The following is a 144,179-nucleotide window of genomic DNA, read 5'->3' on the forward strand; positions in this document are numbered from 1 at the left end:
GTATTGGTGCTAGTTTGAGTACATTTTAGTAGGACAACATTATCTATAGTATATTTGTTTTCAGGTGTTTGCTGAGACATTTCTGTGGCTCTGTATGTATTTATTCTCTAACTGATGGGAATGGGTGATTCTATTATGCCCATTTTGTTTTATTGTTCAAATTTTCTAAATCCTTTTAAAAATTACTGTCTGCCTTACTTAGCAGATTCTGAAAAAGATATGCTTTCTTGTCATTAGTAGAAATATACCCATTTCTCCTTAAAAGGTTTTTAAAAATACTTTGAAAACAATGCTGTTAGACGCAGATGAGTTCAGAACTGTTCAATTTTCCTGGTGGGTTGTTTTTGTTTATGTGGTGATCTTCCTTATCTCTAACATTGATTTTACCGCTATGAAAAAGTTAATACTAATTATTAACATACAGTTAAGCCAATATTAATAATCAATAATTACTAATAATAATTAGGTTAATTAATAATTAGTAACAGTTAATAACTAGTAATAGTATACTAATTATTAACATGCAATTAAGCTAATATCGATGATTAACAATTACTAGTAATAATTAGGTTGATTAATAATGAGCAATCATTAGTGACTAGTGATAGTATAATAATATTGCTATAGCAGCTTTTTTTTTCTCTTGGCTTATATAGAAAAAGGTGTTTGGAGAGTCAAGGAGGATTGACTCAACCCCACTGAGTCAAAGTTCAGGCTCAACCCCATTCAAGCCAGCTGTCTGCCCCTGAGCTCAGCACTCCTCCGCTTTGGCCAGCCCCTCTGATGAGGAAGGGTAGACGCACACCAATCATTTCAGTCTTGTCTCTCCTTGCCCTGCATGACCTGAACAGGCATGGGGTGAGACCCCACAGGCTGGGTGAATAAGAGTTTGCTGATAAACACTTCTTCATTGGCTGCAGACCATCCCACACGCTCCAGAGCTGAGGTTCCCCCTTCTGACTGGGGTCCTCCTGCCCCTGCTATTGAATGGCATCTCCTCTCCATCCCATCTCAGTCCTGTCGAACTCTCTTATCAAGACAAGGAGCACGTCTTAGTGTCTAGGACACTCAGTGGCCATTAAGACACTTCAGCCTCATCTCAGCTCTGCCGTGAAGAAGCTCTGAGCCCAGAGAAAACCACACGGCCCATCTAGGTGGGTGTTTTGTCTATAAAGAGAGGGAGGTGCATTTTTTTTTTAAGTCTGAGGTCATTTCTAGCAGAGGGAATGCTATGAATCCATGAATCTTATTGCATATATAGGTGACCCACTTTTCACATATTGGAAATTTCAAATGTTCAGTACTTTGCTGAGAAAGTAAACAGACAAATTCCCAGAACTGGGCACAAAATGGTGCAGTGAAGGGGAATGATGGGAGGGGCAGGGACGTGAGAGTTTACTTACTAGGGTGGAGCCTGGTGGAGCAGGAACACTTTTCTTTAAACAAACACTCAAAACGAACGATGACTTGTTTTCCCAGGAAATTCCCCTTTTTTTGTGAACTCTACATCTCTAAGAAATGAAACATGACAACTTCCAAAACATAGCAAGTTATACGTAAGGATAAAACACTGTAAACATATAACATGCCTTTGAATTTTATTTTAGACCTCCAAGAATCTGAGTAACTATATCTGTTTAAAAAAAAAAGACTAAGAATGTACATATTATATAGACCCTCTGTTTCCTAGGAAGTCTAACCTATACCAATGTTTTCACTCTAAAGCATTCTATAATTTGGGAGAATCACAATACTCACCAAAATTCAGATACAAAAAGCACAAAATCTGAAATCACCAGCACAGCCCTTCTGCTATGTCACTAGGTGGCAGCATATAATAATAAATAATGATATTACAAGGTAGTAAATAATAAAACTGAAAAGCTACTTTAATAACAAATGGTCAGCCTCACAAAGATTCTGAAACAGAAAGAACTTCAGTGCTTTTTCAGGTTAATTTGAAAGGACAGTGGATCATTTAGAGGCATTATTGTACTCTACACATTCACAGATTCCATTTTAGGTAAAAATTCTTGAAACTAAAGTATGATGGAGAAAAGGGTTGGATTCTCTGAGACATCTTTTCTTCATTAACATTTAACCAAAGGAAATAAAAACGCACCTCTAAGCAAAGAGAGCTGTCAATAGATACCAACAGGAAGTAATAATGAAACTTTTCTCAAAGTCAGATCTTGAATTTTACTTGGCAATTAATGATCTAGAAAAGAAAATCAAAATTTTAACTCTAAGGAAACATACCAGCACAAGTGAGAAATTTAAGGCCATAGGTAGCAAACTGGCATTCTACAGATTCAGGGAATGAATATGGTTTTCTTGACCTGAAGTGCATGCATGTGTGTGGGGGGGGGGGATGTGTGTGTGTGTGTGTGTGTGTGTGTATGTGTGTGTGTGTGAAGAACTGCCCATGTTAAAATTCGAGATGTTTCATACAAAAATCCAGATTCCTGGTTTCTCTAGAGCATACAGATCTGCCAACACTGAGTCCCTATTTTCACATGCAACAAGAGGCTGGCATCAAGTGGTGGCCACCCCTTTTAACCAAACTAGAGCCCTCCAGAGTCTCCCATTTGCTCTGACTCTGGTGTCTGCTTCCTAACTATGTTAGTTTTCTATTGCCGCACAACAATGAGCACAAACTTAGAAGCTTAAAACAGCGCCCGTATGTCAGCTCACAGCTCTGTGGTCAGAAGCCCAGGCACAGCATGACTGCGTTTTCTGCTCACGATCTTACAAAGCTACCGTCCATGTGTCAGCCAGCCTGCTTTCCCATCGTCTTCCAAGCCACGTGGTTGTGCTAGAATTCAGTCCTGTGTGGTTGTAGACCTGTGTTCCCTGTTTGTCTATTGGTTCTGAGCAGGGATACTGTCAATTCCTGTTGGCTGCCTGCATTCCTTACTACGTGGCCCCCTCCATGTCCAAAGCCAGAAGTGGAGCACTTATCATGCACCAAACCCCACTCATGCCCCAGATATCTCTCCAGGAGGAGCTCAGTCCCCTTTAAGGACTCACCTGATTAGGGATGGCCCACCCAAGCTATTCTCCCATCCTTGAAGCCAAGTCCACTCTGTGATATAAGCTACTCATGGGGGTGATGTCCCATCACAGTGCCAGGCCCAGGGATTATGCAGGGCATGCACAACATGAGGTGGGAATCTTAGACTTCTGTCTGCCACACTTGGTTAGGTTGGTTTATCATTCATTATCAAACTTGCACTGGTTTTTTTTTCAGGATAGAGTTGAAATTGAACTATTTCTATGACACGTTTCTATCAAAAATTGAGACAATGAAAAGTGGAAAGGACATATAGTTTGAAAACAATAAGAAAAATGTTCCTACATGTTTCCTATCAAAATCAAGTGGACTTTTTTTTAGACTCAGGTCCTATGACGCATCTTTGTTGCCCAACTGGGAGTTTCAGTTTGTGGCCCTGCTTTAAACCATACCGGATATCTGTGTCCACTGAAGACAAATGAAGCGCCTCTCCACTGCCTCTCATGTGACTCCTGGCTCCCCAGTTCTACTTCTCCCTTTCCTCTTGACTTCATGGGCTTCAATCTTTGGGGTTCCCCGAGCTGAGAGACTGTGCTTCCTTTTATCAGTGCTTCTCAAACTATCTGGGATGAAGAAACTTCCTTCCCCAACCCGTCACAGACTGATATATTTCTTAAATACCATAGAAATAAAATGAGTTCACCAATTAGGTTCTCAGATACTGGAGCAATGTAAAATTGCTATAAAAGTTTCCAAATTTTACCCTGTTAGAGACTGTTAACAGATGTTCATGGGCAGCTACCACCCCGTTAACCACACAAAGCTAATAATGACCATTCATCAAGCATGCTTTCAGTGCAAATGACTTATAGCATCAAATTACATATATTGCTAACGTTATAATAGCTAACTTTTCTTGTGCAATTATTACATGCCACTGGCAAGTATTTTTCTAGCTCTTTATATACATTATCTCCTCTGGTCCTCAAAATCTACTTGCGAAATAGATTCTACTATTATTTTATAGGTATGAAAACCAGGCCCAGAGAATGTAAATAAGTTGCCCACATCCACACAGATAGTCCGTGTTCTCAAATACCGCACTCTGTGGTCATTCATGTCACCAACATTCATGGGGCCACAAGGAGTGCTGGAAATTGTATATGATTTGATGTCAGGGACCAGAGCTGAAACCACAACTCCTCCATCTCCCACATACATGACATGGGTCAAATTATTTAACCTTTCTGAGATTCCTTGTCTTCCTTGAAATGTAGCATTATAATATGTAACTCACTGGGATATAAAAGGGGGAGCGATGGTTACATGATAGAACTTGTGTTAGTACTTTATAAATCATAAAATTCTCCTCAGACATTAATTATATACACACATCAATTTTTTGTTGAGATATAGCTGCTGTACAATGTTATATGTTACAGGTGTACAACATAGTGATTCACAATTTTAAAAATTTTTTTCAAGTTGTGATTCACAATTTTTAAAGGTTATACTCCATTTATACTTATTATAAAATATTGGCTATACTCCCTGGGTTGTACTATGTATCCTTGTAGCTTATTTATTTTATACATAATAGTTTATACCTCTTAATCCCCTACCCTAATCTTGCCCTTCCGCCTTCCCTCTCCTCACTTATAACTACTAGTTTGTTCTCTATATCTGTGAGTCTGTTTCCTTATTGTTATATTCATTAGTTTGTTTTATTTTTTAGATTCCACATATAAGTGATATCATACAGTATTTGTCTTTGTCTGTCTGACTTATTTCACTTAGCATAATACCCTCCAAGTCCATCCTGTTGTTGCAAATGACAACATTTCATTCACTTTTTATGGCTGAGTAGTATTCCATTGTGTATATACACCACATCTTCTTTATTCATTCATCTGTCGATGGACAATAAGGTTGATTCCATGTCTTGGCTATTGTAAATAGTGTTGCTATAAACATAGGGGTGCATGTATCATTTTGAGTTAGTATTTTCATTTTTTTCAGAATTTATGTCCAGGAATGGAATTGCTGGGTCATATGGTAGTTCTATTTTTAGTTTTCTGAGAAACCAGCATACTATTTCCACAGTAGCTGCACCAATTTACATGCCTATCAACAGTGTAGGAGGGTTCCCTTTTCTCTGCGTCTTTGCCATCATTTGTTATTTGTGTTCTTTTAGATGATAGCCATTCTGACAGGTGTGAGGTGGTATCTCATTGTGGTTTTAATTTGCATTTCTCTGATGAATAATGATACTGAGCATCTTGTTATGTGCCTGTTGGCCATGTCTTCTTTTGAAAAATGTCTGTTCAGGTCTTCTTACCATTTTAAATCGGGCTGTCTGTTTTATTGATGTTGAATTGTATGAGCTATTTACATGCTTTGGAAATTAATCCCTTATCAGTCATATCATTAGCAAATATTTTCTCCCATTCTGTATGTTGTCTTTTGACTTTGTTATGGTTTCCTCTGCTGTGCAAAAGCTTTTAAGCCTAATTAGGTCACATTTGTTTATTTTTGATTTTATTTATTTTAATTTAAAAGATTCAAAAAATATTGCTACGATTTATGTCAAAAAGTGTTATGCCTATGTTTTCTTTTAGGAGTTTTATGGTTTCTGGTCTTACATTTAGGTCTTTAATCCATTTTGAATTTATTTTTGTGTGTGGAGTGAGAACATGTTCCAATTTCATTCTTTTACATGTAGCTATGCAGTTTTCCCAACACCACTTATTGAAGAGGCTGTCTTTTCCTCACTGTGTATTCTTGCCTCCTTTGTCACAGATTAATTGATCATAAGCGTGTGGGTTTAATTCTGGACTCTCTATTCTGTTCCACTGATCTATGACACACATCAATTTTTAAGGTAATACTGGCATAGTCTCTAAACAATGTCTTTCAAAAAGCTTCTTTCAAATATGCTGTATCAGGGAAGGCTCAGAGAGTGGAAAGATAACCCAGAGATAATCTGTATCAGTCAGGGCTCTGCCAGAGAAACAGAACCAGCATATTAGATGGATAGATAGATAAAGAGATAATATAACGTATGTTATGTATTATAAGGAATTAGCTCATGTTGCTGTGGAGGTTGGCTAGGCAATTCCAAAATCCATAAGGCCAGCTGTCAACAAGCGTAGCCTGGAGACATTTGGGCAGGAGGTGATACTGCAGTCCACAGGACCACAGGCAAAATGTCTTCTTCCTCAGGGAAACCTCACTTCTGTTCTTAAGCCCTTTCTCCTGAAGCACCTTGGATCAGGCCCACCTACATTACTGATAATCACCTTCTCACTTAAAGTCAACTGATTGTAGATGTTAATCACATCTATAAAATACCTTCCCAACAACACCTAGATTAGTGTTTGATGAATAACTGGGTACTATAGCCTGGTTGACACAGAAGACTGACTATTATATTATTGACAGCAAGAATCCACATCAGCACTTGGGCTGGGGGAACATTGGAATGACATGGTCCTAGGGTCCAAATGGTGGGGAAGCATGGTGGTAACTGCCCGGTAAGACCTGGGACCACGGAAGAGGCATTGCAGGTTGTAGAGCTACCACGTTTGGTAGGGGAGCTGAAGAAAAAGGGGAGAAATACCTGGCTATTCTCCCCTTTCCATCTTCCAGTTTCCACCAATGTTTCCCATTGGCCAAAACTTCAGGAAACCAGAGGGCAAGGGAGCCTGGGAAATGTAGTTTCTTGTGTTGCAAAACAGCTTGGAGGAATGAAGGACAATGGGACTGATGACATTTATATACCTAAACAAGAAAAAAAAAAATAAATAATGTGCCCCTACCTAGGGATGCTTAAAATTGAGAAGGCACTCATAAGGTGACTTGAAAGACGACTTCTTCAGAAAGCAAAGAACAGCTGTGTCATTCCCACCTTTCATTCATTTAGTAAATGTTAAAGCTTTATGCAGTTGGAGGTAAGGCTTCAGAAGAACAACTTGTGTGCAGTGCTTAAGAGCCTGGAGTTTTTTTCCTGTGGGTCCATGGGCCTCCAAGTGTGATGCAAGTACCACTTTCATTCTGATGATCTATGCAGTTGTAGAAATAAAGATTTCTGATCCCATCCCAGATCTACTGAGTCAGAATCTATAGGAATGGAATGCAGAATTATGCATGTTTATCAAGCTGCCCAGGTGATCATGAGGCAAACTGAAGATTGAGAACCAGAGTTTCAGGCAAGATGAAGCCACAGGAAGGATTAGCAGGGAAGTGTCATGATAATATTTAAGTTTCAGAAAATGATAATACAAATAACCAACACTTATGGACCAAAAGATCAAACAGTGCCTTAAGTACTTCATGTGTGGATTTATTTAACTACTCTGATGTCTCTGTGGAAGATAGTTGGTTTTTTGGCTCTGGGTACAAAAATGGTAAGTAACAGTTAATTAGTGTTTACGAATTTCAGATATCGAAAATAACCTCTGAAGGGGCTAAATCAGAACTTCATAAAACACGCGTTATTGGCTCCAGATTTTTTGAAGGTATCTGAACACGTACCATTGATTGAGAATTCATGTGGTTTATTCAACCACAAATTTGAGCATACTCAAATGCATCTACAAATAATACCCAGTGAGTTTCTGGCAATGTAGTAGTTTCCTTTAGCCCCATTATTAACCCTTCCCTGCACCCACACTCTTTGCCATGTGACTTTGAAGTGCCCTCCTACAGGAGCAGGGCGCTCTGCTGTACCCCCTTGACCTTGGGCTTAACCGAGTAATTTCACCTGTGGATGTTAGCATCTGTGACACAATCAGAGGCTTGAAAAGGGGTTGCACACTGAGGCTTGCTCTCTCTTGTGCCTCTGTCATCACCGTGAGAGTGTGCCCAGGCTGGCCTGTTGGAAGATGAGAGACATGTGGAGTAGAGCTACACCCCACCAGCTGCACCAGCCATGGCTGGCTTAGATCAGCCAGTTTGCCCCAGATGCATGGGAAACATACTCTTAGTGTAGATTGCACTAAGGATTTATAATTGCTTATTACATGGCATAATTGGACCATACATAGTTCTATCAGCACTATATTTCAATCCACTTCATTGCACTGTGGACCAAGAATCACATCTGCCACATCAGTAAACAGAGGATGTTGCAGCCATCAAGCTGTCTCAGGATGGAAATAGGATGCCTGCCATCAAACCCTCAGCCGCTGCAGCCACCCCCAAGGATGCACCCTGAGGAAACATAGGATGGAAAAAAACAGGATACTGGCCCTAGATAGCTGAGGTGCATATCAAAGGAATGATTTCAATGAGCCCAAACTTTTGCATCTTCCCACACACAGAAAAGCACTAAATTCATTAACTTGTGATGTCTGGTTTTCTTTAATTAACAGTCATCTTTTGATGTTCCAACCACCTGGTTTTTGTTGCAAACTCCTCTATATCCTGGCTCCACCCTTACATCTTTGGGGCAGTCCCTCAGAGCAATCTGAGAGTCCTGTCTGGGGATTGAAGTCCGCAGAAAATCTGCCGAATAAAACATAACTCACAACTTTTATGTTGTGCATTTTTTTTTCAGTTGGCGGCACATTGGTAAAACTCTTTGTAAACAGTGCTTGGTGAACAGTGCTGGTCTCTCTCCAGTGATTATTTTCTTCTTGAATTGTTCCAACTCTGTATCACCCTATAATCATCTTCCATATTCCATGTTTTTAGAGGTTATAATACTAAGGAATGTGGAATGATCCCCCATTCCAGAAGTGTTTAGGAAGGAAGTTAGGATTCTCGAGGTTAGCGCTAGAGTTGAGTGAGAGTAAGGCATTCCCACCAAGACAACGACAGACTCCAGCCTCAGAGGAACTGGTGAAGTCAGAGGCTAAAAGAAAATGAGCCAAGGTCCAGACACAGAGGACAGAGAGAGACAACAGATTCGAAGAAATAGGATAGTAGTCCAGCTCTCAAAGAAAAGCATTCAGGGATACGGAGCTGATTTTAAAGGGAATCATACATAGAGAACTCTAAGGAATCTAAAAAAACATGCCAAAACTGACAGAACTAATTAAATGGAGTTAGCAAGGTTTTAGAAAAGGCCAGTGTACAATCGTATTTCTTTATATTAGCAACAAACACATGGAAACTGAAACTTCTAAAATAAGCCATTTATAATAGCATCAAAAAACACAAACTAGGGCTTCCCTGGTGGCGCAGTGGTTGAGAATCTGCCTGCTAATGCAGGGGACACGGGTTCGAGCCCTGGTCTGGGAAGATCCCACATGCCGCGGAGCAACTAGGCCTATGAGCCACAACTACTGAGCCTGCGCGTCTGGAGTCTGTGCTCCGCAACAAGAGAGGCCGCGACAGTGAGAGGCCCACGCACCGCGATGAAGAGTGACCCCCGCTTGCCACAGCTAGAGGAAGCCCTCGCACAGAAACGAAGACCCAACACAGTCAAAAATAAATAAATAATTAATTAATTAATTAATTAAAATGAAGTGTTCAATAATTAAAAAAAGAAAACACAGACTAGTTAATAACAAATTTAAATATATGTATATATAAGATCTATACCTTGAAAAATACAAAATATTGATGGGAGAAATTAAAGGAGAGCTAAATTAATGGAGAGCCATATTCACAGATTAGAAGACTCAGTATTGTTAAGATGTCAATTCTACCCAATCAGAATTGCAGCAAGCAGATTTTTTAAAGACTTACAAGCTGATTCTACAGTTTATTTGTAAATCTAAATGACTTAGAATTGCCAAAACCATTTTGAAACAAAAGAACAAACCTGGAGAACTGACATTACCTAATTTCAAACTTACTCTAAAGCGTCAGTAACCAAGAGAGTGTGATAGTGGTGCAAAGATAGACATAGAAATCAATGGAACAGAATGGAGAGTTAAGAAATAGATGCAAACATATATGGTCCATTGATTTTTGCTGAAAATGCTAAGATAAATCAATAGGAATAGTCTTTTCAATAAATGGTGCTGGACAACTGAATATCCATACACAAAAAATTAACCTCAGGTCTTAGCTCACAGCGTACATAAAAACTAGTTCAAAATAGATGAGATGTAAACATAAAAGCTACAACTATAAAAACTTCTATAAGAAAGTATAAAAGAAAATCTTCACAACTTTGGGGATAGGCAAAGATCTCTTAGGTAGAACACAGAAGCATGCATTATAATAGAAAAATTGATACATTTGACTTTAATGAAATTAAAAACTTGTCTTCAAAAGGCACTATTAAGAAAATGTAAAGACAAGCCACAGATTGGGAGAAAATATTTGGAATGAATGTATCTGACAAAGTACTTGAATTCAGAATATATCAAGAATTCTTACAACTGAATAATAAAAGATGAATAAAATAAAAATGTGCAAAGGTTTAAACAGACACTTCACAAAAGAAAATGATGTATGAATACCCAATAAATGTATGAAAAGATAAGCAACATCATTAATCATTAGGATAAGGCAAAAAATTAAAGCCAAAATAAAATACAACTATACATCTATTAGAATGGATAAATTTTAAGACTGGCAAGAAGATATGAAGCAATATTGCCAGTGGAAAACAGTTTGTCAATTTCTTATAAAGTTAAACATATACTTATCTTCTCACTCCTGATTATGTATCCCACCCCAAATATTATTAAAATATATGTCCATATACATGTATGTTCATAGTAGCTTTGTTCATAAGAGCCAAACATTGGAAACAACCCAAACGTGTGATTTGACTGGATAAACAGATTTTGGTATATTTATACAATAAAATACCACTAAGGAATAAAAAGGAACAAACTACTGATACGTGTAACAACATAGATGAATCTCAAAAATACTATGTTGAGGAAAAGAAGTCAGACATAAGACAGTAATACTGTATGGCACCATTTATTTAAGCAGTCAAAACTAATATGTGATTCCATACTAGAATATGCAACACTAGTCTATACTAAGTGTCTTAATCAGCTCAGGCTACTATAACAAATATACCATAGAAGGGGTGGCTTAAACAACAAACATTATTTCTCATAGTTTTTGAGCCTGGCAAGTCCAAGATCAAGGCACAGGCAGATCTGCTGTCTGGTGAGAGCCCCCTTGCTGGCTTACAGAAACATATCTTCTTACCATCCTCACATGGTAGAGAGAGAAGAGAGCTTGCTAATAAGGGCACTAATTCCATCATGTGGGCCTCACCCTCAAGACCTAATTATCTCCCAGAGGCCCCACCTATTAGGGTTCCAACATACCCATTTTGGGGAGACACAAACATGTAGTCCATAACACTAAGAGAAACCAGATCAGTGGTTTCCTGGGGTTGGGAGTAGGGGACATTGAATGCAAAGGGACATGAGGGGACTTTTTGGGGTGATGGAATCAAAACTATATCTTGAGTGTGCTAGTGATTACATAACTGTATATATATTTCAAAGCTCCTCAAATTGTGCATTTAAAAGGGGGGTATTCTTTTACATAAGTTATACCTTAAGATAAACAAGATAGCAGGCCCAGCTGTGGGGGTAGGGAGATATGGCAAGGAGGAGACCTAGTCATTGTGTCAATGTAGCTATTTTCTGCAACTTGCCTTTAATGCATGATAAGTGCATTCTGGTCACCATACCCTATGCTTTCTGTACAAGATTGCATTGAAGATTCAGTACTAATAGTACTAATAGCAAAGTATTCTCAGGTTCTCCACCTACAAATGTTTCACACTTTATTGTTCTGTATTTTTATACATCTGCTTTTCTTTCTGTCATCCTCACTCTCGCACTAGTCCAAACATATAAATATAGATAGATAGGGGGAGTTCCCTGGTGTCCTAGTGGTTAGGATTCTGGGCTTTCACTGTTGTTGCCTGGGTTCAATCCGTGGTCAGGGAACTAAGATCCCACAAGCCACGCAGCACAGCCAAAAAATAAAAAGAATTTGTAAGGAATGAAATAGATAAACAACAAGGACCTACTGTATGGCACAGGGAACTATATTCAATATCTTGTAATAACCTATAATGGAAAAGAATCTGAAAGAAAATATATATATGTCTGAATCACTTTGCTGTTCACCAGAAACTGACAACATTGTAAATCAACTATACTTCAATAAAAATTGTTTGTTTAAAAAAATATAGATAGATAGATAGATAGATAGGCAGATAGATAATCTCACTCATCTGGTTTACATATAAATTCTGTCAGCCATAAACCTAGCATAGCAGACATTGAGACAAAAAAGCCTAACTGCTACAAAATATTAAGTGCAGAGCACATCACATATTTATTTCTAAAGAATTGTATGTTCACCAAATGAGCAAAGACCTGGAGAAGGTAGAAAGGATAGAGCGAAGCACGCAAGCAGGTAAACAGGCCTTGGGGAAAATGCAGGAAACCCATTCAATGAGATATAAATAAAGAAGATCTAAACATAGGGGTGTTTGAGAAGAATGCTACAGAATTGGTGGCCTTCTGTCTCTGCACTGAGGGAAATAAAGTGGATGGGGGTGAGGGAAAGAAAAGAGAAAACTTTGTGACAGCCACTGGGAAGAATTGGAAGTAAGCTCACCACAGAAGGTCAGGAATGAGGGACCAGCTCTGATCAGAAGTCATCATTTATTAATGGTTCCAATTAGTCTTGAGTCAAAATTCATCTCCTTTGAGAGTCCCGGTTCTGCTCTTTGCCTTTCACATGCAGGCATTTGAGTATTTTGAAAATGCACAAGGTATATAAGATATATATATTTTATCCACACATTGTATATCTCTGGGTGGTGAGAACACCGATGTGTTACTATCTTTGTATTACTATACATATGTCCCTAAGTCTTCTTCTTTCCGGTTTAACATCTCAACCTGCAGCTATTCCTCAGATAGCTGTTTTTTGCCATCTTGGCAGCTCTCTCTTACAAATAGATAAATAACAACAAAAAAGTTAGTCATTCTTCACAGTACATTATGTGATCGTTAATTTTATGCATCAACTTAGCTGGGTCACAATTCCCAGATATTTGGTCAAACATTATTTTTGATGTTTCTGCAAAGGAATTTTTTTGGATGACATTAACAGGTAAATTGGTGGCCTTGGGGTAAAGCAAATCGCCCTCCATAATGTGGGTGGGCCTCGTCCAATAAGTTGAACGTCTTAATAGAAAAAGACTGGTCTCACCCATGAAAGAAGGAGTTCTGCCAGCAGACTGCATTTGGATTGAAACTGCAATGCTTCCCTGGATCTCCAGCCTGCTGGCCTACCGCATCAGAATTTAGACTCCTCAAGCCTCCACAGCTGCATAAGCCAATTCCTTAAAATAAATCTCTTAGATAGATGATAGATAGATAGATAGATAATAGGTAGAGAGATAGAAATAAAGTTAGATATAGAGATTGAGATCGAGGCAGAAACATCCTATTGGTTCTATTTCTCTGGAGAATCCTGGCTAATACACTTTATAAAAAGTGCTTTCACATAAGCTCTCCAGTAGGTGAATTATGGAAGTCATTTGTGCTAATCAGCTTATACAGCCTTTTCAAACGTCTTTCACTTGGAAAGGAACATAAAGATTTGTGGTCCCTCCTCCATATCTCTCACTAACTATATTTTCCAAACTCCAAAACAGAGGCCACAGACTTTTCATGATGTCTAATATATCAATATAGATCTTAAAAGAGTTATACAGGGCTTCCCCGGTAGCACAGTGGTTAAGAACCCGCCTGCCAATACAGGGGACATGGGTTCGAGCCCTGGTCTGGGAAGATCCCACATGCCTCAGAGCAACTAAGCCCATGCGCCACAAATACTGAGCCTGCGCTCTAGAGCCCGCCCGGGAGCCGCACCTGGAGAAGCCTGCACGCCTAGAGCCTGTGCTCCACAGCAAGAGAAGCCACCGCAGTGAGAAGTCCGCACACTGCCACAAAGAGTAGCCCCCGCTCGGCGCAACTAGAGAAAGCCTGGGCACAGCAACAAAGACCCAATGCAACCAAAAATAAAAATAATTAATTAATTAATTAATTTTTTAAAAAAGAGTTATACAGAGGAAGGTTAAGGCTCAATTCCTTAGTAGCACTTTTAAAAAAATAGTGACTTGAAGTTAGTTTATTCCCCAACCTTCCCTCTGATCTTCAAATAAGTCACCTTTCTTCAAATAATGCAGGGTTTCTAACGTACCAGTTATAAATATCATTACTAAAGTGGATTCGAAATTCAACATCAAATCTATAGAGAGTGATGAGGATTTTGTGGGAATAAAGATGACTAATAATGTATTATCAAGAGCAGCAACAGCTAGGGATGATGCAATTGGCAGCTCACCCACATGTTACCAAAAACAGACCGCCTTTTACAGATCCCTGACAGAACTCTCACACCCTTTTCCTGATGCTGAGTTCTCAGAGTCTTTTCTTTGACCCAGCTCTTTAACAGAACATTACTTACAAGCAAACAAACCCTAGTTTAGGATGGGAAGTGAACGGGAGAACAGTATACATAGGATGTATTCTCTCTCCTTTCAACTCCAGTTCACAAAGGGTGTAGTTTAGGGGGCAGAGCTGCATCAGAATGTAGGCACAAACACAGCCGATTCAGATATTAAATAAGTGAAATTTTTTATTGAAATGTAGTTGATTGACAATATTATATTAGTTTTAGATGTATAGCATACTGAATCAATATTTTTATAGATTATACTCTCTTTAAAATTATGACAAAATAATGGCTATATTTCCTTATGCTGTACAATATAGCCTTGTTGCTCATCTATTCTATACATAGTAATTTGTGCCTCCCCTACTCCTATTTTACCTCTCCTCCTTCCCTCTCCCCACTTGGTATCCAGAGTCTGTTCTCTATATCTGTGAGTCTGTTTCTGTTTGTCTTATCTTTTGGATTCCACCTATAAGTGATAACATGCAGTATTTTTTTTCCTCTGTCCAACTTACTTCACTAAGCATAATACCCTCTAGGTCCATAGCAAAATTGTTTTGTACTTGTTAGAAAATGGCTACTACCGTATGCAAACCTCTCCACCCCAGACCCCTCTTCTTTCCCTCTGGTCCCTCCTTGGGGTCCTCCAAGGCCTTCTCACAGTTTCTAGTTAAGGGGATAGTGCCTGGCAGAGTGGGAACCCTTGGAATCCCGCTCTCTGCAGCTACTGCCAGCATCCATTCTGATTGGTCGGCATGCATGGCCTCCTGACTGCTAAATATTCTAAATATCATACCTAGTTGGATGGGGAAGTTTTGAGCATTTTTTTCATACAAAGGCTTTTAGTTACTCAGTCTATTTTTGTTGAGAAAATAAATAATAAAATAAAAACCAGAAGCATTTTTATAGCAATCTATACTTCACGGCTTTTCCAATACATTAGCCTCTTCAACAACTATTTATTGAGTCTTATCATGTTCCAAGCACTGTGATAGGTATTTACATACACACACACACACACACACACACACACACACACACACACACATCATTTACTCCTCATGACAACCCTGTGACTTAGGTGCTACTATAATAATTTCCCCCAAAATCATGTTAATATTACCTAACATTACTCTGTGTGCTAGGTGACCGGCATTATGGTGAGCACTTTACATGGTTTAGCTCATTTAATCTACAACAATATCATAAGATATATGCCTTTTTCATCCCCAATATATAGATGAGTCAACTGAGACTGGAAAAGATTAAGTAACATCCTTAAGGCGAATGAGCTGGCAGGAACAAAGTAAGAACTCTCATCCATGTTTTTCAGTTCCAACTTTTCCACTGCCTTCTCCACTGTTCCTTGTTCCCTTGCATAAGGAGTGGACATTGGCAGAAGTCTTGAATAATAGGGCAGTTGTAATTTCTAAATGGCTCAAAGTATCTTGAGCTCTAACTTCCAGCTTTCGGATTGACAACTTACAGATTTCATGTTAGAGAAGTGTCACCCTCATACCAACTAATCTAACTGATATCTAGATGAAGTTCTGCTCCAGTTTCTCAGTGGTCACTCTTGTCTTTAAAAGGTGGGCATTTTGCTATCCCTTACAGACTCTTTCTGTGTTTTTCTTTTACATTGTATTTGAGATGAAAAAAACTGAGTGTTCGGGCTTCCCTGGTGGCGCAGTGGTTGAGAGTCTGCCTGCCAATGCGGGGGACATGGGTTCGAGCCCTGGTCTGGGAAGATCCCACATGCCGCAGAGCAGCTGGGCCCGTGAGCCACAGTTACTGAGCCTGTGCGTCTGGAGCCTGTGCTCCGCAACAAGTGAGGCCGCGGTGGTGAGAGGACCGCGCGCCGCGATGAAGAGTGGCCCCCGCTTGCCACAACTAGAGAAAAGCCCTCGCATAGAAACAAAGACCCAACACAGCCAAAAATAAATAAATTAATTAAATTTAAAAAAAAAAAAAAAACTGGGTGTTCAACTTCCTGGGGACATTATAGAGTCAAGGAGTTACTGGACACTTGCTCCATTCCTGCCCCTTCCTCACTTTTCCCTGTTCTCGTCTATTGTAGGATGCTACACCATAAGTTTTGGGGGCAGGGACTGTGCCTATGTCATTGTATCTTTGGCCACTAAACTAGTGCTTAGAACATCAGAAAATAATAAATATTGTCTGAACACAGGAATAAGTATAGGTGAGTGGTGGTGCTTTTTCATTGCCTCCAAAAGAGACAGTGGTTCTAATCATGATGACTATGTGCTCCCCCAGCATACCTCCCACTCCCACCAAGTCAGAACTCCACCATATCCAGTATATGGCATCCGATACATGGTTCTCTCTTTATTCTTTCATACAACAAACGTTTACTGAAATTTTCATTCCTTTACTTAACTGGCATTTTTTGAGCACCTATTACACATGAGGCGATATGCCAGATTCTGGGAATACAGTGATGAAGAAGAAGGTAAGCAAGGTCCCTTCTTCAGGCGGCTTACTTCCTAGTTGTAGGGAGGAGGTGGAAATGAATGCCTCCAAAAAACAACTCAAAAAAAGAATGCACAAAATAATTACCAATTATATGGAGGGCTATGAAAAAATAAACAGGGAAGAGAGATGGAGTAACCAGGAATAACAATGAGTAGATGACCTTTGAGTTGAGCTCTAAAGAGGAGGATGATCTACCCACACAAAACGATGGGACAAGAGCATCCTAAGCAGAAAGAAGAGCACGTGCAAATGCCCGGGCTCCTGGGGAACAGAACGGAGGTGGTGCTGCTGAAGTCCAGTGAGAAATGGGGAAAGCGTGAGAGCAGGAGAAGCCAGGCCTTGCAGGGCTCCATAGTACAGAGTGTGACTTTTATTCTCAGACAAATGCAAGACCAATGAAGGGAATGAGAATTTTCTGTCTCCTGTGGACTAAGGAGGAAAGAGTAAAGGCAGGAGGTGATAGTGGCTTGGACTAAGAAAGTGGCAGAAGAAATGGAAAGAAGTCAGTGGATTCGAGTTCTATACTCAATAAGGGAGGGGGATGGAAAGGATCTGGCTGAAGCAGCTGAGATGGGAAAGAGTCAGATAGGGACAGGTTTCAATCAAGAGTTTTCAATTTGTATATATTATTTTCCATTGCCTATTAAATACCCAAATGGGGCTATCACATAAGCAGTTGGATATACAAGCCTTGAGTTGAGGGGAGAGAGAGAGAGAGAGAGAGGTTAGAGCTGGAAATATTAAATTTGGTATCAAGAACAGACAGATGGCATCAAAACCAAGTAATATATACAAGGATCTGCTTCTTTCAACACCAGTCAGAATCATGTTCATTCTATGATCTTAACCAAATAACAACTTTTCATGCCTCCATTTTCTCATCTATAAAATAGGAGTCAAAGTACCACTTCTTAGGGTTGTTGTGAGGATTAATAAAATAATCCATGCCCTGGAACTAGGTAAGCGCTTCATGCGTGTTAACGTAACTAGCTTGTATTTTTCTCACATAATTGCCTTCATAATCACTCTGGGTTTGACTGTCTTAAGGCAACTGAATGCCTTCTGTGGGGTTACTCAGACATGCTTCTCTAACAACCTCTTGAAATCCTGGCCAGTCGTCCCTGCCCTCAGTCTTCAGCTGCCATCTCAGACAACTCCGCCCAGACTCCCACCCTCAGGACCCCCCAGGCAAGGGGAAGGCCCCAGTCTCATGGGGTGGGATGTCGATATTCCCTCCTCGAAGACTTTCCTCTTTTCTAGGTTTGCCTTAAGGACCATTCTAACATGGCTTAAGGGGACAGCCCTCCTTTCTTACCCCAGATTGAAGATCAGGAAAATGCCATGATGCTCTTACACCTATGAATCCCATCTAAATCATCCTCCAGCTTTTTCTTATACAGTTGAAGGTGGTTGATGGAGTTGATGAAGCTCTGGACAGTTGAAGAATCCATTTCTTCACCTCTCAGTAAGTCCTACAGCAATGTGTCTAGCATTGCTCTTTATAACATAGGGAATTTGTCATACATTTTAACTAGCTTTGAGTTTCAGCCAGAATTCCTGCAGGAAACATCCCATTTCTCATCATATGTATTTTATTTTTAATTTTTTTCTTAGTGTCTGATTTATTAGCCCATTACGACCTCCGTGCAAATAAATACTGGCCCATGAACCTGAAGTCTAAAGAGATTTAGGAAGAATAACAGTATAGAATATTGCCTCTTCTTTCTATATGCTTACGATCTTGGGTTACAAATCTGAATAAGATTATAAAATCTGTACTATAGAAGAGTGCATCAAATAGGTCATCTGGATGATGTTTAAGGGAGGATGATAATTAATTGCTCCTTCTCTTCAAAGTCCAGAACCAATTAAGAAATAGAGTCCAATGCACAGAGGCCAAAACATTACATTTGTAATTCAGCAAGGCTAGATTGGAGAATGGAGCTCATCCTGTAGCAAATGGAGGCTTTCGCCCACTGCCAACTCAGAAAGGCAGGCCACTGCATCCCGCAAGATGAAAACCTGTCTTTGAAGTCTACCATATAGAAGCGGGAGCCACGGATGCATGCTGATTGTTGAAAGGCAGATCCCAGAGAGATAGCCACATGACCCATTTGAAAGGGAGTGGGAATCAGAGAAGCTTGGACAGGTGGACGTTCAACTTTCCCTACCTCCCAAATAAGAATGGTGAGAGAAGAGAGAGATACTTAAAGCGTTCCTTGCATCCTTTTCCTTCCTTCCTCCTTTAAGGAAATGTAGTCCAAGAACCCAGGTTGGTAACAGTAACACTACCCACATTTTAAGTGCTCAGCAGCCACGCTTGGCTATACTGGCCACTGAACAGCAAAGATAAAGAATCATTCTGTCATTACAGGAAGATTTATCAGCTCTGTTTCACTCGTATAATTACATAACAATGTAAGATAGAATATATTTGTTTCATGTGGGTGTGCCTTGTTTGCTCAGTGAGCTCAAAAGTTTTTCATGGGCAGGACTCTTCTCTTACACTTCTTTTGTATCCCAGAGCACTAAGCCAGTGCTGGGCATGTATGGAAATAGTTTATAAGTATTTTTTGAATTGAATTTTTAGTACTAACTTGGCAATGTGCTATGAAGTAGAGTGGTAGAAAGAGAACTAATTTGGAAATCAGGAAACCAAGTTTCTGGCCCAAGCTCTTCTGCCAGTTAGTGTGTAACTTGGAATATCTCATTTAACTGAAGTAGTTCATAGTTTCCTCAAATGTAAACAGTTATAGATTAGGCTACATCGGAGGATTTTTCCAGGTTTGGAATTTTGTGATACATGTGGAGTGTTCACTTTTAAATAGAAATGCGCTCATGCGCGCACACAGACACACACGCTCAGAATGGAAAACTAGCCTGTTAAAAAATATTCTAACTTGTTTAAAATCTCTGGAAATAAGAGTGCTCCCTCAATAGGAAGAACTAAATGCTATTAACATTCAGAGAGTAGAGAAAAATCACCTAGAAGTAGAAAAACACTGGGAGGGCAGTATCGTGAGGTTCATTTGCTCTGACCCTGCCAGGTGTGAATTTTTCAGGGGAAGGTGTGTAGGAAGAGTTCCTGCCAGAGGGAGACTGTGAGTGAAGAAGAGGGGGAAAGGCAGCTGTCCTTGGGGAGAACTGAGTGGTCTACATGGACTTGAACATCAGGAACTTCAATGCGGGAATAGAGGGAGGGTGAAAAGGCCATCTGGAGCCAGGTTGGGGAAGATCTCGGTTACAAGCCAAGGAGTTTGTATATTATTTGGTCAGAAGTTGGAAGACAGTCAAAGCTTTTGAGTAGGAGAGGAACAGAATTATAACAATGCTTTAAGAAAATTAAGTCGGCAGCAGAGTTTCGAATATATTTTCTGGGGAGATTTTGGAAGCAGGAAGATCAGTTAGAGGTTCAAGTGGAAGTAATGTTAATTAGTGTCATCGCAGGGGAGCTGGAAGGCAAACGACATGTGTGCGGTGCTTTAGAGTTTACAAAGTTCTTTTCCCATCAAGTACTTCAGTTGATACGGCAATCGTGGGAAGTAAGTCACTCAATGATAGACACAATGCAAGGCGATCAGTTTACATCAATAAATCTGAATTGAATTAACATCAGGAAGACTCTAAAGGACTTGGTGACTATACACGGGAAGGAAGGCAGTGGGAAAGCAAAGGTGACTCATAGCCTTCAAACTAGTATAACTCGTTCATTCGTCAAACATTTATTGAGCTCTTACTATGATGCCAGGAACTGTTCCAGATGCTGAGCTGCAGCAAAGAATTTGACGGACAAACACCTTACCCTCAGGGAGCTTACATACTAGGGTTAAGAGTTCATCAATAGATATATAAAGAAATATAAAATATCATGGGGAAAAGAAAAAAAAATCAGGGTGAGAGGATGGAGGGTCAGGAGGTTCTTTTTTAGATGGTGTATTCAGAGTCCTCTTTCTGGAAGTGACCAGGACAGAGGCATCTGGAGGCCAGAGGGATAACAAAAGACCAGATTTAGAATGGTCTCATAAGCCAGGCTAGGGACCTCTGGTCATTGTGTGGAAGAATCATTCATAGAGGAAGAAAAGTGGACATACAGAGACCAGCAAGAGGGTATGACAGGGGTTCAGGCAAGAGATGATGGTGCCTTGGACTGATGTGATATTTTTAGAGAAAACAAAGACCAGCCAGATTCCCAATATATGATAAGATAAGGCTTACAGGATCTTTTTCTTGGATTTGATGTAGTGTGGAAGAAAAAGAGAGAAATCAGGATGCTTCCAAGGTTTTTGCTCTGAGTGGTTTGGTAAATAGTTGTGCCCTTCGGAGGTAGGGAATAGTGGGCAAAGGAATCAAGAGCTTTGCTTTGAACCTGTTATCTTTGATCAACCTGCTGAACATTCAAGCGGAGATGTTGCAAAGGAAGGATACGATTCTGGAGTTGGGGGAGACGTCAGGGTTAGAGATCTAAGTGTCAGATGGCTTTACCATCACCAAAAATAGAGAAGCCAGGAGGGGGAAGCTGGTTCTCGTACTTATCCAGTATGTATTAAGTACTTAGTATGTGTAAAGGATTTCTCTAGGCCCTGGGGGTGCAGAGACCAAAGACATAGTCCTTGCCTTCAAAGAGCTCACAGGTTGTCAGGAATACAAACAAAGAAACCAATCACACTATAGTATGATAAGTTCTATAACAGGAGTTTCCAGGGGTGATACAAGAGACTGCAGAGGCGCAGCAGATCCAGAATTCAAGGAAGTCTTCCTTAAGAAGGTGATACTCAAGAGAAGTTTTGAGAATTGAAGAAGTGTTGTCTGGGGGGGAAAAATCCAGGCCCAGGAAGAAGGGCAATTCGGGCGGAGGGAACATAATTTATAGCATAGAGGCACAGGATAGCAGGGCATGGTCATGCATCTGTGGTTATTTCGGTATGACTGGAAAAGAGGGTGCTTGTAGGAGGGGGGCAAGAGATGAGACTAGACAGGTGGGCAGAGATAGATCATGAAGACCCCTCTAGGCCATGCTGAGGAGTCTGCCAGATGGAGAAGAGGACAAGTTTAGTCTCAGAATTGCTGAGTTTGAGATAGACATGGGACATGTCGAGAAGGTAACAAAAAACAGAAGATCAGAACTCCAGTGAACATTGGGGCCAAATTCCTCTTTTTATTTCTAGCTATATTTATAATATTTCAGCATCTCCCTCACAGAGATCATTGTTGAAGACATAGACGTGAATCAAACGTCCAAAAAACAGGAAATGCAGAGAAAAGAGGAACAGGAAAGGAACAGAGCTGTAGGCAATGCCCACAATTTGAGAACTGGTAGAGGAGCAGAGTCAGGATGGAAATCAGGGCCAGGACAGTCAGAGAAGGTTAAGAACTGGAAGAATACATCGTCACTGTAGCCAAGGACAGAGGAAGATGTGTGAAGGGGACTGTTGGTGGCAATGTCATATACCCAGTGAGGTTAAGGAAGATGAAATTTGAGGGAATGTCATCCAATGTGGTGACCCAATGGTCCCTTGGTGACCTTTGGGAGAGTAATTTAGAAGCCTGGGGGTGAAACTCAGCAGCCAGGGTTTAGAGTGACTAGGATTGGAGTGAGAACGTGAAGGCAGAGAAGGGGGACTTCCAAGCCTCCAATGCCAAGCCTGTCCTAGTTTCACACCTGGCATCTGCCATTTGTATTCAACCTTCACTTGACCCTTGTTTCCTGGCTTTCTGTCCTGCCTCTCTTATCCCCACTATCTACTGTCCCAACAGGAAAGCACCTCCTGCCAGCAACAATCCTAGCATTCAGCCAGCCAGCAAGCTATGAACTGAATCATCAAGTAGACTTTATCAGATAACAAAATAGGGCAAGGTTTACCTTGATGAAACATGTGCTGTCATCGATTCTGTAAAATGAATAGAATCTCATTAAGGACATCTTCAACCTGGAAGAATTCACACTAATCTATGAACAGTGGTTACTAACCAGGTCCAGGCAAGTAGGAGGTTGCGGGGACAGGGGATGTTTTTTCATTTCTACCATATGCACCATTTTATTGTTTTAGGTTTTTGTTGTTTTACAACAAAAATCTGTTGGTTTTCTAGTTTTAAACATTTTGGTTAGAAAAAAAAAAAAATGACACGCCTCCCCAACCATGCTTCTAAGCTGCAGAAGTACCATTTGGCCAAGACCATCTATATTTCTTCTTTTCTTTATGTTCTCCTCCCATCAATCTTTGGCAGCTAGAATTAACTCAGTGGAAATGCTGGCAAACTCTCCAGTCAGACATTTGTTCTCTTTAACGTCTGGCCATATCGAGATAATTGTTCTTCTATATCCATTGATATCTTGCTTTTAATTAATTGGATCTCTGCATATCCAAAAGCCACTTATGCAAATTAAAACAATGACTCCACTCAAGAAACTGGGAATGATAACCACAGTCATTGTGAAAATGAGTGAAGCTAATCAAAGCCCCATTGTCATAATTTTCTTCTTAGAGACCAACAGCTGAAACAAGTGGAATCAGGAAAAAGAATAATTGGCCACTTATTCCAATTCCCACCATTTATAATAGTAATAAACAGCACAAAGAGCAAACAAATTAAGTACTGCTCCCATTGAGCTAATCAATTAACAACATGACAGCTTTACCTCCCACTGCTTGAATCTTTCCCTTCTATCTCTGGCTCATTCGGACCCCACTCCACTCCCTGGACCATGACAATAGCCTCCCAGACTCTACTCTTGGTCCTCTTAGGCATAGCCTCTGCATTGGTCACTGGAATGAACTCTCTAAAACAAAATCCAGGCCACTGCCTTGCTTAACACCCTTCAACCTGGAATGTTTAAGCTTTTTATCATAGCATCCAAGATGGCTGGTTTCTTGGCCCTTACCTGTGGATTTTCTGAACTCAGGCTCGTGGTGTATCAGATGAAGATTTCACCTTGATTTGGGACTATTGTGTGGAGCTCAGATCACTGCCAAACTCCACTTTCTCTTGTGGTGAGTCTCCCTTTGGGGAACCAGAGTGTCCTCTTCTGTCGCTGAACAGTGGTCAGGACCGCCACCGTCCACTGTAGCAGGTTTTCCTAATTTTAAGATTTGGTGGAGAGGGTTGGTACCTCACTTTTTCCCTCTCAGAAGGCTTTTAGGATCCTTATGCAAATACATCCACCTTCTCCCAAAACCTCTGCAAATTGAGGAGAAGTCTTGGCTAAATCAACAGCATTAAAAAAAAAAAATTAACGGTATGCCATTTTCCAAAGTTGACATACCTCAATTCTTATATTTATATAGAGGATGCAACTCCGATGTGACTTTCTATGTTTGCCTCTAAATAAAAACTTCCACCACACCAGGTGCTCATCATAGGTATAAGCACAGACGTATATCTTAAATTTTTTTATGTCTGCTTAAAAAATTACTTTTCTGAAAACTTCCTTTAATAATATTATTGATATTTTATAGGTGATCTGATAGATCATTTCCTAGAGTCAATAGCACTAAGATTAGAGCCTTCTTGACTTTGACCAGAACCCAAATGAATGAACCGTCTCAATCAACTGTTAATTACTTCTTCTGCTCCAGACTTCTAAAAGAAAGAAGGCAAGAAGCTAATAATTACAGATTTGTCAGAGACCATTTACAGGAGCTTTTGAGACAGCATCAGCCTCTATAGATCTCAATCACACATTCACACAGAAAAAATGCAGTATCTACAGTTCTTAGGATCAAGTGGCTCTTGGGAAGGCAAGGTTTTCAAACTTGGCCTGTTAAAGCTCTTTCACCAATGATAACCCTGCCTCGTGGAAGAGCTTACTCAGGCATCTATCAAATAGTGACTGCAGAGGTAGGAATGTCCATTGAAGACCTGATGGGAAAAACTTTAGAAATACAATGCTGGACCTTCTGACATCAGTAAAAATATCAGCAGGACCCACAGACACACAGTCAACTAGCAAGCTGTGGTCTTTTTAAAGATCCTTAAATATATAAAAATACAGAGTTGGCCACGTGGATGTCAAGTCCTCCAGCTTTCTGAGTTCATCCATTCTTACATGTACGAGTTGAAACAGACAATGAACTTATTTAAGGACACCAGGCAGCGCTAGAACCTCTGGGAGTCACGTTTGGAGCTGTCTGAGCTACCTGGCCAGGAATAAGTCTATCCAAGTCATGCAAGAGTCCCACCTATTCGGTTTGAGATGGTTGGGGGAGGTAAATAAAGCTTTGTGTCTTTCTTCACATTATAGTTCCTCGTTTTCCCCAAATAATAGACCCTTATAACCAAAACTTATCCCATTTTTGTCTCAGTTCTCAGAACTCCCTGTAGTAACTCCTCAACTAAAGGTTTTGGCAGCATACTCTTCCCTTTCAGAGTTGCCTTGTTTATATGGGTTAAACTCTAAAACGCCAGGGTAGAAATTCTAAATAAATTAGTTAAATTAAGTAGAAAGAGTAACACATCGCCATAGTCAATTGCTGCTAGACCTAGATACAGACATGGCATAGCTCTGGTCTTTTAAATAGACCATGGATTATCAAAAAATGAATGTCTGTTATTTCACTTTTGCTAAGTCCTTGTATCTTCAGAGGGCATCATCCCTTCAATATCCTAATGAAATTGCCTGGGCCCCATACCACGTGCCTTGGGAAATCCAGGCACAGACACATGCATGCAGGAGCCATATGCACACACTTAGCCTATCCCGTTTCAGTCTCTCCAAGGCACCCCAAGAGGTTATGTTTCTAGTCATCGGTACGTCCTCTGAGCTACCTCTTTCCACTTCTTTGCTCAAAGATTGTTGGCATAGTGGACTCTGTGGGCGCTCAACCAAAAGGAGCTGCCCCGCTTTCAGAGAAGATAGGAGACAATGACTGACCGACACAAGACTTTGAAAAGCCATCCCTTTGCCTCAAGAGGAGACCAGCTCCGTGGTGGAATTCATGCTCCAGAGCTCCCCGAGGGGTCAGATCCAAGTCAGCTCCTGCCAAGGTCACATCCATGAGGGGCTTTCCTCTCCTTCCCTGCTCTTGTCCTCCCACTCCCCTTCTCCAAGCACCGCCTCAAAACATCACTGTCACAACAATCCCTGACCCAGGTTCTGCTTCTGGGGAACCAGACCTAACACAGTTGGATTTATAAGACTTTTTCCAGAAGGGGACTGAGAACTCAACACAGAACAGCAAGGATTCAGATCTGGGTCCCGTGCTACACTGCTAAACCAAGGAGCCCCAGCGTGAACCTCTGCAGGGTAGAGAATGCTCTTTTCTCTACAGAACAACAGGACAAAATCATAACTACTTTCACGGTTTCAGAGGATTTTATTCTGTCCTCTCTTAACTGCCTCCATGGAAGTAGGTGAGCACAAGAACAAGAGGGCAGCAAATCCTTGGTGTAGTTACTTCCCAGAGCTTGACACTTGTATTAAGAAGTTTCTGAGAGCTCTGGAAGCAGACACAAGGCGTGGCAACCAGACTATTTAGCTCTTATAAATCTGCCGTTCCCCAGACTCATTCCTCTCATTTTCTTTTCTTTTGTTTTATACTTCTTGCCATTGCCAGATTGTTATTTTTTTTTTAACATCTTTACTGGAGTATAATTGCTTTACAAAGTTGTGTTAGTTTCCATGGTATAACAAAGTGAATCAGCTATATGTATACATATATCCCCATATACCCTCCCTCTTGCATCTCCCTCCCACCGTCCCTATCCCACCCCTCTAGGTGGTCACAAAGCACCGAGCTGATCTCCCTTTGTGATGCAGCTGCTTCTCACTAGCTATCTATTTTACATTTGGTAGTGTATATATGTCCATGCTACTCTCTCACTTCATCCCAGCTTACCCTTCCTCCTCCCCGTGTCCTCAAGTCCATTCTCTACACCTGCATCTTTATTGCTGTCCTGCCACTAAGTTCTTCAGAACCATTTTTTTTTTTTAGATTCCATATATATGTGTTAGCATATGGTATTTGTTTTTCTCTTTCTGACTTACTTCACTCTGTATGACAGATTCTAGGTCCATCCACCTCACTAAAAAAACTCAATTTTGTTTCCTTTTATGGCTGAGTAATATTCCATTGTATATACGTGCCACATCTTCTTTATCCATTCATCTGTCAATGGACACTTAGGTTGCTTCCATGTCCTGGCTATTGTAAATAGAGCTGCAATGAACATTGTGGCACATGACTCTTTTTGAATTATGGTTTTCTCAGGGTATATGTCCAGAAGTGGGATTGCTGGGTCGTACGGTAGTTCTATTTGTAGTATTTAAAGGAACTTCCATACTGTTCTCCAGAGTGGCTGTATCAATTTACATTCCCACCAACAGTGCAAGAGGGTTCCCTTTTCTCCACACCCTCTCCAGCATTTATTGTTTGTAGATTTTTTGATGATGGACATTCTGACTGATGTGAGGTGATACCTCACTGTAGTTTTGATTTGCGTTTCTCTAATGATTAGCAATGTTGAGCATCCTTTCATGCGTTTGTTGGCAATCTGCATATCTTCATTGGAGAAATGTCTATTTAGGTCTTCTGCCCATTTTTGGATTGGGTTGTTTGTTTATCAGTGGAACAGGAATAGAAAGCCCAGAGATAAACCCGTGCACATATGGTCACCTTATTTTTGATAAAGGAGGCAAGAATATACGAAGGAGAAAAGACAGCCTCTTCAATAAGTGGCACTGGGAAAACTGGACAGCTACATGTAAAAGAATGAAATTAGAACACTCCCTAACACCATACACAAAAATAAACTCAAAATGGATTAAAGACCTAAATATAATGCCAGACACTATAAAACTCTTAGAAGAAAAGATAGGCAGAACACTCTATGACATAAATAACAGCAAGATCCTTTTTGACCCATCTCCTAGAGGAATGGAAACAAAAACAAAAATAAACAAATGGGACTTAATGAAACTTAAAAGCTTTTGCACAGCAAAGGAAAACATAAACAAGATGAAAAGACAACCCACAGGATGGGAAACAATATTTGCAAATGAAGCAACTGACAAAGGATTAATCTCCAATATTTTTAGTTTTTTAAGGAATCTCCATACTGTTCTCCATAGTGGTTGTATCAATTTACATTCTCACAAACAGTGGAGGAGTGTTCCCTTTTCTCCACACCCTCTCCAGCATTTATTGTTTGTAGATTTTTTGATGATGGCCATTCTGACTGGTATGAGGTGATACCTCATTGTAGTTTTGATTTGCGTTTCTCTAATGATTAGTGATGTTGAGCATCCTTTCATGTGTTTGTTGGCAATCTGTATATCTTCTATGTAGAAATGTCTTTTTAGGTCTTCTGCCCATTTTTGGATTGGGTTGTTTGTTTTTTGATATTGAGCTGCATGTGCTGCTTGTATATTTTGGAGATTAATCCTTTGTCAGTTGCTTCATTTGCAAATATTTTCTCCCATTCTGAGGGTTGTTTTTTCATCTTGTCTGTGGTTTCCTCTGCTGTGGAAAAGCTTTTAAGTTTCATTAGGTTCTGTTTGTTTATTTTTGTTTTTATTTCGATTTCTCTAGGAGATGGGTCAAAAAGGATCTTGTTGTGATTTATGTCATAGAGTGTTCTGCCTATGTTTTCCTTTAAGAGTTTAATAGAGTCTGGCCTTACATTTAGGTCTTTAATCCATTTTGAGTTTATTTTTGTGTATGGTGTTAGGAAGTGTTCTAATTTCATTCTTTTACATGGAGTTGTCCAGTTTTCCCAGCGTCACTTATTGAAGAGGCTGTCTTTTCTCCATTGTATATTCTTGCCTCCTTTAGCAGAGATAGGGTGACCATATGTGCGTGGGTTTATCTCTGGGCTCTCTATCCTGTTCCATTGATCTATATTTCTGTTTTTGTGCCAATACCATACTGTCTTGATTACTGTAGCTTTGTAGTATAGTCTGAGGTCAGGGAGCCTGATTCCTCCAGCTCCGTTTTTCTTTCTCAAGATTGCATTGGCTATTTGAGGTCTTTTGTGTTTCCATACAAATTGTGAAATTTTTTGTTCTAGTTCTGTGAAAAATGCCATTGGTAGTTTGATAAGGATTGCACTGAATCTGTAGATTGCTTTGGGTAGTATAGCCATTTTCACAATGTTGATTCTTCCAGTCCAAGAACATGGTATATCTCTCCATCTGTTTGTATCGTCTTTAATTTCTTTCATCAGTGTCTTATAGTTTTCTGCATACAGGTCTTTTGTCTCCTTAGGTAGGTTTATTCCTAGGTATTTTATTCTTTTTGTTGCCATGGTAAATGGGAGTGTTTCCTTAATTTCTCTTTCAGATTTTTCATCATTAATGTATAGGAATGCAAGAGATTTCTGTGCATTACTTTTGTATCCTGCTACTTTACCAAATTCATTGATTAACTCTAGTAGTTTTCTGGTTGCATCTTTAGGATTCTATATGTATAGTATGATGTCATCTGCAAACAGTGACAGCTTTACTTCTTCTTTTCCGATTTGGATTCCTTTTATTTCTTTTTCTTCTCTGATTGCTGTGGCTAAAACTTCCATAACTATGTTAAATAATAGTGGTGAGAGTGAACAACCTTGTCTTGTTCCTGATCTTAGAGGAAATGGTTTCAGTTTTTCACCACTGAGAATGATGTTGACTATGGGTTTGTCATATATGGCCTTTATTATATTGAGGTAAAGTTCCCTCTGTGCCCACTTTCTGGAGGATTTTCATCATAAATGGGTGTTGAATTTTGTTGAAAGTTTTTTCTGCATCTACTGAGATGATCATATGGTTTTTCTCCTTCAGTCTGTTAATATGGTTTATCACATTGATTGATTTGCGTATATTGAATTCTTGCATTCCTGGGATAAACCCCACTTGATCATGGTGTATGATCCTTTTAATGTGCTGTTGGATTCTGTTTGCTAGTATTTTGTTCAGGATTTTTGCATCTACGTTCATCAGTGATATTGGCCTATAGTTTTCTTTCTTTGAGACATCTTTGTCTGGTTTTGGTATCAGGGTGATGATGGCCTCATAGAATGAGTTAGGGAGTGTTCCTCCCTCTGCTATATTTTGGAAGAGTTTGAGAAGGATAGGTGTTAGCTCTTCTCTAAGTGTTTAATTGAATTTGCCTGTGAAGCCATCTGGTCCTGGGCTTTTGTTTGTTGGAAGATTTTTAACCACAGTCTCAATTTCAGTGCTTGTGATTGGTCTGTTTATATTTTCTGTTTCTTCCTGGTTCAGTCTTGGAAGGTTGTGCTTTTCTAAGAATTTGTCCATTTCTTCCAGGTTGTCAGTTTTATTGGCATAGAGTTGCTTGTAGTAATCTCTCATGATCCTTTGTATTTCTGCAGTGTCAGTTGTTACTTCTCCTTTTTCATTTCTAATTCTGTTGATTTGAGTCTTCTCCCTTATTTTCTTGATGAGTCTGGCTAATGGTTTATCAATTTTGTTTATCTTCTCAAAGAACCAGCTTTTAGTTTTATTGATCTTTGCTGTTGTTTTCTTCATTTCTTTCCCATTTATTTCTGATCTGATCTTTATGATTCCTTTCCTTCTGCTAACTTTGGGTTTTCTTCATTCTTCTTTCTATAATTGCTTTAGGTGTAAGGTTAGGTTGTTTATTTGAGATTTTTCTTGTTTCCTTAGGTAGGATTCTATTGCTGTAAACTTCTCTCTTAGAACTGCTTTTGCTGCATCCCATAGGTTTTGGGTCGTTGTGTTTTCATTGTCATTTCTTTCTAGGTATTTTTTGATTTCCTCTTTGATTTCTTCAGTGATCTCTTGGTTATTTAGTAGTGTATTGTTTAGCCTCCATGTGTTTGTATTTTTTTACAGATTTTTTTCCTGTAATTGATATCTAGTCTCATAGCGCTGTGGTTGGAAAAGATACTGGATACGATTTCAATTTTCTTAAATTTACCAAAGCTTGATTTGTGACCCAAGATATGATCTATCCTGGAGAATGTTCCATGAGCACTTGAGAAGAAAGTGTATTCTGTTGTTTTTGGATGAAATGCCCTGTAAATATCAATTAAGTCCATCTTGTTTAATGTATCATTTAAAACTTGTGTTTCCGTATTTATTTTCATTTCGGATTATCTGTCCATTGGTGAAAGTGGGGTGTTAAAGTCCCCTACTATGATTGTGTTACTGTCACTTTCCCCTTTTATGGCTGTTAGCATTTGCCTTATGTATTGAGGTGCTCCTATGTTAGGTGCATAAATATTTACAATTGTTATATCTTCTTCTTGGATTGATCCCTTGATCATTATGTAGTGTCCTTCTTTGTCTCTAGTAATAGTCTTTATTTTATAGTCTGTTTTATCTGATAATAGTATTGCTACTCCAGCTTTATTTTGATATCCATTTGCATGGAATACCTTTTTCCATCCCCTCACTATCAGTCTGTATGTGTCCCTAGGTCTGAAGTGGGTCTCTTGTAGACAGCAATATACGGGTCTTGTTTTTGTGTCCATTCAGCCAGTCTATGTCTTTTGGTGGGAGCATTTATTCCATCTACATTTAAGATAATTATCAATATGTATTTTCCTATTACCATCTTCTTAATTGTTTTGGGTTTGTTATTGTAGGTCCTTTCCTTCTCTTGTGTTTCCTGCTTGGAGAAGTTCCTTTTGTATTTGTTATAAAGCTGATTTGGTGGTACTGAATTCTCTCAACTTTTGCTTGTCTGTAAAGATTTTAATTTCTCCATCAAATCTGAATGAGATCCTTGCTGGGTAGAGAAATCTTGGTTGTTGGTTTTTCCCTTTCATCACTTTAAATATGTCCTGCCACTCCCTTCTGGCTTGCAGAGTTTCTGCTGAAGGATCAGCTGTAAATCTTATGGGGATTCCCTTGTATGTTATTTGTTGATTTTCCCTTGCTGCTTTTAATATTTTTTCTTTGTCTTTAATATTTTTTTTTTTAATAACTATTTATTTAGTTTTGGCTATGTTGGGTCTTCGTTTCTGTGCAAGGGCTTTCCCCAGTTGTGGCGAGCGGGGGCCACTCTTCATCGCGGTGCGCGGGCCTCTCACTATCGCGGCCTCTCTTGTTGCGGAGCACAGGCTCCAGACGCACAGGCTCAGTAGTTGTGGCTCACGTGCCTAGTTGCTCCGCGGCATGTGGTATCCTCCCAGACCAGGGCTCGAACCCGCGTCCCCCGCATTGGCAGGCAGACTCTCAACCACTGCGCCACCAGGGAAGCCCCTGTCTTTAATTTTTGATAGCTCGATTAATATGTGTCTTAGTGTGTTTCTCCTTGGATCTATCCTGCATGGGACTCTCTGAGCTTCTTGGGCTTTATTGACTATTTCCTTTCCCATGTTAGGGAAGTTTTCAACTATAATCTCTTCAAATATTTTCTCAGACCCTTTCTTTTTCTCTTCTTCTTCTGGCACCCCTATAATTCGAAGGTTGGTGTGTTTAATGTTGTCGCAGAGGTCTCTGAGACTGTTCTCAATTCTTTTCATGCTTTTTTTCTTTATTCTGCTCTGTGGCAGTTATTTCCACTATTTTATCTTCCAGATCACTTATCCATTCTTCTGCCTCAGTTATTATGCTATTGATGCCTTCTAGAGAATTTTTAATTTCATTTTTTGTGTTGTTCATCATTGTTTGCTCTTTAGTTCTTCTAGGTCCTTGTTAAACACTTCTTGTATTTTCTCCATTCTATTTCCAAGATTTTGGATCATCTTTACTATAAATACTCTGAATTCTTCTTCAGGTGGACTCCCTATTTCCTCTTCATTTGTTTGGTCTGGTGGGTTTTTACTTTGCTCCTTCATCTGCTGGGTATTTCTCTGTCTTCTCATTTTGTTTAACTTACCGTGTTGGGGGTTTCCTTTTCACAGGCTGCAGGTTCATAGTTCCCATTGTTTTTGGTGTCTGCCCCCAGTGCGTGAGGTTGGTTCAGTGGGTTGTGTAGGCTCCCTGGAGAGGACTGGTGCCTGTGTTCTGGTGAGAGGTGCTGGATCTTGTCTTTCTGGTGGGCAGGGCCTCATTCGGTGATGTGTTTTGGGATATCTGTGAACTTAGTATGATCTCAGGCAGCCTCTCTGCTAATGGGTGGGGTTGTGTTCCTGTCTTGCTAGTTGTTTTGCATGGGGCAATGAGCACTGGAGCTTGCTGGCCATTGGGTGGAGCTGGGTCTTAGCGTTGAGACGGAGATCTCTGGGAGAGCTCTCGCCGAATGATATTACATGGGGCCAGGAGGTCTCTTGTGGTCCAATGTCCTGAATTCGGCTCTCCCACCTCAGAAGCTCAGGCCTGTCACCTGGCTGGAGCACCAAGACCCTGTCAGCCACACGGCTCTGAAGAAAAGGGAGAAAAAAAGAAAGAAAAAAGATTTTAAAAAAATAATAAGTAAGAAAAATTATTAAGATAATAATAATAAAAGAAGAGAGCAACCAAACAAATAAACAAATCCACCAACGATTCAAGCACTAAAAATGAAACTAAGATAAACATAAAAATCAGAAACAAATCAGTCTCAGACAGCAAACCCCAAGTCTACAGCTGCTCCCAAAGTCCACTGCCTCAATTTTGGGATGATTCGTTGTCTATTCAGGTATTCCACAGATGCAGGTACATCAAGTTGACTGTGGAGATTTAATCCGCTGTTCCCGAGGCTGCTGGGAGAGATTTCCCTTTCTCTTCTTTGTTCGCACAGGTCCCAGGGTTCAGCTTTGGATTTGGCCCCATCTCTGCGTGTAGGTTGCCTGAGGGCGTCTGTTCTTGGCTCAGACAGAACGGGGTTAAAGGAGCAGCTGCTTCGGGGGCTCTGGCTCACTCAGGCCGGGGGGAGGGAGGGGTACGGAGGAGACGGGGCGAGCCTGCGGCGGCAGAGGCCGGCGTGATGTTGCACCAGCGTGAGGCGCGCCGTGCGTTCTCCCAGGGAAGTTGTCCCCGGATCACGGGAACCTGGCAGTGGCGGGCTGCACAGGCTCCCAGGAGGGGAGGTGTGGATAGTGACCTGTGCTTGCACACAGGCTTCTTGGTGGTGGCAGCAGCAGCCTTAGCGTCTCGTGCCCGTCTCTGGGGTCTGCGCTGATGGCCGTGGCTCGCGCCCATCTCTGGAGCTCCTTTAAGCAGCGCTCTTAATCCCCTCTCCTCGCGCACCAGGAAACAAAGAGGCAAGAAGAAGTTTCTTGCCTCTTCGGCAGCTCCAGACACTTTCCAGGACTCCCTCCCAGCTAGCCGTGGTGCACTAGCCCCTTCAGGCTGTGTTCACACCGCCAACCCCAGTCCTCTCCCTGCGATCCGACCGAAGCCCGAGCCTCAGCTCCCAGCCCCCGCCCGCCCCGGCGGGGGAGCAGACAAGCCTCTCGGGCTGGTGAGTGGTGGTCGGCGCCGCTCCTCTGTGCGGGAATCTCTCCGCTTTGCCCTCCGCACCCCAGTGGCTGCGCTCTCCTCCACGGCTCCGAAGCTACCCCCCTCCGCCACCCGCAGTCCCCGCCCGCGAAGGGGCTTCCTAGTGTGTGGAAACCTTTCCTCCTTCACAGCTCCCTCCCACTGGTGCGGGTCCCGTCCCTATTCTTTTGTCTCTGTTTTTTCTTTTTTCTTTTGCCCTATCCAGGTATGTGGGGGAGTTTCTTGCCTTTTGGGAGGTCTGAGATCTTCTGCCAGCCTTCAGTAGGTGTTCTGTAGGCGTTGTTCCACATGTAGATGTATTTCTGATGTATTTGTGGGGAGGAAAGTGATCTCCACGTCTTACTCCTCTGCCATCTTGAAGAGCCCTCATTCTTCTCATTTTCTTTCTCAACAACTTTTATGCCCAAAATAAAGCACACTTCCCTCCATTCCTTTAGGGAGTGTGGCAAGTGCTACAGTGAGGGATGTGTGACGGTTTGAGGAAAGGTAGAAGGTGATCTGGGCACAAGGAAATCCTGTGGGAACCGAGATCTGCAGGAAGGGCGTGACTTCCCCTCCACAGAGCAAGGGTAACATGGGGTGCATGTGCATTCTCCCTGCTGCGGCAGGTGGGCTAAGTTGGAGGGATAGACAGATTGCCAGGGGACTGCAGAAAAGAAAGCAGTCAACATGACTTGGTGATGAGGAGGTGAAGGTCAGCAAAGTTTTCACTGAGCTTAGGACATCTGATCTATGCCTGGAAGGATAAGAAGTGGATTACGAAGGAGAAAAGGAGAAAGGAGGAAATCCCAGTTGAGAGCCCCGAGGTGCAGAGATGTGAACCCAGAGAATCCCACAGTGGTAGGACCAGGGAATCCTGCAGGGCTGTGGCAAGAGATGAGACTGGGATGATAGCTTGGAATCAGCTTGAGAAGGTCCATAGGATCATGGAAGTGATTTCAGTGGGAACCACTTTGTTCATATGGATGGTAAAGACCAGTATGCCCACCCAGTGGGGAATAGACTAAAGAGAAATAGGGAGAGAGAGGTGAGAAGGCAGTGAAACCAGTTAGGAGGCTTTTGAAATGATCTCTAGTGCTTACTGCATACTTATGACATGCCAGGCACTGTTCCAAGCATTTTCCACATTTTATTTCACTAAATCCTCACAAGGGCTGAATGGGACAAATACTATCGTGCATCTCAAATGGCAGGAGGAAACTGAGACGCAGGAGGCTAAGTAAGTGGTCCAGGGGGTCAAAGCTAGTAAGCACAGAGCAGTGACTTAAACCCGGGAGTCTGGCTTCAGAGTCGGCAGGCTGTTCTGCTCCCCTATTCTGTAATCCTCCAGGGCAGAAATGTTGAAGGTCTGTCCGAGGGCAATAATAGCTGGAATAGAGAAGAGGGAACAAGACGAATGACATTTGCAGGGTGAGTAGGTGAGACAAAGAGATCAGTACAAATAACTGAGGTTTCTAGTTTCAGTGAATGAAGGCATGGGGGTTCGCATTAATAAGATGGGGAATAGCAGCTCCAGGGGTGAAATACCATCTCTGTGTGAGATGCGAAGTTTGCAGGGATTAGGAGATATCCTGGTAAAACGTTCAAAAATGTGTCTTACTCCTCCCCTCCCCTTCCTCCCTCTCCCATCTTCCCCAGCTCGCATCATCACATTTGCACTGTCCTTTGCTCTATCAAAATGTCTTCTCAAGAAAGTGCCTGGGACAGATGCCATTGACACACTAAGGCCAGTAAGTTCTCTCTTCCTGGGCAACTCTAATCATAAATGAGAGGCTTATTCCTATCAAAGGAGTCAGTAAAAATCAAGAGAATATGCTGGAGAGGAGGCTTCCTGGCACCATGGAGAACTTGACCTCCTTAAGAAGGTGACAGTAAGTCCCACCCACCACGACCAATCCAAACTTCCAAATAGATCAGGGTCTCCCATTAATTCAATGGCTGTGGACAGACTGGGGTAATTCTCGGGGTTCTCTCGCAGGACACAAAAGCCGTTGGGAAGAGAGAACACTTTGGAATCTCAGCTAATTCCCAAGAGCATACAGGCCTTCTTTCAAAAATGTTCTGGTCCAAAGGACCATATTTTTATAAAATCAAGCATCTCTCTCTACTTCTTCATCTCTTCCTCCCTCCCTCTCTCTCCTGCCCTCCTGTACTCCCTCCTAGTTGTTTTTACTTAAAGAAAGTCATTGACAAATGCAAAAGGCTATTCACTGTGTCATAATTCATAATAGCAGAGGATTGGACACAATCCAAATGCCTATCCATACGGGACTTAGGAACTATGATACGTTCGCATAATTCTGTATATTCAGCCTTGAGGAAAAATGAGGAAGATTCCATATGTATCAATATGGATACTGAGATAAATTATGTGCAAAAAGCAAGGTGCAAACTGGCAAGTCATATGCCACCTTTCCTATATATATTTTTATATTTGCATAAAGAAATATTAGAAGACAATTTTCGGAAACAACATTAGTTACCTGCAGACAGCAGAGGCAAACAGGGTGGAGGGCACAGGATGAAAGCAGCAGGGCCCTGGGTATAACCATCTAATGTTGACTTTGGAATCATACAAATCTTATGTTCAAAAAGTAAAATTAAATGTAAAAAAACAAGGAAAATAGCTCATGCAGAAATTAAAAGGAGATATTTTACAGAAGTAATCCACAGGGAGAAGTCAAACTGTGGTGTATGGCCCTCTGGACAAGCCCTCAAAGTAGGGGGACCTACTAGGCCCTGGCTGGTCCTCTCTAAACGGCTTTCGTTGGATGCGTATAGGATGAGAGGACAATGGCGGGGAAAGACGGGGATGGATGGAGAAAGGGGACAATATGGCTCAGGAGGAGAGTGGTCCAGAGGCAGTGGTCCAGAGGCAGGGTGGTCCAGAGAACAGGAAGGGAGCAGGAGCATGATCAAGACATCACTTCCCCAAACGGCCTCCTCCCCCAGCCTGCAGAAACTTCTCCCTCCATCTTGCCACAGATCTTCATCATTCGCCAAAACTTCTTTTTTTTTTTTCAGGTACCTTTTAAATTTATTTATTTATTTATTTATTTTTGGCTGTGTTGGGTCTTCGTTTCTGTGCGAGGGCTTTCTCTAGTTGTGGCAAGTGGGGGCCACTCTTCATCGCGGTGCGCGGCCCTCTCACTATGGCGGCCTCTCTTGTTGCGGAGCACAGGCTCCAGACGCGCAGGCTCAGTAGTTGTGGCACACGGGCTTAGTTGCTCTGCGACATGTGGGATCTTCCCAGACCAGGGCTCGACCCCGTGTCCCCTGAATTGGCAGGCAGATTCTCAACCACTGCGCCACCAGGGAAGCCCTCGCCAAAACTTTTTAAAGTTAGAAATATTTTTTCTAAATTTTTAGGGGAGACCATCTTCCCTATTAGCATTTTTTTGCTTGTGGGGCAGGATACTAATTTAAAATACTAAACTGTGTCTTTTTTTCTCCGTGCCTGACCCTTCTTTTCTCTCTGCTCTCCTGCCCCCCATCGGAGCAGGGAGGTGCCTGCATGTGTACTGCCTGGGGAGCAGATGTGGAGGGTAGAACACAAAGGCCTGTCTGTCCAACATTCACTGCCCCACCCACCAGGAAAGAGGGAAGAAGAACGAGAGAATGATGTCTGGCGTCCTGAGAATGAGTGAGGAGAATATCCATCTAATATTCCGGGCAGAGACAGGAAGACTCATGGCCGTGTGGCCGGGACCCTCCAGGCAGAGCCCGGCCCGAGACCTGTGCTCCAGGCAAGGCAGGGAGACAGAGTGAGACCCACATGGTGTGAAAGGACTATGCAGAGACAAACCTATAAAGATGGGCAGTGAACAAAGCCCAGGTCCAACCCCACCCATTCTCTGGCCGGGGACAACATCCGGAACCGTGACACAGGTCAGGAAAAGAGCCAGCCCCGGCACAGGGTGAGGATTTCCTCTGCTTTCCTTTTTCCAACAGCCTACTATGACGTGAGTCTAAAGTGAGTATTAAATTGGTCTACAGATCACTTTCATGCAGTGTTTATTGCACACTTCAATTTGGGGGATGAAATATATGCCCAATATCTCTGATTCTTTCTCAACCTAATTAGACACACTTATACTCCAAGGGGAATTGTGGTTTGGTGCAGGGAAACAGAAGCAGGGCATCTCTGACTTTCCCTGGGCTCCCCCAGCCCCGTGCTGTCCCGCTGCAGTGTCCCACCTACACAGGGTGCCAGTGCTGGAGGCCAGAGGCAATGACATGTCCGTGGGATAGGGAAACAGCAACGCAAAGCAAAGACAGAAGCTTGGAGAACTTGTCAGGGAGGAATCATGACTGCTCAGTCCACCTTTATTTAATTCATATGCCCAGAACTAAATTCCACAGAGGTCAAACAAATATGCTAGACTCAAGAACAGCCAACAAAAGTGTCCTGCACTTTGTCCTGAAGGCAAAAACAAAAAAAACAAAACGAAAAAAGGGTCAGAACAGGGACAGGGTGGAAGGGGATGCTAGCTACAAATATGAAGGATTCGAAGAGAATGCAGTTTGTTCAATGTCCTGGAGGTTCAGTAGCTGAGGTCAGTTGCTACGGAAGGAGAAAAGTTTTCTTGAAGGTAATCGCAGTCCTGAAACCTGTCCCACTTCCTAAAACAAAGTTAACCTTTGGAGCTGTGTGCACTGGCAGACTGGCAGGTGAAATGATTACATTAGGATAAGAAAGGTGCATTTCATATGTTCTATTGCCCTCCTAAGCTTGTTATAGATTCTACTTAAAAAAGAAAAAAAAACAATAAAACAATAATAATTAAGGCCATCTACCAGTCCCTCCTTACCTAGACTAACTGGTTCTTTTTTTTTTTCTAATAAATTTATTTTATTTATTTATTTCTGGCTGTGTTGGGTCTTTGTTGCTGCATGAGGGCTTTCTCTAGTTGCGGGAGCTGGGGCTACTCTTCATTGTGGTGCGCGGGCTTCTCATTGCAGTGGCTTCTCTTCTTGCGGAGCATGGGCTCTAGGCGCGCGGGCTTCAGTAGCTGTGGCACGTGGGCTCAGTAGTTGTGGCTCACGGGCTTAGTTGCTCCGCGGCATGTGGGATCTTCCCGAACCAGGGCTCGAACCCGTGTCCCCTGCATTGGCAGGCGGATTCTTAACCACTGTGCCACCTGGGAAGCCCTGTCTCCAAGTCTTTACTTCCTTCTCGCTCCTCCTGTTTGTCTCCCCAGCTGAGTGTTTCTCTCCCGCTCATGAGGTGGCTGGCACTGAGGACAGTGATGGTGTCACTGCTGCTAACCCTAAAGGACATGTTTCATGTGTCTCCTACACGCCCTCTGCTGCAGCCGTCATCATTGGACACTGCTCTTCCTTACCTGACTTCCGTGATAATACCCTCCGGTGGGCTTCTTCCTGCCTCTTGCCTCTCTTTCATGGACTCCTCCTCCTCAGGCTATGTCCTTCTGGAATGTTGGTGCCCCTCCTACTTTTCCTGGGTGCTCTTCTCTCATGCTATATACCCTCCTGGTAGATGTCACCCATCCCCTTGTCCTCAACACCCAGATGCAAATGACACCCATATCTGTATTTGACCCTGATTTCTCTCCAAATCACTATATCTGCATACATATCCTATTTCCTGGACACCTCCCCTTGGCTATCAGTGGGCTGACATATGTCATTTTGATTCTCTCATTGGGAGGCAGTTTGATCTTAAGCAATGGTCCCCAAACTTTCGGGCACCAGGGACCTGTTTCGTGGAAGACAATTTTTCCACGGACCGGGGTGGGGGTGAGGGATGGTTCAGGTGGTAATGTGAGCGCTGGGGAACGGCAGATGAAGTTTCGCTCGCTCGCCCGCCCCTCACCTCCTGCTGTGCGGCCCGGTTCCTAACAGGCCGCAGACCCGTATCAGTCCATGGCCCGGGGATTGGGGACCCCTGATATTAAGGACCGAAATGAAACTGACAGGGGCCAAAATGAGACATAGTAAAATTTGTTACAGATGAAGGGCTGACTTGAGGATCATATATCATTGCTAAATTTAAAAACTGCAAAAATTATTTCAGAAAATATTGGGCTAGGTTAAAAAAGCAAAGTAAACTACAGTGGACAATAGCCAAAACAGCAAATGGTAAAAAACTTTTATTGCTCACAGATTAATGAAAAATCAAAAAGATTTGGTAAAAGTTTACATGTATAAAATTTAACATGGTAAAAATAGTGGACCTAAAAGGAAACTTGCCATAGTAAAAGCTATAATCTATAAAAATTTGACAAAGATGAAGAAAAAGAAGTTGAACAATCAAGCCTTCCTTGTAAAAGGTACATGAGAAAGATTTTATCCTGATGGAAATAATGTTGGTAAAAAAAAATGAAAGTGAAAACAATTGGAAACAGTTTTAATATGCTATATAGAAAATGGATCAGGGAATTAAATTGCCTCAATGGAGTTCACTCTGGAATAAATCTTTGCCACAGAATTCATCCGTGTTGATATCAACCTAGCAGAAATGTTTACATTCCAGAACAAAAACCAGCAGGGCCAAAATATACAAGAGCTCAAAATGATGACGTCACAATGTCCCACACTCCCCACGGGTACTTCAAACCGTACAATTTCCAAACCGGACTCACTTTTCCTTCCCTACCTATGTCCCAAACCACTTCTGTTTCCTCTCCCTGACTCCTCTCCCCTCCTTACCACCTTTTCCCTACCATCACATCTGATCCCATCCTGCCTTTTCTGGCTCCTAAATATCTCTCAGTATGTTCTCATCACCCCGTTCCCACTGTGGTTCCTGCTATGGAGGCCACCATGACCTCTGGGAAACAGCCTCTTAACTGGTTGTGCTGGTTCCCTTGAATATCGCAAACTACCCACACACTGCCAAGGAGGGAGATCTTTCTGAATCTCAAATCTGATCATACATTCTTCACAGGTTCCCTCTGCCTCATGCCTGACATGCAAGGCCTCTCATGGTACTTACATCTCCAGCCTCAACCCCGCGGCCACTGCTAGACAATGTCTCTCTCTGCGTCCTGACTTGCTGTCTTCTCTCTGGCTCAAGAGCATCCTATCCCACGTGCTTCCCCTGCCACCCCAAATCCTGCTGCCTTCATCCAACCCCAAGAATCCCTGTGCTATTCCTTCAACAATTATATTGCACTTGTCTGTTTTCTTATCTGTCTCTCCCAAGATATTATAGAGTTCTCAGGGAAGGATCATGCCTTATTCACCATTATATTCTTAGTACCAAGCACAGTGGCTGACATGAAATAGGACCTCTCTATGTATTTGTTAAACAGATGGATGGGTAGTATTTAATCTTCACAACAATCCTGCACAGCAGGCATTACTACCCTCACTGAAAGAAGCACAAAGAAGTTAGGTAACTTGTGCAAGTTCCCATAGAAAGTAAGTAGCAGTTAAGATTAACCCTATAACAGTTTAACTATAAGGCACATGTTCTTTTTATTCCACCATGCAGTGTCTTTTAATTAGATGCAACCCAAATACAGATATGGAGACACAATTCTTACAAATATGGCATTGAGAGTCAACAGGGGGAACAATGCATTAAAAAATAACAACATAGTGTGGTCATGCAGCTGTAGGTGCACGGACAATGGGTATGTACAGAAAAGAGACTAGCCATAGGGGAAAGGGAGGTTAGGGAAGAATGGGAAGGGGAATACTCCAACTAGGGTTTAAAGGATGAGTAAGAGCTTGACTGGCAAAGTTGGGAAGTGAATCCTGGACAGATGTAGAAAATGAGTTTAGTTTTCTCATATACCAGTTGCTTCATCAGAATAAGCTTAAGAAATTAATATTCTCTCTGAGTGTAGTTTAGATGACAAAGCAGCTAATGCCAATATTTTGACATCTCAAAACACTAAAGTGATTAAATATATGAGTGTAAGTGCCAGTGAAGATGATTTCTCAGAAGCATTGGGCATTATGCTGGAAGCATCTTTCCTGGATGCTGCCAGAGTCCTCAGGCAGGCCATTATGAACACATTTCTTCGTGTCTGGTACCTCGTCAACCTATTCTTCTGTGTTCCAAGTGCTAATTAAAATTGTATGCTGCCTGCCAAAGGAAAAGTGCTTATATTAAAACAATAAGTGTCTAAATTAAATGGCTCAAAACAGCCTGATTCCAAGCTGACGTATAGTTCTTACCCCACGCTAATTGTTGGGGGAGAGGGCTAAAACTCAGACATAAAATTTAACAGTGTATTCCTTCTGATATTTATAATTAATCAAAATAATCTAGAACTTTAAAGTTTCCAAAAACCAGCTTCCAAGCCATCATCCCATTTTACCTTTTCAGTAGACTGAAATGATTTGATTTGGGATTTTGAGGTGAAATATGATATTCTATACGTGAAGAATACATTGCTTACGGTTAAATTGCATCTGTGATTCCTTGTCAAAAACCTAACCCTTTGTCTTATAGCCAAACAAAACAAATTTTTAAAAAATGTTTGTTTTACAAATTTTATACAGAGATCAATTTTCAGATAAAAAGATGTTGGTAAAAGTTCTTAGGGACTTGGACATTGAGAATAAGACTTAATACACAGTAAATGCCCCATAAACACAGACCGACTTTCTAATTGTTCTACTTAACAACTATGGGTAGAAGTGCAAGCAAATCTCACTGTATATGAGGCTCAAAAAATCTATGAATTATTCTTGTCAAGAAGGCCCAGAGGTAGTGTTAGCAACCTTTTAATCCCCTAGTTCCGCATTCTACTTCCAGACCATTTCTGCCCATTCTTCTGTCTAGTCAATGCCCTGCCTCTCCCACCATTTTTTCCCTGGGTTTAGCCCTGGAAACAAACCCAGTCCTGAAGCTCTACTCAAACACTCTGCATCTTCCTACCCTGCTCCCTCGGCACACACTGTTGCATCTGCCTGTAAGGCCTTTTAGCTACCTGTCTCTGCCCCATTTTCTACCTGACAGACACATCTTCCAAGACCTGTTCAAATGCCACTTCCTTCTAAGCTGTCCCGGCTCCCCCTGAACAGAATTACTCGGTCTCCCCTTTGAACTACCATGGCACTTCCTTCATTCCTCTACTGTAATACTTATCACACTGCAATGTAATTTCTTGCGGACAGGAACTACATGTCATTTTTCGTTGTTCCTCTAGGGCTTTGTGTAGTAACTGACATAAAAAACATTCAACTAATGTTTGCTGAATAAGAAATACTAAAGTCTGTTAAGTAAAGGTAAGCAATATAAGGTAAACATTATAATTTAGAATAGGGAACTTGAGTTCATCATAAGAAAAATAATATTACAAGCTTATGCCAAGTCAACATTTAACTTCAGCCTAAATACCCCAAGAGGTACCTAAAATCTCTTAAGTCTAGAACTTAAAGGAAACTTCAAGACAATATAGCCGAGTTTATAGCTTTCCCCATTTAATCTGCTGTCTCTCTATCTGAAGACCTTTTCTAGTCTACTGCCATCACGTGATATTAGATTGTAGAGTCTAGTCCCAAACAAATATGCCACACACTTAGGCAAAGAAGCAAAAGAATCAGACTGTTTTGAGAAAACCATCCGTTAGCTAGAAATAAATGCTTGCATGGGTGAATCCACCTGTGTGTTTATATAGGTCCCTTAAGAATTAACAGACACTGCCTCTCTGAAAATTTAGTTAAAAAATTACAAACTCAGAAGAAAAAAATCCTTGCTGATATGTTGTTTTTAAAAACACATCCTTACAATCCTTACAAAGACAAAGAAAATTATTTTCTTTCAAGGGAGAAGCCAATTACACTACTCTCCATAAAACAGAACACTGGGAACTTCCCTGGTGGTGCAGTGGTTAAGAATCCACCTGCCAATGCAGGGGACACAGGTTCGAGCCCTGATCCAGGAAGATCCCACATGCTGCAGAGCAACTAAGCCCGTGCACCACAACTACTGAGCCTGCGCTCTAGAGCCCACAAGCCACAACTACTGAGCCCACGTGCCACAACTACAGAGGCCCGTGCACCTAGAGCCTGTGGTCTGCAACAAGAGAAGCCACCACAATGAGAAGCCCGCACACCGCAACGAAGAGTAGCCCCCGCTCACCGCAAATAGAGAAAGCCCACGTGCAGCAACAAAGACCCAACGCAGCCAAAAATAAATAAATAAATAAATTTATTTATTTAAAAAATAAGTAAATAAACAATGTTTTTTTCTCCTCAAAGAGAGAAATCTGGACTGGAAAGCTTGCTAAGCCATCACCTTGGTCTCTCTCATCAGTATTTTGGAATTTTCCAGAAATTTAAAATTTAATATGAAACAAACCTTATGCCTGATTTTGAATAAAGGGTCTCATTAGCCAATAAAGCATGGATTTACGTTCATACACTTTTATTACATAAACAGAACCTTTTAGGTCTTCAGAACAGACTATCTTTTATAAAATATCTCTTGTAACAAAATACAGTTTTCAATAGGTCCTGTTTAAAATGTTTTCAGTTCTATATTCTTATGCCAGAGAAATGCTTTTAGAAAAAAGATTTTGCTCATGACCATTTTAGTTAAGTTGTAACAGGTACATTAAAATCAAAGGCACATTATTCAATTTGTGCTAGATCTTCCAGAAACAAACTGAGTTGATGTCCTTTAGAAATCCATGGAATAAAGCCCAGACAGGATAAAACATAGTAAGTATCAGTCCAAAAATGACTGCCGAAGATAGAAAGTATTATTACTGAAGCTCAGAGATTCAATAAACTCACATAAATTTACTGCAAAGCTTTGCTCTGGGTCCCACAGTATATTTTATTTCTTTAGAACTCAGTTGCAATGCTGTTCGGATTTTCTGAAAACATCAATTCATACTTTTCTCTTGGAAAGACAAGGGTGAATGAATTAAATTCAGTACTACATTTTGTGAATTAGATGTGTGGTATTTATGGTTTAGAGAATAGAAGTCATGTACTGCTAAAACAAATTTTCAATTGGGAAATACAGAATTATTTAAACTGTATTCTATTCAGTGGTTGAATCTATACTACCAAAATGAGTGGTACAACAGTAATCATCTCAAATACCTCTTTAGTTGCTGTTAAATGCTACCTTCAAGCGGTGTTCTTAGAGTTATGCATGTGTCCAGTACAGAAAACTTGTAAAAAGCACAGAAACCCTGAGTCTTGGGGTGAGGAGTGGAAAGGTCAGCGGGAACCACCAGTTCTCCTCACAGAAAGGGATGAAGAGCTAATGCTTAGCTCATAAAGTAGGGACATTAAAGATGACACACCTTGGATGTGTTATCAATAAAGTTACTGCATTTGAATTCCCTGCATTCAAAATTTAGACCCAATTACAAAGTCACTCTATAATTAAGGATTTCATACTTTTCTACGAATCTTCAGAGTATAGGCAAATATCTAGCTCTTTATAACCCAGGGGTCCAAGAATCTGAAAAGGGTTTGGAAGGGTTTTATCAGAAAATTTTAGAAGAGGCCATCAGGGTAATCTGGTGTAATACTCTACAGTGGAGAAAATGAAGCATAGAGAGGTCACATGTGTCACCTTAGATCAAAAGACTCTTTGACTGGAGAGCCAGAGGGTCCACGCCTTCTCTTGATTCAGGGCCCCTTCAAGTCATCAAAGTGCCTGATGTTCCCGTTACTCAGGAAAAGTATATGAAACTAATTCCAAACATATTTTAGGGGAAATATACCAGAAATGTTATCAAGAGATAAATTGCTTTGTAGTTGAAAAGTAAAACCTACTCAGTCTAAACAAAAGGAAGCATTTGAAGTTAGCACTGAGGAGGAAGAAAAAGGGAAATCTTATTTTTTTCAGCTCCTACTGTAGCATAGGTATTGCCCCATTTACCAGCGAAAGATACTGAGAACCAGAGTTTATAGGTTTCATAAGATAATTTTCTGGAGCTTGAATCCATGGTTCATACACAATGTGTTCAATGTATTTTGTTTAGTCACAAAATCACAATCATTAAATCTTTACTAAAATAGGCGATTTATTGTTTTAATTGTGTACACTACTCACCCAATTTTCATTCTTTTTAAAAACAACATTTTGCGTTTTGCTATTTTCAAAATACAATAGCTACATGGTAGATATTACCACCATTAGGTAAAGAATACAGTTAATTGGGATTGACATATATACACTAGTATGTATAAAATGGATAACTAATAAGAACCTGCTGTATAAAAAAATAAATAAAATTAAATTAAAAAATTTAAAAAATACAATTAATATGTGTAGCAATTTTACAAACTCAATTGAATATAATCATAGTTATTATGCATATATATTAAAATATAATTTGAATATATAAGCCCCTTATTATTTAAGAAGTTTCTTCACTCATTGCATTTTTTTCCTTCAGTACTGTTTACATGTAAGACTCTTCTCCGCTTCTCATTCTTGCTCATCACTTTCCTCTACGGAAACTATTACCCACCAATGAATTATTTCTTTCACTAGCAACTAATATAGTGACATGTTAACAGCACACCATCCTACTGTTTGCTGAATTAATGTTTTAAGTTCAATTCCTGTAGCTCATTGTCATCCAAATCCTGCTTTCAACTTATAATTTAACTCAGAATGTTATCTGATGTCTCTTTAATGGCGAGGGTTATCATGTTTTTGAACTACTCCTATTAATTCCTAACGGTGGCATTATAAATCTAAGCTTATGTCTTTTGTTCTACAACTGATATATAGAACATTATGATATTCTAAGTTCTATTTATTGTTCTCGGAGAACTGTTGGTTTTCTATACTTTGAAACTATTTCTTAAGATTATGTGTAACTTAAGTTTTGATGATTTAGAATACATATTTGATAATACCCTTTTCCTGTATTCTGAAAATTTGCCAATGGGTTGAATTAAGTCAGAGAAAAATTTTCATATACAGTAAGATATTTGATTATCTAATTATCAATACCTAGACAAGGAAAGAAGAGTGTTAATTGAAAAATTATTTATATTAATGTTCATTTCAAAAATGCTTTTTAGTATATTCGACTTCATTATGTGTTTGAAATTGTGCAGTTTCACAAAACGTCAGATAAAATAATGCAGCTCCAGTGAAAAGACCCAATTGATGAAAAGCTACAAGAGCTTCAGCTTTCCCATTTCTGCTTTGCTCCTCTGCTATAACACCTTCAGACCTGGCCTGGACACATTGCTCCCTCCCTCTCTTTGCTGACTATTTTAAAGGACAGAGACAGCCTTTGGAACACCATGTTCTTCCTCAGGCTATTACAGAAAATGAGAGAAATCCATTCCTACAACTGGCTGCCTTAGGAAACAGAATTTTAGATTCCTTCCCTTCCAGCTCCTGTTGAGTTAAAAGCAGGGGCCATAAGCCAATAAATGTGGTGAGACAGCACTTGGGAACTGACATAAACAAGCAATAAAAGCCTACTTCCTTCTTCACAATCAGTAAATAATAGAATGGGATGGTTTTACACTATAAAAGATCAGAGAATAATAGAATTTGAGCTGTAGAGGAATCTTAGAGGCCATACAATTTTCAGTACCTTTTGATTTTCAAAATGATTCTGAAGATTTGACCAGAGCACTTGTTTTTGATTGATTCATTAAGACTCAGTTTTGACCAAACATAACCAAAACAGAGAATTTCATGGTCACAGGAATGTTTAGAAATGTCATCCTCTGAACTGTTCCGTTTTATGAAGGGGAATAAGGACGTTCCAAAGGCATCAGTTCCTCCTTTCTCTGGCGGCCGAGGGTCAGTTCCCAGCTACGGGGCCTTTTTGGTCCATCTTGGTCCCTCGCCCCAGTCTCTTACCCTGCTGTTAAGACTGTTAGGCGGCTGCCCTCAGCACGGTGCCCAAAACAGCCCACTCTGAGTTTGCAACCAGGTAGGTACTCACTAGTGACAACAGAACACTCAAGGTCTTTGATGAATCAACACGAGGTCGACTTTGCTCTATTCACACCCGTTTATATCTGGCTCTCAAGTTTAGGTCTAGGGTAATTTCCAGACAGCTTAATGCTAAGTGAAGAATTACAGTTTTCCGTTTTCTAATCAAAAGGGTACCAGAGGTACAAGTGAAGTTGGCAGAAGAGAAATCGACCTGCCACGGTTCCCCTAAATGGAGTGCCCGGCCCCTTCCCCGAGCCCCGGGCATCTTCACTTCCAGGAGCCCTGCGGCGGCGGCGGTCTCGGCACCGCCCTCGGTGCGGAGTCACACGCCTGAGCTGCAAAGGACAGTCACCCCAAGTAAAGAGGTCGCCCAGGTGATGGAGCAAGGGCACCACGGCGGCCAAGAGCTGTATTCGAACCCTAATACCGAAAGACAATCTAGTTTGTCCGCGGGCGCGGAAAACGTATAAAGCACCCTGCTCCTCGGGCTGAGTCCCTGAGACCATCGCTTCTCCTCCGCGCCCCCACCTGTTGGGTAGCATCTCCGGGCTCCTCCTTGCCCAAGTGCTTTGGAAGCTGTCAACAAAAACCTAGAGGCCAGGGAATGTGACAGGTGATCATAACTATGCAGAGGAGATGGAGCCCAAATAGCGGACCTATGGGGCCGGGCCTCGCGGGGGTCGGGGATCTGGAGCCGGCCCCTCAGCGCCGCGGCCACGCGAGCTGTGCCAAGACCGGGCGGGCGGCGCCGGCGCACTCCGGGCACCGAGCCTGCAAAACGGGCCCCGGGCAAGCGGCCGGCCACCTCGCAGACGGCGGGCAGCAGGCGCAGCGGCCGCCGCCCCGGGGCGCCTCGGCCGACCCTCCGGCCGCCGCCGCCTCCGCTCTCGCCCCGCTCCCGCCGGGGCCCCGACCCGAGCCCCGGAGGCGCTCGCTCTCCCCGGCCGCGCGACCCGGCGGCATGGAGCCCGGCGCGGGGTCCTGGACGGCAGAGCCCGGCACGGCGCGGGAAGCCAGCGCGCGCTACGGCGACGGCAGGAAGAAGATGGCGGCGGCCGTCACGGCGGCGGTCTCTCACGCACAGCTGACGCTAATGGCGCGCGCCGGCCGGCGGGCCGCGGATGGTGGTGGCGGCGGCGGCCCGGGCTCCAACGAGGGGCGGGGCGAAGCGGGAAGGGGGCCGGCCGGAGACGGAGGCCGGGCGGGAGGCTGGAGAGAGGCGGTGGGGAAGGTTTGTTGTGCTCGGAACATGGCGGGCGTCGGCGACGCGACCACCCAGAGAGAAGGCGGCGGTGGCGGCGCCGACATCCCGGAGAGGGAAGGCCGCGGAGAGGCGGAGCAGGCGGGCGGCGGCGGTCACGGGCCCCCGCCGGCGCCTCAGCACACGGAGACACTGGGCTTCTACGAGAGCGACCGCCGGCGGCAGCGGCGCCGCAGCCGCGCAGGTGAGAAGGGCGGGCGGGCGGCGCTAGGCCGCGGCGAGGGAGCGGAGGGCGGCGGGGGGCGCCGTGGGACTGCAGGCTGCGAGCTCCGCGGCCGCCGCTGCCTCCGGGGCCGCCGGGGTGTGGGTGCGCGGAGCCGCCGCAGCTCCCGAGGCTCCGCGGCCGCTGACAGCTCCTCGGGCGGGTCCGCGCGCAGCGCCGAGGCCCCGGCGGCAAACGCCCGGCCAGGTGCGTCCGAGAGAGAGGGCTGCGGCCCGGGGAGTTCGTCCCCGCTCACTTTCCTGCTTTTGAAAGGTCTTTAAAAACAAAACAGAACGCCTGGTATCCTCCCGCCTCGATAACGTTGGCGAGCATCTCCCCACGTCTCAGGGAGCCCAAAACTGAGAAACGCAAGACTGATTTCATTATCTGTGTGCCAAAGTGACTTTTGTTCTGTGTTTTAAGCGAATTTGAGTCATCGAAACCTGTTAACTTGCCCTCTGAATTTGTGTTCTGCTGCTGCAGATAACAAGGTGGTAATAATGACCGTAAAGTTCAGTCGTTTTGCCCAGGACATAAATATTTAGCACTCCTGCAAATGTTACCTGTGAACTTTTCCTAAACCGAAACTTAAGCCACTTTGAAAAAAAAAAGAAAAAGGCTGCGTAAGATGCACTTGTGGATCCTACTTTCAATGACCGGTTTTAAGCATATTGTTACAATGTTGTTTCTTTAAGCGATAGGACTTTATTCTTGTTTTTAAAAGTTGCATTTGTATTCATATTGCAGTCGTGTATTAAGCTTAAAAAAGGGGAAGACTGAGATGTATGTTTCATTGAATATAGGGTGATAACAGCATTTTAATTCTTAAATAATTCTAAGTTTTGAGCAGGAACAGACCCATAACTACATTAATTTCTTCCAACTAAAAAATTGCTTCTGGTACCCCATAGGAGCTGCATTAGCCGTTATTTCCTGCAGTTCATGCAAATAAGTGTTTAAGTACTAGGGCTTACTGCATCATTGATTGCACTTGGGTATTGAAGATGTGGGAGTACTTAAATGCTAACTTAAGGCTGATCAGGTAAGATCCTGATTGATTTGCTAATTATCAGAAGTAGACGTAGGTTAGACTTTGAAGAGGTCTTTATCTTTGAAAAATTAAGTACAGACTGTGCCTTGTTTTGTCTTTTTCAATGAACCACTTAGAAATTCTCAACTCTAAGTTGTCAGTTAAACACTTGCTTGGGAGAGTATTTACTTTCTAAATTGGTCAGATCTAAATAAGACAAAGTATTAAATCTCTCAGCTGTCTGTTTACTTACTTGGACTTGAAAATTAAAAGCACTCTGGTGCAAACAGAAAAAAATGTAGCCAGGTTTCACTCTAATTTCTTTGAAATATGTATGAGTTTTAGGAAAGCCAACATTATAAAAGCCTTTGTTATTGTTTGCATGCACAAAAAATGAACTTGTCAGGTGCCTTTTGATGATCACAGATGTTGGGCTCCTGGAGTAACCCTTAGCACCCCTTCCATGGCCCTGCTGGTCATGGGTCTGGATACCTGGTACTGTGGACTTCCATAGACTTCACGCCGCCTGTGCATTCTTCATCATCATGGGTTACGGAGCGTGGTTTACTTAACATGTTTGAAGCTGGGCTTTTAACCCAGAGTTGCAGGAAGTCGTTATCAGTGACACACTTCCGGCTTTAGTCTTTGGGGTAGTCATTGTTTCCCCAATTCTGTCCGTTATGTTGAGGAGAGATGACCGTGGCAGCTCTTGGGGATGAGGACTTAGGTGAGAATCCCAGGAGTATTTCAGCTGGAGTCACCAGCCAGCGTTGTTGTGTCTGGGCCTGCACATGGGCCCTTTGTCCTTTCCCCCCGGGTGTCTGTCTCTTCTCCGCTAGTTACGCAGCTCTTGCCGTTGCCGTTGCCAGTGCCCACTCTCCAACTCTGATGCCGCACTGGTCAGGGCATCCTCACTGGAGATTAGAATTCTTTCAGTCATTCTGAAATGCTCTGGGCTGCTGAGTGGCTTCTGCGTTCACCCTAACCCTGCAGCATTGCTCCCTTCCACGGCTCAGCGTCCTTTCCTTCCTCTCCTGTCTGGAATTTAGAAAACTTACCTAGGGGCTGCCCTGGGCCAGAGGGCCTTGGAGTGGCACCACCTAGTGTCATGTGAGAAGTATTTCTTCCTGAATCAAATCTCTTCCAAGCCTAGGTGCTTGCTCTTAAGGTGTTACATGTCCATTTTTTATATTCTGGTGCTGCCTCTGATACTCTAGTCTGCCCCCCGTCCCCTGCCAATTTAGGGCAACCTTTGTCTTTCCTTTTGAAAGTCATAATTTTAGTGTCTTGGTGGCGTGAACCATCAGTTAGTTCCAAAGTCCCCTTCATCATTTCTCCCAAGGAATTTAGGACTCTTATAAATTAGATGTTTGTTGGCCTGCCCTAGCCATCTAGGGTCCCGTAAATGAATATACAGATTAGGTGATTATCCAAACCCTCTGAATCCAAGTAAAATAATTTAAAATGTAATGTTTGAGGTTTCTGTTTTTATTTTATACCTGTCTGTGTTCATTTATATGTTTGTAGAATATTTATGTGTATTAGTTTGTATATATACAGCTACGTCAAGGGTAAGCTTTCTTTTTGTTTCTCTTTTCAAACTCTTCTAATCACTTTGTTCACTGAACTCCCTCTGACTTATATGTAGCCTGGCAGTGGGCTGAGACTTTTCTCAGGTTCTAGTACTTAAACCTTAACATAGATAGGAATGGATATCCCACTCATCATTCCTGGTTTCATTCTGTCACTCATGATGGTCACTGTGTATTCCACCGTTGCCTTATGTAGTCACCTGTCTTGAACTCTGGGTATAGTAGTCATCAAGAACCGCAGATTCATCTCTTCTGTCTTCTTTTTTTCCTCTTCTTAAAAATATGACCAATTTCTATTGTCCTTTTTGATATAAGACCAGATAAGTACATATTACTGGGACTTCCCTGGTGGTCCAGTGGTTAGGACTCCATGCTTTTGCTTTCTCTGCACAGGTTCGATCCCTGGTCAGGGAACTAAGATCCTGCGAGCTGCATGGCATGGCCAAAAAAAAAAAAAAAGTACATATTACTATGTTTCCATGCTTGTGCCCCACTTCACAGGTCTGTAGAAGTTCTAAGTGGGAGAGTTTCTGTATAGCCATATTCCCATTTAGGAATCTAGGTCCAGCAAGTCAACTTTGGACTAAGAATTAGGCAATCTGTTCTTGGCTTGGTTCAGTTGTTCAGTTGCTTCGTAGACTCTATGCTTGCCTAATCCATTTGGCTCTGTTTCATAACTCCACTACTAAATAGTTTAGTATCTGAAATATCTAGTTGGCTCTAGTGACTGGAGACTTAACAGTAGAAGACTTGGCGTAAAATAAATGCAGCACCTACTGGTGAGGATGAAACAATACCTATATAATGCAGGTATTGGAGTATGCATAGGGATAGGTATTGCTTGTAAAACAAAAGAACTTGTCGTAAGGTATGGGTGAACGGTATGGTTTTTGACTGTAGCAGTGCCATGGGCCCATTTTGTTCCTTTTTAGGTGGTGACTCATCACTCTGGAGCTTAAACTTGTTATCCATCCCTTGTGCTTCTCTTCTCTTTCTTTACATTTTAAACCTCTTGCTTTACCTCCATAAGAGAATGAACAGAGGCAGGAAGAAAGACTAAGACTCAGAAAAGCCAACTGATCTCCTTTTTAGCAGCTCCCACAAAAGATTTTGAGTGGGACAAAGGTTTTAACTGTTCATATTCACTATGTCCCATTGTGTATTTGAAAATTTAACATTTTGAATATTAAAATACATTCTCATTTAACCAGTCCTGATCCTCTGTAATATGTTACATAGTTATCCTTATGGCCCCAAACTTATCCTGATGGATGATTAAAGGCCGTGATTCTGAAGATTATGCTCTAGAGTAAATCAGTTTCTCATTTATAAAGGAAAATAAGAATAATTGTAAAACTGCCTGAGAAATTACTTGGAGTGAACACAACCCAGATACAGATAAAGTAAAATTAGCTTCTTCTCTTCTGACAGACGATTGCTCTCGTTTTAAAAGTCTCACTTGCTTTACTTAACAAGTACTTGTAAAGTAAACAAGCAATGAAAAGTTATTTATTTTGATCTTTGACTGGTTCAGTATCTTGACCTTTTTAAGATGTTTACCTTCCACCTAGTTTACCCTCCAAAATTCAGTCCTAGCAGCTCATTTGCAGCCCACTTTGGGGAATGCTTGCATAAAAGAGGTCTTTGGAAAGACTGTATCATTGACTGTCAGGTTAATGATATTTTGTTCCCATTTTTAGTCCTTACTTTGTAACCTTATGACCTTGGAAAAAGTCACTACTCTTTTTGTATCTGTTTTCCATCTATAAATTTATGAATATTCTACCTATTCTTTACTTCCCTAAATGAGATTATTTATAAACAGTTTGAGGACCTTAAAAGTTCGACTGGTACCTTTACTGTATTTGACTTAGGAAAGCAGAATTGCTGTCATTGATTCCTAGTTGGCCTTGTACAAGGGTGTGCCTTTGTATTTGTGTAATAAACTTGTAACTAATATTTTAGTGTAACTTTAGTAAAGCCTATTAAATTTTTGCATTATTTAAGACTGGAGATTTGCATGTTTCATAGTATTTTCCTAGCAGTTAACCAATATTACTTTACAGTTTTTTTGATGGTCAATGCTATTTTAAGAAAGATATATTTAGACATATTACTGAACATGTAAATATATTTATGATTACTCATTACTTCAAATTAATACTTTTTTATACTGGGTTTTTATTTCTAAAACAAGCTCTCTCAGAAGATAATTAAACATAATATTTCTTCGTTTAGGGATGAGGAAGAAACCATTTATACTGTACTTTTTCTCAATTTAAGATACTGGATCACAAGGCAATTCTGTGGTAGATGAATATTGATTAAAAATAATCTGGAAGAATTGATCCAGATTTATGATTGATATTATTTTCCTAGTGTTAAATATTCATAATTGACAAGACTAACTTGTTTAAATGTAGAAGCTCGTTTCTATTATAATTGTTGATAAATAGTAAAATACTTCTATTTTTAAAAGACTTTTACTGAATATTTCTTCTTGGTGAGATCTGGATAAATGAACTAAAGTTGGTTGACATCAGAAGAGTTCAAACAGTATTCAGAAAATAAACAATTGGATTATTTTATTTTGGAAAATAATTTGCACTTAAACTATAAAGACAGATGTTTGGCATAACAAATGAAAGTGACTCTTGCTAAGAAGGAATGAAATATCACCACGGTATGGAAAAAATTAAGGTTCACTTGGCTAGCAGAATTCTTGAAGGGTGGCGCCCACAGGTCAAAGAGCAGCAGTAGCCTTCCTAAATAATTAGCCAGGCACTCTACCCAATATCACGGGACAGGTGAGTTCAGGTAAGTCTGTAGAATGCTAGAGAACAGTGTTTAAAACAACGGCAGCAACGAACGAAAACACTGAAACACAGCTATACTTGGGACAGAAGATGGGGTAGCATCCTGCAGAATATATCCATGGCAAGGAAAAGACTGGAGGTGGGGAGACCAGGCAGAGCGGCAAGACTACCCTATACCTTAGGAGCTCAGGCCACCGGGCAACAGAATCTTGTTCTTCAGTGGGAATCAGACGGCTCCTCTGACAGGCTGAAGCCAGATCAGGGCTAGGTCATCTTCTCTAGTACGATTGTCAGATAGATGGGTGATAATTATGGTCCAGGGGAGAGAGCACGCTGGACTTGGAGTTCAGAGATCCAGGTTCTATTCCCAACTTGCCCCTTAGCTTTTCAGTGACTTTGGACAAGTCTCCTAACCTCTGTGAGCCTCAGATTCTTCATTTGCAAAATGTAAATGCTGTTAACTGTTCCTTTAGCTCTCAGAATTGTGAGAATTTCTTGAAGTAGTGTGAGCAGGACCTTTGTAAACTACCTCAGGCCATCTAGCGGGAGGATCCTAATCCCTTAAGTAGGGCCAGTTCTCCAGGAGTGGGGGAGGAGGAGGTGGTAAGAAAGCTTTCAAAATATTTCACCCCATGAAGCTTGGGTTTTTTTGTTAGTATTGCTTTAATGTTTCTTTTAAAACCATTCCCCAGCCCATTAGTATGGTGTTAATTGTAGGCAAACACTACCCTTAAACTCAGAACTCACTGCGGGCTGGACATGAAGAAGATCTGGATACATGGTGCTTGCTTTCAGAAAGCTCATGGGCTGGTAAGGGAGCTGATTAGTAAACAGTGTACCTTCATAGAAGTAAACCCAGGAAGCTACAGGAGCACAGAGATGGGGGGTGGGGGGAGACCCAGTTTTGCAGAACACAATGACCTGTTTACAAAAGCATTTGAGACAGTGATAGAATAATCTAGTGCCAAAAAGCACACACTTTAGGATAGACTGCTTGATTTGAATGCTGGCTCTACCATTTGGCTTGCTCTGTGACCTTGGAGACCTCCTTAACTTCTCTGTGCCTTGGTTTCGTCATCTATAAATTGGGCATAATTATAAAACCTGTCTCACAGTTATGAGAGGTGTCTACTCAAAACATGTTTAATCATTTGATTTTTAAGTGTTTACTTTTAAATTTTCTATGGGAAATCAAAATTGGTGTTTATAACTAAAATTCTTGCATTTCTAGAGGTAAAATCCTGACACGACACTTATTCATATTTACAATATAGTTAAAACACTTTCATAGGTTTATATTTTATAACTTAAGGAAAATTAGTTACTTAAGTTATATAGTTTGTTAAATATGCTTACTTGATGTGTTACCTTTTATCCATGGAAACAGGATTGCAGAAATAGCAATAAACATTAGGTAACCACCAAACTAGAATTGGTTAATACTATAGATCGTGTGAAATTACTAGTCAGTAGTTCAAGTATTGTGTCATGCTTTGCAGTTTTCATATCCTTTCATTCAAATCCTCTCTTCAGTCCCTCGAACATCCTTTGTGGGTGGCAAGCAGGTAACAGGTGTTGTAAAACTGCTCCAAGCCTTGGTTTCCTCTCCTGTGATGTTGAGATCTATGAGTCGAGCGGAGTCACAGCACTAATGAGTGACAGAGCTGGTGCCAGAACTTCCTTCTTCTAATTGCTAATCCTGTGCTCTCTTTGTGCATCATAACAAAACCCTTATTATGGTGGAAGCTCGGTCATCTCGTGGGCACCAGGGAAGGCACCATTATAGAGGATAATTTTCTAAGTAAACAAGGGTACAGTGTTGGGCTGCACCCTGCAGGCCTACAAACCCTGTGCTTGCCCAGCTTCAAGACTGAAGAAAGAGCCCAGACTCAGCGACAGAGACATCAGTAGTTTAATGGACGGGGGATCTTACACATGTGAAGCACGGTCCTGGAGCGACACCCCACCGTGTGTGGCTGACAGCAGGCAGGACCTGGCGGCAGTCTTCTCTCCCAGGGGGAAGGGGAGACTACCGTTACAGGGGAATTGACCTCAGGTGGCCTCCTTAGTTACCAGGGAAACCAGCAGAGGGGCACACCCCTCACCACCCCTTTCATAAGAACAGTCACTAGCTGGGGCCTGAGGCAAGTATATAGGAAGATCACGCGTGTGCCTAAGACGTAGGTGAAGCAGGCACTGGCTGGGCAGGGGAAGTACAGAGAGCAAGAGAACAGCCACCTTGAGTGGCCTCACCATACATACAGCTGTCTCAACCTTTTAATTTAATTTGCTTTTTTAAAAAATATTTATTTATTTATTTATTTATTTTTGGCTGCGTTGGGCCTTCGTTGCTGCACGCGGGCTTCCTCTAGTTGCGGCGAGCGGGGGCTACTCTTCATTGCGGTGTGGTGGCCTCTCTTGTTGCAGAGCACGGGCTCTAGGCGCATGGGCTTCAGTAGTTGCGGCACGTGAGCTCAGTAGTTGTGGCGCACGGGCTTAGTTGCTCCACAGCATGTGGTGTCTTCCCAGACCAGGGCTCAAACCTGTGTCCCCTGCATTGGCAGGCGGATTCTTAACCACTGCGCCACCAGGGAAGTCCCTATACTAAGGCATTTTAGTCTGAACATCTATTAATATATACCGTGAAGTTTACATCATGTGTACATGGCTTCAACCATAAATGTACTGAGAGTACCGTGCTCGTGGTGCACTGGATGATTTGGCCTGCCCCTGCGCTGGGCTGCAGAAGGTGGAAGTCGGGTTTTCTCTCCATCTGTTTCAGTCTCCTGTTTCAGACAGCTTTCGTGGTATCACTGACTCTCCAAATGGATTATGAATCTTGTATTTTAAAAAAATGTGTGTAGTTTTTTGGGGGAAGCTATAACTTCTATATATAAGCAAGCCACTTCACCTGACGCTCAAAGAACTAGTGATCTGTCCCAGTGTTGGAGGAAGTAAGCTGTTTTTAGGCCCACTGGGAGATAATAAGTCCACTTCTGAGTCTTCCTAAGGGCTTTTCAAGGGTATTTTGGACTATACACTGTTCCGCATCCCTGCAACCTTTAAATCCTAGCATCACATAAGACTAACTATGAGGGTCGATAACTTGTAAATGAAATCAACCTCCCCTCTTTGTCATTTTTTGGAGGGAACACCAATACTGTATTTGGTAAAAGGACCACGAGGCCAGCTCAGAGCAAAGAGGACAATTTGAAACCTTTGGTATGCTGAGTTCTGGAAGAGAGGACGGCCTCCTAGAGAGTAGAAGTAGGGATGTCTGTGAAGTTGGGGACTGAGAGGTCACCGAGGTGGTGGGCTGTCAGAGGAGTGTCACACAGTGGAAAAATTGGGATCAGGCATTAACAGCCTTACTTCTCATCTCAAGTCCTCCAGGTACAGCCAAGTGGAAAGTGTTCCACCTCCTTTGGCCTTTCTTTCTTCAGCTGAGATGAGATGACTGTGGGTGAATTTGCCTCAGAGGAACCGAGGAAACAGGTGGACAAATCCAAGGAAAGGGGGAGGTCTTTCAGATCGGACTGAGATTCTGTTTTGTATGACTTATTATAATTACCATCATGCTGGGAAGCCTTCACCTGGGGAAATGGCATTATTTAGATACTTGCAGGATCTCTGAGGCTGAAGAAGGAAGAATTTGCACTGGTGTCTGTGTACCTCACCCAGGATAGTTCTTGGGCTGAAGGAATGCCTGTTACGTGACTTGGCTCCCTTTTGATTGTGTGTGTGTGTGTGTGTGTGTGTATCTCCATTTTGTATATACTTGGTATCTACTCTTTTTACCTGCCTTCATCTCTCCATCAGTCCAGGTCCTATATCACCTGTAACACCCAGGAGTAGACTCTCACAAAACACTTTTCTAACTATTCTGGCTCATAGTAATCATCCCTTTTATATTCCTGTGACTTTTTCAGTTTATATCACACAGAACAGCAATTTTCTCAACAGTCTTTGCTGGTGGTTTATGTGCAGTTCAGTTCTGGGCATAGAAATGTAGATTACTTTGTTTTATACTCTTGTTGTTTTACATATGCATTACCTGTAGCACCAGCTAGCATGGAAGTTCCTTGATAAATACTGTTCTTTTTGTTTTGTCATTTTTTTTTTTTTCCTGTAGAGCTTTCATTGTTGAGGTTCCTCAGTGCTGAACTAACCAGAGGGTACTTCCTTGAACATAATGAAGCCAAGTATACAGAAAGAAGAGAAAGAGTATACACTTGTATGCGAATACCAAGAGAATTGGAAAAGGTACTTTTTTTTTTAAACTCGTCGTTTTGAAAATTATGTCAATATGTTAATTCTATTAAAAAAATTGTGAACAGCTTGAGTTGCGTTTTTAAAATATTGGAAATAACGTGATCATAAATAATTAAATATATTGGGGGAATAGGAATTCCCATTCAGGAAGAGTCTTAAAAAGTGTATTTTTAGTGTAAGAGCCAATGATTTGTAACTTTGCTACTTATTAAACTTACCGTATTCCCATTTGTGTCCCACCCAGATAACTTTTTCAAGGAATTGCTCTCTACTTATTCCTTTAGTTCTCTTCAGTTTTGTTTTACTAGAAGCAGTTTTTTTTCCTATTCAGCGTAATATAAATTATTTAATTGCACCCTTTTTTTTAAGGTTTCAGTTTCTCAGAAAGCCCTCATTTTTAAAAACAGTTTCTTCAAAGAAAAAAGACAATTTGCTTCACCTTCATCACAGAAGACATCTCAGCATAGGATAAACATAGTAATAGCAGCATTAAATCTTTGCACATCGCGTGCTCCGTTGATTGTGTCCCAGGCCGTCAAGACCAGTCAGATACGAAATCAAGGCCGCTCTTTCTGTCTGCATTGATAGAGTTGACGAGTCTGAGCAGGAAGGAAAGAAATAAGAAATAATTCAGCTTTAGCTATACTGAAGCAAGTTTTCATACTTTTATAGTAACGTAAAACTTGTAATGTTCCAGTCACTTCTCTAGAATCATACTTTACTATTGGAGTTGGTATCAGAAGAGTTTAGTTGGTTTGCTTTCTCAGTGTATTATAATAACAAGAGGTGTGGTACAGTGAAAAGGAAGGATGCCCGGTTTGAGAGATGTTGCTCTCGGTAGGTTCTTAGTGGCGCATCATCGTGTGCTGAAGCTTTGGAAGGTTCTGTATTAGGGTGAGATTTAGAGAGCTAGGGAGCCAGCAGACGTTTGAGACAATGGAACAGCTCGTTGCCTTTGGTCAGGATCATTAAACATGCGTAGCTATTATTGTGTTGCTGCTTTTCTGGGGAGTTCTAGGGTTCTGTGGAGGGGCCAAGGGCTGGAGGTGAGGAGGGGGGTGGAGGCGTGGGGGGGCACCCTCGGCAGCACTCCTCCCCAGGTGCAACGTCACCCTTATTCTGTGTATTGGAGTCGCTTTAAGATTTTGTCCTGGAGGGACCTAGGGGGTGATGTTTCTTTTGCTTGAGAAAAAAAAAATTTTTTTAAGGTAAGTCTTGTGTCTTTCTTAAAACACTTCAGCCTGCTTTTCAAAGCTCACTTTTTTCTACCGATGATAAGCCATGGCTGGAAACGTGAGGACGCTGCTGGAGGCGTGGACCTCTGCAGCCTGGACTCTTGTCTGGGACAGTGCCGGCCTCATCCGCCCACCTGTCTGAGCTGCCCTGGACTCCCGTTTTGCTCTGGGAGAGCGCAGAGGGATTTGCCTGCAGTCACAGGCAGACTTTATGGACACGCCCGGGAAGCTGGTTCGACACGGAGAGGTGTCCGTCTGACCCCTTTTATCATCCCACCTGTGGCAGAAATAGTGCGTGGTGGCAGCATCCTCTCGTAATCCTGTCACCTCATCAGAGGCAGGTTCAATACACCCACCCTTCTCTCTTTATTAGCAACATTGAAATCACAAACAGGTTTTTGGGTAGATTTCTCACAGAAACTTGGAAGCGTTTCATGTTCGTTATTGTATTAAATTGTCTTCTGGGGGAAATCCCTGCAGGTCTTTCTGGGACTGCAGTATAAACCATTGTTTTTCAAACTGTGGTCCGTTACAGGACCACTGATAGGTGGAGTCACCCATACAGTTACTAATCAATTAGGATTTATTTTTTTTAATTAAAGAATAGAAAAAGTATCAGATTGCATTCATTGCCTGTGCTAAGGGTAAGTATTTTTTCTTAAAACTTAGGTTTCACTTCTATGTGTGTAAAACGTATTGACGTCAGAAAAGTTGAATGGGCACTGCTCATGCATAGTTGTAATTATTCTAATCCTGTTTCCCATGAGAGAGGCTTTTAGCTTTAGGCCTGTTTAGGAAATTTTCATTTAGTCTCTTAGAACAACACTTTAGCAATTTTACTGCTTAAAATGTACGAAAGAATGTCTTCTTTTTCAGTTTAGAGCAATTTCTTCTAAGACTAAATGAAGCACAGAGGAAAGCAGCATTAGATTTCAGTTTAATTCCAGGCTTAAATGTCTCTCATAACAGTATGAGTTCACTCTGCTCTCTCTAAGGCCTTTATTTGATATGTGGGGATCCCACTTCAGACTTTTATTGTGAGAGGTGAGAGGCTATCTAGATATTCACGCTAATCTAATTTATTTTTTATTGATTTCCTTTGTGTTTGTCTATTCTAATATGTAATACCTTACTCATTTTTTTATTGTTCTTGTTTTTTTGGGTAAGTGCTAATATATTTCCACCTAACCTTTGCAGGAAGAGAGAGTTGATAATTAAAGAGCACTTTGCGTCTACAGGGATTGCAAACACTATAAAGCGTGTCATTACTGCTTATACTTTGGAGTCAGGAGAAAGGTCAGCTTAGTATCTCTTACCAAACCTGTTTAGTGATTGTAAAAAAAAAAAAAATTCCAGGTTTTTTGTGTCAGTGGATAAACACATTATACTTGACATTTAATAAAGGTGAATTGCTTATATATTTAAAATAGTATTTCCAATTATTAGCACTTTTTTACATTTGAACTTTTCAATCTTATGTAAGCGTATGAAATTTTGGAGCATTTCGTTGGCTTTGGGGCAACATTTGCTCTTTTCTTCCACAGTCCCTTTTCCCCTGTGCCCACACACACCCCTTGGGTTCTTGTCCTAGATCTGCTGCTAACTGCTTACGTGGTCCACTTTGGGGGCTGTGTTTTTCTCTTCCATACAAGGAGGAGGCTGAACTGTGCATCCTGAACTGAGAGCCAGGATAGCAAAGTGGGTTAAGGGCATGAACTCTAAAGCCAGTCTGCCTGGACTTGAATCTTGGCTCCACGGTTTATTAACTGTGAGGCCTGGACTAATTTATTTCTGTGGTAAGCCTTCTGTAAGTGTTTTAAAATCTTTACAAGCCTCTCTTCAGCAAATTGGGAATGCCTTGCCCTGGGAGAACAAGAAAAATTTTGAAAGGTTTCTTGTCCCCAGGTTGCATTCCAGTGGAAGTCTCATTTGCAATAGGGGTAGCTGTCATCTTGGGCTGAGTACAGCAGGAAGTGATTGGGAAAGGACTGATTTTCAAGGTTCTCCTGTGTCCCTCTTTCATCTCCTGCTATACTTTCATCTTCCTTCTTCGCTAGCTAATAAACAACTTTTCTAACCCTGCAAGCGCCATGATTTTCTGACTCTCAGCCCTCGGATTGCTGACCTCCTGCGGAAAGAGCCTTTAGGGAAAACTGTTTTCTTCCCTCTTTTTAGCCAGACTGTCTTAGGGTAAAGCTTATCTCTTTCATGAGGATTTAGCTAATGGCCATAGAGATAACATACCTTACACCCTGACATTTTCTGCTGAGCCCTCAAGTCTGACCTCAGCAGGCACGTGGCTGGAGCTGACAGTTAGGATAGACAATGGTTGCTTTAGTCAGGTGCTGGTGGAACCAGGGCAGGGGATCACCAGTTTCCCAGAGAGGAAATTCCTGGTGAGTGATTTTCACTGCTCCATACCCCACTTGGGTTGGCCAGTTACATCCCATCTCTGGCATGCATTTCTGTGTTACTAATAAAACAAATAGCATTTATCAAATAAGGATTAGATGCTCAGCACTGTCCTGAGCACCTGAAACGAATTAGCATTAAATCCCATCAGCAGCCTCCTGAGGTATAAATACCATGAAAGTTCTGTGTCCTCTTCCTGCCACACTCTGCCGTCCCACATAGACGCCCAGACAGATCTCACCTTCAACCCATGTTTTGGTTGAAACGTGCTAGTGTGTGTTCTGCATTTTGACCCCATAGGAACAATTTACCCCACACCATGTACAAAATCATCCCTTGTCCAAGGGCTAGTTTTGTCATCTGAGTGAATCCAAAACTGCAGGAAGTAGTAAAGAAATGCTCACCGTAGTATTGGGTTGGCCAAAAAGTTCATTCGGGTTTTTCCATAAGATGTTACATGTTTCCTTAACATCTTACAGAAAAACCGGAACGAACTTTTTGGCCAACCCAATATTTTCTAAAATCCCCTAATGTATTTAAATACTAATTTAGAGAGATACAGCTCACTCGTGCATTTATTTATTAATTTCCTCAGTCTTTGTTTTGAGAGCTCACTATGTTCCAGGCACTTCTACAGTGTGGGAGTAGAGAGATAAACTAAGACTCGTGAAGGTAATGGCAAGGTGATGAGGAAAAAGAGGTCACTTCTGTACATTTTATGGCGTATGTGGCGGGGACAGGGGTGGTTGTACTAGGGAGATCCAGAGGTGGGAAATTGTTAGGAACACACAAGAAAGGACAGGTACACTGAAAGGTTGGGCTGGATCCAGGTTACTTTGAATGGTTAGGCTAAGGAGTTTAGACTGGCTTTGGGAGGAGATTAAAATTTATTTCTCAAGAATACTTTTAGCTGTATAGGTAACAGAATACCTAATGGTGACTTAAACAAAAAGGTTTTTGAAAAAATTTTTAACGAGTGAAGAGGAAGGAGATCTTAATTGTTCCAGCGGATTAATGAGGCCAGCATGGACTCAAGTCCTTTTTATCTTTCTATTTCACCATCGCTGGCAAATTGGCTCTCAGTCCTCTTGTTGCTGCCTTTTAATAGAAAGATGACAGCTGCAACCTTGGGCATTACATCTGCATTATAATCAGAAACAAGAGGAGATGGACAGTGCCACCTTTTCCACTGTCCCTTTTATAAAGAATTAAAAGCTTTCCCAGAGGTGCCCCAGCATGCTTCCTTCCGCTATGTCTTATTGGCCAAACTGAGTCACACAGCCATCCCTGCTGCACAGGAGACTAGGCCAGTGAATATCACGCTTTTCCAACAAAGGGAGAAACAGATTGAGAATGATAATCGGGTTATCCACCCCTCAGAGCTCTGCCTCTGAAACATAGCAATGTTCAACATGGATTAGAAATAAGAGAAGCAGGGAGAGCTCAAGATCCCTCCATATGTACGCTCTTTCTTCAGATTAGAATCAGTTGATTAATTTTACCTCTTAAGAAATTTATTCCTCGTGTTAAATACATGTCCTATGTAGGTTGTGATTATTATGAAGTCTTTTATCAAAATTACTTTTCTGTAGTTACATATGTTTATGTAAGCTTGCCTATATCATAAGAGGTAGAACTAAATTGAAAATATATTTTTGACTTTACCTTATAATTCTATGCTTTTTGACAATCTTTTATTTCATCATTACCATGCTTTGTATGTTATAGTTATTTAATATATTTTTTTTAGAAAATTGAATTCAACTGCTTAGTCTTAAATAGAACTACTTAAATTCATCAGGTTGAAGATATAAGTATGACAGTAGGTATAGAATATTGTGTTTGGGGCATAGACTTTGTTATTATTGGATGGGAGAGGTTACTGTCACAGAGGGGAGTCTTGGGGTCGAGGTGAACAACCTTATCTTCTCTCGGGTCCGGAGGGAAGAGCCCAGTAGCCCGATCATGGCGTTCCTTTGGCTTTGCCTTTCTTCGTCTAAGATTAGGCAGTTGGACTAGGTCATCTCAGGAGGGTGGGTAGTCCCATGTCCATGTGAATGAGTTTGCTGACGAGGGGCAGAGGAAATGGGAGTAATGGAAACATTCACAGAAGGGAAATTTTACATCTCTAGTGGAGGAACTTAGTTCTGCTTTTTTGAGAGTTGGAAGGGGTAATAACATTTAGGAAAAAATAATTCAAAAAGTTCCTTTCAAAATAATGAACTTAATGAAAATATATAAAGCCTTTTTGTTGTTTCACAGTGTAAGTGTATATTAAGAAAATGTAGTTATAGCCAATGTTTCACCTTTATTTCAATAAAACAGTCCTGAGATTTTGTTGTGAAACTAATAGAGAGTACTTAGATCTGTTTATGGCAGTGATTTCTTGGGCATCCTGCTCGGTTTCTAATTTTCATGAAAACGTGTGGGGAATCATCCCCCTAAATTGTTCTCATGATGCAGCTCTTGTTTGTGACACACCCTGACTCAAGATGTCCCACCACATGACTACTAAGACACCAGAAAGCCTAGGGTGTCTGCTCATCTCAGCATCTCAGCAGCCTTGGCTGGTGTTCCTCCTGGCCTCTCTGAGGCTTGTCGCCCCTGGCTTGCGGCAGTGGTGGCAGCAGCTTCCACGTGTCTTGTGTGACTGTCTTACCTTTCCTAACGCTTCTTGGCGTGGGGAGGGGGGGAGTGCAGACCCATTTTGGCGGGGGCACCAATAGCCCACTTCAGAGGTGGGGCTCGGAGGTGACGGGGGATGGCCCAGGCATCCGGGGCTTCCTTGGCCTGCTGTCGGCCCTGTACCTCTTAGGCACATAGGACCCATCACATGGTTCTAGGGCAACCAGCCAAAGACTTCAGGCCTCCATCCCATTCACTGATGTGTTTAAAAGACAATTGTGATCTTGGCACTGTGGGGCTATATTTATCTTTTTGGATCAGTAACTTATTTCTGTCACATTAGCTTTGGAGACAGTCTAAACTCTTTCTCTTCCTCTCTCTTTCCACTGTGCTGTATCAGGCCCCTGTGATGTCTCCCTTAGACTAGTATTCTCCTTCTTAAGTGTTCCTGCTGCAGTGCTGCTGGTCACTCCCTAAAAAAAGAAGATTTGAGCCTAGACGGTGTGTGACTGTAGCCTGCAGCAGCTGCTAAGACCTCGCAAATGTGCCATAGGGTCCTGAGGGCACACCCAGCCTTGTACATCACAGCCCTGTTGGTCCTTGCAAAATACCAGGTAATGGCCCCTGCCTCAAGGGTTGTTGTAAGGACTAAGTAAGTTGATACAGGTCAAGTGCTTAGAATATTACAATATTCAACAATGATTAAAAATAAGAGAAGTAGGAAAATCTCAAGATCTTTCCATGTGCAGTCTTTCTACAGATTAAAATCTTCAATATATTTATTTACCTCCGAAGAAATTTATTCCTTGTGTTAAATATGTCAGGTATAAGTTGATTGTTATGAAGCCTTTTATCAAAATTACTTTGTTTTCCGTACGCACATGCGTTTATGTGACTTTGCCTGTCATAAAAGTACTTGGCTCCTTGTAATCCCTTTGTTTACCATCTCCTAGAGTGTAGACTTCCCAGGGGTATGAACTTTTGAATTTAGATGAATAAAAATTATTTTATTATAGGGATGACCTTGAAGCAGTAATTGCTTTCAAAGTCAGTCATTTGTAAACTTCCTTATTGATAACCCATTCTCCTTGACATCCTTTTAATTGATCCCCGCATGTGAGTTTGTTGAGAACTTCCAGAACACAGGATAAAGATTTGTGCCCCTTAGTGGTTAACTGAGCTGATTCCTGACCCTCTCATCTGATGATTACATTCTGGCCACACAGCCTCCCTCTCACGTTGCGCCTGAGCACGCTCTTGTCTTTGCTTGAAATGCTGTTCCTCCTTTCTGTGCCTGGCGGCAGCTAGTGCCCATCTTGTCTCCTGGTGGGAGATCTTTGCTAACTCCGTTCCTCCCTCCCCCGGGTGCCCATCCCGAGTTCACCCCCCCGCCCCCAGCTCGCTGCTCAGACCTGATCTCAGCGCATCCAGAGCACATCCTTCGTCCGGCCCTTGCTCTGCAGTCTGTGTCCCGCTCACTAGATTTCGATTCCTTGGGGAAGATGTCCTTCCTAAATGACCTTTTAACCCCCACGTAGAACTAAGCAGGACGCGGGTTCTGCTCTTACAGGAGTAGACCCAGAGCTTTATAAACAGACCAGGGGAAGGAAAGAAAACACCCTTCCTGCTTTACTACTGCTTCCCAACTCCCACCCCAGAGCAGCCGCCCTCAGCTCTGGACACTACTTGGTGGTCATGGTGGAGGAGGTGGATTCAGAATTGCCGGAAGATGGTTTGTGCAACTCAAAGAGGCATATTCCAGAATCACTGTGCTTTAATTTTAGCCATAACATTTTATTTTTTGAAATTTCAAATGGCATTAAAAGGAAGGCAGGAGATTTTTGTCAAAAAAGGAAACATTTTTAAAAGGTTAAGAAACCTTGCTCCACTCTCCACAGAGAGAGGCTGGCATTTTATTTGTTTATTTCTTTTGAGGCTAGTATTTTTCATATGATTAAGAGCAATAGTATTAGGTTCAAAATGAGTGTGGTAAGAGCTGGTTGTGGAAATTTTCACTAGCGTGTGATGTTTTGTTGACCAGAAGTGTTACAGAATTGTTGTAGTTTTAACATTGATGTTCAGTTATTAAAAACTTCTGTTAAATCTTTTTTTTTTTAAACATATAAGGCCAAATCCAGTGGCGAGGTTGAGGCTGAGTGACAGGTGTCTTCAGTAGAAATAGTGCTTCAGTTTCAAAGCCATGTCTTCTGCAGACCTACTGGCCTTGCCTCTACTGCTCAGGAACTGGGCAAGCTCCCGAGTTTCACTGCAGAGTCGGGGCAGGGGCGGCGTGCTCGGGTTGGAGGTGAGGATGGATGGAGGCCCTCAGGCCCTGTGCACAGCACCTGGCCAGTGCCTGGCCGTATTGCCCAGTACCCGTAAAAGGCTTCTGAAGCCCTTCCACACAAGATCTCCCGCCAGACAGAAAGACCAGGGAACATTAGAGCATGCAGTACATGTTTCGTTAAGAGAGAGAAGGAGGAACAAATCAAAGACTGAGCTAGCTCTGGAAAGTTTTCACACAAAACTTTCTGTAGCATTTTGTCTTCCATCCCCTGGAAAATAACATGGAATGGAAAAGAGGTACAAGCCAAAAACTCCAGTGTGGGGTTTGTTCTTGAAGTTTCTTCATTATGCTTCGGTTTTCTGCATTCTGTTATTCATGTAATGGCCAGTTCAAAGAGATGACATATTTATAAGGCCTCCCCCACCCCGCCCCCCGTAAAGGTGAGATGCAGCTAAAGTAAGATACCGCCTTCTTCAAGATGGATAAAGTGAGGCGGGGCTGGAGCAGCAGTAGCAGAGGAGGAGAGAAATGGGGAAATGGGGTGAGAGAGCAACAAGGGTCCAGTGCGCAAGGCACGACTATCAACTGATAGGACGGATGTTCACCCGTGATTTAAAGAGGCGTGTTCCAGAAGCATGGTGCTTCTTTGATTTTAGCCATAACATTGTATTTATTTTGAAATTTCAAGTGGCATTTAAAGGAGATTTTTGTGTTTCTCAAAAGGGAAACAGAGGGTGGCATATGACACCAATTTCATTGCTTTATAGTCACACCTATTATATTTCAGGGCAGATTTCATTAGCTGTTTCTTAAGACTGCTTGAAAGCTTTGTGGTTATTTGGTCCAAATGAAGAGGAAATAGTACTTGCCTATTTTATCAAGATGCCATACAAATTAACTGAAGGTGTGAAAGTACACATTATTCTTGTTAATAATATATACTCAAACCTTTTAATTTTATTAAGATAACTTTCAAATTTTAATTTTATTAAGATAATTTTCAAAGCTAGCAGTAAATCTATTTATGTGAAATGTTTATGCCTTTTGTAAATTTGATTCATTAAATGCCTTTTATTTCTGCATTTTTTTATGACACTAGGCAAATTGGCAAAAGACAAGTTAGCACAAAGAAAATTGCGTTAACTCCTGTGCCTAGCAAAAATAGGGAGTAAGATCTTTTTGCTGTGCTTAAACTGCTTCAAAGAGAACATGTAGGGCCTTGAGGCAGACAGACCTAGGCGTGAAGGCCAGTTCCTTCACTCTGACCCACAGCCTTGGGCAGGTGTTCAGCCGCCAGAGCTGTGGTTTCCTCGTGTGCTGAGCAGGGATGAAAATCACTAGCTCAAGAGCTGATGGGGGATTAAGTAGTCAGCACTCAGCACTCGCCTGGAGGACGGAGGACACAGGGGTCCCTCTTGGCACATCTCCTTCAGACTCCTGGATCACCAGGTAAATTAAATGAGATGCCCTCCAGCGCCCAGTAGGGCGCCAGGCTCATACTCAGCCCAGCAGGGGTTTCTTTACCTCCCTCAAGGATGAATGTTTTCAGGATTACATCTTGTTTACTTTTTTAGGAAGTTTTCTCATTTTTATTTGTAAAGAATTTAAGAGAATGCTGTGCTTTGTGAAAAAAGTTAACACCTGAACAGTAGATAGAGGAGTTGGGTCACTTTTCCATGTTTCTAAACCCTGAAAGGCATCTCTACTGCTTCACTTGTATATTGCATGTTCTCACATAGATGGATGCCTTCTTTCCGCCCAGTTGAAGTTTCTTTAGATCGCAGCCACTTGCTTTCCTTCCATTTTATTTTTTATTTTTTAAATTTTATTTATTTATTTATTTTTGGCTGCGTTGGGTCTTTGTTGCTGCGCGCGGGCTTCCTCTAGTTGCAGCGAGCGGGGGCTACTCCTCTTTGCGGTGCGCAGGCTTCTCATTGCGGTGGCTTCTCTTGTTGCGGAGCATGGGCTCTAGGCGCACGGGCTTCAGTAGTTGTGACACGCAGGCTCAGTAGTTGTGGCGCACGGGCTTAGTTGCTCTGCGGCATGTGGGCTCTTCCCAGACCAGGGCTCGAACTCGTGTCCCCTGCATTGGCAGGCGGATTCTTAACCACTGCGCCACCAGGGAAGTCCCTCCTTCCATTTTAATATTGAGATCTGTGGTATCAACAGCTCCAGGTGGTCTTTATGTGGTCAGCATACAGTGGGGGAAGATTTTTTTTTGCCCACTGAGTTTACTGGGCTGGTTTAGAATATGAAGGGGAGGATAAACAACAAGGTCCTACTGTATAGCACAGGGAACTATACTCAGTATCCTGTGATAAACCATAATGGAAAAGAATATGAAAAAAGAGGGCTTCCATGGTGGTGCAGTGGTTAAGAATCCGCCTGCCAATGCAGGGGACATGGGTTTGAGCCCTGGTCCGGGAAGATCCCACATGCCACGGAGCAACTAAGCCCGTGCGCCACAACTACTGAGCCTGCACTCTAGAGCCTGCGAGCCACAACTACTGAGCCCGCATGACGCAACTACTGAAGCCCACGTGCCTAGAGCCCATGCTCTGCAACAAGAGAAGCCACCACAATAAGAAGCCCATGTGCTGCAACGAAGAGTAGCCCCCGCTCACCACAACTAGAGAAAGCTGCACACAGGAACGAAGAACCAAAAGCAGCCCAAAATTAATTAATTAATTAATTAATTAATTAACCAAAAAAGAATATGAAAAAAGAATGTCTCTATGTGTATAACTGAGTCACTTTGCTGCACAGCAGAGATTGGCACAACATTGTACATCAACTCTACTTCAATAAAAAGAAAAATTGAAAAAAAAAGTGAAGGGGAAGGCCCGTTAGGCTTTTGTTACTGTTGTTTACCATGATACTAATACAGATTCCTCTAAGCCTAAGAAAGGTGACTGTTCTTTAAAAGAAAGTTTGATTCTTTAAGAGGCAGTTTTCGTCATGATTACTTTTCTCATCGGTGTTCTTGCTCATGCTTCTTCCTCCCCTGGAAAGCTTCCTTCCCCTGTTCCCACCCCTCCACCCCCGTCCAGTCTACCCTCTCCAGGTGTCAGTAGCCCTCATCTCAGATGTCATTAAGAGTCTCCTCTTCTATGGAGCTTTTTCTAAATCTCCCAAAGTTGGGTTGGCCATTCTTTCTCAGGGCTCCCCTGGTCCTTGTATACTTAGTGCTGTCATAGCAACCGTTACCTCTGCATTGACCTCCTTTATCTGCATGCTGGTGTCTCTATCTGTGAAAATGCGAATAAGCTTGCTGAGGGCAGGAACCCCGTCATGAGGTCCTGCCTGGCTCTGTGCCCGCCAGGCGGAGCGTCTTACTTGGCCCGTATTAACAGCTTAGTAGATGCTGATGCATGAGTGATGTGTTAATCCCCAGTGTAAGGTCACGAGAAGGACAGCCACTTACGCAGACACAGCAAAATACCTTCTGGGAATGTCAGGTTTCTGTCATTTTCTGCCTTTGGAGTGTAAACAACAGATCACCAGCAAACAGGGAAAGGATTCTTGGTGACAGGAGAGTAATAAGTAAGGACCACTAGCTTTAGGTGGACCTTGCTCAGTCTTTTATAGCACTCCTTTGTGTGTAAAACAAGGGGACAGTCACAGAACTGTGACTGTGCTGACGACAGGGTGACTGGCTCAGACCAACTACTAAGAAACCTGGCACATATATGTATACATACACATATATGTATGTGTATATATATATATATTTTTTTCTTTGAGACATTCTTGCAAAAAATTAATAAAATGTGTCCTTTCTTATAAAGATGTGTTAGTTTGCTAGGGTTGCAGTAACAAAGTACCATAAACTGGGTGTCTTAAACAACAGAAATTTGTTTTCTCACAGTTCTGGATGCTAAAAGTCCGGGATCAAAGTGTCAGCAGGGTTGGTTTCTTCTGAGGCCTCTCTCCTTGGCTTGTAGGTGGCTGTCTTCTCCCTGTGTCTTTGTTATTGTCTTCCCTTTGTGTCTTGTCTGTGTCCAAATTTCGTCTTCTTATAAGCATACCAGTCATATTGGATTAGGGCCCACCCTAATGACCTCATTTTAACTTAATTAACTCTCATCTCCAAATACAGTCACATTCTGAGGTACCAGGGGTTAGGCCTTCAACATCTGAATTTGGTGGGGAGGGATGCGATTCTGCCAGTAGCAGTGTGGATTTTAACTGCTTAATATATATACGTAGGACAGTTTATTGACTAAGAATACATCAAGTGCTGTGCGTGAGGGTGTATATATCATACCATGTTTGTGTGTCAGACATACAGAAAGTCACCACTCTTAAAATCGTGGAGTTTAGTAGCCTGGGTATGGCTACTTCTCTAAGCCATCAAAAGATTCTGTCCTCCTTATGTGGCAAGTATACAAGAAAGGGGGAAACATTACAGATATTAGCAGCTATTCCTCCAATTAAGAATAATGCCTTCTTTGTACAGCAAGTTAAAGTATACATGAAATTTTGTTAAAATTAGTAATCTCTTTACATAAGAGTAAGGATAGACTTTACAAGTTTTATCTGAAAGGTTTTCTATAATATCTCTAACGTTTGAGGAAGTACCCAGAAAGCTACATCAGATGCTGTGGTCAAGGGCAACTTGTGTTTTGAGTAATTGACTTGTGTAGGTGGTAAACCAAAGGCTCTGGAAGAAGAACTACAAACTTGCATTTTGAAAAGGGATTTTTCATTAGAATATGGCTTGTATACACAAGGAGAAGTACTAACTTGTTGTTCCCATAGATAAGTTATAAGAAATGAATTTCCTACAAAGTTTAGAAATTCCTTGATTGTTTGAAATTTTCATCTGTAATATTTTAAAGAATATTTATTTTACATTTTGTTTTTTATGTTCTTCTCTGCTTTTAAAATCCAGCTCATGGTTTTTGGAATCTTTCTGTGCCTGGATGCATTTCTGTATGTGTTCACCCTGCTTCCTTTAAGAGTTTTCCTGGCGCTGTTCAGGCTCTTCACACTGCCTTGCTATGGCTTAAGGTAAGTTTAAGATTATGAACTATTTTAAACATTTAAGTTATTTTTACTACTTGTAGTTGAGCTAAATAATCACTTGCATAGATTTTTTAGAATAGGGATAATCATTAAGTTTCTTTCACACTTTGGCCCTTAATGCATAAACTAATGCTGTTTATCTTTTTAATGAGTATTATATAATATACTTATATAATATTTGTACTTTTTATATGTACATTTTTTTTCCCCAAATGGTTTTGGACCAGAACTTTGCTTTGGCCAGTAAACAAATGTTAATAATGCAGGAGGCTGTGTAGAAGAATAGAAAAGGCCTAGCACTGAGAGTCAAGGACCAACCACATTGCCACTGTGCTAGCTCAGCCTGTACTTTTATTTTCTTCAAGTCCCTGGCCTCCTGGGCATCATCTGTAAAGTGAGGACCAGGTGCTAGGCTGGGAGGTGGGCGGCGGCTGGCATCAGACTCTCCTAGGGAGCACTTAATACAGGGTTCCTCCTCCATCTCATTTGAGAGTCTTTGTCTTCATGACCTAGCTGGCCTTAGTTACTGCTTACAGGTGAGACCCGCCCCCGACTCTGATTTGTGAGAGGGGAAAGCTTTTGAAGACCATTGTCCTGGTGGGAAGGATCAGACAGTCTGGCCCAGCATTGAGTAACTGATGAGTCATGAGCAACTACTAACTTCTCTAAGCTTGTGTCCCCATCAGTAAAAAGGGGATGTTTAGAGCCAGCATCTTTTACCACAAAGACTGAGAGATGTGAAAAGAATACCTGGTGTAGTGCCTGGTTCGTAGTAGACAGGAATAAATACTAGTTTCCTTCCTTCCTTCTCTTCCAAAACTAGGAACAGGAAGATGAAAATGTAAAGCTTATGTGAATCTTAATGCTTTTTTGGTCTTGAGGTTAGAAATTTGGATTTTACAGTTTTTTTCTCTGTGGTTACATCAACATGCCTCTGCTCTGTGTGGTCACTCTCTGTAACATTACAGTGTTCTTAGCATAGTTGCCCAATTTACATTTCTCACATGCCTCATGTTTCTAAATACGTTTCATTCCGAAAAAGTTACAAAATACTGAAATGGACAATAATATGTGAAACTTTATTTAACTATGAAGTAGGTGACTCTTCCATGGTATATTAAATATATGAATAATAACATTATCATCAGTAACCATGGAAACTGAGTTATAAAATTATTGATCAACATACAGAATTATATGTTGATTTTTTTTAAGACTAAAGTCATGGAAGAGTCTCTTTTAAAGTAATAAACGAGCATATACTTGATATCTAGTACTTACTGAATAACACATACAGTCCTTTTAAAGATGGCCTTAATCAGTCTTAATAAGGAAGAAATCCCTCCAGTGTAAATTGGAAGAATTTATCGATCATGATGATCATATTGTGATAAGAGTAAAAGCTCTTCTTTGCAAGATGGCATGGGGTAGATTATAAGAATTAAGATCACATCATTGTTATATGTGATACTTTATATTCTATAATCTTCCTCTCCTTCCAGAATGAAAGAATTATGTTACATATTTTATTAATTTCTTGTTAATCAAATGGGAGGATCTTTTTTAGGAATTTACTGTCAACTTTAAGATATTCAAGTACGTGCTTTATGCCTTTGGGAGAATTTTTAAGAAGACTTTATTCATATCAGCAAACCTTTTTTTTCAGACATTTGTAGCATGGTACTCCAATATTCAGAAAGCCTAACCTTGTATATTGTCACTATTCCTTTATCACTATTGGGAGCTCAGTAGAATCATGGTTATTTCAGTTACCTTTTCAGAAGACCAAGAAAAAAGTCTAAGACATTACTAAATGGAAGTCTTCATGTGTGATTGCATAACAAGAATAGACGCATGGAAAGTTGGATAAAGCCCAGGTGAGGCTACCTGACATAAAATAACTCATGTCTACACTATGAGCTAGATTACTTTTTAGTTATTCTTTGATCAGCAATGTGAGGCAAGTTCGTGCTCTAGCTGTCTTTAAGCGAATGGCTTTTAAAGACAGAGCATGTTCTCCGTGGCTATTGGCACGATGAGATATAGCATTAAAAGGATGTGTAACCTAAAATCAACAAGAGCCATCTTGCTGTTGCACAGGCATCTAAACTGTGTCCCTTGTCACTTGGGGAGCAAGGCACCAAAGTAGCATTAGAGAAGTCTTTCAGTGTTTGTTCTGAAAACTGGGAGAGGTGTTGCAGAGAGCTGGGAAGCCTTCATCCCTCTACTCCTCGTTGGCTTTAGTGTGAGTGGTCGATGGTCCCTGGAGCCAACCTTTTCTAGGTTTTTTTTTTTGGCATAAAAAGTAAAGATGATAACTTTTGTATATTACTTTAAAATACTTTTCAATCTAAATTAATTTGAATAACATTTTAAAACAGAATTCAAGTCCATTCTATTTTCAAGTTTTTATGGCCAAACTGACACTAGAGGTCAGCCCATCACACTACATTGAAGACTCCGCTAAGTTTTCCTGGGCAAACAGTTCTTGCTATTTCTGCAGTTTGGATCAACTGAAAAATTACATTTTATGCCATCACTAATAAATATGTGTATATATAACGTGAAGTGCAGTTAAAATGATATAACAGAACTTCAACACTTTAAATACTCTGTGAGTGTAGGCAGATTATACAGAATATGAAGATACTGCCTTCCTGTCTTAGTGCCTTAAGTATACGTTATCAGAATTAGCAAAACTGTTGTTAATATTAAGTCTAAGACCTTTCAAATATTTTAGGAATATAAAAATACATTTTATTTTTACAAAATTATTAATCAGCCAAGTTTTGTCTTCTTATAGCTTTTCTTCTAACATTCTCTACTTCCATTCAAGATTATTTGATTTGTCTTGCCTGTAGCTGTATCATGTCCCATCTTTTTAAGCAAACAAAAAGTGCTCTTTCCTTCAGTCTGACTTTATTTTTTCAAAGAGATAAGAAGAAATTAAAGAGACCAGCAAAGAGGTTGATTGTATTCTTTTTTCTGTTTTCTTTTTCTCACTCTCCTGTATTTTAGTTTTCTTTCTGTTAAAAAAAAAAGAAAGTTACTATTGATATCTTCCTAGTCTCTTAGTTGTTTGAAATTATTCCCAAAAAGCAGGGTGGGTGGGAAGGGATATTTGTCAAAGTAATCAAGATGCTGACATGAAAACAGCAACAGTTTGCAGGCTCTAGTGCTGTGGTTTCAGTGTCACACATCACAGCAGAGTACTATTATTGCCCTCTTTTCAGAAATGGGATTGGTGTTCTCACCTCCTCTACGTGCAGAGTTATATCTGGTACAGCATTTGTGAGAGGCTTCTGAAAGCTGACAGCCTCCCGGGTTTTCTGCTTTAGAATTGATTTTTTGAACCTATTTCTAAATCTTCTGCAAACTTGCCATGGGTTTTGGTTTGGGGATATTTGTCAGTACTGACAACTGAATAGACTTTCTGCCTTTCATTAAGCCTGAGGGCCAGGGTGAATCTGCAGCTCTTAAGAAACCAGTCTTTATCGTGATTGCTCCCCTGGTGGACATTTTGCCAGCTTTTGACCCTGTTAAAATATTTTTCATTTTGAGATGTTGGCAGGGTAATTTTCTTGACTCAGTAGTTGTGTGTGTGTTTTCTGCAAAGGGTGCACTGCTTGCATAAAAAGTTGACACCTGTCCTTAGTAATTTCAAGAATATTTAGGTGAAAACTATTGCTAATGAATTGGCAGTCTTGAAAAATCTTTGCCCTTAACTATTTTGTTGTAGACTAAAATAAAGAAATACATCCAGATTCTTTAAAAGCCAACTGATTTATGTCTGTCTTCCCTCTTTCTCAGGATAGTATAATTTTTTAAAAACATTTGAGAAACTTCTTGAATTAAGATAATTTTTTTAATGATGAGGACATGAAAATCAGAATTAAGTTTTGATTCATTATATGAAGTATCTTTGTTTCTTGGAAGAATGAAAGTATTTTGTTTTTTAGAAAAGTAGACTGCTCTATATTATGCTAAAGAGGTATCCAACATTATTTTTTCCAAATTTACTTATAGAATAAATAAATAATAACCAGTTGTATGTGTGTTTTTAATTTACCTGGCATTTTTTCTGAATTCTTTTTCCTCCTCCAACCTGTGGCTTCATTTTGTGTTGTAGAAGCCTCAGTCACATTTGAGTTAAAAGTTGAGGGAGATTGTAGAGAAAAGCAATACTATCTGGTGCCAGGAACTGATAGTTTTGAAAACTTTGCTAAAATATTTTAGACAGTAATAAGTGTAGAGTAGGTTTAAGTAATAAATGCTAGAGTATTTTTCTTTTACTATTGGGGCAAATAAAATATGTGCAAGTAAATTTTACTGATATCTCACCTTGGTTTTAGGCATAACTCTTACTTGAGGCTTTATGTACTTCTTTGGTTTTAAGAGGCAATGGTGTCTTTTTCTTTTGAGAATTTACCCCACAGAAAGCTCTCATCTCCCAAAGAATTATGAATTTCAAATGCTTGAGAGTTTCTTAACCCATTGGGTTTCCTCCGTATGCCTTACCTCCTCCAAGGTAGTTCTACCTAAAATTAACTGCACACATATGAACACACACACATATACATAATAGATTTTTCTCTTTTTAGATGTAAGCCTTATTTTTGGCCTGAGTGATTCATGCCACCCCTGTCGCGCAGGTAGGGAGAGCTCTTGGTAACTTCCTCTGGGGAAACAAGTACGTCTGTCATTTCCTCTTACCAGGGCTGGTCTACGTGGCTGATTTGTAGAGAGCAATATATTTGTTAGAGAGTCTTCCTAACCTCAGGTTTTATTGTCCCCTGTTTCCTCACCATGACGCTCTAAGTAGCGTAGCAACATTACAACCTTCTCTCTTTCTTTCTCTCTCGTAAATCAGACCGAAGGGAGGAGCACTTTCACTTCCTTTATAGAATGGAATGTGGTGTCACAGGGACTCCTTGTGGTGAGTAAACCCTGATTTTTCCTTCTATACTCTCGGCCAAATTGACATCAGTACAAACGAATACTGATTATAATGAAAAAATACAGACATAACCATTTGGAGATGGACACATACTGAAGAAAATGTGGTTCCCTGTCCTTACTTGGTCATAAAGCTTTGTCCACATTTGTGCAGGATTTCACCATGATCTCATCTAGCATAAGAAAATCACTTGATAAAATGATCTTTAATTATACATGTCGGACTAGACCTGACATCAAGTACTTCATTCCCAATGCCACATCAGTCAGCTGAGCCCTTCAATGTGAGCAGTTTTTTATTTTGCATCCTCCGAACACCAAACATAGCTTATAAAACCAGTGGTTTTTTCCTAGTATAGTTTGAAATTATTTTCAAAGCCCAAGGAACGCTTTAAGTCATTCAGTTTAAGCTTTTATAATTATTTTTCTACTGTCTGTCGCAAAAACTTAAGATTTAAAATTTTCAGTCTCCTAATTAAGGAAAACATCTTAATCTTAATACTTTATTCCAATTTACTCTAAAATTATAAAACGACTTCTCTTTCAGAAATGGAGACCATTTTTAATATTTCACGTTTTTTTCAATAGTGCTTGTATATCTTCATTCTTTCAGTTATACCACAAATAGCTAAAAATGTTAAAAGAGAAAGAGAGAAAAAAAGAAAGATCCAGTCTGCGTATTTTGTAATGAAGTAGCTCATGCTGACACCTTGGCATGTTTCAACACCAGTTTGAAAATTAACTAGGCAGGGCTTATCCCAGTTCTCTTAGTCATTTGTGTTGCCTCCTCTTCTTTCCTGATCTTTTTCTGTTCACTATCAGTTTTTACTTTAATTTTAGTTGGCATAGTACCTTCTGCTGAACAGGGTGCAGAAAAAGCCTACACCTGATCATCTGGGTTTACTACATCATTCTGTTCCCCAAAAGTGCCCTTGAAACAACTGGGTCACTTTATTCGGTAATTGTGCAAATCCAGGGAAAGTATTTGAAAGACCAAAAGATAAAATTTAGAAATGTAGACAATTTAATTTCTGTAAGAGTGGCTTAACTTGAAAATTAAAAAAATTTTTAAGGTCTGTTGACTATCTTGTTTAATATTACTTGTCTTGTGATAACTGACAGCTAGCTGTAAATTAGATTAGTGGGTTTTTCACTTTGTCCAACAGCTTCCTCCACTTGTTTATGTGTTAGTGTGGGATTTTTTCAGTGCTTGCAAAATGAATTGCCAGTAACCACTGTTTAACAGGCATTTATAAGGAAGAGCTTCAGCCTGAAAGTATTGTTCATAAACCAATTCAGAGTTGATTGGCAGGGCTGTAGATAAGCTTCTTATGGAGTTGGAAATACTTATCATATATCATATCCAAAAATGTCCTGGCAGAAAAGGAAACAAATGTTGGAACTGGTTCAAGTTGTTTTAACCAGCTGAACTTATTTTGAGGTTAGATCTTTTCTTACTCAGAGAAGCTGTGATGCCCCCTTAGAAACGATTTTTTTTTTTTTTTGCAACTTTCCTTTTTCATTTACAGGGAAATTTATATGAAAACAAGACCCTTGTTTCTTAAGAGTTCTGCTTTTATTTTTTTATTTGAATAAATCCCCTTAATTTTGAAATTAAGGAGAAAATCAGAGTCATCTCTGTAGCACCCAGTTATGATGTAAGCAATGGAAAATTTTCATCAAAGCAGAGAGTGCACAGAAAGCAGTGCACAGATCCAGTGGAAATAGTCCTTTTTTCCCTCTTTTTAGAAATGAAAAATTACAGCTATTTTTGGTTTTTAGCACAATAATTTTTCCATATGAGATGACAGTACAGTGATAAATTATACAGTATTAAATTATGCTGAAAGATAAAAGATACTGAGTTGCTGATTCCTGTAAGTTTAAAAGTTCTTTTAAAGAAAAGTCTGGGACGGTAGATGGGAGTGAGAACATGCCTTCTGGAGCCAGATGCAGAGGGTCAGATCCCTGGTCCCCCACATCTAACTCCTGACCATGCAGCTGCAGGCACGTTCTTGATACTCTTTGCGTCATCTGTGAAATTGGGATGGTGATGTACCTTCCTCATAGGATCTCATAGGATTGTCGTGGAAACTAGAACAGATACGTGCCAAGTGCCTAGAACGGTGCCTGCCTCATAGGACCTGTGGATTGTAGCATAAGGTGTTTCTTCAACTCTTGCACTATTTTTACAGCCTGGTTTAATCCTAAGCAAAAGAAAACTAAATTAAAGTTGTTTACTTAAAATTTAAAAATTTTAATTTACTTTCATCTTGGTTTAAAATGTGTGGTATTACGTTATTTCGGGAGACAGCTTTCCAATGTTTGGTAGCTAATTTCTAACAATGACTTGTATCAAATATAATATTCCTCCTTAGATACACTAACACACTGTTCCTTTGTTGCAAATGTTTATAAAGAAACAAAGTTGGACAGATATGTATTAAAAATCCTTTTATCTCTTAAATAAAGTGCTTTGACTGAGATCACTTAACTAAGTAGATGCCAATCTAGTACCAAAAGCTCTAAGTATAGATTTCTACTTTAATTAGTTATCTAAATCTTTTTGGTAATTAATGCAGATTCATTAATACCACCCTACTTTTTGTTCATATCGTTTTCTGTAGTTCATAAAACATGACCTCTAGTTCTTAAACACAAAGGACCCTGACTATGGGTGATTTGTGCTTTTCAGCATATGCTCAGCTGTGCCAGCACTTCTGAGGGGGAGGTGGGTGTGCACTCCTGGCTGATGCTTCGGGTTGACCCTGGCCATCCCAGAGGAGACAGGCACACGGGCCAGGAGCCCAGGAGTGTTCAGAATGTCTCCTCTTCTCATTGTTTGAATTAAAAATATGTTTACCTCCAACTCTTGACAAATATAATACTGCTTCCGTTTTTTATCTTGGGGTCCAGCAGCGAATTACCTCGATATTTGAACAGCCCTTGGCAGAGTTCTGTGTTCTGGGCTAGGTGTTTGGAGATGAGAGATGCAGCTCACTCTGGATTTCATGAGGAGAAAAGGGCCAGAGTCTGCAGGGAGAGAGAGGAACAGCACTGGAGACAGAAAGGGACAGAAAAATGATGATAGAGATTGATCAACTTTGTCCTTGAGGCAGTTTTTCCCAAGATTTCAACTTCAACTACTAAGAATAACTTCCCTCGGCTTATTGTGCCATGGTGGTATGACTTGGACACGTGGTGTGACTTGGACTATTCTGACCCGTCTCTCCTTCTAGCTCGTTGGTTCAGCCCAGTGTCTTCTCATCCTCTGCTAGCCCTCCCTGGACCCAGTCTTCACAGAATTTGTCTCTTTTCAGGATTTTTGCAGATTTCCATATTCTCTCTGTGAAGAGGTCAAATTCACACCTGACTGAAAACCTCTGCATACTACAATGTAGTACACAATGCAGTATGTATTGTAGAAAACAAGTGTGAGGTTCTGTAACACGTCTGGCAGAATTGGCATTGCATGCCTCACTGTTATCTTACAGAGCAGTGTTCTGGGTAGCAGTTATGGGTTCCTTGTTGAACCCTACAAGGATCTTTGGAAGAAAAGAGCCCCCGATCTGAATGTGGACAAGGGCTAGGAAGGAGCTCCAGAGAGAATAGGTAGCCAGGAAATACCAAGTAAGTAGAGAGCTCAGGACGCCAATAGCCCGCTGGAAAGGGAGCTCACCCCTTAGGTAGGTCCTAAAGTGTTGTCACAACGGACAGAAATGAAGAGACTCCGCGGCTCCTAATGCCAGTATTCAGGCTTTTTATTGATTGTACGATACATACGTAAAAGCTGCCAAAGCAGGAGACTGAGCATTTTCTATCTTGAGGAATCAGCCTGCAGTCGACTTAGAGAAAACACCTTTCCCATTCTTGTCACAGGAATTTTACGTTCAGTGAAAGAAGTCTTAAATTTCTTCTTTTCTAATGTATGTTTTTGCTGTGTCTTAGGAAGACGTTTCCATTCACAATTTAGGTTTAGCTCCTTATACTCTGACCTCAAAAGTAAGGAATGATCCTGCTTGTATTAATTAGGAAAAAACCACCGTTGACACTTGAGCAACTGGGGGTTAGGGCACCGACGCTATGCTCAATAGCCAGCCCTCCGTATACACGATCCCTCCGTGTCCGAGATTCCTCTGTATCCATGGTTCCTCATCCATGGACTCAACCAGTCGCAGAGCACGTAGTACTGAAGCACATATTTATTGAAAAAAATCCGCGTATAAGTGGACCTGTGCGGTTCAAACCCATGTTGTTTAAGGAGCAACTGTATTTTCGACTCATGTCATAGACGGCTAACTTTTGTAATATAAAAGCTGTCCTAACAAACCAGTAAGAGAAAGATGTGAGGAGAGAATTCACAGACAGTGTAAATAACTTAAATATATAAAGAAGATGTCAGTCTCCTAATGAGAGAAATTAACATTGAAACTACTAGCGTCAATTTTTCACCAGTGGCATTGGCAGAGATCCCAAAGTTGATCAAATGCTAATTGATGCCCGTGGGCTTACAGGTGTCTAGTGCAAGTGTAAATTGGTACAACCCCTGCAGAGGGCAGCGCAGCTGCTGTTATCAAAATGTCAAGTGAACATAACCCTGAGATTCCAGTTTTAGGGCTTTATCCTATAGATGCACTTTCACTGACACGACATGACATGTACATTGCATCATGGTTTATAGTTGCAGAAGGCTGGAAATCTGTCAATGATATGTTAAGTAAATTATGATACACCCACACAGTGGAGCACTGTGCTGTCATGTAAATATGAGTGCCTTATGAACTGACATGGAAAGATCTGTTGTGCTGTTCAATAGAAAGTGCAAAGTGCAGAACACCACGCGTAGAACGCTAGCACTGGGTAAGAAGGGCTGAGACAGTGGGCTCCAGGGCTTCCCGATGAGGTGGGAGGCTTGCGTCTTCTTCTTGGAAATCCATTGCTTCCGAGCACTCTATCAGCAGCCGCCTGCCTTCGGTGTTCACTTGTTTAGGTTCCCCACTTCTAGCAGTAATTCTGGTTTAATATTTTATATTCTCTACTTGGGCAGAAAATTTCATACTGTTGAGTAGTCAGCATAACTTTCCTTGTTAGTTTGAAATTTTTAAAAGGTCAACCTAAGTCCCATTACCTTTGTTTGCCACTGTATGTCCAGTGAAGATTATTTATTCAAGAACACAGAAGGTAAAACTCATATTTTTATTTCTTCTCATATATTTCAGGGACAGACGTTTGCTTCAGCCTGCCCAGGTGTGTGACATCTTGAAGGGTGTCATTTTGGTCATCTGCTATTTCATGATGCACTATGTGGACTACTCCATGATGTATCACCTGATTAGGGGCCAGTCCGTCATCAAGCTCTACATCATCTACAATATGCTCGAGGTGCGTCCGGGCCCTCATTTCCCCGCCAGGCAGTCCAGCGCCCCAGCCCGCACAGGCCTGGCCGGTGGCACACTGCTCCAAGCCTTCCAGAACAGAACACTTTCCTGCAGGCTCTGGTAATGGTGCTTCTGGCCCCGCGTGTTCATCCGGTCATTGGCGACCTTGTTAAAATGCACATTCTGATGTAGTAGGTCTGGGCGTCTTCTAACAAGATGGTGCTTGTGCTGCCGGTCCTGGAACACACTGAGGGTAGCAGGTCCCCAGGGCACAGTGTGTCCTCAAGTAGGGAAGAGGGGCACCTGCTGCCTAGACATTTCTGAGTCAGTGCTCCCTTGAGAATGTAAACTGTCAAATGGTAGAGAAATGTATTTTGCAAATTCATTGGAAACCCATGTATACTTTTTGCTAGAATTTTTAAATTTATGAAGATACTTTTAGGGTTATGTGTATGTTGGCTATAGTAGATTTATATTTTAAGTTGCTTTTGAATTTTCACACTAAGCAGGTAAACAATTTCCCAGTTTCTCTAAGTACTTAACATTTTGCATACAATGTGTCTTCCAAGTACGCTATGCTTTAAAGCAGTCATCATATGAAAATCTGCATTTATGTAAATTAACAGTTACACAAAGCAAAGAAAAACATGCTTTGCTTTATAGGCAGAAACTTAATAAGTCTTTTAGATAGTAAGCCAACCTGGGTTATATAATTAACCTCTGAGACTCAATTTGTACTTTCCTATACTACTTTTTGGGGATACAAGTAAGGTCTACCTGTCTTTTGAATTAGTCACAGATGGGCTTGTCCTGGCTAGTAGACACGTGGGGTGGGGTGGAGGCTGCTGGCCTTTCTGCCCTGAAGCTGCGCTGCCCGGGCAGCTGGGGGCTTTCCATCTCTTCGTAGAAGCCGCAGAACTCTAGCCGTCCCGGTTAGTCCTTAATTCATTGACTGGGATGATTTAAAACCACACCCCAGCTTCCTGGTTGTAGGCCACGCACTCGCTTTGCCCCATCAAGTGTGGGTGTGGTTTGTGAAGCCGAGTAGCCATCCTGCCCTCCCCGCCCTCCCACAGAAGGAAAAGCCCAGGCCTCCTGCCCTCCCCGGCCGCGTGGGTGGCTCTCCGTGCCAGCACCCCACTAATCTCCATGCCTTCCCTCCCGGGGGATTGCAGGTGACCGGGCTTCTCCCTACTCCCAAACTTAAGGCAGACGCCTCCTGATTTACACAGCCCTCTCACAAGGTGGCGGTATTACCGTTACTAGGAAACCGGGCAAGCAGAAGGATCCGTGAATTGCTGATCTAAGTGGCTTAAATACTTACTCACTTTGTAGACTAGAGTTGATGAGTGGTTTCAGCATAGTGTAGAAGAGTCCAGGCTCTAGTATAGAGATAACTGCCTCCAATCCTGGTTATCCTGCACATGGCCGCCGGTTGCTGAATGACTCTAACCTTCAGCTTCTCATCTGTGAAATGGAGATACTAGGGCAATTACCAGGATTACATGAGACAAACCAGGCATGTGGTAGGAGCTCCCTAAATGGTAGCGATTTATCCCTTCATTTGGCAAATATTCAGCCAACACTCCCTACATGCCAAGATCCCAAAGATCCAGAAATGAACAAAGCCTAATCCCCTGGAACTTATATGCTACAGGGGGGAGAGAGGCAGTAAACAAGGAGGTATTTGGAAATAATAAATCACCGTGGTGAAGAAGAACACGGTAATACGTTAGAGACCACGGGAGCCACAAAAGACTGGATGGTCTGGGAAGGTCCTCTCTTAGAATGTGACTGAATCCTGAATGATAAGCCCTCCTTTTTTCTTTTTTTATGTGCTTCTCTTTATTTATCATACTGTATTCATAGAGATCAGAACTTGAAAATGTCTTTAGGAAGCAAATCTGCTTATTATATTCTTATATGATAAACCTCAAACAAATTACAGCTATTGTTATTTACCGATATTAGGTGTGAGTAGAGTGGGTCAAATGATATATTTGTCCTAAAGGATTTAAGTTTGAATCCTGAATTTGAATTCAAAGAGTTTTAAAACCAGAGGAACTGTGATTTTGATGTATCCTCTCCCTTTTATTTTTGCTACTAAAACTTTCCTTGTCACAAACAGAGTTTACTAGACAAAGTCTAATTCAGATAATACAGAACTTGAGCACTCATTGTGTGTCAGAGAATAAGGAAATGTAAGTGAAGAAGTAAATAAAGATCCTGCTCTCTTTTGGAGCCTACCTTCTAGTAGGATTTAAAAAGTGAGATTTCCAGTATTTGAGTTCACCTCTGAATTTTAGTAACATATTCAAATGGAATATTGAGAAACACCTTAACAAAATTTTTCTCTTTAGGTAGCAGATCGTCTGTTTTCATCATTTGGACAAGATATATTAGATGCTCTCTATTGGACAGCAACAGAGCCCAAAGAAAGAAAAACAGCACACATCGGGGTGATTCCTCACTTTTTCATGGCCGTTCTCTATGTCTGTATCCTTTTAGACTTCTCGGAAATTCCAACCATCAATGCATATTTTACATTATTCTATTTGGTTAGCTGTTTCTCAGATTTAAAGATGTGTGTGTGTGTGTGTGTGTGTCCGTATCCTGAAGACTAATGTGAACCCTCTGCTATCTTTTGAGAAATTGCTTATAATAGTACAGTTGACCCTTGAACAACACAGGGGCTAATTCAAGTATAACTTATAATTAGCCCTGGGTATCCAAGGATTCAAGCAACCACGGACCATTTAATACTGTAGTATTTACTATTGAAAAATATATGCATATAAGTGGACTCATGCGGTTCAAACCCATGTTGTTCAAGGGTCAGCTGTAATTGTAAATTAATTTAAAGAGTCTCATGTGTACATGACCCTTTGAACTGCTAGAAAATAGTTCTGTTCTCAGTGTAACTGATTATAAGGAAGGATTTTAGAATAAAGGGATAGTATGTTTATACATATTTTAGATTTATATAGATCTATATAACTTTTTCATACATATATTAGAATTTTTTTGAAGTTATCTTTAAATCTATGAATTCTTTGTTTTAACCTTCAGCTTAAAATGTATACAATTCATCTAGAAATAAAATTTGAAATTGGTTAGGGAGGAATTTTTGAGCTTTTATTTCTCCCTCCTTCCTCTCCTGAAAGCTTTTCTTTTGGAGAGTAAATGCTTTACTATATAGCACGGTGTGCACGTGTGTGTATGTATATTTACACACACATGCATACCTACACTTAAGGTCCATATGGGATCAGGACTCGTTCAGAGGAATGTGTCGTGTGATTTTTTTTTCTGTACTGTCTCTGAAAGAGCAATGCTTGAAAGAATTGGATTAATATTTGGGAAGTTAAAGGACTATGTGGGAAAAATTTCTGTGGAGAGTAAAAGCTTGTTCCAAGTATAATGAAGTAAAAAGTTACTGTTCTAATTTAAACAAACTATTCCATATGTAATATGAGTATAATTCTGCAGCTTGTGGATGTCTTCAAAAATGACATCTGAAGAAGAATCTTAATTATCAGACATTTCTTATTATATTCCCCGCCCCCTGCAGAACCAGAGAGGAAAATCAGTTCCAGAGTAACTTTTACTTTGTGTTCTCTTCTATTTTAGAATGCAAATTATCTTAATTCACAATGTATATATCTAGGTCTCTTCTTTCAGTATTTACCATAATTTTTTCCATTTATTTAATAAACTTCTCTGAGATCCTATTTCCCAAGCATTGTACCAAATGCCAAAGATCCAGAAAGAACAAGACGACTGTTTTCCAGGACTCACAGTCTTAATGACTGGATTCATTTCTGCTTTTGTTTTGTTTCATATGAGTTGCGTACATCTTATCCCATCAAATTTATATCAACTATAGCTAATAGGGAAATTACAGAGATAATAAAATACTTACGTAAGACTTGATTTAGAAAGCATAGTCATCTTTTTTCCCCATTATAAACTTGCAAGATTTTATAGCATTATCTATTAATATAAACTGAAAACAGACAAGTTTTTTCCTTGACATCACTTACTGCTAGTTTTGCATGCAATCCTTATAATGGTTCAGGCAACAACTCTCAACGTGGCTTTTAACTCACACAACAAGTCCCTGCTTACTATTATGATGTCTAATAATGTAAGTATGAGATTTTATTTTACATTTTTGAGGTTATATGGTACTTTAACAGCAGTATTCTGAATGGGAAAAAGTTATTTTTTCTAAATGTTATTCTCTAAGAAGTTTTATATGTAGCATGTCCATTTTTAAAACTGCGTTAATGATGAAGATATTTGTGTTTACTATTTCAGTTTGTTGAAATTAAAGGAAGTGTTTTCAAGAAGTTTGAAAAGAACAATCTTTTTCAAATGTCAAATAGTGGTATGTACAATCAGATTCTACTTGCAGCTTTATGCAGTATTATTTTGTAACTCATTCTGAAACTCTAATGTCACGTTTCCTACGGGCCACTGTTTTCTCTCACTTAAGCAGTGCTTTCTTTTATTCTCTCAACATCTTTACTAAGTTTTTTTATTATTATTATTTTGGTTATTGTAATCTCAGGATGTTTAAGATAGTAAAAAATTACAGGTATTTGTATCGCACCTTACCATACTTTCAGAAGCTTCTCACTGATCCAGAAATTTCTTAGGAGCAGCTGATATTATTCCATTTTACAGATGTGAAAGTTGAAACAGAGAGTAATTTGACTTCCCTAAGGTCACTCACTTAGCTACTGAGAGAAATCTGATGATAAACCTCAGATTGGCTCTTCATTCTCGGCTTTTTCAGTTGTGCCTTACTGCCTCCTTTCTAATTCTAAGATGTGTGAGGGCACAGAATTTATCCCCAGAAACCTTATCTTACATAGTTAGGATGATCATAGCAGCACAGTGTCTTGGTTCTCAAGGTGTGGCCCATGGAACCCTGGAGGGGAGTCTGCAAAGTCAAAACTGTTTTCGTAAGAATATGAAGACATTACTTATCTCTTTCACCATGTTGCCATTTGCACTGTGGTGGAGAACAGGGGTGAAAAAGCCAGTGAGAGGTCACGCGCCCACTGGCATGGCTGGTCCCGTGGCTGCCAGTGTGTGTCAGTGGCGCTGGGGAGTGCCCCGCACTGATGGTGCATGTGAAATGCTGCAGCTGCTCTGGGAAACCTTTTGGCGGTTTCTTACACAGTTACACATTCACCTACCCTATCACTCACCAGTGGGAACACAGGTTCACAAAAGGACTTGTACTTGTAAAGAATTGTTACGGCAGCTTTATCCATAGCCCAAAACTGGGAACAACCCAAATCCTCCCATTAAGAAGAAAGCAGATAAATAAATTTTGGTATATCTACACCGTGGGACACTATTCAGCAGTTAGAGAGAACTGCGTATATTCAGCTACATGGATGAATCTCAAAAGCCTTATGCTGAGTGAAAAGAGGCCAGACACAAATACGTGTGTACTGTGTGATTTCATACTTATGAGGTTTATGATCAGATAAAATTAATTTATGATGATAGAAATAAAAGAGTGATTACTTACTGGGGGTGGGGTTGACTGGGAGGGATGCAAGGAAACTTACTGTCGTGATGGAACTGTTCATATTTTAGTTATGGGAATGGTGGCATAGCTTATGCATTCATCAAAACTCAATCAAATTGTACACTTAAAAGTAAAATTTCACGGTACATAAATTTTGCTGTACATATATTAGACAAGGAAAATAATGGCATATGAATATATTAAAGCAAAGGAGTGTTTAGAATTATAGGAGATTTGATAACTAGGCAAGGAACAGAAAGAACTAATGAAAAACTTTAGACAATTCTGTGGAGCAGTGATAGACCTTAGATCTCAGAGCTCTGAAGGGCACTTGGCACAGTGTCATTCTGTGCAGTAATATTCTTTAAAACGTGTGCTGCCAAGCTCTTTACATTTGAAATGAAAGAGGAGGGGAGGGGTAGGAGGGAAGGGGCGTGCTCTTCTCAGCTTCAGGAGTTAACTCTAGAATATATTGCTTCAACTACAAGAATTTCACTTGTAGCAGAAATCATATTATTTCTGTTTAAATTAATAACCTGGTTTGAGTAGGCACTCTTTGTAGAGCTTTAAACTAGACATGCAGATCTTTAAGTTGTAAGCGTTTTCAGTCTTTATGTATCGTGAGGAGGAGATTGTGAACGATTTTCAACCTTATCGCCAGTATGTTGATATAATTAATATCCCTTTTTCCTTTCTTTTATAAACAAGTCCCCCAAATTTTAATCTCTTAGCTTAGAAAGATAAGGAATTCAATATTTCAGTTCTAAGAAAACTCTGAAAACAGTAGCATATTAATCAAGCAATGCATGTGAGTCTATAAGAAATTCAGAAGTATATTTTGGCTTAAAATGGTTAGTAATCAGCATGAAAAATTTTGCTTTTTGTTAGAGGTAAAATAATTCATGTTACAATGCAGGGTGATCTGCATTGTACCCCCTTCTGTCTCCCTTCAAGTTTTATAAGAAACTAATTTTACCTAAGGTAGCTTTTAAAACCTGTTCCCAAGTAAGAAAAAGAAAAATCTGTCGTAGACAGTCTCGCTGATGTTGCAGGTGGTGCTCAGATATTAAAGGGATAGGAAAGGAGTCACTACCGCCTGCCTTTCACGTGGTGACTGAGTTTATTGCCTCCTCCACGTGCATTAGCAGCTGTGAAATGAGAGCCAGGCCACAGGATGCTGCCGGTCACACACCAGCTATTTCTTTCCCTGTGAATTTCCCTGGGAAACTGAGCTGCCGTGTACATGGGATCAGATTTAGTACCTCATGCTAGTTTAATGTTGAAAACTTGGTTTGGAAATTTTAGAGTGACTTTATCCCTTTTAGTTTCTTGCCTGACTGTACATTGTCTTTAGGGGAATTACCTGAGGACACACGAAGTAGAGTTTAGTTAATAAAACCCAACTTTTAACATTATGTCCTTTCTTCCACATCATGTCACTGTAAGCCCCAGCTGAGTATGGAACCTAGACCTTTCTGACCTGGGTTCTCAAAATGAAATTTTTTACATAGCTGTTAACCCACTGACAATGTGAACTGTACCTTCAGAAAGATCCTGCAGGAGTTACATTGGTCTGAAGTAAGGTTCCAGCTCAGGGTGATTCTGTTTAACTCTCTTAACATAAGCCTGTGTACCTGCATTAATTTGAATGACTGTTGGAAATAAAAGAGTCACTCATTGCACATTTAAATTGTGACTGTAAATATGTTAAAATATATCCCTGTTAGTGGTGACTTAGAAGAGGAAAAAGGAGCTTAATCATTTGAATATCAGAAATATTTTTAAAACATTAATCACCAGTGTTTTTAAGCTCATTAATAAAGATTAAGAGAAAACATTCCCATTTTGGTAGGAGTTTCACTTTTTAATTAATGCGAGTTCAATCCAAGTCAAAACTGTTCTGAAGATGAGATATGATGTAAATACGTTGTGGATTGCATTATTAATATTGTAAAATAGATAACTCATTCAATCAACAACATATTTACATTTTATCATTATTAGAATCTATTATTCTAAAAAATCTTACTTCTTTATGTAAGATTTTATTTTATTGCGGAGGAACTGTGTCAGAATTTCGGTATACTTTAGTGATGCTCAAATTTTAAAAGTCAAATCTCTATAAATTATTTATATGTACAAAAAATAAAATTGTGAAAGTACAAGAATGAAACATAGTGGGATTTTTTAATAGCCACATAGCAGCCTCATTTTCATAGTTAGATTGATAAATGAGTGCTTTTTTATTGTGTTTTTAATCTTCACACTTACCACCTTTCACGTCCCTCATAGTGTAAAATTGCATTTATCTACCAGAATTTATCAATTTTTATTAATCTCTACAGTATTTTGAAATAGTCTGCTTTTCTAAAATCTATTTGACCTTAAATATCCCCCTAATAAAATGGAGTTTTTCCCCTTTTATCAGTATTCTTAGAATTGAAATGATTATAGGTTTCCTCTATGCCGGCAGCTACCATGTGTCCAAGAATCAGATATGATTAATTTAAACACTGCTCTTGTTTTTGTTTTATTATATAAGACTTCATAAAAATTATGTTGGCTTATCTCAAATACTATTTGAAATTTCACAAGGCAGTTTCTTTCCAGATAATTCTGCAGTGAACCAAGTCAGTATCATGGAAAGTGGAAAGGTCAGAAATAAGTACATTTCTTCGCTAAATTTGTTGATGGACATTAGAAGTCCGAAGGGCTTAGCACACATATAGATGCAGCTCTGTGAATAACTGTACAGAATTCCAACTGAAAGTACATGGACAAATTTAATTAGTCCCATGAATTAAGTCCCACAGTTAACTATACATAAGTAGCAGGGAATACATTTTATTTAGATTATGATGGAAATTATTCTAGGACAGGCTTTTTTCAGCTTCTTTTAACCTATACTCCCATTTGAAATCACAGAATAAGTTGAAAATGTGATCTAGAACTAGTCACAACATGTGTGCTTTACACTCCACAGTGTGCTTCCTTGCAAGTCTGCAGTGCCCTTCGAGGGGGCACGCCTGTGCTCTTCCCCTGGAGACTCACCGTGCTGTGAGCTTATACCCCAGAACGTGGCATTTCGTAAGAAATAACGCTATGGATTCATAATAGAACAGCAAATTGGGCCCCCTGGCCTTTGAAGAAGTAAAGGTACAGCTCAGACTCCTCACAAATAGGGGCTAGGAGCCGAGCTACCCTAGAAAAGAGGTACTGCTACTAACTAGAGAGAGTTCAGGAATTCAGGGAAGAAGACACATGGAAAACGCCAGCTCACTTACAGAGGCCGAGGTTTAGCTGTAGAATAAAAGTCCACATCATTTGCTCTAGAGTGACAGGGAAGGGTGGAAACCAGAAAGGAAGAACAAAGCAGTCCCAGGAAGGACTTCAGAGTGAAACTGAAATGCAGAGGGCTACAGGGCGTCCCACAGTTGAATTCCTGAGATATTAGGTTATTAGGGAAATGACAGATGTATACAGGCTTTTGAGATGGGCACTATATGCGTGATGGCTTCTAGCCACAGCCCTACCATTGCATAGACCCAACACATGGATGTACCAGACTTAGCACAGACATAGATTTATTTCATTCCATTTTTTGGTTACATAGTATCTTAGGCTCTGATGAAGATAACAGCTTCAAAAGTGGAATGTGTAAACTAGCCTTTAGCAGGAATTTACTTATTTGCTTTTATTAAATTCATTCAGACTAAGCTCAGAATACTTAGTAACTTACAGTAAATATCATGAAACCTAATTTTTTGCTTGTTTTATTCCCCTAAGTTCCACATATATTCTTAGTAATGCTATTGTAGTACTAGCACTTTCTTAGCTGAAGGATTCCTCAGGTCGGTACTTGTATACTTACTATTTACCAGATCGGAAATAGTCTGGGAAGCAGGGGTTTTATGTTACCCAAAGTCTTATATTTTACACTCTTCTATTATTTCTTCTTCTATAAAATGAAAACAGTTTTCTTACATTCCCGAAGACCACAGGAGCAGTCTGACTCAATATGAGCAGATTGATGGCTTGAATATTTTTTGAAGTCTGTAGAAAACTGGAATTTCCATACTAGAATTATGTTGGTGAAAGAAGTAGATGGCTTACCAACGTAGCACCACCCTATATATAATTTTACAGACATTTTATATATATTTTGTAATATATTAATTTCACACACATTTACATATATAATTTCATCATGCTCTGACTAGAAGTTATTTTAGATACATACTCTGTAATTGTTATTTATATACAATTTGTTATATATCTACTATTTGTATGTTAAATTCTTTTTCAGATATTAAAGAACGATTCACAAATTATGTGCTTTTGCTAATAGTGTGTCTAAGAAACATGGAACAATTTTCTTGGAATCCAGGTAAGTAACTCTTAACAAATACGGTGCCTTCCAATTTTACTCTTGAACCAAAAATCATTCTCTTCCATGGAATAAAATGAATATTGCAGAAAACTTCAAAATTTTTAGCTGTTCAACTCTTTGGGTGTTGGAAATAACCGTTCCAGTAGGGCAGATTGAGTGTGCTGTCTGTGGTCTGGTGGGAGCCAGACCACGGGCCGTAGTGTTTGGCCCGTCATTTCCCGTGAGCCACACAGCATCTCTAGAGCTGTGTACCCAGTGGGTGAGTGGACCCTGTCGAGCACTGCAGCTTCCAAGCCTCTTTGCTGATTTTTCTAACTGTAGTGTGCTGTGGTTATCTAAATACAGTCAGATCTTTTTCATTTTACGGGTTCACCAGAAGAACTTTTACTCTTCCCTAAAATTTATCTTTTACTCATTCACTGCCTATGAATTAGCATTTTGAATAAAGATAAATTAAAGAAATATAATGTAAAACAGTAAACTTTGTTACTTATACTCTCTGAATCAAGGCTGGCAAGGAAGTTGTTGAGATTCCATGAATTTTCATCAGTCATTCAGCTAGCAGACATTCACTGAGTATATGTTATGTGCTGGGCACTGGCACAGGTAAGAAGGACTAAGATGTGCGTAGGAATCACAAGCTAATAGAGGAAATAGATAGGTAATTAGAACGCAGTCTGGTGGTGCTGAAGTCAGCTTGGTGGGAAATGATCAGATATCTCAAGTAATTTAGAATTTTTTACGTCTGACATTTCTGTATAACCTTGTTCTTAAGCATCGAGGTCATGTTTTGCAGTTTAATACCCCCAATGCCGTGCATGTTATAGGTATTTAATAACTTGTTTTCAGGTGTGTGTGAAACATCAGAAACAGATGTAGAATGAGATATATGATCTTGGAAATATATTTCCAGGAGTTATTTTCTTGTAGAAAGCATAAAATCAAATGGTATATCTTAACAGTGGCTTGACTTCTCATCTGAATAGATCCAAAGGCTACTTGACCTGTGGTAGCAAAGCCCCTCCTACACACACACACACACACACAGACACACACACACACACACTCACACACACACACACACACACACACCCTAGATTCTCTGCATAGCTGGATTCTTGCTTTATAACTAAGTCAGCTAACAGGATGTCCATGACAGGCAGTACCGGCCGAGTGTGGCTGGTCCTAGCAGAGCCCGCGTGGGATCAGCAGTCCCGAAACAGCGGTATTGTTGCGCCCCAGGACAGTAATCCCTAAACCTGCTGACAACTGGATGTTTAAAGTCGTGTTCTCATTTGTACTTGACTTTCAACAAGTTATCTTAGTTTTCTTTGCGAGTATGATAAGAGGAACACTTCTTTGTTGGTAAATTCATCATTCTTTCACTCTTTGTTTTTGTTTTTTTTAGGTTTTTAAAAAAATTTTTTTAAACCAAATACCACTTACAGAAGCTTACCCTAAATTCCCAAGATGATGAACAACATAAAAATAGTACAAGCTTTTCTGTATGCTGGGCCCATTGCTATGCACTTTACATCATTGTCTCATTTAATTCTCATAATGGTGAAGTGTAGATACTTTTATCTTGTAGATGAGGAAGCTAGAACTTAGGTAATTGCCAGCATCATCTAGCCAGTCAGTGGCAGAGTTTATTGTTGAAAGAGGTTCCCTGATTCCCCAAACCTCAACAGGATGTGAAACTCCCTAAGACCGCCTTGTCTTGTCAGCAGGCAGAGCCCCAGCTATGCTCTCTCCGCCCCACCTTCCAGCTGCCCAGGTGCTGGATTGCTACAGGTGCCTGCCAACAATTCTGATCCTTTTCTTGCTCTGTCCCACTCTTATATCCTTCTTCAAGTTCTAAGGAGGTTATCTGTTGGCATTTTTCGGTCAGGTACTTGGTACTGAATTGACATTTTAATAAATACGGTAAAGGTGAGCAAATCTGACAAATTACATCTGTATGACAGTGAAATAAATGATTGATCAGTATCTTTAAGTCTTAGTGATCAAGGAGGGAAAAGAATTTGTTCAGTTGACTTCAGCACATGTTCCTAGTAGTTATTTACCATCACATTAAGGCAGCCAGAGAGTTTTCCAAGGAGCCTGCTTAGTTAGCCATCCCACCAGTCCTCCCGTGCTGGTCCGGGAAGGGAGCCAGGGGCTCTGCTCGCCACTGGGCCCGCTTCAATAGGGGTTGGCACAGAGGAAGCACAGAATAAATACTTGTTGAATGACTTATCCTTTATCTGGATAAAATATGGCTCTTCTGATAATTAATTGAATGCTGGTTCTCTCTCTATTATCACTTATTGAAAACATTATAGTTTTGCCCTGTGGAGATTGCAGGTTTCTGTGGTAGCCTGTGATAGGATATTATAGATTTTGTTCATATTAAGAGATTTAATTGTCTCTCTTCTCCCCTACTTTATAGATCATCTCTGGGTGTTGTTTCCAGATGTCTGTATGGTGGTTACATCAGAAATTGCTGTGGATATTGTAAAACATGCCTTTATCACAAAGTTCAATGACATTACTGCAGATGTATGTATTTTAATAAGCAGTTCAGTGTTTGGTGTTGACTTCTGGTTAATATTATAAAGTTGTAGAAGAGCAAGTTTAAGTTTACTGCATTTATGAAGAAAATAGAAAAGTACTACTACTTTAAAGTTAGAATTATAATTTTAAATTTCTAAAAATAATTGTACTACTGAAAGTACATTATTTCAATATTAAACAGTTCTGGTTCCATACATTTGGGTAGAGGTATAGATTGACCAGTAGTTGAGATCAGGGTGTCACTAACTCAAAACCATTATAAACGGTTAATAACCATCATAATCTGTCTACTTAAACTGTTTAAAAATCACATTGTTTCTATTTAAAACATTAGATATCAAAACTTCTCTCTCTGCCTAGATTGTTTAATATTTTATATTTAAAAATTGATTCCTTTTCTGTGATTATGAATAGGTTTCTGAGAAGTCCTAGAAGACAAGAGCCTTATATTTTTCTAGTGAAAGCATTTGCTGGAACTTTGAGAGATTTGTTTTATATTATAACCAGGTATTCTATAGAATTTCCAGAAATAGAAATGGGGCTGTAGGCTTGTAAACAAAAGGTAGGCAAGTTTTCTAGTGCGGTCCTCATTCCTACCGCAGGACCAAAATGAATAGTAATTTCACCAGTTATCTAGGTTTGGTTTGGTTGTGCTTTGTCTTACTCTGATGCTTATTGTTTTATTTCAAAAGGCAAAGACTTAAAATGTAATGCAGTTGCAGCTGCTATAATGTGATGATTGGATTATTGGGTTTCTGAATGTTTTAATATACTTGAATAAAATACAATTTTGCACTTTTTTGCAAAATGCTGATAAAGTAATTTTACCCTTTACTCTCTTGGCTTCCTCAAAACAAGAATTCCTTTTCATGGGATCATTTTCTCAGCAACATAAGTCAAAACTAATAGGATTGATTCGAATACTTAGTGCAGTTTTTAGTGGAAATGACAATTTACAAGTGCCTTCATAACTGTGTTCTCGAATTCAGCTTTATATCATGTTTACCATTCATTTTTCTAAGAAGGCATCATTATCATTAGATATACAGTAATAGTATTTTTTAAAGTGTTCATTTAATTTAAATTTTCAGAATTATTTTCTGTGCCTTACACTACTTAAAATAGCCACTCCTCCCCAAATTCTAAACTCTCAGGATCATAATCGTTGAATATTTATCCCTCTTTAAGAGAAACCTTTACAAAGCCTGTGAACTTACCAGCTGGGGGAATTGAGGCTATGTTTTACCCATATTGTAGGAAAACGAATAAGAGGAAAACTACCCAGATGTCGCTTAGTTATTAGCATCTTCTTCCTGGCTAGTTATTGAACATCTTATCTACAAGGTAAATCTTTCCACGTTGTATGTTTGCACTATATTACTTAATATTTCATTCTTACTTGTCTTTAGGTCTACAGTGAATATAGAGCCAGCCTTGCTTTTGACCTTGTTAGCAGTCGACAGAAAAATGTGAGTATTATATTAAAGACATAGTCTGAAGTTAACTGAACAGTGGTTTAATTTAGCATGGGATATTAATTAAGGGAAAGCTAGGTAAACTTCCTACTTATCTCTGTTCTTGACACTAAATGTTTACAAAATAATAAAAATAATACTAATATGTAACATTACATAGGGTATGATTTCTGCAGTGTTGTAACAGTTATGCAGCTTTGTATTTTAAACTTCTTATGAACATTTAGATTGCCACATCATTTTACTAAATTACGTTATAGGTGCTAGGTTCTCTTCTTGCTCACAGCCTCACCTGTTTATAACATTTGCTGGTGATGAGTGAATTGTACTTTTTAAATGCTGTTTAATCCCGTAAATCCTTTTCTCCTTTCTCTGTCTAGGCATACACTGATTACAGTGATTCCGTGGCACGGAGGATGGGGTTTATTCCTCTCCCACTAGCTGTTTTAGTAAGTCCATACTTTTCCCTTTTTTATGACAAGATGACTGTCATTACAGAATATTAATAAATGAATTATCAATAAGTTTGTTTTAAAAGGACTTGATATAAAAATTAAAGGTACATGACTTAGAAGGAAATTTTGTTTTATAGTATTTTCCTTTTGGATTTTGAGCCATCCAATAGGTAAATGATATTAAGGCTCTATTTTATGTAATGGCTTTCCTGACAAGGAGAATATTCATTTTTGCTTATTCATTTGGCAACGATTTTTCTTTTAGAGTGGAAATACCTAGTGGTAGGCATTGATGTGGCCACTGTAACACATATTGGTGGAAGTAGAAGTTGATCCAACATTTCTAAAGGGCACTGTGACAGTATTATGCTTTGATGAAGTAATTCCAGTTCTAGGAATTTATCCTAAGAAAATAGTTATAAAAGGCACATGATGATTTATAGGCAAGGTTATACATTGCAGTGGCATTTATAGTAGTAAAAATTTGGCAACAGATGAAATAGATTAAATAAATATGGTATGCACAAATGAAGAAATATTCTGTGTTCATTATAAGCACTACTTCTTAAAATTTTTCCGAAGTTTTTACAAGGAGATTTTCTACTGTTATACACAGGAAATATCATATATATTTTTAAATAATAGCACTGAAATTTACTAGATCAACCAAAAAAATTAGTCATCAACTTCTGATATTTTAATGAATTGCTCAGAACAGCCTTCCATATAGTTACTATAATATTTAATTAAGGCTGTAATAATGTTAATTAAGAAGATTTGCTGGCTGCACTTATATATATTCTCTATATTATATTCTTTTTTGGGTTTTTTTTTTTTTTGGCTGTGTTGGGTCTTTGTTGCTGCACGTGGGCTTTCTCTAGTTGCGGCAAGCGGGGGCTCTACTCTTAGTTGGAGTGCATGGGCTTCTCACTGTGGTGGCTTCACTTGTTGCAGAGCATGGGCTCTAGGTGCGTGGGCTTCGGTAGTTGTGGCACGCAGGTTCAGTAGTTGTGGCTCGTGGGCTGTAGAGCGCAGGCTCAGTAGTTGTGGCTCACAGGCTTAGATGCTCTGCGGCATGTGGGATCTTCCTGGACCAGGGCTCGAACCCGTGTCCCCTGCACTGGCAGGCGGATTCTTAACCACTGCGCCACCAGGGAAGTCCCTGTATTCCTTTTTGGCTACCTATTCTCATATCAAAACAAATGCAACCATCTTTTTGTCAAAGGACATCTGAAGTTCTCTTATAATGCAGAGTCCCATAGAAATTAACTAAGAGATGTATAAAGAAGTTGTAGATTATACTAACTGTAGTTTTGACCAGGTTGCCTAACTTTTTTTTAGAGGATGAATGATGAATAGATTTAATGTTATTTAAACTTCAGCAGGACTCTTCTAATAACCACATCCTAAATGTTTTCAGTTGTATCAGGAGCTTGTTTTTATTATATACTAACTAATTTGGCTTTCTTTTGCTTGGGAATAGGAGCTCCTAGAATTTTGGAAAAACAGAAAATTTTTCAAGAGTAAAATTATTTGTTAAAGGTTTAAGAGATTGATGAAATAGAATTTAAAATTTTTCTACACTTGTTTTCTACAACTGGAAAAAGTATACAACAGTGTGAGAATAAACCTAGTTTGCCTGACTTTATTTTTTTTTAAAGGATTGGTTAAGTGGTTGGATTTAAGTGTGTCCCTGCTTTGCCAAATAATAATTATTTATCTAGTAACTTATTTGCCAGAAAACTCGATTCATAATTAGTATGACTTTTTTAAACTAGTAGATTTTTTAGATTTTTCTTCAGTCTTTGTTTTACTCTTTAAATAAGTTTTTATGGTTGTTATACAAAAAGATTTAAATTTAATTAATAATTGATTAGCAGAACACTTCTGGGAAACCTCCTGTAGTTTCAAAGGGGATTATGTAGTTATGCGGGGATCCAGCAGGTTTTCTTTTGCAGCGCTTTTCTCACAGAGTGCCAGAGCGACACCCTAGCTTTGGTAGAAATCTAGGGGCCCTGAAGAATAAGCTGAGGCCTCAGTAACTAAGATAATTCTTTAATTAAGGCCAAGAGTGGCAGTGTTTCCTTGTAAATGTTACTTTTGGTCCTAGAATGAATTCATATCCAAGAAAAGTAAAATAAATCATGTTAAGGTCTCAAGGAAATTAGACTTGGGACACATGTATCTTAAAGTTACCTAATAATGTACTGGGTAAAAATGAAGTCATTTAAGCCTTGAATGTGATCATTGGTTTGCCTTTCATATTAATGAATAAAATTCTAGAACCATGTTACTTTCCGTCACAAATGTTTGTACGACGGGTCATTTCCCCATTAGAGACTGTGACAGAGATGAGGACTTCCATATCTTTCCTCATCGTGAAATTTTATTGAATATATGGCAGTCCATTCTGTCTGTCTTCTCCCAATTGCTCTTTTATTAAAAGCATTTTTAAAATGTCATTTAAAATGTATCTTATGATATTTATTTAGAGACCCTTCCATTTGATGATACATTACTAGATAAGGTCAGTTATTTTCCCTGATTTTCTATTTTCACATAGCAGTCCCCCTATACCCTAATATGTGGGCTCATTATCAAGCTGAACCTATAATGTGTAAACGTTTTCCAGCGACAGATCCCACCAGATTTATTCAGCAAACTTCCAAGGATAGTGCTGTTACTCCTATGTTTCTGTGAGATAAGTAAGAAAATAGGTGTTTAATCATAACTATCCAAAAGAGGCAGAACGTTTCTGGCCTTTAAGTAATTAATTTTGTAATAGTATTTAGTTTTTTTAAACAGTACAAACCCCCTAAGTTTCCCTTTTCTCTCTCCCCCTGCAACTCATTGGGGGTTCTTAGAGAGTCAAAGAAAAAAGGACAGAAAAAGCAGGAGCGAGGGAAATGCCCACTAAATGCTTCTAGCTTTGGTAGGGACACATGCAGCAAGATGAATTCATTTGTATCTTCCAGAATAATTTTTATTTTAAAAGTCAGCTGATTTGCATCTCTGTTAATAAGTACAGGTAAACATGTCATTCATGAACTAGGTACAGTGTCTGACTTTAGAGTCAGCAGTTGAACGTGGCATTAGCCACAGACATCCTGGATTTGTCTAAAGAATCCAAATCTACCACAGAAGCTTTCACAAGCAACCAGATTCTGATATGAATCAACAAAACTAGAACTGCTTTCTTGAGTTTAGACAAAGGCCACAGGTATGTGCCCAAAGTGTTAAAATCTGCATGGAGAAATCTTTATTTAAATATTAACTAATAACTCTGTGTTTGTATGTTTTGTTTATGTGTTTTGTTGTTTTGGTTTGTTTCTGACTAGCTCATCAGAGTTGTAACAAGCTCAATTAAAGTGCAAGGAATCCTGTCTTATGCCTGTGTCATACTCTTCTATTTTGGGTAAGATTAACCATTCTTGAATATGTTTTTGGTTATACAGTAAAGTATAAATGCAAGATGTGATGGAAGCTAATAGCAGCTAAATCATAACAATATGCCCATCCCAACTGTCTTGGGGGTCTCCCTTGACAGCATGTATCTCCAAATGTATCTGTGACTCAGTTAAATTCTAGTTAAATTAAATATGCTGTTTGGTAGTACCATTAATAGCACTTTAGATTTAATTTTAATCTTTTAGTGAAATCACTTAAAGCCCTTTCTGCCTAGGACTTAAGTTTCACCCATGTTTTATGATAAAATCTGCCATTGTAATCAGATATTGTTCTATGTTTTAAAAAAATCTTTGTTTCTACTATGTTTATCATACTGATTATTTAGCATGCTCTAGGCCTATGTCATATAAACCCAAAGGAGTTGCAGAAATGTATCATTTCTCTGCCTGTGACTGGTTAAACTTTTATCTGCAGATTTGTTGGTCTCATGCGGCTTATATCTTGTTGGGAATGACAAAGGGTAACAAATAAACAACTAAAATACTTTAAGATAGTAATAAGCGGTATGAAGAAAATAATATAAAAAAGGCATTTTTGCCACAGCTAGTTTTTTCACGACGTGAATTTATGATAAAGTAGCCCCGCCTAGCTTTAGGTTTACTTACTTTAGCGGAAAGGGACCCTATCCCTGGTCCCTGTGCTCACGTGCAGTGGCGCATCAGGTGGCGCATCAGGAGCCGTGCTCTGGGCAGCAGTCAGAACTGAGTATCTCGAGAGGAGAAAGTGAGGAGAGGATAAGCGTAACGGTAGTGACCTCAGCCAGAGAGTCACCCAGAATCTGCCTCTGGGACGAGGTCCGCTTTCCAGAGACGTCTGGGTATTTCCGGTTCCACGTTTTGAGTGTTTTGTACACCGCTGTCTGCCTGCTGACTGACTCAGCAGGTGCTCCAGAGGTGTCTGACGCAGGAGCCCAGGAGCGGTCAGTGTTCACCGTCTCCACCAAGTATGTGAGTTACAAATAAGCTTTCCGCACCCTCAGTGCCGCCTTCAGGCTACACGGCCAATGTCAGTGATGCCCAAAGCAAGATGTGGTTCTGATCAGATTGCATACCATGTACTGTTTGAATGAACATAGAAATGCTTTACTGTATTAAGGTAACTTTCATCAGTTACTGCCATTAAAAAACGTGAGATCCTCCTTCCGTGGCACAAATGCTCACACTGCCCTCCGAAGTTCTTAGTATCATTCCTTGTTTACCTACACCCTGCCAGGCAGAGAGCGTGGGCAAGGATGGCCGGCGGTCCAGCAGACCCCGGGAAGGGCCTGGGCTTCAGCTCTGAGGGAGGGGAACCACTGGAGTCTTGTGAGCACAAGAGGGCTAGATCCATCTGGCTTTTTGCAAGGGCCACTCTGGCTGTTATGCAGAGAATGGACTGGAGTGTAGCAAGGAGAGAAGCACAAGTCAGGCCAGGTCAGGAAGCTGTTCCAGTCGTTCCCAGGAAGGGTGACCACAGCTGGAATTGAATGGTGGCAGTGAGTGCTAAGAATCTGTCAGCTAGGGATACATTGAAGCTGGAGATGTACAGGACTTGCGGATGCATTGACTGAATGTGCGGCGAGAGGGAACACGAAGCAGCAAGTGTGCTCACAGAGTGTGGGGCTCAGGCAGTTAGGGTGATGGGCTGGCCGTCCACTGTGATGGGGAAGCCGGTGAAGACAGGCACGTGGGGCTGGTTCGCCTTGGATTTTTTGGAGGGTTGGGGCTGGAATCGAGAGTCCTGTTTGGGTTTTGTAAGCTTGAGATCCTACTAGACATGCCCTAGTGGTGTCAAGGAAGCAGTGGAAGGGCTGAGTAAGGAGGGCGGGGGAAATCGGGGCTGGCGGTAAACCTGGAAGAGTGGCGCACGCACGCGGAAGGTCCTTGCAGCCTTGGGTCCATGTGAGGCCCTCGGTGCTCTGGAGTGGGGAGTGGGGAGGCCGGGGAGAGTGAAGGAAGCCTGTTTGCTTCTTGTTTGACCTCCTTCCACGCCCCTCCTCGGACTTCCCCTCACTGATGGCGTAGTTCCGTGTCACTGCCAGGATTGGATTTCATATCAGGCCTAAGGAATAGCCACCCACGTCTTCACTCACTGTAGAACTGGCCGTGAGGTCCTTGGTGCTGTGCCATTTAAGGGCCCCTATTTGTGTGACGATACCAGTGTGAAGAGTTTTTTTCAGAATTTTTGCCAGATTTGTTTCAGATGCCTAAAAAGGTTATGTACCTTTTGGCCTAGAAATCTCACTTCTGTAATTATGTATTTTGGAATTTATCTTAAGGAAACACAGATTTAACGTAAGTTTTCCTAACCAGAAACTTTTTAATAGAAGCAAAATATTAGAAATAGCCTAAGTAACCAGAAATTAAGGGCTTTGAGGGGCTTGGTTATATGATAACCAATATAGTGCAGCATTGTGAGACCATTAAGATAATGTCATTGAAGAACACCAGCGGTTCGGGAGAATATTCATGATGTATTGTCATGTCAACAACAACGATGGTAATAAAATGACAAAAGTTGTTGGCATTTCTATGTGCTCAGCACTGTTCTGAGCACCTTACTGAAATCACCTCCTTTATGGATTAACCTGTTAAGAGATTCACTCAGAGCCACACAGGTCCTGAGCAGTGGAGTCAGGATTCGAACTCAGGCACTTGGCCCCTGGAGTCCCTGCACTCGCTCTGAACTCCAGTCCCCTACTGCCTTCTGAAGAGACCCCATTTCTGGACAGTGAGAAGTATGAATAGACGTACATTCAGAGCAAAAATGACTGAAGGATAATATGCCACATGTCACAGTGATTTGTACTGAAGTGTGGCATTATAAGTTTTTGTTGTTGTTTTTCATCTGCATTTGCTAAATGTATTTGTTTTGTAATAAAAGAATAAATGTCAAACAATTTAGAACCAGGTGAGACTTCTAAGTATAATTTCTTCTTATAATGAGAACTAAGGAGTTTTTCAAAAATGGTCCCCCGTGGTAAAGAAGCCTCCAGAAACTCGGGTTTTGCATAAGGAACTGGGCCCTGCGGCTCCCGGGTGATCCTCTCTCCCCCTCCCCTCTGCCTGCCCAGTGACTGAGAGGGACTCCACCAGTGGTTGGTTGTTTCTTTCCGGTTTTAGGTTGATATCTCTGAAAGTACTGAACAGCATTGTCCTGTTGGGAAAATCATGCCAGTATGTGAAGGAAGCCAAAATGGAAGAAAAGTTGTTTAACCCTCCCCCAACCAGCGCTCCCAGCAAACCATCCAATAAATCACAAAATAAATGTAAACCCTCTCAAGGTAGGTTTGGTTCTTTTTATCACTTTTATGAATCATTCTATAATGAATTAATTGTCTGAACTCTACTTAATAAAAAGATCACTGTTCAGTCGACGTTTAGCAATGCTTTCAAGATTGGATTTCACTTTGCTTAGCTGTCAATTTTTAATGTTTATGCTGTGGATCTCATCACAGGTGCCCCTAACGCAGTGCTCCGAGCTTTTTCACTCGTTCGTTGGTTGTTCGGTCGATGATTATTGGGCACCTGTTACCTGACAGGTCCAGGGATGCAGCAGGGGGGCAGGCAGAGCTGGATCATCGGGGAGAGAGAGGGGGTGGGTGTGCACTACGGCAGGTGGCTGTCAGTGCTGTGGAGAAGACTAAAGCAGACTCAGGAGAGGGACCGTGACGGGGGTTGGGGGCACTCCCCAGCCGTGAGCAGCCGGCATCCGGGCAGAGACCGAGCCGTCCAGGGAGGAGCCTCCCAGGCACAGGCTATGCGTCCGGAGGCCCCAGGCAGGAACGTGCTTGGCGTGTCCAGGGGCAGCCTCTCCCCCGGGGTCGGGAGGGACTGGAAGGGGGTCCAAGAGGCTGCCCAGGGCTCCGGGTCACCCAGGGCCCTGTGGGCTCTCGTGAGGATCTCAGCTTTTCCTGTGTGAAGGGGTTGTTGCAGGGCTTGGAGCGGAGGAGTGACACGATCCAGCAGACATTTTAAAAGGACTGTTTTCAGTCTTTGTGGAAATTAACCTCAAGAAGGGTGAGCCCAGAGCTTCCCTGGTGGCCCAGTGGTTAAGAATCTGCCTGCTAATGCAGGGGACACGGGTTCAAGCCCTGGTCTGGGAAGATCCCACGTGCCGCGGAGCAACTAAGCCCGTGTGCCACAACTACTGAGCCTGTGCTCTAGGGCCCGTGCTCCGCAACAAGAGAGGCCACTGCAGTGAGAAGCCCGCGCACCGCAAGGAAGAGTAGCCCTCACTCCTCAACTAGAGAAAGCCCCCGCACAGCAACGAAGACCCAACACAGCCAAAAATAAAATAAATAAAATAAATTTATTAAAAAAACAAAAAAAGAAGGGTGAGCCCAGAGGTGGAGGCCACTGGGGAGCACGCGAGCGGGCAAGCTGACCAGATTCTGGTGGATTAGGAGGAGCCCAGGGCTTGCCAGTGAGGTTGTGCCGTGGGAGAGGAGTTGAGGATGAGTCCAGGGTTTCTGGCCTGGAAGATCTGGAGGAAGAACTGGGGCAATGTGTGTGACAGGTAGTATATGAGATGCTGGAGATACAAAGGTAAATAAATCATGCTTTAGGGCCTCACAGACTGACAGGGGAGACAACAAAAGTGGATAATCCAAATTGGTGAGTGAGGTTATAGACAGGGGCATGGAGGGGACAGGAGAGGGGCCCTTCCTGGAGGTGGTGACGCCTGAACTAAATCCTGAAGGGTGAGAAGAAATAGGCCCAGGTGAAGATCGGGGCACGTCAGGAAAGGGACCAGCATGGGCTGAATCGTGGAGGCCTGAAAAAGAAGAGAACTAGTGGGTCAGTATTCCAAGCATCGAGTTTGTTCTGGAAGGAATAAGAGATGAGACTAGAGCTGGGCCAGAGGCCAGTCTGAAGAGAGAGCCATGCTCGTCGTGTATGCTTTATTTTAAAGTGAACAGAAACTTGTGATTAACTTGAAAATAATTTTTAATTTTAAAGAACATATAAGTACCATTGGTAATATGGGATTGCATTTGTTTCAGCTACCTGGATAGTTCATAATGGGTCCATGTGTGTTCTGTTAGGCTAGGCTCCTTCAACACACAGTAAGAAACTAATAACCATTGGTCTTGCTTTCAAGAAGCCTCCAGTTGAAGAGGGGATAAAACCTGTAGCACTCACTGCAGTTCAAGTTCACTGGATCCAGAGCCCTGTAATAAGAAGTGCATTTTGGGCGAGTGCCTTTGTGTCTGGTTAGGATGTTTTGGAGGTCAGGAGACCACTGGCCAGAGACCATTCAGGAAGATATTGCAAGTTGGGCAGCTCAGGCCCAACTTGCATATGAAAAGAGCGGCTGGCTGTCAAGACAGCATGGAGTCCATCATGTTCTAAAAGAAGCAAAGGACAGCAGGAGGGAGGGACGACCAAGAGAGATGAATGTATTCATTGTCTCAACTGTGGCAGTGGTTTCAACAGGTGTACATGTGTCAGCACTCATCAGATTATCCATTTTAAATATGTACCATTTGTGGTATGTCATCCTTACCTTGACGAAGCTGCTCTTACAAGGACTGAATGTATGATTCAGAGATTGGTGGGTCCAGGCCCCCAGACCACTGCTCCTCAGGCCAGGCTCAGGATCCCCATGGCCCAAAATAAACATTAGAGGTTTTGTCCATTGATTTGTTTTTATTTCTGATTTGGACTTCCTGGACATGAAATGCTGACTATGTCTAATGTGACTACACATAAGAGGTGGAATGGATTAGTCTACTTAGCCCTGATGTCCTAAGTTTAGGAATCAATGTTAATTTTTCAGCTCTGGCAACAATCTTATTATTGGTTTTATAGGAAGAGGGTTATTACATAGGAGTTCTGATCTTTCCAAAATCAGGTAACAGTGTTATTTGTGTGACATGATCCACATAATAGCTTTTATATAAAATTTTGGACGAGGAAACAGAAATAGTGTGGCCTCTAAGTTTCATTATAAACTCTGGGGCTTATACAACTTGCTATTTGGCTGTTATTCGCTTTATCCAAAAGCATGGATAATCAACACTTTTTTTCAGTACCACTATATTGGTAAGCTTGTGGTTATTATAAGCTGGGGGGAAACCCTTTTCTAATTAAATGAATCTGTTTTTCCACAGAAGAAAACCTGTCTGCTTCGGTCACCAGCCAGCCTCTTCATCAAAAGGAAAATGTCATACCACTACTTGTGACAAGCAATTCTGATCAGTTTCTGACCACTCCAGATGGTGACGAGAAGGACATAACGCAAGAAAACTCTGAATTAAAACACAGATCCTCAAAGAAAGATTTGTTAGAGATAGACAGGTTCACAATTTGTGGAAACCGAATTGACTGATTTCTGTAGCTGCGTGTGCCAAAGATGCAGAGTCCCGGGGCGGCAGATGCTGTGCTACCAGGACAGACAGATGCTGAAAATGGCACTTAAATATTTATTTAAGAACTTAAATTATTAATGGAAAGCAAATCTTAGTGTCCTTCTTCCAGTGATGTGCTCTGGCTGAAGGTCAGGTCACGTGAGTCAGCCAACAGTGACCTCCAGCCTTGACTCCTTGGAAAACTTGACGGATTAGGAAAAGTTCCTCCTGCTTGGCAAAGCGGCAGAGTCTCTCTGGGCCCGACAGGAGCAGCACAGACATCACTTTGCTTTGTCAATCTGTGCTTCCAGAAGAGCGGATTTTGACGTGCGTCCTCTTCAGTATAAGGATATACCTGGAAAACTGAGAAGCTCTTAGCACGATGCTCCCTTTCCAGCCTCACTCTGTTTCCACAGTTTTCAAACGTCACTTCATCTGCCAAACCATTAAATATAATAATAGTAATTAAACTTAAGTCAAGATAAGTGTTCTTACCACCAGAATAATCTTTGAAGATGTACCTGAATTAATCAGAATAAAAAGCTACCTTAAATAAGACATGATGAATAGTAGCATTTTATAGAGGAAAAAAAGACCCTAAGCCAGTTTATTTAAAAAATATTAATTAATGAAGGTTATGCATCACTGAGAAAATGTTTCATAATTTTTCAGTTTACTCTACAGCAAAACGTGAGCTGTGTATTGTTTCATTGCAGTGGATAAAATAGGAATTCCCTTACAGAAAGGCACTTTTTATACTGAGAAAGCGGAGCAGTGTTAACTTTAATGTATAGTTAACTGGTTTCACTTTAAAACTAATTAATTGCTTCCTAAACTGCTACAGTTAAAAGGATTTGGTGTTGAACAGGCTGAAGAACTGTCAATATACAAAATTCAACGGTGTCGACTTCAAGTGGGTTTTCCAAGCAACAGTTTTGAAGTCCATCCTCTAGCGGATGGGGCAGCATCTTGCTCCGGCTTCTGGAGTGCGTGGGTGGGTCTGTCTGTGTGCCTGCGCCTGGGCGGGCCTGTGCTGTGCGGGGAGGTGTGGCCGTCACGTGCGCCTGCGCCGGGCTGGGCAGGCTGTGTGGGGGGAAGGGAATGGGGTGTTCGGGGCGTTCAGGTGTCTGCCTGGGTGTGGACAGGTGTTTGTGCGGGAATGTTGGGAATAGCAGCCAAAAGGTGCTTTTTGGTTTTGTTTGACATCAGTATTCCATTTCTGCTTATTACCAGTTTGTGGCCCACGTCCTAGGACAGGTTATTTTCCACCACATTTTACCTTGAACCTTTCTGCACTTTTATAAAAATTTTACAGGGTCTAATTTCAGAATGTCCAGGTGTTAACCGTTAACTGTTAACTTCCTTTGATGTTTTCATTTTAAAGTTCAGCTCTTGTGCTGATATTTCCAGCATGTGATGTGCAGAAGGTAAATTTTAGCTGATTTGTCTGTTTCCTGGGTGAAATGTGAAAAAGCAAGCTTTAATGCTTTGGCTTGTTCCTCTGAAAAACAAAAGTGGATTTTAATGTTTTGCATTAAAGCTAAAGAAATCGAAATTAATGTTCACGTGGGGTAAAAAAATTGTACAGAAACGCTTTTGTGAAACCAGGAATTATTTTAACTTAAAAATGAAATACTTTAAATTGTTTTGTGTATGTTTCAATGAAGGCCTGTTTTAGGATTGTTATTCTTTTTTCCATCTTCTCTTCACCAGCGTAAGGAACAGTGTCCACGAGGAATGGGAATAGTTTGGGGATAACTTTGCCAAACATAGCCCTGATCAGAGCAAAAATATGATTTGGGTATATCTTTCAGTTCAGCTTGAATTACTCTGTTACTGTGCTGTCATTTTTGAAAGATCTTTTTTTGGCAGAATATATTGGGAGTTTGGAATGATGTTCATTTCTTCTGTTAAAATGGCATTCAGTACTAATTTTATAAGTGCATCTTGTGTGAAACTCAATAAATTCAATTTTATAATCTTTTTTAAAAAGGTCACTGAATTTATTTTAATAATATTTACTACTATATTCAGTGGAGTGAATTTCCCACTCTATAATAAGAATTTCCTTCCAGTTCACAAGTGACAGGACTGTCTAATTTGAATTATTCTTTTGGTTTTAATGGGAGAAAAATGTTTGATTTTTGTCTTTGGAGAAAAAAAATAGGCTGGGTCTTGATCATAGACCATTTAATATCTCTCAGCAAATTAAGGTACTTCATTTTGCAGCTATTTGAATGTCACACCATGTGCTTTTCACATCTGGGAGTCAAGTTTAAGACAGTACTTTGGTTAAAAAAAAAAATCTGAGGCACAACGTAAGTCAGACTCATAGCTTTCTCTTTGGGATAGAAGTATAAACACCAAGAGTCATTCAGAGCTTGTCCAAATTTTCTTCGTACTTTTGTACTTTGGCTAGCAGTTAGACTTTATACTCTTTAGATGTATACATGGAAGAAACTTGTTAGAACCTCAGAAATTTTCCTCCCATCCCTGGTAACTCAGCAGAGATGGATATAAAGTCACAAAATAATTTAAAATCACTACATTTTGGATTGTTTCAGTTCCATCTATTTATTCTTTCAACAAAGATTTATTAACACTTTCTATGTGTCCAGAACTGCTCTAGCTGCTGGGATCAGCAATGAACAAAGTCCCTGCCCTCCTGGGGAGGACTGATAGTAAACAAGTCAGTGAAATAACAGCTGCTGGGGGCAGGTTGTCTAATAACCAAATGATCTCTCAGGTCTATTTCAGTTTTAAAGTAAATATAGTTCTTTAACTTAAATCTGATTTTTTTTCCTATTGGATTTGCTTAAAATAAAATAATTGTATAGCCGTTTCACAGTGCTTCCATAAAACAGAAAAAAATAAGAGGGACTTCCCTGGTGGCGCAGTGGTTAAGAATCCGCATGCCAATGCAGGGGGCGCAGGTTCGAGCCCTGGTCTGGGAAGATCCCACATGCCGCGGAGCAACTAAGCCTGCGAGCCACAACTACTGAGCCCACGTGCTGCAAGTGCTGAAGCCCGCGCGCCTAGAGCCCATGCTCCGCAACAAGAGAAGCCAGTGCAATGAGAAGCCTGCGCACCGCAACGAAGAGTAGCCCCCACTCGCCACAACTAGAGAAAGCCCGCACGCGGCAAAGAAGACCCAACGCAGCCAAAAATAAATTAATAAAAAAAAAATTTTTTTTACTAAATACTGCTAGTTGTCCACCAGCATCTTCTGTGGCATAAGCATAGAGCTGTGGCTGGGCACCTAGCTGCCTCGCTGGGGACTACATTCCCAAGCCCCTCTTGCTGTTACATGTGGCCAAGTGACTAATTCTCACCAAGAGATGGAAACCAAAGGGTACATACCGTCACGGGTCCCCTACACCTCTCCGTTTCCCACCAGTTGGAACCCAGAGAAGGTGTGGCCCCGCCCCAGCCATGCAGGTAAATGCACAGGGCTCACTGGATGGCAGAGTCTCAACGGGGAAGGAACCCGTTTCCCTGAATGCCTCTGCGGAGTGGAGTTGCCCATCAACCTGGGACACTCAGCTTAGACTATACATGAGAGAGATGTAAGTGGCTTTGGTTCTAAGCCACTGAATCTGGAGGGTCTGGATCACAGCCCACATTCATAACACTGGGAAATCTGAAAGGGCCTATTTAGAGATCTTTACATAAAAGGAGTGGGTGTTAGACCTAACTCCCTAAAACGTGTGCTTCTAAAAATACTCTTTGGATATTTACTATTTGTTGTTTGTAGAGGAAAAGATAAAACGACTATGCCCCACTTATTCAGCAGTCAGACTCCAACACCCTGGGTCATCACGACATTAAGTGTGTTTATAAGTGGCAAAGTCCTATTTGTTCATATACTCAACAGAACAGATGTGCCTTGCCCCTTGTCTCTCAGGAAATTGTACAGGAAGTATAGATTATGAGTACAGCCTAACAGCACAGAGAACTGGAAAGAAAAGGAGTTAATATGTCAAAAGAGCAGCAAAATCATGATCATCTGGGACCAGTTTGAAGCAAATGGTACCGTGTACGTGATGGCTGAAAATATCCCTGTGTTAGGGAGCAGTGTGATATGCAGCGTTCATATATGCCTGAGACACCTCGGATGGTTTAGATTATGTTTAATCTGATTAAGGAAGAATGTGTACAGTTGAGAGGGGAAGTTGTTAAAAAAGAAATTGGCGTTCCAAGGGAGTTTCTGTTATCTGAGGCGTTTCCTTAGTAACAGGCAATGTTCAGCAAGTGCACGCTTAGCCTTGCTGTTGTAAATTTCAGTAAGAAAAGAAAAGCAACGCTCACTGGCAAGTTAATGAAAGGCACGTTTTGGCACAGCATAGTAAAGTTGTATTTGGAGTCGTTTGATATTTAAAGTGATGAAAAAGAAGGGAACGTATCTGCATGATGTATTTTGCTTTTCACTTACAACTTTCTTTTTGGCAGGTGAGGAAATGAGGGTCTTGAGAGTACAGTTGGCACCTTTTTGAGGGAATTAGATCAGGGATTACAGAGTGTTTAAGCTCTTGAGGGGTGAATCAGCTGCAAAGTGGGTACTTTCAAAACTGCAATTATTTTCAACAAGCTTATTTTCATTTCATTTTAGATATGTCTATATAAAAATGTAAATACTCGGGAAAGAGACAGCTATCACATCAGGGTTAACCAGATAAGTGAAATACAACAAAAATGCATAAATAGCTTGTCGGGCTTGATGTAAAATATTCATGGCACAGGCAGTCGCTGTGCACAGCACAGAACTAAATAAGCTGTGCTCTCTGTTCACAGAGTTTATCTGCAGCCTGACAGGGGACCACTAACTGAGGTAGGTGCTACTGTAAACATAGGTGCTGGTTGCAACAGGACATCTTATTCAGATGGGTTTCACCGTGTTCACTGTAGCCCTGGCATTTTGTACAGTTCCTGGCACAGGGATGCAGCCAATAAATGTTTATTGGATGAATAAACCTGGGAGTCATTGTGGAGGATGTGCACTTAGGCTGCTTTGAAGAAAGAGTAGGAATTAAACGGATAAAGAAAAAAAGGAAGGACAAGTCAGAAATGAATGAATGAAGGGAAACCCCTTAAGGAGGTGACTGTGGTCATTCATGCCAGAGTAACAGGACTTAAGGGGTGTAGGGCATGGTGACCTTGTGGACTCTGGATGTCTAGAATGTTTACCCCTCTAGGAAGTCCGGGGAGGGCTGGCTGGCTGTGTGGTGTTGAGTCAGGGACTTCCTCTGTGTGACACTGCAAACCTCAGTCTGCTCGTTTTTAAACTGGGCTTGATAATATTCTCAGGGTTGTTGGGAGGAGCAAATAAGATAATGCATCTAAAACTCGGCTTGTCAATGATAAAGCACTGTACGAATCTAAGTTGTGCTGACCATCCTTACCTGATGCCTCACAGCTGAGATTAGTGGTCCTCAAAGCGCTGTCCCGGCGCAGCAGCAGCCCATCACCTGGGAAGATGTTATAACTGCAGATTCTTGGCCCCTGCCCAGCCACGTTGAATCCGAAGCTCTGGAAGTGGTTCCCGACGATCGAGGTGATTCACGTGCACGTTCAAGTTTCAGAACCCCTGGCCTAGAGCTCTCGCTGTCTAGGATCTGGACCTCAGATTATGGGGCCAGAAACAACTCCAACGCTCTTCCCAAGGTAAAGATCGAAGAGACTAAAATAGAATTGGGGAGCCAAAGTTCTCTAGCATATGCCTACATTTTATTTAAAATCCACACTTCACTGATGTTTCTTGCTCAAGACAGGGCAGTTAGATGAGGCAGAGCAGGGCTGAACCGGTGTCTTCCAGATGTTCAAGCCTCAATGCTCCGCCTCCTGCACCCTCAAGGCTCCACCTCCAACCTCTGGCAGTAGAACTTTTCAGATAAATCATGCAGAAATCATAGAGCACTGGGTCAAGATATCACATGACACTCCAAAGTTTTAATCACCAAAGTCGAGGAAGAGAGAAAGGACACACAGTCCACTAAGTTGTGCAATTGGGCACCAAAACCCTTTGCGGGAGATTCATCCCCTCTGGGAGCAGCCTGCTGTTCTGGGAACTAGGGACACAGCAGACGAGGTAGCAGGGTCCTTCACTTGGAAGCTTACTTTGCAGTGCAGAAACCAGACCATAACCTTGGGAACAGCTGAGTAGTGCGGAGGGTGATGGGTGCCATAGAGGAAACAAGATAATGTGATGGGGATGGTCAGGGAAGCCCTCTGAAAGGTGACATGGAAGATGTGGCCTGAGGTGGAAGGAACTTCTTTCAGGCAGAGACCAGCAAGTTCAAGGTTGCTGAGATGAGAGTGAGAAGGGTGTATTCTTCCCACAGAAGGATGTCAGGGCTGAAGGGATGTGGGGTTAAGGACAGGATGCAGCTTGAAATGCAGTGAGAGGTGGGCTATGGCAGGGCGTCCAGCCCAGGGACCAGGAGGAGCCAGGATATTCCCGGTTTGGGGACCAGATAAGGAGTTAGGATGTTGCTTTTTCCTGCTGTGTGAAGAATGGGTTGTAGGGCAGCTAGCATGGAATCAGGGACACCAGTGGGGGGGGGCTGCTTTTATGGAATTAACCAGGCGAGGGAGGCCTGGAGTCGGGGCAGGGCCAGGAGCCCCCCAGGCTGACTTGGTTCTGTCTCCACCTCGGAAGGAAAAAGCAGCACCTCTGCAGGAACCTTTAAACCTCCACTGGCCATAGAGACACCTAACAGAGGTTTCGATTTAGACCTCATCCTTGTGTTTTTTCAATACTGACACTGCACGTAGGCAAAATCAATCTCTGTCTGATTTTCTGTTTCTCACTGGATGATGTAGTGATGAGCAGCCTACAGGTCTGTTACCCCTGAAATGATTGCCCAGACAGGCTGGGACCCGGTCACCGGCTGAGGATGGAAATCACATTTGCATAACAGGCAACGGAAGGAAGCACCCTGAGAGCCCCAGGCTGAATAGCAGGAAACTGGGCTCAGCTCCCTCATTGTCCGGACTGGACTGAGAACTGGAAACAAAGAAGCAGGTGGCGGGGTGACATAAAGCCATGCAGTTTCAGATCCTACCCATCTTTAATTAGAAAACACCGCAGGAAAGAATATGACTTTCCCTTGCAAATGTAATGGATGTTCATTTCTCCTTCAAAGAGAACATGTTTAAAGATGATGTAGGTCCTAGAAAGATGGAATTTTACCCTTTTAGGGGCTCTAACAGGCACCCAACCTCTGTCCCAGGGCAAGCTACTTTTCTCCTGTACCCCAGTGTCATCTAGCTTTGGCTTGAAGCAAGAGCTGTAGTAGTAATAAGAAGAATAATGATTTTTAGAGCAGTACTTATTAGACATCTACTGCAAACCATCATATAAGGCCCTTTTAATTCATACGTCATCTAATCTGTACAATATGCCTGCAGAGTCCCCATTTTATGGATGTGGAAACTGAGGCTAGGAGGCTTTTCTCAACAGTCATCTGGCTAGAGAAGAATAGGACCAAGATTTAAAGGCTGGTTCATCTAATGGCAGAGCACTGGTCCTTCACAACTGTGCAGTGCTCAGACCCCAGGACAGCCCTGCACCAGAGTTTTTACCAATACGCACAAGACTTTTTTCTTAAATCAAGTGGTTTTCCAACAAAAGTGTGAGCATTTAACAAATTTTCCATTCCTCCTGACCTCTTTTCAGTTCACATTTTCCAGACTCTCATATGATTCCAATTCTCCATAGGTTGGCTTTGCTGAGTGCTATTTTTAGAATTTGGACTAGGAATGGATTGTTCTGGTTCTACTGCTTATTGTTGAATCACCTTTTTTTTCTCCTTAAGGAACCTAGACAGTGTGAGGCATGACAACATGGATTTATGTGGTGCTTAGCACTTGGTTTCTCATTTACTCCTGTGTGGTGGGTCCTGATGTCCATGTACCAACAGGGAGACCAAGACCTTGGTTTTCCAAGAATTTGGGTGTGGTGCCAGGACCTCGGAGCAGGGCTCCTGACCATGGGTGGGGCACATGCTTGCTAAACACGTGGGCATAACATGCCCCCCATCGCTGATCACGTGCTAAGAAAGGAGGGTGGGGACCGCCTTCCTGGCTTGAGCAATGGTAAATACCGCATAATTTAAAAGCTTTTGTCAATCCTCAGGTAATAGACATTTGTTATAGAAAAGTCAGAAGACTATTAAGAAAAAGGTAGAGATGTGGAGAGAAATATCTATAATTTTACCATCTAATTTGTTGCACTTTCTTTCAAACTGTTTCTGATAATATATACACAGGTATAGGTTCCTACATGTAAATATATTTCCATGAGACTCTACATACTGGTTTATAACATGCTTCCTTTCGTTTACACGTGGTGGACATTTTTCCAAGTCAATGATTTAAAATATTTTTAATGGCTGCCTAGAATTCCATTTACGGCCGTATCATAATTTGTTTAATCAATTCCTTTTTGTTGGGCATTTGATTTTCTCCTTAGCATAAATTCCTAGGGCTGGAATTCCTTGGACAAAGTCTCCAAACGACTTTTGTTGTAGTTATGAAATTACCTTCTAGATGCACATATGAGCATACCTGGAACCCCACACTTCCACCAGCCCTGATCTAATCCTTGCCAACCTTACAGATGTTTAAAAAGGGTACCTAGTTTTAAGAGTGTGATTAAATATTTTTAAAATATTTATTAGTTATTTTTCATCTTAGTGGCATGTGTATTTATATCTTTAATTTTTCTTTTTGGTGTTAGCTGCAAGTGGGGCTGGGAGATGGGGACTTGAGAACCTCCTGATTGGCCTAGGCCAGTGATTTTGGAAATTTCTGATGGAGACCCATAATAGGTAATAAAGCTGACCCTTAAACAACAGGAGGGTTAGGGGTGCCGACCTCCTTGCAGTCGAAAATCCAAAATCCGTGTATAACTTTACAGTGGGCCCTCCCAATCCATGCTTCCGCATCCTCGGATTCAGCCGACCGTGGACTGTGTAGTACTGTAGTAGTATTTATTGAAAAAATCCACGTATAGTTGGACTCAGTTCAAACCCGTGTTGTTCAAGGGTCAACTATACATGGCACATTGAAACCACTGTACACACACATATATAACTGAAAAGTAAACTTTCACCAAACAATACTTAACCTTCACTCTTCAGTTTATAATTTTTAAATGCTGGTCACACTATACTAAATTGATTTCATAATCTTGTGATGGATTGTGTCCATAGTTTGAAAAACACCGGCTTACACCAAGCATAATCAACTACCTGGAACATAGTGGCTCCGAACAAAATCAGGGTTTCATTAGCACAGACAAAAAGGGAGGGAGACATCAGGTAGACATGTAACAGAGCCGACATCAGACCTTGAAGGATGGGCCGGTGTGAACACGTGAACCCTGGCAGAGGGACAGTGTGAGTGAACAAGCACGCGTCCAGCACCGGGCGGGCTGGGCTCTGGGACGGATGGAAGGAGATTGTCTGGGAAAGTTGCTTGAGCCCCGCCTGCCCCCGAGGGCCTTGACTGCCAGGCTGCAGGAGAGCCCCTTCAGGGAGTGTCTTAGCCAGTCATGCTGCTGTAACAAATTACCAAAGACGGGGGCAGCTTAAACAACAAACCTTTCTCAGTTCTGGAGGCTGGAAGTCCAAGGCCAGGGTGCTGGCAGATCTGGTCTGATGGGGAGCCTCTTCCTGGCTTGCAGGCGGCTGTCTTCTCCTTGTAGACTCACCTGGCGGAAAGCAGAGAGAGAAAGCTCTCTCCTGTTTCTCCTGTTTCCTGTCTCTTCTTATAAGGGCGCCATGATGGTTAATTTTATGTATCAAGTTGACTAAAGGATGCCCAGATAGCTGGTAAAACATTATTTCTTGGTGTGTCTGTGAGGGTGTTTCCAGAAAAGGCTAGTGTTTGATTCAGAAGAAGAATAAAGAGATCCGCCCTCACCAATATGGGCAGCGCCATCTAATCTGTTGAGGGCCGGAATGGAACAAAAAGGTGAAAGGAGGGTGAATTCTCTCTCTCCTCCAGCTGGGATGTCCATCTTCTCCTGCCCTCGGATATCAGAGCTCCTTGTTCTCAGGCCGTTGGCCTGAGGGGCTTAAAACCAGCAGCCTCCCCAGTTCTCAGGCCTTCAGCCTCGGACTGAATTATACCCTCAGCTTTCCTGATTCTCCAGCTTGTAGACAGCAGACTGGAACTTCTTGGCCTCCATAACCTTGTGAACCAATTCCCAGAATAAATCTCCCCTTGTATATAACTATATATATCCTATTGGTTCTGTTTCTGTGGAGAACCCTGACTAAGAAGGCACTAATCCCATCCCCAGGGCTCCAGCTTCATGACCTAATCACCTCCTAAAGACCCCACTTCCTAATACCATCACATTGGGGGTTAGGGTTTCGACATATGAATTTTGGGGGGACACAAACATTCAGTCCATAATGGAGAGAGTTATGCCTGGGCAGGAGTTCTCAGATCCCCAGTGGCCTTTCTTCAAGGTTCATTTTAGGATAGCAGGCTCGCCCTCCTCTGGGCTATTCACCAAGCCCAGTGCTGTTTCTTCAGGTGTGTTCAGATTGCAACTACTTCTCTGCACTCTTTTCCTCACGTAGGATAAGTTTTCCTAGTGTCTTTTCAAGCGCGCATCGTAACAAATCCTCCCCCAAAGTTCTATTTAAACTCTTCATTGGATATTTCTCCAATGGCTAAGAACAACTCTGCAATGCAGATCAGGAGTTACATTCGATGGGGCCCACATCACCTTGAGTCACAATGTATAGAGCATCCAATGGACTGGGCCCTGTCTCTGGACACAGCACTCAGTATCTTCTCATTCCCCTCCATCATTGTTGCCCCAAAAGACTGGGGACACAGCAACTGATCCCCATTCTGTCTAGGCCAGGCACAAAACTTCCCCCAAAAGGAGGGTTTTGCTCAGTTCCTTAGTGTCCAGAAATATAGCATCTGTGTTTTTACCAGTGGATCATTTCAATGCCGTTGGAGGAGTGCTACACCAAATCTTTGATCACACCATATCCTGCACCCTGACTCCTGTCAGTTTGGAGTGTCAACCTCTTTGTCATAAAGTTGATGGTCAGTGATGATGGAGAGAACATCGATCCTCTGTGACTAGATTATGCTTGTAAGGGAGAGATCATCTAACAGGTTATCGTGACATTGCAAAAGTATGTACTCCCTGTACATGTACAAAGGAATCTTACTTAAAGGGATAATCTCAATTCATTATCTTCCATTCACTCATTCATTCACTCAACAAACCAAGTGAGAAGAAGAATCCCAAAGAATCACTTTTACTGTACTGCGTTGCTTATAAGAAATAGCCTTCTGGAACTCACTGTGGTATTTACTGGAATGCTACTGGACTCTGTATGTTTCTACATGCTACTTCGAATCCTTGTCGTTAAATGATGGTCAGTAAAGAATTAATGAACAAAGAAACAAAAATCTCCATTCTCTGATGAACTTGGGCCCCTGGGCTGAGAGATGAGAGAAAGGATCTGATGTGATGATGATGAAACCTTGTATTTGTGTAGGACCTAATACTTTCTGGACTGTGTTCTCATTAATTATCTTTAATAGAGGAATTAGGTTTGACTATACTCATTTTTCAGAGTAGGAACACAAGACCTGGGAAGGTTAGATAACCTGCCCTATAGGTGACACATCTGGCTAGTGATGGAGGTATGACTCATCCAGATGCAGCCCTGTGACTCGCAGCTCCGGGTTTACCCCACCCCACCCCCTGAGCAGGGCACCCTACTGCCACTGCAAATTAAATTCCTACGATTTCCTAATTAAAATGGTATTAGTTAGCTCTGCCATTTTAACACAGATGACTGATATGGATGCCATCTTTCCTCTACTTAGCAAAAGTCCTTTTACTTATAACTACGTAGTTAAGCCACAAGATAACCCCCCTAGCAAGCTGCTGACACGGGTTTGAAAAGCTGAAGCTATAACTCAGTGCAGACACAGTAGCCCACCCAGGAATTAGAATCTCTCTGTGTGTTCCCGAACTTGGTCTAGACTGCCAAAGGCAGCCTCCCAACCCCTGGGTTTCATCCTAGAGTGGGCCATTTTCCCTTTTTGCTGTTTTGATCAAATGACAAAAAGCTTTTATTTTCAAAAAACCATTTACAACTCACCAAGAGCCCACATACCATGATTTCATTGGATGTTCAGGGCAGTCCCGTGAGGTTAAAACACATAACACTAGTGTGTGTTGATGCGGTGCTCCTTCCCACGTCTGGACTCTCTGCTCACGTACGGTGGGTGCTTTAGGTCATTCATTCTGCATGTACTTTTTCTGAGCTGGGTACTCTCACAATCGACTCCTTTTTATAGATAAGACTCTGACTTAAGATAGAAGCTGCAAGTTCAAAGGAACACAGGAAGTGGCGGAGGCAGGATTCAAACCCAAGGTGTCTGGCTTCAGACCCTACTGAACCACCGTGCTGTTGGCTCCACCTGCAGCCTTTCTGCAGCCCTGGGGCCATGTTTGCCGCTTTGATCATGGTCCTGTCCAGAGAGCAGGTGGGACTGGCAGACAGCAGAGCGTCATAGAATCGTCCTCTCCTTTCGGCCCCTCCAGAAGGCATGGACACCATCTGGGTCAACCCAGGAAGCCAAGAGATGCAAAGAAAGAAACTCACTTCTGTTGCTGGCCTGCTTGATGCCAGCAAGAGGGCTGGGTCCTCTCCACACACTGCTTGAGTTCTCACTGCAAGGAGAGAGTCTTTTTCTTTTTTAATGCTTTTATTTATTTTTTTAAATTGAAGAATAGTTGATTTACAATGTTGTCTTCATTTCTGCTGTACAGCAAAGTGATTCACTTACGCATATATATTTTTTTATATTCTTTCCCATTGTGGTTTAATCACAGGATGTTGAATATAGTTCCCCGTGCTATACAGTAGGACCTTGTTGTTTATCCATGCTATATGTAATAGTTTGCATCTGCTAACCCTAACCTCCCACTCCAGCCCTCCCCCTCTCCCTTGGCAACCACCAGTCTGTTCTCTATGTCTGTGAGTCTGTTTCTGTTTCACAGATCGGTTCATTTGTGTCATACTTTAGATTCCACATATAAGTGATCTCATATGGCATTTGTCTTTCTCTGACTTACTTCACTTAGTATGATCATCTCTGGTTCAGTCCGTGTTGCTGCAAATGGCATGATTTCATTCTTTTTTATGGCTAGTATTCCATAAGGAGGACAGTCTTATCCCGGGTTTATAACTGAGGAGCCTGAGGTCCAGGAAGGCCAAGTGAACCCCCTAAGAACACACAACAGTTGGTGGAGATGAGCGTTGAACCCAGTTTGCTGACACCCAACACCACGCCCTTGGGGCCGACGGTAAAGGGACGTTTTCATCCCCGTCCAGGATCAGAGAAACCATCCCAGGGGCGCTGGTGCCAATCATGAACGACAAGACGTCAGGGAGCCTGTTGCGTGCTGACTTGATTCTCAGTAAAAACCAGCCTCAAGGAGGACTCAGAAGCCCCTCACCAAAAACCTCAGTAACTTTCGTTATCTCAAGGATCAGGAACCAAGACACATCACAGCCCGAAAATGCTTTCTTTACGGGAGACCAGATGTGGTGGATTCCAAGAAAAACGAGCGCTCCTGCGGAGAGACTGGACCCACTCAGGACCCATCTGTGAGACCTGGGCATCCAGCAAAGCTAGGCTACAAAACACACGAAGGAGGGTGGCATTACAGAAGGGAGACTGGGGAAAGCTGGGGGCCCAGGGGAGACCCTTCCTCCAGACGCAGTCCCGCGGGGTTGAGGAAACAAAGGCGGCAGATTCGAGCCCCACCGCCGCCCTCAGCCAGCCCCGCCCTGGACCCGCGACCCCTCTGCGTTCAGAGGAGGAACCGCCTGTGAGGCTGACCCTCGGGAAGGGGTGGCCGCCGCCGCCCCCACTGCCTGCGGGGGTGGGTGGAGGAAAGACCCCGCGAGCCCCGCCCACCCAGCGGAGAACCGAGCCCCCCAGGGCGCCGGGGATGGGGCGGGGAGGGCAGGGCTCCGCGGGCTCAGAGAATGGACCCCCAAGGATCAAGTCTGGGAAGCCCTGGCGTGGGCTACACTCTTCATCCTGTAGCAGGAAGTTTTAAACTCCTCTGCGGAGCTCAGGGTTCCCCGAGCTACTTTAAGGGCTGCTGCGGGAGGGGCGGAAGGTGCAGGGGTGCAGGGGGCCCAGGAACAGCGGAGTCCGGGTACCAGGACCCGGGGGGCGCACGGTGGGGTGGGAGGTCCGGAGCACGGAGGGGGGAGGGGACCGAACCGGGGAGGGGAGAAGCAAGGGATGAGGGGGAGCAGGGGAGGAGCAGTGGGGTCCGCAGCACAGGAGTGTGGGCGCAGGGTGTGGGATCAGAGGGAGTCCGGATTGCACAGGGTCTGGGGCACCGCGGGGGTCAGCGCCCACGTTCTCCTTCCCCACTCCCCCTTGAAAGGAAGCTCCGCTTTCATCCTTTCTTCTCTGCGGGCTGCTGCGGGAGGGCCCCTCTCCTGGACACCCTTCCGTCTCCCCACAATCCGGCCATTCAAAGGGCAACACCTGGCACAGCTAAAGTTGTTTCTGTTCTGATGGGCCGGTGCTAGGCCTTTGGGTTGTGAAATATTTTCCATATCACCCTTGCTTCTGAATAAAATGCTATCTGACAAAAATTTTCTACTACTTTAAAACAATTGAAAACCGTTCCATTCCGCCAAGCCACCTCTCTCTGTGTCCAAGGCTCCTAACGGGGGCCTGCAGTTGATTTTGACCCACAAGTGTTTTCAATTGGGGCCATCAAAAGGTGTTTTAAAAATCAGGCAATTTTGCATAAAAATATAATTTCTGTTTTTTAACTTGCTCTAGTCCCATCCCTCATTTTCCAGCTCAGCAGTAGCCTTGAAAAATAACCGTCTGCATTCCCCGTCCTGGATGGAGCAGAACAAAGCTGGAATTCTTTCAAAACGTCATTCACAAAGAACGATCATCATTTGACCTGTCTAGTAGTTCCCTGGAAGACCCACACTCAGAAAGCTTGTCTTTGTTTTAACAGACTCAAAGTTCACCCAGTGTGAAAGTCTCTCCCACTAGGATGGCCATAATAAAAATAAATACATTTTAAAATAACAAGGGTTGGCAGGGATGTGGAGAAATTGGAACCCTCACACATTGCTGGTGGGAATGAAAAATAGTGTAGACTCTATGGAAAAGTTTAGCAGTTTTCCAAAATGTTAAACATTGTTACCATATGATACAGCCATTTTCCTGGATATATACCCAAGGGAAATGAAAACTTACCTCCACATGAAAATTTGTAGCAATGAATTTTTATAGCAGCATTATTCATAATAGCCAAAAAGTGGAAACAACCAAATGTCCATCAATATCAAACAGAGGAACAAAATTCCATACAATGGAATATTATTTGGCCACAAAAAGGAAAGCACTGACTCAAACTACGGCATGGATGAAACTTAAAAACATGCTAGGGCTTCCCTGGTGGTGCAGTGGTTAAGAATCCGCCTGCCAGTGCAGGGACATGGGTTCGAGCCCTGGTCCGGGAAGATCCCACATGCTGTGGACCAACTAAGCCCGTGAGCCACAACTACTGAGCCTGCGCTCTAGAGCCCACGAGCCACAACTACTGAGCCCGTGTGCCACAGCTGCTGAAGCCTGTGCCCCTAGAGCCCGTGCTCAGCAACGAGAGAAGCCACCACAATGAGAAGCCCACGTACCACAGCAAAGAGTAGCCCCTGCTCACAACTAGAGAAAGCCCGTGCACAGAAATGAAGACCCAACACAGACAAAAGGAAAAAAAATCATTAAAAAAAAAAAAACATGCAAAGTGAAAGAAACTAGACAGAGACTACATGTTGTAGGATTCCATTTATAGGAAATGGGCAAATCCATAGCGACAGAAAGTATATTATTGGATCCCAGGGCTGGCGGGAGGGGAAATGGGGATTGACTGCTTAATGGGTATGGGGTGTCATTTTGGGGGGTGATGAAAACATTCTGAAATTAAGTAGTAGTGATTGTTGTACAACCTTGTGACTCTAATAGAAGCCATTAAATTTTATACTTTTAAGTGATGAGTTTCATGGTATGTGAATTATATCTTAAACTTTTTTGTCAATTAGCAAAAGTATGGAGGAATTTGCTGTAATTTTTGCTGTCTTATGGACCAAATGTCAGCTCCAAATTGCGCTTTTGATACCGACCTCCTACATCTGATGTGTATTCTGACTTTTCCAGGCAGAAAGCAAAGAATATGGATATTTATTCTGGATTTGATTGGAGAGAAAATTAGAGCAGAGACTGGTTTTAAACCATTTCAGGAGCTGGCTCCCTGACTAGCTGTTGTCAGCTTGCTCATTGTGGAACTTCATTGCTACTGTACTCGTGTCTAGAGGAGTTGGTAAGGGAACACTTTTAAAGTCTAAAAATAAAAGTCAATAAGAAAAATAATGGAAATTGTCAAGTTACAATGCAAAAGCATGCAGTGTGAAAATATTTGAAAATTATATAACAACAAGGCTATTGCTAAATAAATAATAAGAAAAAAGCCGAATGGAAGGAAAAAAAGCAGGTACAAAGTTGATCCTTGAGAAAATAAATGAATACAGCCAATAAACATAAAAATATACAATCTCTCAAGTAACTTAAAAATTACAAATTGCAAATGAGCAGAAGATCTAAATAGACATTTCTCCAAAGAAGACATACAGATGGCCAACAGGAATGTGAAAAAAATACTCAACATCACTAATTTTTAGAGAAATGCAAATCAAAACTACAATGAGGTATCACCTCATGCCGGTCAGAATGACCATCATCAAAAAGTCTACAAACAATAAATGATGGAGAGGGTGTGGGGAAAAAGGTACCCTTCTATATCTTGGTTGGTAAGTAAACTGGTACAACCACTATGGAGAACAGTATGGAAGTTCCTTAAAAAACTAAAAATAGAGTTACCATATGATCCAGCATTCCCACTCTTGGGCATATACCTGGAGAAAACTATAATTCGAAAAGATACATGCACCCTGGTGTTCATTGCAGCACTATGTACAATAGCCAAGACATAGAAGCAACCTAAATGTCCATCAACAGATGAATGGATAAAGAAGATGTGGTATATTTATACAATGGAATATTACTCAGCCATAAAAAAGAATGAAATAATACCATTTGCAACAACATGGATGAACCTAGAGATTATCATGCTGAGTGAAGTAAGCCAGACAAAGACAAATATCATATGATATCTCTTATATGTGGAATCTTAAAAAAAAAAAAAAAGAGAGATACAAATGAACTTATTTACAAAACAGGAATAGACCCACAGACATAGGAAACAAACTTATGGTTACCCAAGGGGAAAGAGTGGGGAGGGATAAACTAGGAGTTTGGGATTGACATATACACACTACTATATATAAAATATATAACCAGCAAGGACCTACTGTATAGCACAGGGAACTATACTCAATATTTTGTAATAACTTATAAGGGAAAAGAATCTGAAATATATATATATATATATATATATATATATATTTATATATATATATATTTATATATATAAATATATGCATATATATATATAACTGAATCACTTTACTGTATACCTGAAACTAACACATTGTAAATCAACTATACTTCAATTAAAAAAGAAAAAAAAAGAAAACATGTCTACATCCTCAGAGATGACAACTCTGCCCCTTAAAAAAAAATTACAAATTGAAACAGTAACAAGAAATCATTTTTTGACTATCAAATTAGCACAAAGATTACATAGAACTATAAAACCAGTGTTGGTGAGAGTCATTAGTACTTTCCTGCATTTTTGGTAAGGACTATAAATTATTGTGAATTTTCTGGAGGGCTATTTGACAAAAGGTATCAAGAGAATGAAAAGTTACAGAAACAAATTCCATGTGTTTAGGAGTCAGAAACAATTAATAGCTCAAAGTTCTAGAATCAGGTGAACCTAAGTTTGATTGCAGCCTTCGTCATTTACTAGCTGTTTAACCTTGGGCAAGTCATTTAATATTTCCAAACCTCAGTCACTTCATCTGTAAAATGAGGTCAATTATAGTAACTGCTTCCTAAGTTTTTCTGAGCATCTGTTAATCGAGACAAATTGTACAGCATTTGATCATTCACTGGCCCTTATAAGCACTCAACAAATATTCACTATTTATTATCATTAAGAATTTATTCCAGGAGCATGTGATGTTTACCACTGTGTTCTTTATACTAACACAAATTAAAAGGATGTCTAAAAATGTGGAATGTTTAAATAAATTATAGCTCATCTACATAATGGATTTCCATGCAGATATTTTAAAGTGTAATAAAACCTTTATTGACATAGAAAAATGTGTACATTATATTGCTAAGTGAAGAAAAACAGGCTAAAATACTATAACGTGAAACTATATAAAAAAGTCTTTACAAAGACTCTAAGCACATGATTAAAATGTTTGAGTTATCATGTGTGTATGTGATCAGACTGTTAAGTGATTTTTTTTAATTTTAAGTGATTTTTTAAAAAATAGGCCTTATTTTTTAAGACCAGTTTTAGGTTCACATCAAAACTGAGTAGAAACATACAGAGTGTTCCCATATGCACCCTGGTCTCTGACATTCACCACCTCCACTCCCACCATCAACATCCCCCAGGGTGTGGTACACTTGTTACAATGGATGCTCCCATGTGGAAACATCATGATCACCCAAAGTCCATAGTTTATAGGAGGGTTGACTCTTGGTGTTGTACATTCTATGGGTTTTGACAAATATGTAATGATATGTATCTACTGTTATGGTATCATACAGAATAGTTTCACTGCCCTAATAATCCTCTATGCACTACTTACTCATCCCTCCCTCCATTCCCCCCAACCCCTGGCAACCACTGATCTTTTTACTGTCTGCATAATTTAACCTTTTCCAGAAAATCAGATTATTGGACTCATACAGTATGTAGCCTTCTCAGATTGGCTTCTTCCACTTAGTAATATGCTTTTAAGTTTCCTTCATGTCTTTCCATGGCTTGATAGCTCACTTCTTTTTAGCGCTGAATAATATTCCATTGTCTGGATGTAGTGCAATATCCATTCACTTACTAAAGGGCGTCTTGGTTGCTTCCATGTTTTGGCAATTACGAATAAAGCTGCTATAAACATCCGTATGCAGGTCTTTGTGTGGACATAAGTTTTCATAACTAATTTTTATAACAGCTTCATTGAGATTTAATTTATATACCATAAAATCCACCCATTTAAGGACTATAATTCAATGATTTCTAGTATATTCATAGGGTTGTGCAACCATTACCACCATCAATTTTAGAACATTTTTGTAATCACAAAAGAAACCCCGTACCCATTAGTAGTCAGTCCCCATCTCATCCACCCCAGGCTTAAGCAACCGCTAATATACTTTCTGTCTATAATTTGCCTTTTCTGGACATTCCTTACAATATGTGGTCTTTTGTGAGTTATTTCACTCAGCCTAATATTTTCAAGGTTCATCCATGTTGTAGCCTGTATCAGTACTTCATTCCTTTTTTTTAAATAACATCTTTATTGGAGTATAATTGCTTTACAATGGTGTGTTAGTTTCTGCTTTATAACAGAGTGAATCAGCTATACATATACATATATCCCCATATCTCCTCCCTCGTGTCTCCCTCCCACCCTCCCTATCCCACCCCTCTAGGTGGTCACAAAGCACCAAGCTGGTCTCCCTGTGCTATGCAGCTGCTTCCCACTAGCTACCTATTTTACATTTGGTAGTGTTTATATGTCCATGACACTCTCTCACTTCGTCCCAGCTTACCCTTCCCCCTCCCCGACTTCGTTCCTTTTTATTGCTGAATTATATTCATTGTACGGATAGACCACATTTTCTTTATCTCTTCATCAGTTGGTGGACATTTGGGTTGATTCCACTTTTTGGCTATTATGAATAATTCTGCCATGAACATTCATGGGCAAGCTCTTATGTGGACATATGTTTTCATGTCTCTTGTGTATATCCCTACTAGTGGAATTGCCGGGTCATGGGATAACTCTGTTTAACATTTTGAGGAACTGCCAGACTGTTCTGCAGAGCAGCTGTGCTAAACGCCAGCTGTGTCTGAGGGCTCGAATCGCTCCACATCCTTACAACACCTGCTGTTATCCTTTGCAGTATAGCCATCCTTGTCAGTGTGGTGATTTATTTTTATACAGCGTACACGTCTCTGTCTTACAGTGAGTGTCTATTACTTTTGTGACTGTGAGAGACATGTTATTAATACAACCCATAATGGACTTCCCTGGGGGTGCAGTGGTTAAGAATCCGCCTGCCAATGCAGGAGACATGGGTTCGAGCCCTGGTCTAGGAAGATCCCACATGCCATGGAGCAACTAACCCCGCGTGCCACAACCACTGAAGCCCGCGCGCCTAGAGCCCGTGCTCCACAAAAGAAGCCACCGCAATAAGCTGGCGCACTGCAACATAGAGTAGCCCCCGCTCACCGCAACCAGAGAAAGCCCATGTGCAGCAAGGAAGACCAATGCAACCAAAATAAATTTAAAAATTAAAAAAAAGAGCTATTTCATTAAAAAAAAATGCAAACCATAAAACTTGTGAGTGAAAGTGCAGAGAAATGCAATTTCAGTCAGGGAAACTGGGTGGGACAAGCCAGGTTGAAGGAGCCAACATTGGCCTATGTGGACTTGGGGGTGCTTTGTGGTCTGCCCCCCCTGCTGTCCCTGAGGCCCCACCCACTGAACGGTTCCCTCGCTTTGTTTCCCCAACTCCAGGAAACGGACTCAGAGGTTGGCCCTCCTTGGCTGGGTTTAGGGTTTGCCTCCTCATCACCCTGCTTTGGGGCTCGCCTCACTCCGCTGCTTACCTGGTGGGCAGCAGAAAACATTACACGTATGGAAAAGCTCTTGGGATATTTCAGGAAGGTGCTGGAAACAATTTTTGCTAGGTCCTCTCATAGGCAACTTTACCCCCAACAATGCTCAAGCCCTCATGGAAGGATAAGGTTCAGAACTACCCCCTTATCCCCATTACACCGCTGTTCAATTTAACGTGGTGCATCTAAGGGCTGACAAGTACGCACACGCGATCAGACCTGTGTCCCTGGGAGTACTGTATTAATGGATAATCAAATGACAGGGACATTTTCCCTTTTTAAGTTCAAGCCTAATGGTCATTGTCTGTGCTGCCCAAGTTACAGAATTCAAAACAATAATAAGAATGGCAGCAGTCACTATGAAGACTTGATGCCTTTAGCTCTGCTAGCGGTTTATATACATGTCTGTATCCTCTCGCACTCAGTTGCTTCCTTGTGGCCTGTTTCCTCACCTTCCAGAAGGTTGCAGAAACCATTCCGCATCCTATTGGTCAATTCTACAGTAGTAAAGAAATCATTCTTGTATTAATCAAGTCTTTTTATTCTGTATTTTTGATGCTTTGACATCTTGGGGCCTTGCTGACCCTGGAGGGACTGTCCCTTCCAGGGTAGCTAATTCCTAGAGACAGCCAATGGCTGGTCTGTACACATGTGTTTCCTATGCAAACCGGCCAATAACCCAGAGCCCATACCCCCAGCCACCTCCTCTAAGACTCTCACCATCTGAGCCTCTATTCACCTGCCCTAATCACCCCAAGGCCAGGTACCAGACAACTAAGGGCAGCACCTATGCCCCACAGTCTGCTGAAGTTATTCACACCAGCCAATCCCAACCCAAGCCTGCCTACCCTGCAGCAAGTTCCTTCCTCTGGAAACCATGATAAAGGCTCTTTCTTGTCCGTGTTTTCCCCTTGCTCCCACTGCCCCCAGCAGACCATGGTGCTTCCCCATGTGGCCCTACATAGCACGCTATGCCTTCTGTTTCTAGGGATCTATGAGGATAACACACTTCTTCCTTGACAACAGTCACTGACATGTCGGTATCTTCTCATACCGATGAAAACAAATCCTATCTACTCTTTAAATACTCCTGGAGACCGAGTCTAGAGCCCCCTACTCCCTTCAGCCTTCAGATGACTTCGTAAGCACCTAATTCCCTGTACTAATTCTCTTTTTGCCTAGAAACTACTAGAGGCTTTTGTTTCCTGCAGTTGACCCTGATGATAAAGCCGCTTAGCCAACTGCACAGATGGCCAGAACAAAGACCCACACTGTCTGCCTCGAGCACCTGTGCCCTCAACCAGGAAACCCTGCTCTATTTACGCTGGCATTTGTATCGCCATCTCCAGTCTCAAAGGATTTCCCCTCTCGGAAAGCACTCCTTCAACTACAGAATATTGCCCTGGCCACTAGGTGACTTTCGTTGGCCAGCCTCCAGGTAAAGCTGTTGCCTGAGTACATGTTTTACAATTCCCTGAAGTCTGGATCATTTCCCTGCAGTGACCTGGGCTCCAGGTTAGGTTTCAGTCCCTGGAGAAGACTTCTGTGAAGCTGAATTGAGGGTTCTTTCCATTTTGGAAAAGCACAAAGGAAAGCAAGGATTCCGAGATAACCTCCTGCCGCCACCCTCGTCTATAGAGAGGCACTCTGGCTCCTGCTGAGGCTTAGGGGGAAGTTTCGTATCAGAGCCCATCAGATATTTCTACCTGCATGTTTCCTATGAATTCTTTCCCATTCTTGGCTCTTGGAGGCAACTTCCCACATTATATAGGTGGATCCCGTACCCCGTTCTGGTCATTTTCAGATAGTATAAAGATTCCAGTCTAGGGCTTCCCTGGTGGTATAGTGGTTAAGAATCCACCTGCCAATGCAGGGGACATGGGTTTGATCCCTGCTCCGGGAAGATCCCACATGCCACGGAGCAACTAAGCCCGTGCACCACAACTACTGAGTCAGTGCTCTAAAGCCCACGAACCACAACTACTGAGCCCACGCACCTAGAGCCCATGCTCCGCAACAAGAGAAGCCACCACAATGAGAAGCTTGTGCACCGCAACGAAGAGTAGCCCCCACTCACTGCAACTAGAGAAAGCCTGGGCGCTGCAATGAAGACCCAATGCAGCCAAAAATAAATAAATTAATTAAAAAAAAAAAAGATTCCAGTCTAATCTAAGGCAGACCTTTTTTTCCTTTTTTCTTTTTTTTTGTCTCACATCCCATTTGAAGCAGTACCCTTCCCCCAGTTCAGGCAGAACAACAGCAGCAACGAGGGCATTGTGTGTCCTTCGGCTCATATTTTTCCTCCCCTCTCCCCCATAGGCTTTGCCGTGTCTGGCTCCTCCAGAGCTGGAGGAGAAGGGTGAGCAAAGGGAGAGGAGATGTGAAGGCAAGGCAGTTCTGTTGAATTCCTGTTGGAATATCTGGCTCCTGGTACCTGCTATGTGGTGGATGTTCGAAGGTTGGTCCTCTTGTTAATTTCCTAGGGCTGCCATAACAAAGAGCCACAGTATGGGGCACTTCAATCAACAGAAATCTATTCTCTCACAATCTGGAGGCCAGAAGTCCGAAATCATGGTTTTGGCAGAGCCGTGCTCCCTCTGAAGTCTCCAGGGGAGGATCCTCGCTTGCTTCTTCCAGCTTCTCTTGGCTCTGAGTGTTCCTAGGCTGTGCCAGCATCACTCCAGTCTCTGCCTCTGTCTTCACACGGCCTTCTCCTCTCTGTGCCTGTGCCCAGTTTTCCCTCTTCTTGTAAGGACCCCAGTCACAGTCGATTAAGAGCCCCTCCTACTCCGGTGTGACCTCATCTTCACCAATGACATTAGTCACAACCCCATTCGCAAATAAGGTCACATTCACAGGTATTGGGCGTTAGGACTTCAACATATTTGGTGGGTGGGGGTGAACAGCTCACCCATAATGGCCCTCTTTCTCCTCTCACTTTCATGGGGTGTTTTGTGGGCTCTTCAGGGATATCCCCCTCCCCTGATACCCACCCTTGTCACCACCTGGAGCTCTTGGCGTGGGAGGTGCACTCTCTGTCTGACCTCTCACAGCTTCTGCCCATCACATCTCCGGCCCTAGGGTTCACCCTGGAGGTCCCCTTGCCCAGCAAGCAGCCTCTTGGGCAGAATTTTTTCCAGGAAGTCTCTAGTCTGGTTCCTTCCTTGGACTCCCTTGGCCTGTCCAGTCCCTGGGGATGCAGATTGCTCCCCTTGCTGTTACGCCTCGCTGTGCATCCAGGGCAGCTCCAGGAAAGGCGTGCCACTTGCCTGTGGCCCCTGAAATTCAAAAGCCAAGTCTTCATGCCATGGTGTCACCACACTCTGCTCTGGTCTCAAGGTGCCCGGGCCTGCACTTCAGCAGCTCAGGACACGTTCAGGAGGCAGAGTTTGGAGTGATGCAGCCACCAATGAAGGAATGCCTGGAGCCACCAGAAGCTGGACGAGGTAAGGAAGGATTCACTCCTAGATCCTTCGGAGGGAGCGCTGCCCTGCCAACACCTTGACTTTGGACTTCTTGCTTCCAGAACTGTACAAGAATAACTTCCTGTTACTTCAGGTCACCAAATTTTTGGTAATTTGTTATGGTAGCCCTGGGAAACTAATATAGTAGACATCTGGTATGCCTACTGAGTGAATGAATGAATGAATGAATGCCATCCACGGCAGCACTGTTCAGCCCCTCTCTATGGGATCCTGGGGGGCCCATTGCATCAAGACATCACCCCAAAGAAGGAGCAGGTATCAGGACCACTGAGGGTAAGTCCCAGCTCTGCTGCTAAGTGTCAGTTCCACTCCTGGCCTCAGTCTCCCCAGTTGGAGATGGTCTCTGGGGTCTCCATGATCCAACAGGAGTGTGCAGAGACCAAGAAGACTCTCTCCAAGCAACTCTCTCCAGGCAGCCCCGCAGGCCTCGGGTCTGAGGCTCAGCTGGCCGAAGGCCCCCGGGAGTCCCCCCAGAGCAGGGCATAGGCTGCGTGCCCAGCAGTGGCAGCTGCTGTGTGTCTGTGTCTGCCCGCCCCCGGGGCCTTGGGTTACCTTAGTGATCATCTCTCTCCCAGGCTCCTCACAGTAGATGGGACCAGCTGGTGGTAGGGCTGGGGGCGAACCATCCCCTGGCTGGGAGACAACATCACAAAGGACTTAACCTCTCGGTCAGGGTGGAGAACCAGTGGTTTAGGGAATTCACAACAGTGCTAAAGGCTTGTTTTCCATTTAGTGGATGCAGGGAAGCCTCTGGTATCGTCATGTCTCCTGGGAAGTCTGGTCGGTTTCCCCAACACAGAGAAGGAAGACTATTTTTGGAAACTTGTAATGACCTACAGAAATTAATCCACAAACTCTGCCTCCTGAGAGGACAGTTGGATGGCGAAGTTGGATGGTTAATTTCAGCAGGCTTGTGTGGGTTTAAAAAAAAATTCAGATCTCAACGTGTTTGAGCTGTAGTTCAACTGACCTTTCCAATGACCGATTCTCCCTGCGCAGCTGCTGCCCATTGGAGTGATCACTGCCCCTGGCAGCTGCATGGAGCCAAAAGGACACTGGCCAAGGTCCCAGGACACATGAGCATTAGAATAAGCTGTGTGACTTTGAAGAAGTCCCTACAGTTCTCTGGTCCTCAGCAGACTCATTTGGGAACTAGAGATCACAGGATCACAGTGTCTGCCGTGCCCACCTCCAGAGGCAGGGAGAAGGTCCAGGTAGGCAGGCACTCGCCTCTGCCACTCGCCTGCTCTGCTGTTGTCAGTCCCCCTTGACTTTGCCCTCTTGGTGCTTTCACTGCATTTATCCTTCCCTCCAGAAATGCTCCTGCGTGGACTCAGCCATCTTGCACTGCCCTTTCTCCAGATACTGCTTCTTTGTCTCTTCTGTTTACATTTGCTCTGCTTTCTCCCTGCCTTTCAACCCTGGTTGTAACCCAGGGTGAGTTCCCTTTTGTGTCTGCTCTCCTCTCTAGATGCCCCAGTTTTATCCCAAGTCTTCGAGCAGAACTTCCAAGATGGCTGCTCTGCCTGGCTGATGGGCATCACCGCATAGATGGGCATCACCATGTAGATGGGCATCACTGCAATAATGGGCATCACCATGTAGATGGATCACTGCATGAATGGGCATCACCATGTAGATGGATCACTGCATGAATGGGCATGACCACATGAATGGGCATCACCATGTAGATGGATCACTGCATGAATGGGCATCACCATGTAGATGGATCACTGCATGAATGGGCATGACCACATTAATGGGCATCACCATGTGGGTGGGCATCACCGTGTGGAAGCCCAAATCTAACTAGGTCCAAATCTAATATCAGCCCAAACCACCCCAACTGTGATTTCCTTGTCTTTCTGTGAACCAGAGATGGATGAATTTACACAGCCACCAAAATTACTGGGGGATCTTTGCAAGGGAATTGAAGACAGAAGTGGAATTTTGGCAAAACAAGTCAGATTCAAGACTTCAGGTCCAGAGGGCGGTACGGGGGATCTGAAGATCATCTGGAAGCTGATATTTGAGATCCATTCTGACCCAGCTAATATGCTCTTTGGGATGGAAAAGGCTGAGAATATAAACAAAAGAACTACTTGCCAACCGTAGGGATTATGGTTAATGTGATCATAACTCCATCCTGGCGAGGCTTGGAGACATTGGGATAATGAGGCGTGTGTGTGTGTGTGTGTGTGTGTGTGCGCGCACACGTGCGTGCGTGCGTGAACACATTCTGGGGGTCACTAAATGTGCCTTTGACCAAATTCTAAATTGGCAGATCGTAAAATCAGTCTTTATTCAAAGCCAAGACAAAGCTGAATATTACAATCATAGAATGAAATTTGAGGAGAGTGTGCTGAAGTGGTTCTTTGTGCTCCAAGGAGGGGCACAAAGACGCACCTCCTGGATGCCTGGTCCACAGGGAGCCTGACTGCCCAGATGCCACGTCCTCACTGGGACGGACACAGCATTATCAGCGCCATTCCTCGAGCTGGGCACACAAATATTTGTTGAGGAAATGAATGAATGACATGTTTTCTGCTCTCAGGGCCCCATAACTCATGGAGGAGGTAATAATTAACATCTCCAAGCTGGAGGCTCAGATAAAAACTACAACCACGGGGAGTCACATTTTCAGGACCAAGCCCTGAAACAGGAATTCTGGTAAAGTATTTTTGTCTGATTTTTAAATATATTGAAATGAAAATCGTACAAAGGTATTTGAATTTAAACACACTGACTGCTTTTCACAACCTTCATGCCTCCCAGCCTGATATGAGCCATGTTATCTCATGCCTGGCAATTTGGGTCACTTCTTAACCATTCTCACTGTTTCCATTCTTTCCTCCTGGGGATTGGTCCAGGCGTTTCATATGTGGACACTGGGCAAGAGAAACACTCCACTCTAGAGTCTTAATCCAGAGTGATGGGATGGGAGCCTTGGGTTGCTAGTGGTCAGGTTCTCTGCTACTTGAAGAAAGGTGGTCAAAGGTCAGAAAGAATAAAACAAAATGAAGCCCTGGCAACATCATTTGAATCACTGGATCCAGCTGTGCCTGGATTTTCCCCTATTCTTTCTGGACACCTAAGTCAACAACTTTCCCTTTGTGCTTAAACTCCTTTGGAGCCAGGTTTCTGTCCCTTGCAAACAAAAGGCTTCTGGCAAATGAAATTTTCTAAGTCTCAGTTTCCTCTTCTGCAAAGCAAGCCACCTCCTAAGCCGGTGGTGAGGATCAAATGAACTAGTGTTGCATCAGAGCTTTGTGAATATGAAGTAAACTTCGTTGTCATGTTCCAACCCAAAGCACTTATCAGCTAGGATGCTTTGGGTTGTGAGAAATGGAGCACGCAGCTAAAATTGCTTTCAGCCATGGCTACTCAAAGTGCGGTCCCTCGATCAGCATCAGCATCATCTGGGAGTTTGCTGAAAATGCAAATTAGGGAGCCTCACTCCAGCCCCCATGTGCATCCCTGTTTTAACAAGCTCCCTGAGTGATCTTCATACACACACTAAAAGTTGGAAATCAACGGCTTCAGCACCTAAGGATTTATTATCTCATCTACAAGTAGTACAAAGGCAGCTGGGAGCAGGTTGTTTAATTTTATCAAGGGCCTGGGTGCTTTCTATACTGCTTCTTGGTTTACTGGCTTTTGTCCTCAGGTTTGCCTCATGGTTGCAAGATGGCGGCCTCAGCCTCTGATCGCCTATCTTCACAGAATCATGTCCAGGAAGAGGAGGGGCAATTTCTCCTCACATATCCTTTCCATCAGGGAGGAAATCCTTCCCCAAATCCCCAAAGGACCCTCTCCTTTTGTGTCAGGAGCTAGGGTTACATCCCAAGCCCACACCTAAGCAATCATGGATGTGGGGAATGAGGGACCACGAATGGCTCAAACTGAGCCACATTCATTGCCTGTGGCCACAGAGACACTAGCTCCCTTGGGCAGGTGGGAGAGGGGGTGCCCAGATCTGGTCTGGGCTTTGGCAGCAGGGGAAGAGAGTCGAGCCAGCTGAGGAACACCCCCTGGAGGGTCTGCCACACGCATAACAGGAGTGTGGTCTAGAGGTTAGAGCGACTGTGTTGCATTGTCCTCTGATCCTTCAATTGAAGTCCAAGTGTGGGAACCTTCTCTATTTATTGGGAGCCTTCTCCATGGGTCGTGGACGATAGGATTTTTCCAGGTGTATTAAGTGAGTTTTCATTAGTTCAGAAAGGCCAAGGAGAGAGGCTGGGTAGGCAGAGGCCCCCGGAGGCATCACCTGCCCCACAGGTCTATTCCGTGTGGACGTTCTAAGTCTTCCCCGGTGTCGAAGCCACACCCACACACTGACAGCACCCCCATCCGTGCAGCACAGCACAATGGAGCTACACGTGCTCGGGCATCTCATCACCTAGCAGGTGCCCGACATCCTCAACGGACAGAGTCCAAGGCATTTGCAATTTCTAAATTCACAAATAAGTCTTCACCTGTGTATGCTCTGGGAACTCAGGAACAGAAGGTCTACCCGACTCCCACCAAGCCCCGAGCTGGAGGACTTTGGGGGAACTTCACTGAAGGGAGGCGTGTCCAGTTTCCAGACTCAGCTCCCGTTTGACAAGCCAGGCAGCCTCATCTACAGCCCAGCCAGGCAGCAGCCCAGATGGGGTTCAGTGGGGCTGCCAGGACCAAGGCAGCCGTGCGGGCCTCTAGGCCCAGTGACTAGGGAGCAGCTCCTGCGGAGAAGTACTCCCGTCTCGGGAGATGTCCAGACAGACGGAGGGCTGCAGGAACAAGCATGCTCTGGAGGGATGCGGGCAGCAGCGTGAACCCTGCGTCCCTGTGGTCCTCCAAGTTGAATAACTTATGATGCGGTATTGGTCGGGTTGTGCTTCTAATTAGCATCCTGGGAAAAGGCTGCAGCCTCGAAGCCCTCCTGTGGAATCTCAGGGAAAGCTCTACGGCCCAATGAATTGTTTCGGTAACAACATCCAGTGCTGACCATGGTGAGCTGGCGGAGCTCTGGGCTCCAGCCTGAGACGTCTTCCTTGCTTCACCGGGCTTGAGGCGTTTCTCGGTGTTTCGCAGGGCTTATCCTGCTCCAGGGCAGAGGTGGGAGGCTTCAGGGGATGGCATCTGTGAAGGGAGGCCTGGTGCCTGGCCCTGGGCTCATGGCAGATAGTGTACCCTGGAGAGGCCTCATTCAAAGGCCCTGGGCTGTCTCTGAACAGCACCCGAGGGGTTCCAGCAGTAGAAACCGGGGCACTGACAAGCCTGCTTCCACGGGGTGTTTGACTCTGCTCGGAGAGACGCTGGAGACACTGCAGGAGTGTCTCCAGTTACAGCCCAGAGATGACCAGAGCAAGCAGTCAGGGAGGAAGCCGACAGCAGCCCTGGGAAACCAGGAAGGCAGAACCGGATGCCTGGAACCGCACAGAGGTGAGGCGCCCTGGCCACGTGATTGTAAATCCCAGATTAGGGGCCTTTGTTCCACGGAAGGAGGCAGTGGGGCAGGATGGAGGAAGACACCAGGACTGCTAATAAGCAGCTCTGCCCCCAACTTGCCGTGTGACCTTGGACACGCTAACCTCCCAGCACCTCAATTTCCTTCTCTGTAAAGTGAGGCAGTGATAATGACCTAGCACACAGAGGTACTCAAAAAAGAATATTTGCTTCCTTTTGCCTTTTGGCAAATTACTTGACCTCTCTGACCCTTGGTTACTTCCTCTGCAGATATAATAATCCTCATGACATTGAGTTGTGGGAAAAAATATGATAATAGCTGACGTGGATGCATTGGCTGAGCATTTATTCTGTGGCTCGCCCCGCTTTCAGTGCTTCACATGTATTATTCACTTATTTACCCTCTCAATGGGCCCATGAAGTAGGTACTATTATCATCTCCATTGTACAGGTGAGGAAAGGAGATACAGCGAGGTTAAGAAACCAAGCCAAGGCACATAGCCGGGTAGAGCAGCCTAGATGCTCACTGATATTTGCTTGGGGGGAAAAAGTGGAATATTTGTCTCTGAAATATTAGTATAGTTATTCTGAGGGATGGGACAAGGAGCAATTTTAAGTTTCTTCTTTGGGATTTTCTCCGTTTCTAGGTTTTCTACCATGAAATGTGTGACTTTCTTTATCACACACAAAAAAAGCCTCAGCAAAGGTTAAAATATATCAGAATGAAATCTCCAGTTCAGCCCTCCTCGACCTGATGCTCTGCAGGTTGTTGATAGGAAGGGAGGGTCGTACAGTTCCATCGGTGGGAAATATCCAGAAGAGGTGACTCCATCAAGACAGATGCAGATGGGGGCCTGCCAGGGGCTGGGAGGGGAGGAAAGCGAGCACCTGCTTAATGGGATCGGGGCTTTCTTGGGGGTGGTGAAGGTGTGTTGGTACTAGACAGAGACAGTAGTTGTCCAACCCTGTGAATGTACTAAACACCAATGAATTGTACACTTTAAAATGGCTAATTTTATGTTAAGTGAATTTACCTCAATTTTTAGAAAAGGAGAATAGGGCTGTGCCTGTAGCTATGCCTGTCCAGTGGCTGCATCTGCTGGACTCACCCTCCCCCGTCTTCCTACTCAAGGAAGGAGCTGCAGCGGAGAAATCGTCCTCTGGAGCTTTTGCCTGAAGCTCCAGGAGAGGCCAGCACCTCTCACACAGCGCCCTGTGCCTCCCTGTGCGCCCCACCACCCTCTGAGGGCGAGGGGCCACTTAGGCCCCTTGGAGCCTTGAGGCCCTTTTCTGGGTGAGGGGCCTTTCCCCCCGTTTCCTGTGCAGACTCAGGCCAGTGCAGCCCTTGGGGCCCGACGAGGGGGTGGGGAGTGTCGTGTGGAGGGCCAGCGGATGTTGTGCCCTTTGCTGGACTTAATCGTTGTTCTTTACCTCTGATGTGCTCGTTCAAGGTGAGTCACTTCCCCCTTAAGCCCCCTCCATCCTTCGAGTCTGACCCCCTGGCTCTCCCTGAGCCCCAGACTGGAAAGCCGGTGTCACAGGACAAACGGGATGGAGGTGAGGTGGCGGCTGCACCTGCTTTGTGGCCTCGGGGCCTCGGTCGCAGGACCAACCTGGTTCCCAGTTTCAACAGCACTTTCAGGAGACCGAGTGGGTGAGGCGGCTCTTAGCAGGAGGGAGCTCAGAGGCCTGCAGACAGGCTAGAGAGGCAGGCCCCTATTTTCATTCTTCCCTCCTTCCCTCCGACAAACAGCAAGTGCTCAGCAACGGTCTCCAGATGATTTCTATGGTGAGACAAGAAAAGGCTGTGTATGACTCTCAGCTCTGCCACTAACTGGCTGGGCGGATTTGGGCTCGTTTTCCTGCTTCCGTGATCTTGGATTTCCTTCTCTGTCCAAGGGAGAAATAAGAGCAGCCCCTGCCCCGCAAGGTGTGGAGAGGCTGGGATGGGCGAAGGGGTGAAGGCCAGAAGAGCCCTGGGCGGGAGTCAGTAAACCCTGAGCTGTGATGGGATGACACCAGCACGGGAAAGGGGACCGCCACCGAGGGCCACATACTTTCACTTTCAAACATCTCCTGCAAACACCTTGTTTACTTTCCCAGGGTTCAGTTCCCCCCCTCCCCTCCCCGGGGGTGTAAAGAGCTGGGACTTCCAACAAGGTTTTCATTAGCTTTACTGTGTAAATAAGGAAACTTTCTTCCTCCTGGCTGCCAGGAATTGGATCCCCTCCCGCCTCCAGGAAGGAGGTGCCCTGTCCCGTGTGAGTACCCGGGAGATCATTGGAACGGTTGCTACGTAACCACAGAAGGGAACAAGTGATCATAATTAGAGTCAGGGCCTCCTCTGCTGCAGCACGAGGGTGCAGCCTGGCCCGGGTGTGGGAAACCTCAGGGCTCTCCAACCCCCTGCCCCCTGCCCCCAGCAGGAGCAGCTCCAGGCAGTGGGAAAAGGCTTGGCAGCCCATATCTCAGCCTCCTACTGGATGCAAGGACCCTTGAGGGGGACATGAAATCTCTCTGAGCTTCTGTTTCCTCATTTGTAAGGTAGAGACAATAACTCTTCCCACATGGGGTGTAGATTCATTCGCTAGGGCTGCTGTAACCAAGTTCCACAAACTGGTGGCCTAGACGGCAGACAGGCACTGTCTCACAGCGAGCGAAGGATGCGTCCCTGGCCTCCCTCCTCGGCTTGTAGATGGCCGTCTTCTCTCTGTTTCTCTGCACAGCATCTTCCCTCTATGTCTGTCTTTGTCCAAATGTCCCCTTTGTATAAGGACACCAGTCATTTTGAATTAGGGCCCACCTTAATGATCTTAGCTTAACTAATTGCCTCTGTAAAGACCCTGTCTCCAAAGAAGGTAACATTGTGAAGTACTAGGGGTAAGGACTTCAACATGAATTTTGGGGGATGCAATTCAATACATAACAGGGTGGTTGCCATGATGATAGGAAATCGGGGGTGAGGAAGTATTCATAAATGTGTTCGATTTTCTCTCCTAGAGGCTTGGGAGCCTTTGTCTTGGGGATACTACTATGGTCGTCTTCCTGCCTTGGCAGCTGGGTGGTTCCCTACTGTATTCTAGATGATTCCACTGTACACTCTATGATGGACAAGGGCCATGAGCTCAGCACAAAATGTCATGATGGCCCAGAAACCTGCTTCATTGAATTCTTCCCGACTTTGTTTTCTCCTCCCCAGACTTCAGGCATCTTTGCTTAAGAAGCAGTGTGGCGTGGCAGCCAAAATCCCAGGCCCGGAGTCAGGCCAATCTGCACCCAGTCCCCCACCCCCATTCCTCAGCAATGGAACTTTGCCAAGTCTCTTCACCTTGGGAATCAAGAAGATGGATCACACCTAGATGGGTGGGATAGGGAGGGTGGGAAGGAGACGCAAGAGGGAGGAGATATGGGGATATATGTATATGTATAGCTGATTCACTTTTTTTGTTTTTTTTTAATAAATTTATTTATTTAATTTATTTATTTTTGGCTGCGTTGGGTCTTCGTTGCTGTGTGCGGGCTTTCTCTAGCTGTGGCGAACGGGGGCTCTACTCTTTGTTGCCGTGCGCGGGCTTCTCGTTGCAGTGGTTTCTCTTGTTGCAGAGCACGGGCTCTAGGTGCGCAGGCTTCTGTAGTTGTGGCTCGCAGGCTCTAGAGCACAGGCTCAGCAGTTGTGGCGCACGGACTTTGTTGCTCTGCGGCATGTGGGATCTTCCCGGACCAGGGCTTGAGCCCGTGTCCCTACATTAGCAGGCAGATTCTTAACCACTGCGCCACCAGGGAAGCCCCCTCAGTTTGTTATAAAGCAGAAACTAACACACCATTGTAAAGCAATTATACTCCAATAAAGATGTTGAAAAAAAAAAAAGAAAATGGATCCCATGCATTGTGTCTGGGATATAATATGATACTGAGTCAAATCTATCAAGTTTACATGTATTCACTATCAGTATAAACCGCTACGTTGCATGGCGTGTCCCTCTTGGTCTCTGTCCTCCAAACTCATCCAGACTCTGCTCCTTTTGTGTCCCATTTGAATCTGGAGAACCACTCTGCTCCATTTGCTTCGGTGTCTAACTTGTAAACAGGGTGACAGTTCTTCAGCTCAAGGCATGATGGGTAGAAGGAGCCCCGTACCGTACCCTGAGACTAGCCGGACTTCAGGACACCCCCGGTGAGCCCACCGGCCCCTTGAGCCAGAGACTCAGCAGCACGGGCAGAGTGCAGGACAGGAGGCCAGCCCCCTCCAGGCTACCCCCCGCTCCCTCCCCACCATGCTGGGGCAGCTGAGCAGAGATGAGCTTCAAGAAGCCAGGCCAGGTGGGAATTCCTGCCCCAAGCAGCTCAGGGCAGGGGCGAACGGAGTCCAGGGGCACCGGTCAAGCTGTCAGGAATCCTCCCATAGGAGAATCTGTGGCCTCTGAATGACACTGAGAGCACAATGCTCTTGTTACCAAGCAAGGGCTCATGTGTACAAGGCACCAAGACCCAAGCTCTGACAGCGGATGTTTGCAGCAAAGTAAGGGTTTATTTGCAGGGCACCAAGCAAGAAGAACAGGCAACTTGTGCTCAAAAGACCCCAACTTCCTGATGGCTTCCAGGCAAGGTTTTAAAGACAGTGTTAGGGGATAGGATGTCCTAGGATGCCTGACCAGCTCGTGGACCTTCTTCTGACTTCTTGGTGGTGAGGTAACAGGGTGATGTTTCAGGAATCCCAATCATCAACCTTCTGGTTCCCACCAGCCTGGGGTCTACGTGCTTACGGTCAGCATGTAGTCACCATCCTCCCCCTGGGTGGGGGTCTTAGTTTTTATAGAACAACTGAAAGATATGCACCAGATTGTCCTCTGTATCTTCAGGAGGAGCTAGGAGTCTGGTGACTTTGAGACAGGAGATAGGTGGGCTCCAGGTTAGGCATTTACAACTGGCCTTCTGTTTACGTTTCATAGGGCAGGAAAAAGTGGGCTTCAGGCCAGACACTTACAACTAGTCTCCTGTTTGCATTTCCTGAGACAAGACTTAGATGGGCTCCAGGTTAGACATTTAAAATCAACCTCCTGTTTACTCTCTGAAATGGAAGCTATGACAGGGACTGGGTAATTAGCCAAGCTTTGCCTCTTGTGGAGGCCTTAAGACAACAGTCATGGCAGGAACAAAGAGGGGCAAAACCTTGTTTGAGTAAAGGATCAAGGGATCTCTGCTTCCCCCCTCCTTGGGGCAAGGGAGACACTACTCATGTGCAGAAAGGCTCTTTGGGGGGTCAAAATCAGGGGACAACTCCAGGCCAGACAACTCCAACTCCCTCCAGACAACTCCAGGGAAGTCTTGCTTCCCCCAGAATCCTTTGCGTCGAGATCCGTCTTGGCTAAGAGATGCGTAAGCACCTAAGGGGAGGGTCCTGAGACAAATTAGCCAGGGAGCACAAAGCAAGATGTTTGGCCAGAAGGAAGACAAAGACCCGGAAAACTGCCCCCTTATAAAGGATTTAAACTCCCCAAAGGCGAGACTCTCTCTGAGTTCGCCCGTGCATCTTTCCGCATGTACTCTGCTTTTCCAATAATTTTTTTACTTTTTTCTTTACCTTCTGCCTCCTAGCCTGAATTCTTTCCTGACAAGGCAGGCAAGAACTGGGGGTTTAGGCCCTAGCTGCTGGCTTCTGTGGTCTAGCAGTTAGGACTCCCCGTCTGGGAACTAAATTCTTTCTTCCAACTACTGCTCGCTGCTGCTTGCTGCAAGCTGCCGCTTACTGCTGCGTGCGTCTGAAATCAACTCTATTGTTCTAATCGTTAACTGCTTGAGTCTGCTCTTTGGAACTTGGGGAAGACCTAGGGGATTCAAGCCTTTTTTCTACAGACAAGAGACCGGGAGATCAGCTCAGTACTTTGTGTCCACCTAGAGGGGTGGGATAGGGAGGGTGGGAGGGAGGGAGACTCAAGAGGGAGGAGATATGGGGATATATGCATATGTATAGCTGATTCACTAACACACCATTGTAAAGCAATTATACTCCAATAAAGGAGTTTAAAAAAAAAAAAAAGAGACGGGGGCATGGAGGGCCTTTCATACGAGAAGGTCCTCACAGGGTCCTGCTTGGTTTCAATCCCCACTTTTCTTTGACACTCCTCCATCCTGAGGGGAACTAGGGCAGGACAAGAAAGGCAATGAAGTTTTGAATAGAGAGGTTAATAACAAACTCAGTAAGGGAACTTGGTTTTAGGGGGACTCGGTTTCACTCTGATATGATTAAGCTGGGGCTACAAGCCCTTGGGGTGCTGGGCAGGGTCTCCTACAGCGACCCTGGTGTCAATCAGGCGGGAAGAGGAGGATGCTGGGACGGGAAGTCATGTGGAAGGCAGACCTTAAACTGGTGAGGAGTTGGCTGCCTGCTTCTCTGTGGGCCCCCCCGTGGGGACCAGGCCCCCAGGAGTAGGGAGCAGTGGCTGGGAAGAGGCTGAGCCAGGCAGGGGACAGCTGTGGGTGGCCTTGAGGGTTCTGAGAGCAGCCGTGGCAGTGGTAGTTGTCAGTTATTCTAGTTACATCCCTTTGGTGTTCCCTAAGCCCCCTGTAAAATCTTGCTAAACTATCCAGCCTGGTCTCAGCTGGGCTGGAACAAATCAATGGAAGGGTCTGCGTTCAGGGTTAGGTCAGAGAGGGTAAAGGGCCGGCAGGGGTGTGATGACACCAGGGGAGTCCCAGAGTCAAGCCTGCCATGGCCCTCCCCACTGGGGAATCCCACTCCCTGCCGCCAGCCTGGAGAATCAAGGTGAGAATTTGTTGAGGACACTGGTGGGGGAGACACAGCCACCCAAGTGACCAATTCCCTTTTCTACGCGTTTCCTTTCCAAAGACTAGTGTCCAGAATTATGTGCCCTGGGTGGCATGGGGGCCAGGGGTTCCTGTAAGGGCA

General features: G+C 42.3%; 1 protein-coding gene across 3 annotated transcripts; it reads left to right on the forward strand.

Moving 5' to 3' along the window:
• The first annotated feature begins 46,447 nt into the window (after positions 1–46,447).
• On the forward strand, positions 46,448–109,411 carry TAPT1 (transmembrane anterior posterior transformation 1). 3 transcript variants are annotated; one of them, XM_082462417.1, is made up of 14 exons: positions 46,456–49,547; positions 59,136–59,266; positions 72,729–72,847; positions 83,038–83,200; positions 85,557–85,692; positions 87,246–87,343; positions 87,517–87,586; positions 93,051–93,131; positions 95,566–95,675; positions 97,100–97,159; positions 97,546–97,614; positions 100,959–101,035; positions 104,190–104,350; positions 107,183–109,411. In XM_082462417.1, exons 1-14 carry the CDS (start codon positions 48,728–48,730, stop codon positions 107,398–107,400), a joined length of 2,313 nt encoding a protein of 770 aa, XP_082318543.1. In that variant the 5' UTR covers positions 46,456–48,727; the 3' UTR covers positions 107,401–109,411. The 3 variants fall into 3 exon arrangements, with proteins under 3 accessions (XP_082318544.1, XP_082318545.1, XP_082318543.1); XM_082462418.1 differs by lacking the exons at positions 104,190–104,350; positions 107,183–109,411 and adding an exon at positions 103,663–103,976 and having other exon boundaries at positions 46,448–49,547; XM_082462419.1 differs by lacking the exons at positions 100,959–101,035; positions 104,190–104,350 and having other exon boundaries at positions 46,451–49,547; positions 107,183–107,402.
• The last annotated feature ends 34,768 nt before the right edge of the window (positions 109,412–144,179 follow it).

This window comes from Balaenoptera physalus (genome assembly GCF_965194825.1).
Source record: "Balaenoptera physalus genome assembly, chromosome: 5".
Classification (NCBI taxonomy): Eukaryota; Metazoa; Chordata; class Mammalia; order Artiodactyla; family Balaenopteridae; genus Balaenoptera; species Balaenoptera physalus.

Excerpts from the sequence above, each read along its gene's own strand:
- TAPT1 (XM_082462417.1), top strand. The coding sequence starts at position 48,728 with ATGCAGAGGAGATGGAGCCCAAATAGCGGACCTATGGGGCCGGGCCTC. Across the intron at positions 49,548-59,135 it reads GCGGCGCCGCAGCCGCGCAG|AGCTTTCATTGTTGAGGTTC; the intron begins GTGAGAAGGGCG and ends TTTTTCCTGTAG. Across the intron at positions 104,351-107,182 it reads TAAATGTAAACCCTCTCAAG|AAGAAAACCTGTCTGCTTCG; the intron begins GTAGGTTTGGTT and ends GTTTTTCCACAG.